General features: G+C 46.3%; 3 protein-coding genes across 3 annotated transcripts; 2 read left to right on the top strand and 1 right to left on the bottom strand.

Moving 5' to 3' along the window:
• The first annotated feature begins 8,729 nt into the window (after nt 1–8,729).
• Nucleotides 8,730–19,462, top strand: THOC7 (THO complex subunit 7). The gene is made up of 7 exons (XM_073642759.1): nt 8,730–8,847; nt 9,119–9,246; nt 16,067–16,153; nt 16,664–16,721; nt 17,147–17,213; nt 17,491–17,560; nt 19,269–19,462. Exons 2-7 carry the CDS (start codon nt 9,138–9,140, stop codon nt 19,325–19,327), a joined length of 450 nt encoding a protein of 149 aa, XP_073498860.1. The 5' UTR covers nt 8,730–8,847; nt 9,119–9,137; the 3' UTR covers nt 19,328–19,462.
• A 7,063-nt stretch (nt 19,463–26,525) lies between these two features.
• On the bottom strand, nt 26,526–43,147 carry CUNH3orf49 (chromosome unknown C3orf49 homolog). The gene is made up of 5 exons (XM_073644671.1): nt 43,035–43,147; nt 40,848–41,173; nt 35,884–36,014; nt 32,629–32,739; nt 26,526–26,723 (listed from the first exon to the last, which is right to left on the bottom strand). Exons 1-5 carry the CDS (start codon nt 43,145–43,147, stop codon nt 26,526–26,528), a joined length of 879 nt encoding a protein of 292 aa, XP_073500772.1.
• Nucleotides 43,148–54,639: 11,492 nt separating this feature from the next.
• Nucleotides 54,640–122,558, top strand: LOC141157421 (cadherin-related family member 3-like). The gene is made up of 19 exons (XM_073644669.1): nt 54,640–54,793; nt 55,764–55,960; nt 57,589–57,754; nt 60,101–60,189; nt 66,240–66,340; nt 69,599–69,703; nt 69,943–70,133; nt 72,147–72,324; nt 73,166–73,328; nt 74,145–74,235; nt 84,355–84,453; nt 87,235–87,464; nt 93,104–93,275; nt 95,781–96,025; nt 117,617–117,810; nt 117,888–117,907; nt 118,110–118,141; nt 119,358–119,406; nt 121,106–122,558. The coding sequence occupies exons 1-19, from the start codon at nt 54,751–54,753 to the stop codon at nt 121,252–121,254; spliced, it is 2,514 nt and encodes an 837-aa protein (XP_073500770.1). The 5' UTR covers nt 54,640–54,750; the 3' UTR covers nt 121,255–122,558.
• Nucleotides 122,559–127,435: the final 4,877 nt, after the last annotated feature.

The raw sequence follows: 127,435 nt of genomic DNA, 5'->3' as shown, positions 1-127,435 counted from the left end.
TACACCCCCCTCCCTCCCTATACACGTCGGGAGACCCCCCCCCCCTCCCTCCCTATATACGTCGGGAGACCCCCCCTCCCTCCCTATATACGTCGGGAGACCCCCCTCCCTCCCTCCCTATACACGTCGGGAGACCCCCCTCCCTCCCTCCCTATACACGTCGGGAGACCCCCCTCCCTCCCTCCCTATACACGTCGGGAGACCCCCCTCCCTCCCTCCCTATACACGTCGGGGAGACCCCCCTCCCTCCCTCCCTATACACGTCGGGAGACCCCCTCCCTCCCTCCCTATACACGTCGGGAGACCCCCCTCCCTCCCTCCCTATACACGTCGGGAGACCCCCCTCCCCTCCCTCCCTATACACGTCGGGAGACCCCCCCCCTCCCTCCCTATACACGTCGGGAGACCCCCCCCCCTCCCTCCCTATACACGTCGGGAGACCCCCCCCCTCCCTCCCTATACACGTCGGGAGACCCCCCTCCCTCCCTCCCTATACACGTCGGGAGACCCCCCTCCCTCCCTCCCTATACACGTCGGGAGACCCCCTCCCTCCCTCCCTATACACATCGGGAGACCCCCCTCCCTCCCTCCCTATACACGTCGGGAGACCCCCCCTCCCTCCCTATACACGTCGGGAGACCCCCCCCCCCCTCCCTATACACGTCGGGAGACCCCCCCCCTCCCTCCCTATACACGTCGGGAGACCCCCCCCCTCCCTCCCTATACACGTCGGGAGACCCCCCCTCCCTCCCTATACACGTCGGGAGACCCCCCCCCCCCTCCCTCCCTATACACGTCGGGAGACCCCCCCCCCTCCCTCCCTATACACGTCGGGAGACCCCCCCCTCCCTCCCTATACACGTCGGGAGACCCCCCCCCTCCCTCCCTATACACGTCGGGAGACCCCCCCCCCTCCCTCCCTATACACGTCGGGAGACCCCCCCTCCCTCCCCTCCCTCCCTCCCTATACACGTCGGGAGACCCCCCCCACCCCCTCCCTATACACCCCCCTCCCTCCCTATACACGTCGGGAGACCCCCCCCCCTCCCTCCCTATATACGTCGGGAGACCCCCCCTCCCTCCCTATACACGTCGGGAGACCCCCCTCCCTCCCTCCCTATACACGTCGGGAGACCCCCCCTCCCTCCCTCCCTATACACGTCGGGAGACCCCCCTCCCTCCCTCCCTATACACGTCGGGAGACCCCCCTCCCTCCCTCCCTATACACGTCGGGAGACCCCCCTCCCTCCCTCCCTATACACGTCGGGAGACCCCCCTCCCTCCCTCCCTATACACGTCGGGAGACCCCCTCCCTCCCTCCCTATACACGTCGGGAGACCTCCCTCCCTCCCTCCCTATACACGTCGGGAGACCCCCCCCCTCCCTCCCTATACACGTCGGGAGACCCCCCCCCTCCCTCCCTATACACGTCGGGAGACCCCCCCCCCTCCCTCCCTATACACGTCGGGAGACCCCCCCCCCTCCCTCCCTATACACGTCGGGAGACCCCCCCCCCTCCCTCCCTATACACGTCGGGAGACCCCCCTCCCTCCCTCCCTATACACGTCGGGAGACCCCCCTCCCTCCCTCCCTATACACGTCGGGAGACCCCCCTCCCTCCCTCCCTATACACGTCGGGAGACCCCCTCCCTCCCTCCCTATACACGTCGGGAGACCTCCCTCCCTCCCTATACACGTCGGGAGACCCCCCCCCTCCCTCCCTATACACGTCGGGAGACCCCTCCCTCCCTATACACGTCGGGAGACCCCCCTCCCTCGCTATACACGTCGGGAGACCCCCCCCCCTCCCTGTATACGTCAGGGCACCCCCCCCTCCCTCCCTATACACGTCGGGAGACCCCCACTCCCTCCCTATACACGTCGGGAGACCCCCCCTCCCTCCCTATACATGTCGGGAGACCCCCCCCTCCCTATACACGTCGGGAGACCCCCCCCCCCCCCCGGGAGACCCCTCCCCCCATATACACGTCGGGAGACCCCCCCCTCCCCCCCCCTATACACGTCGGGAGACCCCCCCCCCCCTCCCCCCCCCTATACACGTCGGGAGACCCCCCCTCCCCCCCCCTATACACGTCGGGAGACCCCCCCCCCCCCTGCCTCCCTCCCTATACACGTCGGGAGACCCCCCCCGCTCCCTCCCTCCCTATACACGTCGGGAGACCCCCCCTCCCTCCCTATACACGTCGGGAGACCCCCCTCCCTCCCTATACACGTCGGGAGACCCCCCCTCCCTCCCTATACACGTCGGGAGACCCCCCTCCCTCCCTATACACGTCGGGAGACCCCCCTCCCTCCCTATACACGTCGGGAGACCCCCCTCCCTCCCTATACACGTCGGGAGACCCCCCTTCCCTCCCTATACACGTCGGGAGACCCCCCTTCCCTCCCTATACACGTCGGGAGACCCCCCTCCCTCCCTATACACGTCGGGAGACCCCCCCTCCCTCCCTATACACGTCGGGAGACCCCCCCTCCCTCCCTATACACGTCGGGAGACCCCCCCCTCCCTCCCTATACACGTCGGGAGACCCCCCCCTCCCTCCCTATACACGTCGGGAGACCCCCCCCTCCCTCCCTATACACGTCGGGAGACCCCCCCCTCCCTCCCTATACACGTCGGGAGACCCCCCCCTCCCTCCCTATACACGTCGGGAGACCCCCCCCCTCCCTCCCTATACACGTCGGGAGACCCCCCCCTCCCTCCCTATACACGTCGGGAGACCCCCCCCTCCCTCCCTATACACGTCGGGAGACCCCCCCCTCCCTCCCTATACACGTCGGGAGACCCCCCCCTCCCTCCCTATACACGTCGGGAGACCCCCCCCTCCCTCCCTATACACGTCGGGAGACCCCCCCCCTCCCTCCCTATACACGTCGGGAGACCCCCCCCTCCCTCCCTATACACGTCGGGAGACCCCCCCCCTCCCTCCCTAGACCCCCCCTCCCTCCCTATACACGTCGGGAGACCCCCCCTCCCTCCCTATGCACGTCGGGAGACCCCCCTCCCTCCCTATGCACGTCGGGAGACCCCCCTCCCTCCCTATGCACGTCGGGAGACCCCCCCTCCCTCCCTATGCACGTCGGGAGACCCCCCTCCCTCCCTATGCACGTCGGGAGACCCCCCCTCCCTCCCTATGCACGTCGGGAGACCCCCCCTCCCTCCCTATGCACGTCGGGAGACCCCCCTCCCTCCCTATGCACGTCGGGAGACCCCCCCTCCCTCCCTATGCACGTCGGGAGACCCCCCCCTCCCTCCCTATGCACGTCGGGAGACCCCCCCCCTCCCTCCCTATGCACGTCGGGAGACCCCCCCCCTCCCTCCCTATGCACGTCGGGAGACCCCCCCCCCCCTCCCTCCCTATGCACGTCGGGAGACCCCCCCTCCCTCCCTATGCACGTCGGGAGACCCCCCTCCCTCCCTATGCACGTCGGGAGACCCCCCCCTCCCTCCCCATGCACGTCGGGAGACCCCCCCTCCCTCCCTATGCACGTCGGGAGACCCCCCCTCCCTCCCTATGCACGTCGGGAGACCCCCCCCTCCCTCCCTATGCACGTCGGGAGACCCCCCCCTCCCTCCCTATGCACGTCGGGAGACCCCCCCCTCCCTCCCTATGCACGTCGGGAGACCCCCCCCTCCCTCCCTATGCACGTCGGGAGACCCCCCCCTCCCTCCCTATGCACGTCGGGAGACCCCCCCCTCCCTCCCTATGCACGTCGGGAGACCCCCCCCTCCCTCCCTATGCACGTCGGGAGACCCCCCCCTCCCTCCCTATGCACGTCGGGAGACCCCCCCCCCTCCCTCCCTATGCACGTCGGGAGACCCCCCCCCCTCCCTCCCTATGCACGTCGGGAGACCCCCCCTCCCTCCCTATGCACGTCGGGAGACCCCCCCCTCCCTCCCTATGCACGTCGGGAGACCCCCCCCTCCCTCCCTATGCACGTCGGGAGACCCCCCCCTCCCTCCCTATGCACGTCGGGAGACCCCCCCCTCCCTCCCTATGCACGTCGGGAGACCCCCCCCTCCCTCCCTATGCACGTCGGGAGACCCCCCCCCCTCCCTCCCTATGCACGTCGGGAGACCCCCCCCCTCCCTCCCTATGCACGTCGGGAGACCCCCCCCCCCCCCTCCCTATGCACGTCGGGAGACCCCCCCTCCCTCCCTATGCACGTCGGGAGACCCCCCCCCCTCCCTCCCTATGCACGTCGGGAGACCCCCCCCCTCCCTCCCTATGCACGTCGGGAGACCCCCCCCCTCCCTCCCTATGCACGTCGGGAGACCCCCCCCTCCCTCCCTATGCACGTCGGGAGACCCCCCCCCTCCCTCCCTATGCACGTCGGGAGACCCCCCCCTCCCTCCCTATGCACGTCGGGAGACCCCCCCCCTCCCTCCCTATGCACGTCGGGAGACCCCCCCCCCCTCCCTCCCTATGCACGTCGGGAGACCCCCCTCCCTCCCTATGCACGTCGGGAGACCCCCCTCCCTCCCTATGCACGTCGGGAGACCCCCCTCCCTCCCTATGCACGTCGGGAGACCCCCCTCCCTCCCTATGCACGTCGGGAGACCCCCCTCCCTCCCTATGCACGTCGGGAGACCCCCCTCCCTCCCTATGCACGTCGGGAGACCCCCCTCCCTCCCTATGCACGTCGGGAGACCCCCCTCCCTCCCTATGCACGTCGGGAGACCCCCCTCCCTCCCTATGCACGTCGGGAGACCCCTCCCTCCCTCCCTATGCACGTCGGGAGACCCCGCCCCCCTCCCTCCCTCCCTCCCTATGCACGTCGGGAGACCCCGCCCCCCTCCCTCCCTCCCTATGCACGTCGGGAGACCCCCCCCCCTATACACGTCGGGACCCCTCCCTCCCTCCCTATACACGTCGGGACCCCTCCCTCCCTCCCTATACACGTCGGGAGACCCCCCCCTCCCTCCCTATACACGTCGGGAGACCCCCCCTCCCTCCCTATACACGTCGGGAGACCCCCCCTCCCTCCCTATACACGTCGGGAGACCCCCCCTCCCTCCCTATACACGTCGGGAGACCCCCCCTCCCTCCCTATACACGTCGGGAGACCCCCCCTCCCTCCCTATACACGTCGGGAGACCCCCCCTCCCTCCCTATACACGTCGGGAGACCCCCCCTCCCTATACACGTCGGGAGACCCCCCCTCCCTCCCTATACACGTCGGGAGACCCCCCCTCCCTCCCTATACACGTCGGGAGACCCCCCCTCCCTCCCTATACACGTCGGGAGACCCCCCCTCCCTCCCTATACACGTCGGGAGACCCCCCCTCCCTCCCTATACACGTCGGGAGACCCCCCCTCCCTCCCTATACACGTCGGGAGACCCCCCCTCCCTCCCTATACACGTCGGGAGACCCCCCCTCCCTCCCTATACACGTCGGGAGACCCCCCCTCCCTCCCTATACACGTCGGGAGACCCCCCCTCCCTCCCTATACACGTCGGGAGACCCCCCCTCCCTCCCTATACACGTCGGGAGACCCCCCCTCCCTCCCTATACACGTCGGGAGACCCCCCCTCCCTCCCTATACACGTCGGGAGACCCCCCCTCCCTCCCTATACACGTCGGGAGACCCCCCCTCCCTCCCTATACACGTCGGGAGACCCCCCCTCCCTCCCTATACACGTCGGGAGACCCCCCCTCCCTCCCTATACACGTCGGGAGACCCCCCCTCCCTCCCTATACACGTCGGGAGACCCCCCCTCCCTCCCTATACACGTCGGGAGACCCCCCCTCCCTCCCTATACACGTCGGGAGACCCCCCCTCCCTCCCTATACACGTCGGGAGACCCCCCCTCCCTCCCTATACACGTCGGGAGACCCCCCCTCCCTCCCTATACACGTCGGGAGACCCCCCCTCCCTCCCTATACACGTCGGGAGACCCCCCCTCCCTCCCTATACACGTCGGGAGACCCCCCCTCCCTCCCTATACACGTCGGGAGACCCCCCCTCCCTCCCTATACACGTCGGGAGACCCCCCCTCCCTCCCTATACACGTCGGGAGACCCCCCCTCCCTCCCTATACACGTCGGGAGACCCCCCCTCCCTCCCTATACACGTCGGGAGACCCCCCCTCCCTCCCTATACACGTCGGGAGACCCCCCCTCCCTCCCTATACACGTCGGGAGACCCCCCCTCCCTCCCTCCCTATACACGTCGGGAGACCCCCCCTCCCTCCCTATACACGTCGGGAGACCCCCCCTCCCTCCCTCCCTATACACGTCGGGAGACCCCCCCTCCCTCCCTATACACGTCGGGAGACCCCCCCTCCCTCCCTCCCTATACACGTCGGGAGACCCCCCCTCCCTCCCTCCCTATACACGTCGGGAAACCCCCCCTCCCTCCCTCCCTATACACGTCGGGAAACCCCCCCTCCCTATACACGTCGGGAGACCCCCCCTCCCTCCCTCCCTATACACGTCGGGAGACCCCCCCTCCCTCCCTCCCTATACACGTCGGGAGACCCCCCCTCCCTCCCTCCCTATACACGTCGGGAGACCCCCCCTCCCTCCCTCCCTATACACGTCGGGAAACCCCCCCTCCCTCCCTCCCTATACACGTCGGGAGACCCCCCCTCCCTCCCTCCCTATACACGTCGGGAGACCCCCCCTCCCTCCCTCCCTATACACGTCGGGAGACCCCCCCTCCCTCCCTCCCTATACACGTCGGGAGACCCCCCCTCCCTCCCTCCCTATACACGTCGGGAGACCCCCCCTCCCTTCCTCCCTATACACGTCGGGAGACCCCCCCTCCCTCCCTCCCTATACACGTCGGGAAACCCCCCCTCCCTATACACGTCGGGAGACCCCCCCTCCCTCCCTCCCTATACACGTCGGGAGACCCCCCCTCCCTCCCTCCCTATACACGTCGGGAGACCCCCCCTCCCTCCCTCCCTATACACGTCGGGAGACCCCCCCTCCCTCCCTCCCTATACACGTCGGGAAACCCCCCCTCCCTCCCTCCCTATACACGTCGGGAAACCCCCCCTCCCTATACACGTCGGGAGACCCCCCCTCCCTCCCTCCCTATACACGTCGGGAGACCCCCCCTCCCTCCCTCCCTATACACGTCGGGAGACCCCCCCTCCCTCCCTCCCTATACACGTCGGGAGACCCCCCCTCCCTCCCTCCCTATACACGTCGGGAGACCCCCCCTCCCTCCCTCCCTATACACGTCGGGAGACCCCCCCTCCCTCCCTCCCTATACACGTCGGGAGACCCCCCCTCCCTCCCTCCCTATACACGTCGGGAGACCCCCCCTCCCTCCCTCCCTATACACGTCGGGAGACCCCCCCTCCCTTCCTCCCTATACACGTCGGGAGACCCCCCCTCCCTTCCTCCCTATACACGTCGGGAGACCCCCCCTCCCTCCCTCCCTATACACGTCGGGAGACCCCCCCTCCCTCCCTATACACGTCGGGAGACCCCCCCTCCCTCCCTATACACGTCGGGAGACCCCCCCTCCCTCCCTATACACGTCGGGAGACCCCCCCTCCCTCCCTATACACGTCGGGAGACCCCCCCTCCCTCCCTATACACGTCGGGAGACCCCCCCTCCCTCCCTATACACGTCGGGAGACCCCCCCTCCCTCCCTATACACGTCGGGAGACCCCCCCTCCCTCCCTATACACGTCGGGAGACCCCCCCTCCCTCCCTATACACGTCGGGAGACCCCCCCTCCCTCCCTATACACGTCGGGAGACCCCCCCTCCCTCCCTATACACGTCGGGAGACCCCCCCTCCCTCCCTATACACGTCGGGAGACCCCCCCTCCCTCCCTATACACGTCGGGAGACCCCCCCTCCCTCCCTATACACGTCGGGAGACCCCCCCTCCCTCCCTATACACGTCGGGAGACCCCCCCCCTCCCTCCCTATACACGTCGGGAGACCCCCCCCCCCTCCCTATACACGTCGGGAGACCCCCCCCCCCCCCCTCCCTCCCTATACACGTCGGGAGACCCCCCCCCCCCCCCTCCCTCCCTATACACGTCGGGAGACCCCCCCCCCCCCCTCCCTCCCTATACACGTCGGGAGACCCCCCCCCCCCCCCCCTCCCTCCCTATACACGTCGGGAGACCCCCCCCCCCCTCCCTCCCTATACACGTCGGGAGACCCCCCCTCCCTCCCTATACACGTCGGGAGACCCCCCCTCCCTCCCTATACACGTCGGGAGACCCCCCCCTCCCTCCCTATACACGTCGGGAGACCCCCCCCTCCCTCCCTATACACGTCGGGAGACCCCCCCCCTCCCTCCCTATACACGTCGGGAGACCCCCCCTCCCCCCCTATACACGTCGGGAGACCCCCCTCCCCCCCCCCCTATACACGTCGGGAGACCCCCCTCCCCCCCCCCCTATACACGTCGGGAGACCCCCCTCCCTCCCTATACACGTCGGGAGACCCCCCTCCCTCCCTATAGCAGCCCCCGGGCGCTCGTACACAGGCGCAGCCCCCGGGCGCTCGTACACAGGCGCAGCCCCCGGGCGCTCGTACACAGGCGCAGCCCCCGGGCGCTCGTACACAGGCGCAGAGCACATGATGCCAGTTCTGGAGAAACCTGTATGTAAGGATGCGCTCATTTGTAGTCCCTGGCAGTCAGGACTGTGAGGCGGTGTCCATATACATCATGTACATAATGAGGGACTTGTAGGGATTTCTTTATTCATGATGTGATTGTCTTTGGCAGATGAAGTTATCCGCAAGCGGCTTTTGATCGATGGCGACGGTGCTGGGGACGACCGAAGAATCAACCTACTTGTGAAAAGTTTTATAAAGTGGTGTAACTCTGGATCGCAGGAAGATGGGTGAGAAGTTTAGGAAATACTTCATAAAGCGACATCTTCGTTATTTTTATGTTATCTCAGAAAATGAAAACATTTAGTATTTATCCATAATTTATTGGAGCCATCCGTACACAGGGGCTGATGGTTCCCCATAACGTGGCTGCACAGCACCATGATATGAGTGTGCGGCGCTCCAAGAGGTTGGGGTTCTGGAGTCCTATATGTGCGGCTCTAGATCGGAGGACATTACAGCGATGGGGTCACACTCCTGTTATTCCCTCTCATCCCTCAGATACTCGCAGTACCAGCGCATGCTCAGCAGCCTGTCCCAGTGCTCCTTCTCCATGGGGAAAACTCTCCTGGTGCACGACATGAACCTCCGAGAAATGGAGAACTACGAGAAGATATACAGCGATATAGGTAAGGGGTATGATGCCCCCACAGTGTCCCTCGTTCATTATGATGCCCCCACAGTGTCCCTCGTTCATTATGATGCCATACATTATATTATGATGCCCCATCATTGTCCCTAGTACATTATGATGCCATACATTACATGATGATGCCCCAACATTGTCCCTCGTACATTATGATGCCCCCTCAGTGTCCCTTGTTCATTATGATGCCATACATTACGATGCCCCCAGTGTCCCTTGTTCATTATGATGCCATACATTACATTATGATGCCCCCAGTGTCCCTTGTTCATTATGATGCCATACATTACATTATGATGCCCCCACAGTGTCCCTCGTTCATTATGATGCCCCCACAGTGTCCCTCGTTCATTATGATGCCCCCACAGTGTCCCTTGTTCATTATGATGCCTCCACAGTGTCCCTTGTTCATTATGATGCCATACATTACATTATGATGCCCCCTCAGTGTCCCTTGTTCATTATGAGCCCCCCTCAGTGTCCCTTGTTCATTATGATGCCCCCTCAGTGTCCCTTGTTCATTATGATGCCATACATTACATTATGATGCCCCCACAGTGTCCCTCGTACATTATGATGCCATACATTACATTATGATGCCCCAACATTGTCCCTCATACATTATGATGCCATACATTACGTTATGATGCCCCCACAGTGTCCCTCGTTCATTATGATGCCCCCACAGTGTCCCTCGTTCATTATGATGCCCCCACAGTGTCCCTTGTTCATTATGATGCCATACATTACATTATGATGCCCCCACAGTGTCCCTCGTTCATTATGATGCCCCCACAGTGTCCCTCGTTCATTATGATGCCATACATTACAATATGTTGCCCCCACAGTGTCCCTCGTTCATTATGATGCCCCCACAGTGTCCCTTGTTTATTATGATGCCATACATTACATTATGATGCCCCCACAGTGTCCCTCATGCATTATGATGCCATATATTACATTATGATGCCCCCACAGTGTCCCTCGATCATTATGATGCCTCCACGGTGTCCCTCGTACATTATGATGCCATACATTACATTATGATGCCCCATCATTGTCCCTCGTACATTATGATGCCATACATTACATTATGATGCCCCAACATTGTCCCTCATACATTATGATGCCATATATTACATTATGATGCCCCCACAGTGTCCCTCGATCATTATGATGCCTCCACGGTGTCCCTCGTACATTATGATGCCATACATTACATTATGATGCCCCATCATTGTCCCTCGTACATTATGATGCCATACATTACATTATGATGCCCCAACATTGTCCCTCATACATTATGATGCCATACATTACGTTATGATGCCCCCACAGTGTCCCTCGTTCATTACGATGCCTCCACAGTGTCCCTCGTTCATTATGATGCCTCCACAGTGTCCCTTGTTCATTATGATGCCATACATTACATTATGATGCCCCCACAGTGTCCCTTGTTCATTATGATTCCATGCATTACATTATGATGCCCCTACAGTGTCCCTTGTTCATTATGAGGCCCCCACAGTGTCCCTTGTTCATTATGATGCCATGCATTACATTATGATGCCCCCACAGTGTCCCTTGTTCATTATGATGCCCCCACAGTGTCCCTTGTTCATTATGATGCCATACATTATATTATGATGCCCCCACAGTGTCCCTCGTACATTATGATGCCATACATTACATTATGATGCCCCATCATTGTCCCTCGTACATTATGATGCCCCCACGGTGTCCCTTGTTAATTATGATGCCATACATTACATTATGATGCCCCATCATTGTCCCTCGTACATTATGATGCCATACATTACATTATGATGCCCCAACATTGTCCCTCATACATTATGATGCCATACATTACGTTATGTTGCCCCCACAGTGTCCCTCGTTCATTATGATGCCCCCACAGTGTCCCTCGTTCATTATGATGCCCCCACAGTGTCCCTTGTTCATTATGATGCCATACATTACATTATGATGCCCCCACAGTGTCCCTCATACATTATGATGCCATATATTACATTATGATGCCTCCACGGTGTCCCTCGTACATTATGATGCCATACATTACATTATGATGCCCCATCATTGTCCCTCGTACATTATGATGCCATACATTACATTATGATGCCCCAACATTGTCCCTCATACATTATGATGCCATATATTACATTATGATGCCCCCACAGTGTCCCTCGATCATTATGATGCCTCCACGGTGTCCCTTGTTCATTATGATGCCATACATTACATTATGATGCCCCAACATTGTCCCTCATACATTATGATGCCATACATTACGTTACGATGCCCCCACAGTGTCCCTCGTTCATTACGATGCCCCCACAGTGTCCCTCGTTCATTATGATGCCTCCACAGTGTCCCTTGTTCATTATGATGCCATACATTACATTATGATGCCCCCACAGTGTCCCTTGTTCATTATGATGCCCCCACAGTGTCCCTTGTTCATTATGATTCCATGCATTACATTATGATGCCCCTACAGTGTCCCTTGTTCATTATGAGGCCCCCACAGTGTCCCTTGTTCATTATGATGCCATGCATTACATTATGATGCTCCTACAGTGTCCCTTGTTCATTATGATGCCCCCACAGTGTCCCTTGTTCATTATGATGCCATACATTACATTATGATGCCCCCACAGTGTCCCTCGTACATTATGATGCCATACATTACATTATGATGCCCCATCATTGTCCCTCGTACATTATGATGCCCCCACGGTGTCCCTTGTTAATTATGATGCCATACATTACATTATGATGCCCCATCATTGTCCCTCGTACATTATGATGCCATACATTACAATTATGATGCCCCAACATTGTCCCTCATACATTATGATGCCATACATTACGTTATGTTGCCCCCACAGTGTCCCTCGTTCATTATGATGCCCCCACAGTGTCCCTCGTTCATTATGATGCCCCCACAGTGTCCCTTGTTCATTATGATGCCATACATTACATTATGATGCCCCCACAGTGTCCCTCGTTCATTATGATGCCTCCACAGTGTCCCTTGTTCATTATGATGCCATACATTACATTATGATGCCCCCACAGTGTCCCTTGTTCATTATGATGCCCCCACAGTGTCCCTTGTTCATTATGATGCCATACATTACAATATGTTGCCCCCACAGTGTCCCTCGTTCATTATGATGCCCCCACAGTGTCCCTTGTTCATTATGATGCCATACATTACATTATGATGCCCCCACAGTGTCCCTCGTACATTATGATGCCATACATTACATTATGATGCCCCATCATTGTCCCTCGTACATTATGATGCCATACATTACATTATGATGCCCCCACAGTGTCCCTCGTTCATTATGATGCCTCCACAGTGTCCCTTGTTCATTATAATGCCATACATTACATTATGATGCCCCCACAGTGTCCCTTGTTCATTATGATGCCATGCATTACATTATGATGCCCCTACAGTGTCCCTTGTTCATTATGATGCCCCCACAGTGTCCCTTGTTCATTATGATGCCATACATTACATTATGATGCCCCCACAGTGTCCCTCGTACATTTTGATGCCATACATTACATTATGATGCCCCATCATTGTCCCTCGTACATCATGATGCCATACATTACATTATGATGCCCCATCATTGTCCCTCGTACATCATGATGCCATACATTACATTATGATGCCCCAACATTGTCCCTCATACATTATGATGCCATATATTACATTATGATGCCCCCACAGTGTCCCTCGATCATTATGATGCCCCCACGGTGTCCCTTGTTCATTATGATGCCATACATTACGTTATGTTGCCCCCACAGTGTCCCTCGTTCATTATGATGCCCCCACAGTGTCCCTTGTTCATTATGATGCCATACATTACATTATGATGCCCCCACAGTGTCCCTCGTTCATTATGATGCCTCCACAGTGTCCCTTGTTCATTATGATGCCATACATTACATTATGATGCCCCTACAGTGTCCCTTGTTCATTATGAGGCCCCCTCAGTGTCCCTTGTTCATTATGATGCCCCCTCAGTGTCCCTTGTTCATTATGATGCCATGCATTACATTATGATGCTCCTACAGTGTCCCTTGTTCATTATGATGCCCCCACAGTGTCCCTTGTTCATTATGATGCCATACATTACATTATGATGCCCCCACAGTGTCCCTCGTACATTATGATGCCATACATTACATTATGATGCCCCATCATTGTCCCTCGTACATTATGATGCCATACATTACATTATGATGCCCCAACATTGTCCCTCATACATTATGATGCCATATATTACATTATGATGCCCCCACAGTGTCCCTCGATCATTATGATGCCTCCACGGTGTCCCTTGTTCATTATGATGCCATACATTACGTTATGTTGCCATCACAGTGTCCCTCGTTCATTATGATGCCCCACAGTGTCCCTTGTTCATTATGATGCCATATATTACATTATGATGCCCCCTCAGTGTCCCTTGTTCATTTTGATGCCCCCTCAGTGTCCCTTGTTCATTATGATGCCATGCATTACATTATGATGCCCCCACAGTGTTCCTTGTTCATTATGGTGCCATACATTACATTATGATGCCCCCACAGTGTCCCTCGTACATTATGATGCCATACATTACATTATGATGCCCCAACATTGTCCCTCATACATTATGATGCCATACATTACATTATGATGCCCCCACAGTGTCCCTCGATCATTATGATGCCTCCACGGTGTCCCTTGTTCATTATGATGCCATACATTACGTTATGTTGCCCCCACAGTGTCCCTCGTTGATTATGATGCCCCACAGTGTCCCTTGTTCATTATGATGCCATACATTACATTATGATGCCTCCACAGTGTCCCTTGTTCATTATGATGCCTCCACAGTGTCCCTCGTTCATTATGATGCCTCCACAGTGTCCCTTGTTCATTATGATGCCATACGTTACATTATGATGCCCCCACAGTGTCCCTTGTTCATTATGATGCCATACATTACATTGTTGCCCCCACAGTGTCCCTCGTTCATTATGATGCCTCCAGTGTCCCTTGTTCATTATGATGCCATACATTACATTATGATGCCCCCACAGTGTCCCTCGTACATTATGATGCCATACATTACATTATGATGCCCCCACAGTGTCCCTCGTACATTATGATGCCATACATTACATTATGATGCCCCCACAGTGTCCCTCGTACATTATGATGCCATACATTACATTATGATGCCCCCACAGTGTCCCTTGTTCATTATGAGGCCCCCACAGTGTCCCTCTTACATTACAATTCTTCCAGCAATAGGTCGCAATGGCTGACATTACAATATAAAGTACCGGAAATCAAATGATCGCATGTATTTTTGTTTGTTTTTTTATTTAACCCTTTTAGGAACTGTTGACTTTTTTATTTTTTTTTTTGCACTTTTGATTTTATTTTTTCTTCTTGTTCTTTCAAGAGACATAACTTTTTTTTTTTACATTTTTTTCGTCCGGTTAGCCATACGAGGGCTCGTTTATTGCGGGTCGAGTTGTAGTTTTGAGTAACGTCATTCATTTTACCTTACGATGTAGTGAAAAACTAGGAAAAAAATCCAAGTGAGGTGTAATGGTGAAGAAAAAAAAAAAAAAAAAAACACTGCAACTCCGCTTTTTTTTTTTTTAATGACAGTCATTGTGCTGTTAAAAAAAAAATGACCTGGCATCATGATTCTCCAGGTCAGTATGAGTCCGGCAATACCACGCGTATTTTTTAGTCTCTTTAGGGAACTTGAACCTGCAATTGTTTTATGGCTCATAGTATATTTCACAATATATATTGCAGACAACACTTCACAGGACTAAGATGGCACATATAGGGGCCTCCAGAATGACCCGGGCTTCCGTGGCATCCCATCGGATCATGGGATCAAAAAAAAAATAAAATGTTATGATGTTTGGAAAATTGGGAGGAAAAAAAACTAAAATGCACAAATGAAAAATGTAACTTTATTGTACTCAGCGGCCCATCCATATTGCGTCCCAGAGAGATAAATCACTTTTAGAAAGATTTGGTTTCATCCTCCGGCTGTAATGAAAGTGCCGGGTAGTTGTGAGGACTGAGGTCGTGTTTACCAGCGAGATCAATGGTCTCTATTGTCATACATGTGCTCACAGCCGCCACCTTGTGGTGAATGCTCTATTGTCATACATGTGCTCACAGCCGCCACCTTGTGGTGAATGCTCTATTGTCATACATGTGCTCACAGCCGCCACCTTGTGGTGAATTGCTCTCTATTGTCATACATGTGCTGACAGCTGCCACCTCGTGGTGAATGCTGCTAACTACATTATAGTTTGTATAATAGCCTTATAGCTCAGCCTGTTGTACTGTAGATATCGTGATTTGTGTGTAAATGATGTGACTGTATTGTTTCTCAAGGACAATGCCTTCTCCCTTCATCACTATTTTATCTAATTTATTTTCGCTTCTGAGAACTTCCATATGTTGAATGATATATATGTGTTTGTAAAATATATATATATATATATATATATATATATATATATATATATATATATATATATATATATATATATATATATATATATATATATATATATATATATATATATATATATATATATATCTATCTATCGTATGTACGTGCGTATGCGTATAATATATACCGGTAATTTTTTTTATTTGCTTTTTTTCTACACTTTTTTTTTTTTTATAGATGTAATCAGTTCTTAACATTTTGCTTCCCTTGCACCTGCAGAGAGCAGCATCGCAGCCGCACATGAAAAGATCGCAGAGTGTAAAAAACAGATATTACAAGCCAAACGTATCCGGAAAAATCGCCAAGGTAAGATAACGTGTGCAGAGTGTCCAGCGTGGCTGGACAATCAGATCCTTCTGACGCTGACACTCCTACAGGCAGGAGACAGGCACACTGTTTCTTTATGTCTACATATCTAGTCCATTTTTACTCAAAAGATAATCACAGTCAACATATTTGTATTTTTCTGTGTAAGGGAAGAGTCAGACGGCCGTATAACTAGGATGAGGATCGCAACGCTCGGACTGGCCGGCAGCTCTCCCGACCCGAGCATGACTACTGCATAGAAATACATGGTGCCCGGAGAGCCGCCGGCCAGTCAGAGCATTGTGTTGCGATCCTTGTCCGAGTTATATGGCTGTCTGACTCTCCCCTAAGGATGCATGCTCCTCTAACCCAAGAATGTGTGTTAATGGGTTTTTCTGGCCCGTAGATGTGTATATATACACCGCCATCTTTAGGTTTGTGTGTGCTGTAACGCTATGTGACCTTTATATATCGAAGTCCTAATGCTTTCTGACATGTGATTTATTTCAGAGTACGATGCGTTGGCCAAAGTCATCCAGCATCACCCAGATCGACACGAGACGTTAAAGTACGTATTCAGCATCCAGACACAACTTGCCTTTCCCGTCTAGGTAACTTAAAGGGCATGTCCACTTTTGCAATCTAATATCGCTCCATTTAATAAGTCCTACCCTTTTGTGCCTGCAGCTTTTATAGCCGTGTGTTAGTCCTCTGGCCTTTTCCCCCTTGCTTTCAGAAAGCAGAAAAGTGACAAGAGTAATACTTGTGTGCAGAAACGCTTTACACAAAGGGGTTGTAACCATGGAGACACATTGCTCTGCATTGGAGCTGTAAACACAAAACTGAAGATTTATTTATTGATTTTTTATTTTTTTAATTCTAGATGCATTGGAGCAATAACAAAATAGTTGCATCTGTGCACGTACCCTTGAATTATATTTCATAGGCATGTTATTGCTTCTAAAAAAAAAAGACTTGTGCGTTACACTTTAGGCAGCTGGAAGCGTTGGACAAGGAGCTGAAGCAACTGTCTCACACCAAGGAGAGCGTAGAAGATAAGGTGAGATGTTGGACATGGAGATTGTCTTGAAAGGATTGTTTGCCTTAAGGCTTGTTGACATGACCGTATAGCGGGCGTAGTTTACAGTCAGTGAGACAGACGCAATTCTCAGACCGGCTGCTTGTCTCCTGACTCGGGCTAACAGGGTAAATAAGCCATTGGGCAAATTTTAATGTGATCTATCTGTGCAATTCAAGCTACAGGCTTTGGGGTCCAACACTTGAGGTCTTTGCACCTATGTACAGGTGTACTAACATTTTTCCTTCTCTCTTTGTAGCTGGAGTTAAGGAGGAAACAGTTCCACGTTCTGCTCAGCACCATCCATGAGCTCCAACAGACGCTAGATAGTAAGTATCTGCAAAGGCAGCGATCTATCAGTCTCTTCCTGACATCCACGAGACATGGACAGCAGACAGCCTGCTGCAATGGTCTCTGCCGCCCCATCCATATGATTGCAGGATGCCGCTGGGTGGCTATGGCACCTGGGGATCTTAAAAGGACTGTTCAAACCCAGCACAGACACTGAGTGCAGGCCTGGCCTGGATAAACATTTCAGTGCACCTTCTCACCTACTTATATTACTTCTATCTCCGGCCCGCTGTGGCTCTATAAAACCAGAGCTGCCAATCAAGGAAAAAAGGGGTGGTGGACATAGAGGGAGAACAAGCAGGTAGGAAGGTGTATATAAATGGTTGGCCCCGCCATGATGCACCCGAGCGCCTGTGCTTGTTTTGAACAGTCATTCTATGCTGACAGTCCCTTTAACAGTAGAGCTGCCAGTTTTGCAGTCTTAACATACCTGTTAGGCCCTGCTAGGATTCATGGCAGCTGTATGCAGGCGGGCATATTACACTATGATACAGAATTCTGTGCTGTGTCTTACATCAGTGATCAAGTGTCCAGGTGGGGGTTTAAAAAAAAAAAATAAATTATTACATGGTGGGGGACAGTGCCAATATTGTCTGTCTGTGAAGCGCTGTGGAATTAATGGCGCCATATAAGTGAGTAAAATATATATTTATTTTATTTTCATTAAATATTGGAGAATAAATAATGAAAAAAAAATTCTGATTTATTTCAAAGTAAAGAAAAATAATAAGAGTAACTCCATACTTTGGTGTCTTGGTCAGCTTGTCTGTTTTCTAGGAAAAAAAAAAGTTGTTTGCATGTAGCTCATCCTGGAAAAAACAATAGCTTTGACAGCTATGTTGGCAGAAAAATAAAGTTATGGCTTTCAGAATTCACCGTCCCAAAGCAAATTGTTTACAAAGTTGTTTAAAACTTGGCGTGCTGGAAAGTTTTCCCTGTATAACCACGCTGCCCTCTAGTGGTGCGATACGTTTGACTATGTTCCTTGATGACCCCATGTACCTAAGTGGTGATAAATGACAGTCCCATATTTTACTTTAATCTCCGGCCGTTGGGGTCGATGTCGGCCATTTATCATTGTGAAAACGCACATAATGCAGGAAAACTGCTAAGATTATAAGTTGGATGTAATTTTTCACGTCCATCCGCCCACTCTGCAGCTTGACTTTCTATTTTTGGGCAGACGACGATCCAAAATCTTCCGTTTGAACAGAAGCTTTCCAAATTCTCTTGATTTAAAAATGTTTCTGTGTCCACAGCTCCTGTGCAGATCTATGCGTCTCCATACCGACTACAAAATATAGTCTGAATCCACAGCCGTTCTACCTTCTATATGTTCCCAACTCTTCTCCATCTAACATTCAGTAGGCGGAGTAGGGACAGATTAGAGGGGGGAGGTATGACTGCAGGATCAGACTACACAGAGCTTGTTTGTAGTCTGTAACCATGGAGATACAAAGATCCACATAGGAGCTGTGTTAATTAAGAGGTTTTTTTGGGGGGGGGGGGGGGTGGTAAATCAAAGTGTTGGCTTATTGCTATGATATGGTCAAAATCTGGGACCCCTGCTGTTTTTCCATGGTGAGTGGATAGGACCATACACAGTTTCCTGCACAGGGAGGTCACTTATTTAGTGTTTTTGCTAGAAATCTTCTTTATCCTACTTTCTGTTTTTTTTTCTCACAGATGATGAGAAATTGGCCGAAGAAGCTCAAGATTCTCAAATGGCGACGAGCTCTCAGTAGATACAGGCCTGAACGAAGAAGTAGAAAGAAGAGCACCTCACTCGTCTTGTAAAAACCTGAGTCCAGTGCCCCGACCCCTGTGGTCCCGCAAGGGGCATCGTGAAAAAACCCTCCACTAAAAACCGTAAAATACGATAACCAAGAGGTACAGACAGACACATTTCTGGGGCCCAAAGTGCCACTAGTCATAATCTAATCTAATCCCAGATTTGTGGGAAAAAAATGGACAATTAATGTTTTCTATGTCTAAAAAAGTTTGCAGATTATCAGTAATGCAGTTTTATGTGTTTCTAACAAATGTTTGGTTACTCCTGAGTGTGTAGACAGCAGGTACCGTACAATTGATCATTCAGGCTGTAGTTTGTTTTTTCAATGGAAATAAAAGTTGTTTTTTGAAGTTTTGAATATTTTACAAAGAAAGATTTTTCATTAATGTATTTTATATTTTTCTGACATTTATACTGATTACTGATGAATATTTTTCTCCTTTTTTTTTTTTTTTCTTCAATTGCCATATTATTTTGGACGTGCGTTGCTGTCAGACGCATGCTCAGTTTAGATATCAGAAAATAAGAATTCGGAGGAAGGCTGTTTTAAGACTTCCCTGGTGGTGTAAATAGGTGGATGAGTCAATATCAGTAATGTGAATGCTCTTGGGTATAATGGAGAGGTATTAGATGTGTTGTTAGTGTTTCTCTGCAGCATGTGTAATATATATATATAATTACTACCGTATTTTTCGGACTATAAGACGCACTTTTTTCCTCCAAAATTTTGGAGGAAAGTGGGGGGTGCGTCTTATTGTCCTATATACATAAATGCTGTGGGTAGTGGGGGATGTGGGGGAAGTGACAGTGGCGAAGTAGCGGGGCAAAGGAGGCAAAAGCCACCCGCTGCAGCCTACACTGTGCCCGCTACTAAAGAAAATGAATATTCACTGTGAGCAGTGAATATTAATTTTCCTTAATAACCGTCACACTGTGCCTGCAGCGCGGCTCCTGGTATATATGGCCCCCTTCATCCCTGTATGCATGGCCCCCCCTCATGCCACATCCTTGTATGTATGGCCCCCTTCATCCCGGTATGTATGGCTCCCTCATCTTGGTATGCTTCGCACCTCCTTATCCCCGTCACGCTGCACAGAAAAAAATTAGTGCGGCTTCTGCTGCGCTTGGGGGTCAGCGTGCCCGCTATTAAAGGCCATTAATATATTCACCACACCCATGGGGAGCAGTGACTATTCCGGCACAGAGCGAGACACAGCGCTGGAGGAAAGAGGAGGTTAGTATGATTGTTTATATTTTTTCTGTGCAGCGTGACGGGGATCAGGGGGTGTGAAGCATACCGGGCCATGCATACAGGGATGAAGGGGACCATGCATACAGGGATGAGGCATGAGGTGGGGGGGCATACATACAAGGATGAGGCATGAGGGGGGGGGGGACGATACATACAGGGATGAAGAGTGCCATACATACCAGGAATAGGAATGAAGGTACCATACATACGAAGAAGAGGGATGAAGGTGCCATACACACCAGGGTGGGTGTGAGGGGGGCCATACATACCAGGATGAAGGGTGCCGTACATACCAGGAAGAGGGATAAGGGGGCCATGCATACAGGGATGAGGCATGGGGGGCATGCATACAGGGATGAGGCATGAGGGGGGTATGCATACAGGGATGAGGCATGGGGGGCATACATACAGGGATGAGGCATGAGGGGGAGCCATACATACAGAGATGAAGAGTGCCATACATAGCAGGAATAGGAATGAAGGTACCATACATACGAAGAAGAGGGATGAAGGTGCCATACATACCAGGATGGGTGGGAGGGGGGCCATACATACTAGGATGAAGGGTGCCATACATACCAGGAAGAGGAATAGGGGGGCCATGCATACAGGATGAGGGGAGGGGCATGCATACAGGGATGAGGGGGGGCCATACATACAGGAATGAGGCATGAGGGGGGTCCATACATACAGGGATGAAGGGGGCCATACATACCAGGAATAGGAATGAAGGTACCATACATACGAAGAAGAGGGATGAAGGTGCCATACATACCAGGATGGGTCTGAGGGGGGGCCATACATACCAGGATGAAGGGTGCCATACATACCAGGAAGATGGATAAGGGGGGGCCATGCATACAGGGATGAGGCATGAGGGGGGGCCATACATAGAGGGATGAGGCATGAGGGGGGGGCCATACATAGAGGGATGAGGCATGAGGGGGGGCCATACATAGAGGGATGAGGCATGAGGGGGGGGCCATACATAGAGGGATGAGGCATGAGGGGGGGGGCCATACATGCAGGGATGAGGCATGAGGGGGGGGGCCATACATAGAGGGATGAGGCATGAGGGGGGGGGCCATACATGCAGGGATGAGGCATGAGGAGGGGGCCATACATGCAGGGATGAGGCATGAGGGGGCCACACATACAGGGATAAAGGGGGCCATACATGCCAGGATGAAGGGTGCCATACATACCAGGAAGAGGCATGAGGGGGGCCATGCATACAGGGATGAGGCATGAGGGGGGCCATGCATACAGGGATGAGGCATCAGGGAGGCCATACATACAGGGATGAGGCATGGGGGGCATACATACAGGGATGAGGCATGAGGGGGGCCATACATAAAGGGATGAAGGGGGCCATACATACAGGGATGAAGAGTGCCATACATACCAGGAATAGGAATGAAGGTACCATACATACGAAGAAGAGGGATGAAGGTGCCATACATACCAGGATGGGTGTTAGGGGGGCCATACATACCAGGAAGAGGGATAAGGGGGCCATGCATACAGGGATGAGGCATGAGGTGGGGAGGGGCATACATACAGGGATGAGGCATGAGGGGGGGGGGCATACATACAGGGATGAAGGGGACGATACATACAGGGATGAAGAGTGCCATACTTACCAGGAATAGGACTGAAGGTACCATACATACGAAGAAGAGGGATGAAGGTGCCATACACACCAGGGTGGGTGTGAGGGGGGCCATACATACCAGGATGAAGGGTGCCGTACATACCAGGAAGAGGGATAAGCGGGCCATGCATACAGGGATGAGGCATGAGGGGGGTATGCATACAGGGATGAGGCATGAGGGGGGTATGCATACAGGGATGAGGCATGGGGGGCATACATACAGGGATGAGGCATGAGGGGGAGCCATACATACAGGGATGAAGAGTGCCATACATAGCAGGAATAGGAATGAAGGTACCATACATACATACGAAGAAGAGGGATGAAGGTGCCATACATACCAGGATGGGTGTGAGGGGGGCCATACATACTAGGATGAAGGGTGCCATACATACCAGGAAGAGGGATAGGGGGGCCATGCATACAGGATGAGGGGAGGGGCATACATACAGGAATGAGGCATGAGTGGGGTCCATACATACAGGGATGAGGCATGAGGGGGGCCATACATACAGGGATGAAGGGGGCCATACATACCAGGAATAGGAATGAAGGTACCATACATACGAAGAAGAGGGATGAAGGTGCCATACATACCAGGATGGGTGTGAGGGGGGGCCATACATACCAGGATGAAGGGTGCCATACATACCAGGAAGATGGATAAGGGGGATGAGGGGGGGGCCATGCATACAGGGATGAGGCATGAGGGGGGGACCATGCATACAGGGATGAGGCATGAGGGGGGGCCATACATACAGGGATGAGGCATGAGGGGGGCCTTACATGCAGGGATGAGGCATGAGGAGGGGGCCATACATGCAGGGATGAGGCATGAGGGGGGCCATACATGCAGGGATGAGGCATGAGGGGGGCCATACATGCCAGGATGAAGGGGGCCATACATGCCAGGATGAAGGGTGCCATACATGCCAGGATGAAGGGTGCCATACATACCAGGAAGAGGGATGAAGGGGACCATGCATACAGGGATGAGGCATCAGGGAGGCCATACATACAGGGATGAGGCATGAGGGGGGACCATGCATACAGGGATGAGGCATGAGGGGGGGCCATACATACAGGGATGAGGCATGAGGGGGGCCTTACATGCAGGGATGAGGCATGAGGAGGGGGCCATACATGCAGGGATGAGGCATGAGGGGGGCCATACATACAGGGATGAAGGGGGCCATACATACCAGGAAGAGGGATGAAGGGGACCATGCATACAGGGATGAGGCATGAGGGGGGCCATGCATACAGGGATGAGGCATCAGGGAGGCCATACATACAGGGATGAGGCATGGGGGGCATACATGCAGGGATGAGGCATGAGGGGGGGCATACATACAGGGATGAGGCATGAGGGGGGGCATACATACAGGGATGAGGCATGAGGGGGCCATACATGCAGGGATGAGGCATGAGGGGGGGCATACATGCAGGGATGAGGCATGAGGAGGGGGCCATACATGCAGGGATGAGGCATGAGGAGGGGGCCATACATGCAGGGATGAGGCATGAGGGGGGCCATACATGCAGGGATGAGGCATGAGGGGGGCCATACATGCAGGGATGAGGCATGAGGGGGGCCATACATACAGGGATGAAGGGGGCCATACATGCCAGGATGAAGGGTGCCATACATACCAGGAAGAGGGATGAAGGGGACCATGCATACAGGGATGAGGCATGAGGGGGGCCATGCATACAGGGATGAGGCATCAGGGAGGCCATACATACAGGGATGAGGCATGGGGGGCATACATACAGGGATGAGGCATGAGGGGGGGCCATACATACAGGGATGAAGAGTGCCATACATACAGGGATGAAGAGTGCCATACATACCAGGAATAGGAATGAAGGTACCATACATACGAAGAAGAGGGATGAAAGTGCCATACATACCAGGATGGGTGTTAGGGGGGCCATACATACCAGGAAGAGGGATAAGGGGGCCATGCATATAGGGATGAGGCATGGGGGGGGCATGCATACAGGGATGAGGCATGAGAGGGGTCCATACATATAGGGATGAGGCATGGGGAGACATACATACAGGAATGAGGCATGAGGGGGGCATACATACAGGAATGAGGCCATTAGGGGGGGGGCATACATACAGGGATGAAGGGGGCCATACATACCAAGAATAGGAATGAAGGTACCATACATACGAAGAGGGCTGAAGGTGCCATACATACCAGGGTGGCTGTGAGGGGGGGCATACATACCAGGAAGAGGGATAAGGGGGCCATGCATACCAGGATAGGGGATTGGGGTGCCATGCATATCAGGATGTAGATGAGGGCCACATATAACAGGAAGGAGGAGGCCATATATACCAGGATGGGGGATATTAACAGTATTGGGGGACAATAACCCTATAACAGTGTCAGCAGCAGACCCCCTCCCCCTTAACAGGGCATCATAACCACATTTTTGGCTTAAATGTTTTTTTTCTATTTTCCTCCTCTAAAACCTAGGTGCGTCTTATGGTCCTGTGTGTCTTATAGTCCGAAAAATACGGTATATTGCACGCACATTATGTATACTCTGCAGCACACACAGCTCTGCCGCATGCGCACAGGCACTGCCCCGCCGCCTGCGCACAGGCCCTTCTCTGGCGCACAGACTCAGCTACATGCACACACTATTTCTTGCTAAAAAGTGTCTCTTATATTACAAACATTGTAGTAGTCATCCTCTCGTTTCAATGGTAATTTAACTTACCTTAGGCCTTATCACACTCCCTTTTAGTTCTGTATTCTGTCCATAAGGAGTAGTGCTGCTAGATTATGGAGGAGCTGGATGATCCAGCTGTAGTCTTTGAGAAATGTTGGATCCGAGTTGTGAGGAGAGACAGAGAGTGAGCACCAACCTGATGAAGGCCCTAATCTAGAGTGGAAACGTAACAATCAGTTACTACTATAAATGGATTTTGTATTGTGCTGTTCTTCAGATTTTCTTCTACTGGGGGATCAGGAGTTGTACCATTAGACCTGTTTTTTTTTTCATCCTACGTCTTTCATCTGCAATCTTTGGGATCATCCTAGAATCACTGTTTTAGTTTCAGCCATGGATTACATTATCTTTTTAAAGGGGAATTACGAGATAAAGAATAAGGAAAAAAATGTTTCCTTTTTTTTCACCAAAAAGAGCGCCACTCAAGCATGGGTATTTTCTGATATTGCAGTTTAGCTTTATGAAAGTGAATGAAGCTGAGATGTAACACCAGATGCAACCTATAGATGAGCATGGCTTCATTCCTAAAAATAAAAAAATCCTCTTCTCTAGTCATAACTTTCTATATAGATGGGACCTTAGAGGGGAGCTGTTGACACATATTTATATATGGGAAGTAACTGTATGACTAGAGAGTAGTGTTGCATGAGTGTGCTCATTTAATCCTTTCGCCGAGCACGTTCGGGTGCTTTCCGAGTATCTTCGGCGTGCTCGTATATTAAGTTTGAGTCCCTGCATCTGCATGAGTTATGGCTGTTAGTCAGCCTCAACACATGCCGAGATTGCCTGTTTGTTAGTCAGCCTTAAAACGTGAGGATTCCCTAACAGTCATAAATCGTGCAGACGCAGGGACTCTAATATACGAGCACGCAGAAGATACTCGGAGAGCACCCGAGCGTGCTCGGCGAAAGGGATAAACAAGCACGCTCGCTCATCACTGCTAGATAGGCTTTCATCTCCCGATAACAATGATACTTTTTTTGTAGAGATCCGATTTGCCAGTCATGAGAAATCTACAGTAGAAGTAATATGCAAATCAGGCTGAAAGTGCACAGGGGAGGGGGCGTGTCCGTGCAGATAGTGTGCACTGACACATCCCAGTGCACTTCCTGCCTGATTTGCATGTTGCTTCTACTGTAGATTTCTCATGACTGGCAAATTGGATCTCTACAAAAAAGGTGTTATTTTTAGCGGAAGACAAGCGCCTATACATGCTGATGATTTAGACAAAACTATAGCTGTTATTTCATACACTGGAGCCGTTTATTTGCCCTGGAATCACGTTCCCTTCCACTTATTGGTCGTAGTTCACTTGTAGAGGAGTGGAAATAGTGTAAATAATGAGCCGCAGCGGGAGATTATTAGTTTAGTTTTTCGCTCCACTTTATTTGATTCTGTAATTGAGCCAAAAGGATCGTGATCAAGAGCCACGTTATCACCACTGCCGGGAGAAGCGGATGAAACTTTCCATGTGACGTAGAAGATAATGAGCCTCTAGTAACAGCAGCAGATCCAAGGGAAACAAACGTTCTTGAATTTGTACTTTCTCGTGTTCTTCTTGGAGATTCTCTGAAACTGCTTAGAACATTGAAGTATTTCATCCCCCAGAGATTCGCACTCCCGCAGCTCCTCGTGTCTCTGCGCCAGCAGTTTGCTGGATTTGTCTGCAATTGTTTCGATCAGATCATCGACCTGGAATTGGAAATCAAGGGTCAGATGCTGCGATGGTCATGACAATTCAAAGGTTGCATCGATACAAACCATTTTATATAAACAGTGTGCATAAATAGTTGAACTTTATATATACATTGTATTTTCTTTTAGTGATCCACACTTAGAGGGTACCTCTTCTTTAACACAAAACCCATAGAAAAGCCTGTTCTTGGTGTCCTTATCCCTCACAACAAAATAAAACTGCATTTGTTGCAAAAAAAAAAAGACGTCTACTATATCCTGAGATTGTCCCCATTCTCATGCTCTGAGACTTGCCATTTATTTTTTCTTATTGGGTGGTTCCACTTCATCAGAATTCTGCCAGCACCATCAGTGCAGGGACTTCTTTATCTTAACTTGCCAGCAACTACTAAGCCTGCCATTGTTTAATACTTTGCCTAACCTGAACTGAAAGTCGGACTCTGTTATGGCTTTAAACAGATGCTAGAGCAGTGAGGCAAGGACCCGCCCCCACTTCCCTTAGAGAAACAAAGCACGCCTCCACTTCCCGTAGAGAAACAAAGCACGCCTCCACTTCCCATAGAGGAACAAAGCACGCCTCCACTTCCCATAGAGGAACAAAGCACGCCTCCACTTCCCATAGAGAAACAAAGCACGCCTCCACTTCCCATAGAGGAACAAAGCACGCCTCCACTTCCCATAGAGGAACAAAGCACGCCTCCACTTCCCGTAGAGAAACAAAGCACGCCTCCACTTCCCATAGAGGAACAAAGCACGCCTCCACTTCTCGTAGAGAAACAAAGCACGCCTCCAGTTCCCACAGAGAAACAAAGCACGCCTCCACTTCCCGTAGAGAAACAAAGCACGTCTCCACTTCCCGTAGAGAAACAAAGCACGCCTCTACTTCCCGTAGAGAAACAAAGCACGCCTCCACTTTCCATAGAGAAACAAAGCACGCCTCCACTTCATGTGGAGAGACAAAGCCCTGTCCCCACTTCCTGTAGCTAAACAAAGTCTTACTTCCTGTAGAGACAAAGGCCCGCCCCACTCCCAGAATAGAGACAAAGCCCTGCCTCCACTTCCTGTTTAGAGAAAATAAAAAAGCCTCCACTCCCTGTATAGAGACAAAGCCCTGCCCACTTCCTGTAGCTTAAAGCACCGCCTCCACTTCATGTAGATACAAAGGCCAGCCCCACTTACTTAGAGACAAAGCCCCACCCCTGCTTACTGTAGAGAGACAACCCCGCCCCCACTTACCATATAGAGAAAGCCCCACCCCCACTTACTGTAGAGAAACAAAGCCCCGTCCCCACTTACCACATAGAGACAAAGCACCACCCCTGCTTACTGTAGAGACAACCCCGTCCCTACTTACCGTATAGAGACAAAACCCCATCCCAACTTACTGTAGAGAAACAAAGTCCGCCCCTACTTACCATATATAGACAAAGCCCCACCCCCACTTCCTTTAGCCACAAAGCCCCGCCCCCACTTACTGTAGAGACAAAGCCCCGCCCCTACTTACTGTAGACACAAAGGCCCGCCCCCCACTTACTGTAGGGACAAAGATCCGCCCCCACTTACTGTAGACACAAAGGCCCGTCCCCACTTACTGTAGACACAAAGGCCCGTCCCCACTTACTGTAGAAACAAAGGCCCGCCCCCACTTACTGTAGAAACAAAGGCCCGCCCCCACTTACTGTAGAGACAAAGCCCTGCCCACACTTACTGTAGACACAAAAGCCCGTCCCCACTTACTGTAGAAACAAAGGCCCGTCCCCACTTACTGTAGACACAAAGGCCCGTCCCCACTTACTGTAGAAACAAAGGCCCGCCCCCACTTACTGTAGAGACAAAGCCCTGCCCACACTTACTGTAGACACAAAAGCCCGTCCCCACTTACTGTAGAAACAAAGGCCCGCCCCCACTTACTGTAGACACAAAGGCCCGCCCCCACTTACTGTAGAGACAAAGCCCTGCCCCCACTTACTGTAGAGACAAAGCCCTGCCCCCACTTACTGTAGACACAAAGGCCCGTCCCCACTTACTGTAGACACAAAGGCCCGTCCCCACTTACTGTAGAAACAAAGGCCCGCCCCCACTTACTGTAGAAACAAAGGCCCGCCCCCACTTACTGTAGAGACAAAGCCCTGCCCACACTTACTGTAGACACAAAAGCCCGTCCCCACTTACTGTAGAAACAAAGGCCCGTCCCCACTTACTGTAGACACAAAGGCCCGTCCCCACTTACTGTAGAAACAAAGGCCCGCCCCCACTTACTGTAGAGACAAAGCCCTGCCCACACTTACTGTAGACACAAAAGCCCGTCCCCACTTACTGTAGAAACAAAGGCCCGCCCCCACTTACTGTAGACACAAAGGCCCGCCCCCACTTACTGTAGAGACAAAGCCCTGCCCCCACTTACTGTAGAGACAAAGCCCTGCCCCCACTTACTGTAGACACAAAGGCCCGCCCCCCACTTACTGTAGACACAAAGGCCCGTCCCCACTTACTGTAGAGACAAAGCCCTGCCCCCACTTACTGTAGACACAAAGGCCCGCCCCCACTTACTGTAGACACAAAGGCCCGTCCCCACTTACTGTAGAAACAAAGGCCCGCCCCCACTTACTGTAGAAACAAAGCCCTGCCCACACTTACTGTAGACACAAAGGCCCGCCCCCACTTACTGTAGAGACAAAGCCCTGCCCCCACTTACTGTAGTCCATCTCGATGTCTCTGTTGCTAGATTACGCTGGATTACACATGACAACAGGCAGTGGACAGCAAGGTACAAAGAAGGGACACAGTTCAGTGCCAATTCATCAACTGCATTTTTATTACTTCCTTTTTCTGTCTCGTCTTTGTTTTGTTTTTCGCTGGTGGACTTTGTGCCAAATTCATCAGAAATAGCATGCAGTGTTTAATGAATTTGGACCAAATTTAGCGTTTCTTTTTGTTCCCCTCGTTTCCATTTTTGTGCCTTTTTAGACTAAAATGTCCAGTATTAGTCTGTAACTGCGCAAAGAAAGAATAAGCAAGCTTTGTTATCCACTAGTGTGACGATACAGCTTCTAATCTTACTCAGCCAGACATTTAGATGTGTTAATCCAAGAGAAATACACTAATATCTTTATATTGACTTGTAAATGTATATGTGTATTTCTATGGCTGGTCAAGAACAGACCAGTATTTGTATAACCCTGACTATTGTCTTCTCTTGGTTGTAAAACATATTGTATATTGTACTAAAAGTCAGTTTAGATGTGGATTTAAAGAGCCCCCTGTTATACCAACTATGTAAATTGATTAAATGCACAAACAATGAGATCTGAGCTCTGTGGAATAATATCATCCCTAACTATTGACCTATGGATGTGTACTTGAAAGGACATATGCTTCTGTAGAAGTCAGATTTGAAACCGAGAATTGAAAGAGAGACTTGACAAGGAGATTCAAAAAGATCAGACTCTCTCAGACCATCAGCCTGGAATCATGGCTTTAACCAAAGAGACACAGATTTGGATTCTACATGAGTCCAGCCTAAGGGTATACGGCCCTGGCTGGAAAGATACGCATCTGCTCTATTGACCATCAGAGAGCCCATGGATACATTTGGGGAGACCAGGTTGGGATGATGAAGTCACCTGGACCCATGAATATGTTGTTTTGGGAGACCAGGTTGGGACGATGAAGTCACCTGACCCCATGGATATGTTGTTTGGGGTTGCCAGGTGGGACCCTCCGGTCGCCTGGAACCCATGGAGACGTTGCAAAGAAGCCAGATTGGGACCAGCCTATCATCTGGCCCCATGGAAACTCTCGGAGAGGCCAGGGTGGGACCCTCGGGTCTTCTGGCCTTGTACCTCCATGGACTGCTAGCTTCCTAATCTTGCCACTACCTCTTCTCTGTGGGGGCCCGGCAGAAGTGGGGGACCACTGGTTGAGGTAGTTGGCCCTGGAAGTCCCAAAGTCGCAGCTGTTCTGTCCCAGGCGGCCAGCGAAGGGTGAGACTGTAATGTTGTACCATCTTGGGTATTTGCTGGGACTATTCTGTGTGTTTATTGTCTGTTTGGTGATTCAATAAAGTATTGCCACGCTGTTTTACCCTCACCCTATGTTGTCTGAGTAGCGTTACGCCCATGGAAGACCCCGGTTCTTCACAACTAGGTTACAGGAGTACCATTGCGCAAAAGTTTTATGACATTTCGAAAAATCGCAAATAATTAGCCGAAAACATCTGGATAATGAAAACTACATTCTCGCTAACCTAAAAAATTATGAGGATTGAAAAAAAAAACAGGCGTAAAACTTGTACAAAAGCTTTAAAAATGAATTTTGCGCAAAGAGAAAAATGCCTAAAATCCAAACTTTTCCTCCAAAAGAAAAGGGCTAAAAGAACGATGAATCGGGCCCTTAGTCGTCTGCACAATGAGTAATTTTCAGTTGTAAAGGTAACATAATTTATATATAAAGTGATTTGCAGATTTCTTGGTCTACAGTACATGGAAGGTAAATCACCAGCAGGGGGTGCTAGGATTTCATCTTTGCATCCTATAGAATTCTGTGAATGCATCTTTGCACTGTAATTGTCCTCTATTACAATTTAAAGGTTAATTCCATTTTTAGAGAGTATCGCCTATCTATAGAATAGGTGATAAGTTGCTGATCGGTGGGGGATCTGTACTGACCACAGAAGTTATGATTATATAGCAGTGTTACAAAAAGAATCAGGATAAATCATCCAATGAATTCAGTGGCTGCCGTCCCACCCAGCGTCACTCTTTTATATTGTCATTTTATGGGGTCTTAGTTGGAAATCATAGCCAAACATCATCAAAAACTCAGCTGACCTCCCAGACTATGATTACTTGTTCCATAATGCTGCCGTCCCACCCAGCGTCACTCTTTTATATTGTCATTTTATGGGGTCTTAGTTGGAAATCATAGCCAAACATCATCAAAAACTCAGCTGACCTCCCAGACTATGATTACTTGTTCCATAATTGTATATTTGGGATATACAGCATGTGCATCACTCTCTAAAGGAGGCGCCAGATTTCCAGGATAATTGTGCAGCTTGTTATATATTCTTCTGTCATTGAAGCGAAGCTCTGTTCATGGTCGGCAGGCGGATCTTAACCAGGACTCCACGGACAGACATTGCACAGGTCACTCTGTTTAGGAGGTCCCAAGGGAACCCTGGTCTTCACCATAAAACCCCCTATACAGGGATCTAGACTTACGCAGGGAACCCTGGGTTAGGTCCATGGAGTATTTGCTGGCCAGTGGAGCGAGCTGGCAAAGTGAATGGTTGTACAGCTCTGTTCACGGTCGGCAGGCGGCTCTTAACAAGGACTCCACGGACAGACATTGCGCAGGTCACTCTGTTTAGGAGGTCCCAAGACAACCCTGGTCTTCACCATTAAAACCCCTATACAGGGATCTGGGCTTACGCAGGGAACCCTGGGTTAGGTCCATGGAGTATTTGCTGGCCGGTGGAGCGAGCTGGCAAATTGAATGGTTGTACAGCCGGGTACGAGGAGGTAAAAGTCAAGGACAAAATTGAAAACCAGTCTGGTAGTCAATATACAAGTTGCGGCCAGGCACTAAAAACCAGAAAATTCAGGATATTAGGACTAAAAGAAACAGATATGGGTAATAAGAAACTATAACTGGCGGCAAGAAGTAGCTGTTGGGAGTTTAAATAGGGAGTGGTCCCACCTAAGTCTTACAAACAATAATCACCATCCTGTAGTAAAACTACAAGTCTCAGCCAGGTTAATATAAAACAGGTCCTCAACTCTATCCCCCAGCGCCATCGGCAGTCCAAGCTCGGTACTACCTGGTAGTAGAAGTCATAGTAGATGGTTCAGACACGGACGTAACAGTTATGCACTGCCATGTATTGCGCTTGGGTAAGTACCTGCGTCTGCAGACTGCCGACTGTGTGCTCGGACTGATACTTCACCTTGTCTAGTGTTTTCTTCTTCCTTTTAACCAGAGCAAATTGCCTTTTTTTGGGTTTATATGACCCCTAGAAAAAAAAGTAATAGATTTATATATCTAAAACATGTATGTGCACAATGCAATCAGGCAGGTAAAGTCCTCCTATGTACATGAATATGCCAAAAATGGTTGTGATGCCAAGCAGTACCATCTGCAGTCTACAGGCGGCGCTACATCCCCTTTACATGCTATTGCTCTCATTCTGGCTGGGTTTACATTTGGAGGGTTTTTTATACATTTTTTTCCCCCTTGTAACAGTTTGTTTATAGGGAGCTTTTTGCCATGGATTTTGGAACAGATTCTGCTCCAAAACACACATGAAAAAATACTTCCTATCTATATGCTTGCAGTGCACATGGTGCTGATTTTGTCCACATTTGTTTTAGTGTGGGGAAAAAAAGCAATCTGGGTATGTGCACATTTTTTTTGCAGAGAATTCGGTGCAGAAACTGAGCACAACCTCCCAAGTCTTTGAGGCGTTTTGAGTTTTTTGAGGAGGATTTGGAGAGATTCAGCCCAGTTTCTGCTACAAAAGCTACTAAAGAAAACCTCCATGTGCACAAAGCCTACATCAGACCTCGAGGTGCTTCTGCCTAAAAAAACTACAGATTTAAACCCTGAATAAAAAATGCAGAAAAAACAGCTAAAACTGCATAATAATTGTACACTCATAGTCTATGTGCACATGGACTTTTTCGAGAAGTTTTTGGAGCAGAAATTGGCTATGTGTACGCAATGTCTTTTAGACTCATAAAGCCAGCGGCTTTGTCCTGAAACGGCTCCGTCGGTGGTTTTGCCATCATTGTCCCATCGGACTGGTGGATTTTTACTATATTTTCTGCTAAGAGAGCCGACTTCTGCCCAGCAGAAGCCACCCGAAGAATGGACATGTTACTGCTTTTAACCTCTCCAGGGCTTCCAAATGCTTAAATGGTTACGAAGTGACAAAAACCTGAACATATGCTGACCAAGTCATTTTTTCATAGAAATGCATATATTGATTTTTTTTTTAAGTGTTTTCAGGAAACCCTGGAGACATAGCCACTGAGTGGAAACTGAGCGGAAACTCTTCAAAAACATTGAGTCTCTGCTCCAAAAACTTAGCGGAAAGACTCTGTGTGCACATAGCCATATGGAGGTTTTTCTTTTTGGAGATAGAAAATCTGGCGAGTATTTCAAGAGGAATGTGCTTCAATTAATACAGATTTTTTTCTTTTGTTTGCGTTTTATTGAAACCTTGTTGGAAAAAAACTCTCAAAATACTTGCTGTTCGAACAGCAAGGTGCATTTTCCATCGCACAGGAACAGAGTTCAAAGGGTATTTGAAGTGGTTGATGATGTGGATTTTTGAGCAGATCTGCCTCAAGATTCTCCTCAAACTTTATTTGGACATGTCCTAAGGGTATGTGAACACTGAGGGGCCGATTTATCAAAGTTTTTACTCCAGAAATGTGGCATAAAATTTTTGAAAAGTTGAAAAATTTTTGCGCAAAAAGTTTGCTACTTTTGGCGTTTTCATGTCACTTTAAATCGACTCTGTCCAATTCAAAGTAGAGATGAGCGAAGCCAAACTAAAAAGTTCAGGGTTCGTACCAGACATTCAGTGTCCAGTGCAAAACTCTGAACATGGACTTCTCCCGGAAATCCATGTTAATGTTCGGAGTTCCGGGGGAAGAGATAGAGAGAATTTTCCAGTTCCAAAGTTCGCGTCTCCATTGTTTTCCATGGGGTTCGGGTTCTGGTTTCAGTTCGGGTACAGTTCTGGTACCCGAACCAAACTTTGGACTAATGTTCGGATTGGGTACCAGAACCCGAACTTCCATGGGTCCGTTCACCCCTAAAAATGTTGGCATTTTATATGGGAGACATGCTACTACAGTCCGCACGGAGGGCACTCAGGAGATGCACCAAATTCATTAAGTGGCATGAGCCTTTTAATGAGTTTGGTGCCTTGATCTCCAGCAAGATTGGCGCTATGCCAGTCTTAATGAATCGACCCCTCAGTTATTTTTCATGAGTTTTTGAAAGTGGCAACTCTAAGTTTTTGAGGAAGATTTGGAGACTTTCCGCTCATTTTCTGCTCCAAAACTTGGTGAGAATATACTGCAAAAAAAAAAGCACTTAAAAACAATGTAGGTTTCATAGGCAGACTTTCCTGGGGAAAAAAATCCTCCTGAAAACAAAAACAAAAAAACTGATCTTACAATTGTACAATACTCAACATCATACTCATAAGGATTTCCAAAATGTCATGTTGAACTCCGACAGGAACTTGCACTGCCATCACATTCCTGAAGCTATCCCGCACACCGGGCCGGATATGAGACCGGATAACATTATTGGACAATGTGCCTGATATAAGGCAATGTCTACTCACCCTAAAACACGAGGGCGAAACGCGCGTAGGGGCGCGAGGACACGGGCATTACTCCTACACCCCTATATGTAAGTACGGACAATTACCTATTAGAAGGCTTTATATATATATATGGGTTGCATAGGGATAGGTACCCAGAGGGGACTCACCACTTTAGGGCCACTCTGTTTTCTAGTTAGGCTTATATCGGCCACATAAATATATAAATATTCCTTATGCGCTAATGTTGGACGGATATTTTATGGATCCAACAAGGAATTGACCAAAAATCCCTTTTTGCACTATGCACTTGTCACTTTAATCTAAATAGGATTGAGAAACAGTGGTCTGAGATAATTATTTCTAAAAAATGTATTTTACATGTACCCTAATTATGTACCCTCTACATTGTGTATGTACCATAATCATGTCCGACTGTGATTAAAAGAATATTGGAGTTAGCAGTGTCCTCCCTGTGTAGCACTATAATGTTTTAATTATGTAATAAATGTTCAAATAAAGTAATATTGTTTTGTAAAAAAAATCTGGTCATTTGGGCTCTCTTATTTTGGGGCTCTTTTTTTGATTTAATTGTACAATACTGCATTATTTTTTTTGTACATTTCCATAATGGGACTAGCTTTACAATCAATCTCAGTAGGAACACGGGGAAACGTTCACTGCAGGAAATGATTTCCACCATGAATTAGCCTTGTCTTTTCCTATCGTCAGCAGCTTGTGTAGGAGAACATGGATGACTTCTCCTGATTATATCCCGGGGATGGACAGCTGACAAGAATGAAATCAGAGTTGTACCTTCTGTAGACCTGCCGGCACCGAGGTGACAGACACTCGCCTGGTGGTTTTCTTGGAGCGCACTATGAGTTTGTCCGCGGTGATCCGCTCCGTCTCTGCCTCTACAACATGAATATCCAGTTGGAGAATTGCTTTCAAAGAAGAATAACAAGTAGATCTGGGTCTGTTAGATAATGTCTCCTCTCTGGATGAACTCTCAGCTCCATCATTAAAGAGAACACTATTATTGCATTAGAGCTTCTTATTTTTGTCTAATTTTGATGTTTTTCGCCTGTTTTTCATTTGCGCCTTAGACTACGTTCCCACGATGAGTTTTTGATGTTGCTGATTTTCTGCATCCATTAAGTAAAATAGATGACTTGCATTTTTTCTAAAATACGCAGCGTGAAAAACTCACCAAAATCTCATTGTGGGAGCTTAGACTTATTCTTTTTATTTGGGTCTTTTTTATGTGTTCCATATCCAAATAGAGAAAAGAGAAAAAAGCGGCACTCACCATCCCTTAGGGCAGACGGACGGCAGTAAAAATCGGATCAAGATCGGACTGCAATGCCCGGACTGGCCGGCGGCTCTCCTGACCTGAGTGTGACAGCATGTATTTCCATTCAGCTGTCATTCTCGGGTCAGGAGAGCCACCGACCAGTCTGTCTACTGCGATGCGATCGTCATCCATATTATACAGCCGTCTCACTGCGCTCTTTGTGTGCATTGCACAGTGGACTTTTATTCTGGAGCCTCACAATTAGGAGTGTTTATAGGTATAACTTCCCATGTCTAAATGCTCTATACAGTCATGGCCAAAAGTGTAGTCACCATTGAAATTGTTCCAGAAAATGAAGTATTTCTCCCAGAAAATTATTGCAATTACACATGTTTTGTTATACACATGTTTATTTCCTTTGTGTGTATTGGAACAACACAAAAAACCCCCAGAAAAACAGAGAAAAGAAGGCAAATTGGACATAATTTCATACAAAACCCCAAAAATTGGCCGGACAAAATTGTTGGCACCTTTCCAAAAATGTAAGTAAACAACTTTGTTTCAAGCATGTGATGCTCATTCAAACTCACCTGAGGCAAGTAACAGGTGTGGGCAATATGAACATTACACCTGAAACCAGATAAAAAGGGGAGAAGATGTCTCAGTCTTTGCATTGTGTGTCTGTGTGTGCCACATAGAGAACAGAAAAAGGAGAAGAGAACTGTCTGAGGTCTTGAGAATCAAAATTGTTGAAAAATATCAACAATGTCAAGGTTACAAGTCCATCTCCAGAGATCTTGATGTTCCTTTGTTCACGGTGCGCAACATAATTAAGAAATTTACAACCCATAGCACTGTAGCTAATCTCCCTGGACATGGACGGCAGAGAAAAATTGATGAAAGGTTGCAATGCAGGATAGTCTGGATAGTGGATAAGCAGACCCAATCAAGTTCAAAAGAAATTCAAGCTGTCCTGCAGGCTTGGGGTGCATCAGTGTCAGCGTGAACTGTCCACATTTTAATGAAATTAAACACTATGGCAGGAGACCCCGGAGGACCCCACTACTGACACAGAGACAAAATCCTTCTGAGAATGCGTCTTGTAAACAGATGAGATCAAGATAGAGCTTTTTGGTAAAGCACATCATTCTACTCTTTACCGAAAATGGAATGAGGCCTACAAAGAAAAGAACACAGTACCTACAGTCAAATATGGTGGAGGGTCACAGATGTTTTGGGGTTGTTTTGCTGCCTCTGGCACTGGGTGCTTTGACTGTGTGCAAGGCATCATGAAATTTGAAGATTACCTAAGGATTTTGGGTCACAATGTAGTGCCCAGTGTCAGAAAGCTGGGTTTGTTTCCTAGGTCCTGGGTCTTACAGCAGGATAATGACCCCAAACATACTTCAAGAAGCCCCCAGAAATAAATGGAAACAAAGCGCTGGGGAGTTCCGGAGTGGATGTCAATGAGATTGGATCTAAATCCCATTGAACTCCTGTGGAGAGATCTTAAAATTGCTGTTGGGAGAAGACGCCTTCAAATATGAGAGACCTGGAGCAGTTTACAAAAGAAGAGTGGTCCAAAAGTCCATCTGAGAGGTGTAAGAAGCTTGCTCTTGCTGATGGTTATAGGAAGCGATTGATTGCAGGTATTTATTCCAAAGTGTGTGCAAGCAAATATTAAGTTGAGGGTGCCAACAATTTTTTGTCTGACCAATTATTGGGATTTTGTGTGAAATTATGTCCAATTAGCCTTTCGGCCATGACTGTATGTTGCCCAATGTCTTTGCAAAATCCACAGTACCGTCATAGATTCTTGTTATTGGCTGGGCTTCATTGGAGAATGTAATTTTCATTATGCGCTGCAATACTGCAGTATTGCCATAAATAGCTAAAAAAATAAAGTTTAAAAATAAATAAAAAATAACTATACTTGGTATTTCGTCGTCCATAAAAGTTTGATCGATCAGTAATCGGAGAACAAAAATAGAAAAATCAAAATTATTATTTTTCGATCACCGCATCTCCATAAAAAATGCAATGAAAACATTGTACAACCCCTAACAAAAATTATGCAATCACTGGGCTCGGAGGATGTTCATTCAGTTGTTAATGTTGTTGAAAAAAAGCAGATCACATACATGGCACAAAACTAAAGTCATTTCAAATGGCAACTTTAGGGCTTTAAGAAACACTAAAAGAAATCACGAAAAAAAATGTGGTACTCGGTAAGGGTAATTTTTTTCAGACCAAGCAGAGGGAAAAAATTATGGAATCACTCAATTCTGAGGAAAAATTTATGGAATCACCCTGTAAATTTTCATTTCCAAAACTAACACCTGCATCAAATTAGATCTGCTCGTTAGTCTGCATCTAAAAAGGAGTGATCACACCTTGGAGAGCTGTTGCACCAAGTGGACTGACATGAATCATTGCTCCAACACGAGAGATGTCAATTGAAACAAAGGAAAGGATTATCAAACTCTTAAAAGAAGGTAAATCATCACGCAATGTTGCAAAAGATGTTGGTTGTTCACAGTCAGCTGTGTCTAAAATCTGGACCAAATACAAACAATATGGGAAGGTTGTTAAAGGCAAACATACTGGTAGACCAAGGAAGACATCTAAGCGTCAAGACCGGAAACTTAAAGCAAAATGTCTCCAAAACAGGAAATGCACAACAAAACAAATGAGGAACGAATGGAAGGAAACTGGAGTCAATGTCTGTGACCGAACTGTAAGAAACCGCCTAAAGGAAATGGGATTTACATGCAGAAAAGCTAAACATAAGCCATCATTAACACCTAAACAGAAAAAACAAGGTTACAATGGGCTAACGAAAAGCAATCGTGGACTGTGGATGACTGGATGAAAGTCATATTCAGTGATGAATCACGAATCTACATTGGGCAAGGTAATGATGCTGGAACTTTTGTTTGGTGCCGTTCCAATGAGATTTATAAAGAGGACTGCATGAAGAGAGCATGCAAATTTCCACAGTCATTGATGATATGGGGCTGCATGTCTGGTAAAGGCACTGGGGAGATGGCTGTCATTACATCTTCTATAAATGCCCAAGTTTACATTGATATTTTTGACAGTTTTCTTATCCAATCAATTGAAAGGATGTTTGGGGATGATGACATCATTTTTCAAGATGATAATGCATCCTGCCATAGATCAAAAACTGTGAAAACATTCCTTGAAAGAAGACACATAAGGTCAATGTCAAGGCCTGCAAATAGTCCGGATCTCAATCCAATTGAAAATCTTTGGTGGAAGTTGAAGAAAATGGTCCATGACAAGGCTCCAACCTGCAAAGCTGATCTGGCAACAGCAATCAGAGAAAGTTGGAGCCAGATTGATGAAGAGTACTGTTTGTTACTCATTAAGTCCATGCCTCAGAGACTGCAAGCTGTTATAAAAGCCAGAGGTGGTGCAACAAAATACTAGTGATGTATTGGTATGTTCTTTTGTGTGTTTGTTTTTCATGATTCCATCATATTTTCCTCAGAATTGAGTGATTCCATAATTTTTTCCCTCTGCTTGGTCTAAAAAAAATTACCCTTACTAAGTACCACATTTTTAATCTTGATTTCTTTTAGTGTTTCTTAAAGCCATAAAGTTGCCATTTGAAATTACTTTAGTTTTGTTCCATGTCTGTGATCTGCTTTTTTTCAACAACATTAAACAACTGAATGAACATTCTCTGAGCCCGGTGATTCCATAATTTTTGCCAGGGGTTGTATGTACCCCACAATATGAGTGAATATAAACGACAATTTAATGCCCAAAAAACAAGCCATGATATAGCTCCATCAATGAAAACAAAAATTACAGGTGTCAGTAAGATGACGAAACAAACCAATTTTTTCTTTTTCTGTTCTGATTTTTTTTACCTACTAAACTCTAAAAAAAAACCTTATGTTTGTTTGGTGTCGTCATAATCGTACTGACTTGGAGAATCATGTTTTCCAGGTCATGAACGTCATAAAAACAAATGGCAGAATTGCATTTTTTTTCCACCATTTACTAGTTTTTCAGTCATTCAAAGCTATATCTCGCCCTGGAAATTTTTTAGTTTTTTTTTTAAAAAACCTCCATACTGATATATTGACAGGAAAAAAAATAAAGTATCAGCTCTTGGAAAAAGGGAAGGAGAAATCTAAAACGTAAAAAAAAAAAATTGCTCCCTCATAACTGGGCCAAAGCTGGACCATACAAGGTGAAGATTTATCAAAGATGGTGCGAAGGAAAAATTAAGTTGGTTGCTGGTTTTAAGGGCACCTAAAAACAAGATCTGGAATCTGATTGGGTGTGAGATTCCATCGGCGTTTCCAGGATTCTATGAGTTTTCCTGGAAATGACCAGCAATGTGACGGACAACACGTTCTGGGCACATAGTTTACACGTATGTCCCTGCTAGACAGATGTATCCGACACAACCTAAATGAGATTTGTACAAAATGATTGACCTTCTTACCAGCTCGTGAGATCCTCCTTCCTGACCCCTTGACTCTTTCCCGTGGGAGTGCAAGGTGTTGAATCATTTTAGGAACGTGATGCTGTTTGTAGGACATCACCAGTGACTCATTCCTAGAAGATGCAGCAGGCAGAAAGCTCACAGGCTTGACTTCCTTTATTCTGGTGGTTAGAACTTTTCCCATAAAAGTCTTCATCTTTTGCCCCAGACTTCTTTTTTTGTAGTCACGGGTCATCGAGGATCCCGAATCGCTGTCACTGGATAGTTCTTCATTTGGGACAAGGACTTTTTGGTTGAGTAGGTTGGTTGAGACAGCTCCATGCCACCTGCGTGAAGAATATCATGAGTGATTGTTTCCAGCTATACTATTGCAATTAAGCAGGTATAAATGATAGTTTCGAAATTAATTTCAGGACGATTCACTCAGTTTGACTGGCTGATTAGATTTGGTCCAATTGAACATTTCGAAAAGACATTGATGCCAGAGATTGGCCACGTCACTGATGTCAATGACGTGCGTGACCCCTTCCCACTTGACCATGTGAGGCTTCAGTGTTGGAAGGAAACACTGGAAGTATCTGAGACCAGCATGGAGGACACAGGAATGGCAGAGGTGGTGTATGGACGGGTGATGTGTTTTATCTTCTTAACCCCTTTACAAACCATCAAATAAGACAGCAAATGGCTCGCCGACTGGTTGACATTTTGCTGGATATATGTGAATCAAATGTCCAAAATTTTAGATTTGCCAGGATCCAAAATCTGGGGAAAATTTGAAACAAATTTTATCTGTGGATTCACTCATCTCTAGGTAAGATCTTCACATAACGAAAGCAATATAAGAAAAATGTCTCAAATTGGGCCAGTAGTGCTAAGTATAACCAAACCCATCGGTGCTGATGGATTTCTATAAAGCCCAAGAGTACTTTTCTGACCAGGGTTACATTTTGGTCTTATGTAAAAACTGGCCATAATAATTAGGTAACCTGTTGCCCAAAAGTTAAGCAGCTGGCAGTTGTCACACCCAAAGCCTCCATTATTCTGCCCATTTGTCCAATTCAGTTCTTAATCCTTCAATATATATTCATTATAACATTGTAAAAAAATGTATGGGAGCCACAATGAGGGACATTATTAGCGTATGGGGCCACAATAGGGGACATTATTAGGATATGGAGCCACAATGAGGGACATTATTAGGACATGGGACCACAATACGGGACATTATTGGGGTATGGGGCCACAATAGGGGACATTATTAGGGTATGGGACCACAATTGTGGGCATCATTAGGCTAAGGAGCCACAGTGAGGTACATTATTAAGGAATGGGGCCACAATGGGGGACGTTAATCTATAGGGCTATAATGGAGAACATTAGGGTGGAGTGATACAGGTCATGGGTCCTAAATGGGGGACATTATTAGGATATCAGGACACCATTGGAGGCATTATTAAGCTATGGAGCCACAATTGGGGGCATTATTAAGGCAAGGGGGCCAAAATGCTGGACATTATTAGGGCATGGGGCCACAATGCAGGACATTATTAGGGTATTGGAAAACAATGGGGGACATTAAGGTATAGGGCTACAATGGAGGACAATATTAGGGTAGGTATAGGGCCACAATGAGGGTTATTATCAGCGTATAGGGTTGCAATAGGCGGCATTAGCAGGGTATGGGACCACAATGAGGAATATTATAAGGGTATGGGGCCACAAAAGAGGACATTATTATTGTACGAGGCTACAGTGGGAGACATTATTAGGGTTTGGAGTGACAATGTGGGACATTATATGTATGAGGACACAATGGAGGACATTATTAGGGTATGGAGCCACAATAGGGTTCATTATTAGGGTATGGAGCCACAATTGGGGGCATTATCAGGGTTTGAGGCCATGTTTTGCTATGTTTTCTGTCACATTTACATATTTTATCTGTATGACTAAAGACGTGTCTTTATAAATTCTAGCAACACTAACTGTTGCCTTGCATCTGATCAAACATGCTTGTGGTGGAAGGTAGATCTAAATTTCGTCATTGGTCCCATAAGACTCTAGTTGCACCACTTAAGATGGTCCGGCAGCTATCTAAGGTGTATGTCCAGCCTAACTGTTGTTGCAATGTATACAAAGTTGGACCTTTTTGGATCATCTTTGCCTGAGGTCAGCACTGACCATTACCTGATAATGCCTTTTTGTTTCGTCTGGGAAGAACCGCCCTTGTTTGTCTGGGATACTTTGCCGCCTTTCTTGATAAGGGCTTGAGACTCCGTTGCCTTTGGCTTTGGTTCCATGACTATTTTACCTTGAACTCTCGAGCCGGTGGTCTGGTCATGTTCTATAGACTTGAATTATATCCAAAGTCGAATGTTATTCCATTAATGTTCCCACTAATTACACCGAGATTTCCAGTAAGTCATATCGGCTTATAAACCAGACGTATCCTTCACGAAAAAGAGTTAGAAGGAGTCAGAACTTTTCCCAGACTTTCTGAAGCTTTATTAGAGCATGAAATATTCATCGGAGGCTTGTGAAATTCCTCTTCCATCGCTCCTCTGTCCTTGAGAGTTGAATGTTGAAGAACTTGAAGAAAATATTTTTAACGACTGGGAATACACAGGGATCTTCGATGAAGTGTAAAGTATGAGGCAGGAAAACAACAGCGGACCAAGTCTATTATTGATCAGAGCTCTGCACTGTATCAGAGGTAAAAAAGAAGCCAATTCTGAAGAAACTAGAGGGCAGTGGTGTCCAACTTGTGGATCTTCTGCTGCTGCGAAACTAGGACTTCCACCATGCTTGGACAGCCATGATTGTATGGGCATGCTGGTTCAGCTCACTTATGTTATATGTAATTGAAGCAATAACTGCAGAAAACCTCTTTGAGTTAATTTTTTTAGTGTAGAAAAGCATTTTCATATATTCAGCTGATTTAAAGGGAATTTGTCAGCAGGATTTCGCCCCTCAACTATATCCACATGTAGCTCTTTTAAAGACCATTCCAGCAATACCTTTACATTTCCAGTCTTTTCCTCCATTACTGAGAAATCTGCCTCTGAATTGATATGCAAATGAGGCTGAAAGACTATGGTAGATCTGAAACCTCTGGCACTCCAGCTCTATTCCTCGCCCAGCGCCGCCTCCACCTACATGACTGACGGCTCTTTTGCCAGAAGTCACCCAGCATAGGGGCTGTCATTCAAGGAGGATGAGGAGGTAGCACTGGGCAAGGAATAGAGCTGGAGTGACAGAGGCTTTGGAACAAGCATAGCTCTTCAACCTTATTTGCATATCAATTCAAACACTGATTTCTCAGTATTGGAGTAACGGACTGGACATGTAAAGGTATTGCTGGACTTAACTTTGAAAACTTTCATTTTTTTGGGTGGGGAATCCTACTGATAGAGTCCCTTTAAGGGGGTTTTACTATTATTTTTTACTGATTTGATATTGATGATCATTAATTGGAAAATGTGTAATGCTTGATGTCACCTCTGGGGGTGCTGCAGGGAAACTGAGCACTTGCTTTCAGGTTCCTCTTCGGATTACAGTTGATCGCCAGAAGTTGAATAATCTTCTTATTGTATATAAGCATTAGAGATCTGTATCATGAGCCATGCTTAAGTATATAATGATGTATGCAAACATATATACTGTATATAGTTCATGACTGCACAGCTTGGTAATAATTCTGCCATGATGGTGGCTCCTCTGTTATCAGATGCAGTGATAACAGCAGAGGGCAGCAGAATCTTCCAAGTGTTGTACATCTCTTATGTATTTCTAGATATACTGTGAAACATCCAGTGAGCAAGTTATACATACAGGAAAAGTATACAGGGATTAAGTCTTATAATGTTCACTTACAATTTACTTGCGGCTGGTACCCTGAGCACAACCAGCTCTGCTACCTATTGCATCAGTATCATTATTTATTATATTGAAAAATACATTTTTGCAAAACATCTTTAGAAAAAATAAAAATAAATACTCTTTAAAATTGAGGGAACCTGTCACCAGATTTCCCCCACATATAGTGAGAAGTGTGGCTGTGCAAGACTGCGATGGAGGACACTGTGTGGATGACGTAGGATGCATCATCCACCCGAAGCAAGAATGAGGATGGCGATTTTAAGAAGAGAGGAGGTGCTGGATCAAGACCAGAGACGCCCATTGGACTGGATCTCCCCATTTGTGAATATAATAAAATATATTTTTTGTGCCTTTCAGAGTGGATTTGGGACATACCATATATACAGCATTCTAGTGTGAGGGCTGTGTGGAGAATGTCTACTCCACTCCCCTATGGAACTGTACTCTTTTAGTAATTCTATGTATATTTTAGTCATCTGAAAATGTGTTATTTTCAGGTACGGCCATTAGATGGCAGCAGAGGTACTGTTTAATACTACATTACCCTTATGTCAGTGGGACACAGGGTTAACTAGTTTGGGGGCCTCCCTAAGTGACAAGCTAGAGACTCAGGGATCTCTGGGAGTTAGATTCGGCCATCTTAGTTAGTGAGTAGCATAGAGCAAGGACAGACGTGCTAAGAGTCTGAGGAGAAGAAGGACTGGGGTGTGTGGGGAAGATATGGAGGATTAACAGCAACGGGCACAATACAGTCCATACTCAGGTAGTAAATTTGCAGATTCTGGTCTCTTCCAGCCTATAGACATTATTGGACATGTCAGGACTAGGGAGCCTCAGAAGCGAGGTAGTCCCTGTTAAAGTCAGACAGTGGGAGCCGTGGGGTAAAGCAGGAGCATCCCTACAAGAAAGTCCAGAGGCAGCTTTCCCCTAGGTCTGCTGCACAGTGAGAAGCACTGTGTGGGGACCGTGACTGTATTTTAACATCTTTGAATGCCGTTATATGCAACTTGCATTGTACCTGTAATCCTACCTGTCTTCAAGGCCGTGCTGGCAAAGTAAACTGGTTCGTGTTGTTTTTTTAAAAGACCTGTGTCGTCTCTTATTCAAGGCTCAGAAGAACTGCACCTAAGAAGGACTGAGCATGACAGTGAGTAAAGGCCACCACCAAACCCAGCACACCACACACACCCAGGGACACACGTGTCCCCATTTCCCCAGAAACCATAGCATCCCTCGCCACTGACTACCACCCTGCCCCCATTACACTAGAATGCTTTAACAGAGGGCTTATAAGTGCTGGCCGTACTATATATGGGGAAAACCTGGTGACAGGTTCCCTTTAAAGATGAAGTTCTTGCTGTTTGTATCTACCACTACTGGGAGCTAAGGAGCTTACTGTACACTGTTTATTTCCAGTAGTCCAGATCTGTAGGGTCTGAGGAAGCATACGGGGGGCTGTCAGCATAGGAGGAGCTAAAATTGGAGCTGGAGTTATTAATGAAGGGGTAATGATCCAGTTTGTGTATGGCCTGCATAGAAACTAAAAGGAAGGAGAATCTGTGTAATCAAGCAAAATGTCACCTGGGATTTAAATGGTCACAGTAGTTTAAGAAAATTGTCTCTATCTGATAGCCTATGTGCTAAAAAGCAATTTTGTATATTATTTGATTTACAGAAAATGTCGTCTTACCCCTGTAAAAATCCTCCTCTGTAACTTGCTGTTCCGCTGCTGATTGTCAGGTGACATCTGTCCTTATTAACAGAGAAGCAGAGATGGATCACAGGAAGTGGGGTTTCGGCTTAGCGCCTACTAGCTGTGATCTGCTCTACACAGAGGCAACAGAGCTGGGGATGATTTTTTTTTTATATTATGGAAAAAAACACAATTGCCAAATATTTTAAAAAAATACTGTATATATATTTCACATAAAAGCTTGATTTAAACTGTAAAATATTTTCTGATGATAGCTTCCCATCCAAAACCAGAGTAAGAGCATGGACGTACTCCCCTTATCCCCCACAAGTCTAACATGTCCAGGACCTGTCCCAATGATCAGACTCTGGAACCTGCCATCTACTTTTGAGTGGGAATTCTGCCAGCAATATAGCAGCTCATACTTTCTTTTTACTACTTTCCAGCATGTATTGCTTTTGCCAGTGGCTTTCCTGTCCCAAATTGAAAGCCCACCTCTCTGTTAAGCCCCCATGCAGTTTAAAGATAGGAGAGTAGTATCAGAGACTAAGACCACCCACTCAGTGTAGACAGACATAGACCCACCCCTTATTGCTGTAGAAAGACAAAAACCTGCTCCACTTACTCTAAAGACACAAACAGCCACCCCACTTACTGTGGAGACAAAGAACCGCATCCATTTAGTGAAGAGCTACAAAGACCCACCAGAACTTACTAGAGAGACAGAGATCTGCCCCCACTTACTGTACAGAGACAAAGACCCACCCTTTACTTATTGTAGCGAGATAAAGACCCTTCCCCTCTTACTATAGACAGACCTGCGCCCAATTACTGTAGAGAGACAAATACTAGCCCCCAATTACTGTAGAGAGACAAATATTCCCCCTCAGTGTCACCGGTGTGTCAGAAGTGACAGGCAGTAACCCTGCAGTTGGTTGCAGGATATCTCTTCGTATGGCGTTACAGACAACTTCTTAAAAGCTGTCTCTGTAGGTCCCAGCAGCTACCTTCCTCCGGCTAATTAACACCCTGGTCTGGGTGTATAAATACCTGCTATGTGTCAGAGGGAGGTGCCGGCGATATTCATTACTCCTTGTGAAGGCTTGAGCAGGAACAGTACTTCTTCCTCTCTTGTGCTAGAGGACATGTGCGCATGGGTCTGGAGTCGACTAAAGCTAAGTGATTTTCCCTTGTTTGTCCCCCCTTGTTGTCTTTAGTGTTCAGTGGGGATTGACTAGCACTCATCCCCTCCCTACCCTAGCCAGGGCAAACAACAGGGAAAGACAGGGTGAGGTTCGCGTGCGGCGATTGGTGAAGAATCAATATAGGGACGTTAGTGGAGACAGGATGATATTAAATCAGCCTAGGAGGTCTCCACTCCCTCCCTTTCCCTAGTGTCTGGCCTCCCTTTCCCTCTTCCCTTTGTGTTGTACTAAGTCTTTCCCACAACTTGCATGACACTCAGTTACCATAGAGAGACAAACTGTAAATATCTGTTTCAACTGTAAATAAATATAACCGCCAGATTCATCTGTACATTTTCATAGCCAAGAATCTAACAGTTGTGTGTAATATATCCATGGAATGAGCGCTGAGCTATCGCTTGTAAATCAGTCAATGAATAATATCCATGTGAAAAGACTCCCCCACAGCAAACGTGAAACTCTCATCTAAAGGTAAAAGGTGCTATCAAAACTATATTAGGCACAACACTACTGCCTAAATCCTACAGATGACGGATGATCCAATAGTCTAGATTATTAGATTGCAGAAGGACACATCGGCTTCCAATGCTGCCAAATATAAATATGGCTCATTACTTATACTTGTTAACTGTCCCTGGATGTTTTTTATGTAAACCCCACCCAAAAGTGAGCATTCTAGGGTGGGCCAGGGGTTCTCCGAAGTGGTGGTGGAGCTGGGGTTAGGACTTAAACCTTCTCAGAAATGTTGGCAACAGTCTTTAAAGTGAACCTGTCATCAAGTTTCCTCCTTCTAAAGAGCTGACATCATGTTTTGTGCCATCAAATCAATATCTTAACAATCTGTCCTGTCATATCTCCAAAAATTATTGTTTGAATATTGTTTTCCCTACTTGCTAGTGAGCAATACGTGGCCCAATGGGTGTGTAAAGACCTTGACACCTGTTAACCCAGTCCTTCTGATGACAGGAACACCTTGACACCTGCTAACCCAGTCGTTCTGATGACAGGAACACCTTGACACCTGCTAACCCAGTCCTTCTGATGACAGGTCCTCTTTATTTGCAGCACAGTATGTTCAATAACAGAGCTTTTTAGAAATCCATCATCTATCATGAATAGTCTTCTGAAACAAGCCCATTTTCACCATCTGTCCTATTAGGGTATTTGGACTTTAAAGAGGAGGATTTTTCTCTTGGGGCCGTCCTCTATGAAACATCATAGAGATCCGCCCGCTAGGGTACAGTCCGCTGATACATTACTTGGACAAGCACTTATTTGATTGCCACCAATTAATGCTACAAGCAGGGGAAAGTGAATCCAGACTGCTGGGAGGTAAAGAAGATGGGCCTGCATGGCGTATTATTTATTGCTTTTTGGGGGGAATAAAGGTCCTCATGTAGGCATCATGGACAGTCCAACATTGCCTAGAGACCTACAGATGTCTTCATTTAGTGTCCCGTCTGTCTTTGTGTAGAGCCGGTGGCACATAGGTATTGTGCTGTTGGGGGAGGCTTGAGGGACCTTAACAGTAGGAATTGGTTGAACATATGCCTAGAGTTGTTTACAACCTCCGAGACATGTGTGGCGCCCCTGAGGGTTCAGTCGCCACAGGGGTACTGAACCTCAGATGAGGTGTGGTATCTCCTCTCCGAGGTAAGGATGGAGCACCTGTCAGGACCCCACCACATCACTCAACACTACACCACTCCAGTCCTGTATGGGGCCTAAATGCACCAGGGTGCTGCCCCGGTCTGGGATAGAGGAGATGGGGGGAACCAAAGATAGGGGGAACCATGTAGTGGGTGAGGGTGGAGGATGCACTTTTAGGTTACACTTATTCATTTCATATTTAATCAACGGCCATCTTAGGTTCAAGGTCTTTGATTGTGGTCTTCTTCACTGAATGTGGCTTTCCGGTGGAACCTGCAGCTGATTGAAGATACACAGTCCTCGTGTAGAGTTAACGGTTGTCTCTACCCGGTCAAGGTCCCTACCTAAGACGGCCTGGAGGGGAGCAGAGGAGACAAGCTCCACAGGCAAAAGGATCCCAGGGGGATACAGACGGAGCGGCATACGCCACCTGTCCTCTTTATTCTGGCCAAGCCAGAGGGACTCCTGCTGCAAGAGGGGACCGGCCCCCGATATCTGACTCTGCTACTTCACGTCTTAGTCAGAGAAGCTCCGGAGGCTTAGGGGATCCCACCAGGTAACGGACGGAGTGGCATACGCCACCCGTACCCTTGTTCTGTGTATAGCCAGAGGGAGACCCAGCCTTACAAAACGCACTACATACGGACAGGAGAGGACCTAGTGCGAAAGTCTAGGAACACTCTGGTGCGGGGGGTCCTCATTCTTGCACCCGAACTACCCGGAGTGTGTTGAACCCCCTTTCCTGGTGGCCGCAGCGCGCCGTGAGGAGCGAGGAGAAGCCTTGCAGCTGACGCCTAACTTCGTGAGTAAAGCTTGGAAGACTTCATCCGTGCCTCTGGTCCCTTATTTCAGCGCGGCACCACACCACACCACCCACTATGACTCCCCTGATCTGCCTTCTGTGCCCTGAGGACCTGCTCCGCCTGTGGGGAGTAGTACCATCTGCTGCTGCCACGACATCCCGCCTCAGAGGACTGCCGCTGCGCTGGTGGCAAATCACCAGGCACCACAGGTGGCGCAGTCATTGAATCCTCTCGATTACCACCGTCCCTCCTAGCCCGTTAGTTTTGATGTGACGACCCTGGGCACGGGCCGGGCCTAGGCCACGACTGCAACCCCCAACATCTGACCCGGTTCCGAGTACCCCCCATCTCTCAGGGTAGGGCTAGCGAGCAAGGAGGCGTCACATTTACTGGCGTAGTCGGCAGGATTGCGTGCCCGCAGCAATGGAAGAAGTTATCCCCATTGCTACCGGGTACTGCGCGCCTTTACAACAGACTGTCGTTTCACATTCCATGTGGCGCCCGCCCAAGAAGAATGGACGCCATTATGTGCAGAAAGGACAGCAACCCAGCACCTCCCATCGTGGGCCTGGGTCCCCATGGCGCCAAAAGTGCAGACCGCCCCTTCCAGCAGAGACTGTCCGCACAGTGATGTCCGTCAAAACGGATGGGATGTCCCTGGGAGTGCCCGTCAGCCAGCCGCCCTGGAGCCGCCTCGAAAAGAGGAGGAGATGAGAGCAACAAGGAGGTGTGGCCGCAACCATCCCAGACTCACCTCACCCTGCAGCAGTGATGGACGCCACCGAGGAGAGTCGTTCCAAGCCCTCCAATGCTGGCCCACGAGCTGCTACCTTCCAAGGCTTGGGAGGAATATACCTAACCCCGGAGGAGGCAGAGTTCCTCCGTGGAGAGACACAGGACCTGACCTGGAGGGATGAACAGGCACAGCGATCGGTGTCCGCAGCATGGCGAGAGGAGCTGTTGCAAAAGATCCGGTCCTGCCGCCAAGGTTCTGCAAGCCTAAATATTGGAGCAGCAGCCCAGGAGGAGGAAACCCCGGAGGCCTCGTGCAGCTCAGGAGCGGGTAAGCTAGAAATCCCCGTCCCAGGCGCCAGACGCACAGAGGCCCTACTGGATCTGATGCCGGCACCCCTGTCCCGGGCGCCGTTGTCTGGCAGCAGCTCTCAGTTCCGGAGCTAGAGGCCCAAGTGACCGTCACTGCCGGAGGCCTGCTATGCCTCCCGACTGCCGGTCAGCAGGATCCTGCCCTTACTGGGGATACCACCAGCCCCAACCCGGACTGGTCCGTACTGGTCGAGGACCAGCAGCAACCCCTGCTGACGCCGCTACCCGCGCCCCCGGTCGCCTGCCCGGCGGCTGAAGAGATGGCCTGGGACAACCAGGGGGGGACCTGATGGGCTTCCCCCTGGAGACCAAGGCTGAAGCGCGGAGGAGGGAAGATACGTGCCGTGAGCAGCTCCTCCAATTCGATAGGGAGCGACACCAGAAGGAGGTCCGCTGCGAGCGCCTGGAGGTGTGAACCAAGGCCGCAAAGTCGCAGGCCCGCCAGGTAGAGGCCGCCTGTCCAAGCCCCCGGGAGGAGGGCCTAATAGTCCGATTCCACCAGGAGGCCGGATGGGGCTTCATTCGCAGCCCCCAGTTCCACCGAGACGTTTTGTGAATTGGCGGGACGTTGAGCCGCAACTGGAGCAAGGCCACCCTGACCGGAACCTCTACCCGTGCGACTTGGTGTCCTACACCCGCCACCACGGGGAGCGTGGGTGGTACGCCCTGGACGTCCACAGGGTGTTCAAAGGGGATGCCCCCACTCACCTGCCCACGGGGGACCGGTCAGGCTCAGTTGGCAAGAATGAGCCTTTTCCCAAGTGGGGATACCGCTTCTGAACAGCCCCGGAGGTTGTACCTCCCTGTTGACTAAGTTACTGTTTTAAGTTATTATGTTGTTTTTCCTCCCGGTTTAAAGAGACATTTGTCCCTGCGGACTTTAGCAGTAGACAGACTCTTTACTGTAAAATAGTTTTGCATCTATTTAGGTGCTCCCTATTGGTTTTATGCAAAACCGCTTCTACTTCTACCTCAGACCTCAGAAGCAAAACCTGTCTGGAGTGGCTCTAATGGAGGTTCAACTCAGGATCTCCATGCCCTGCAGCCACACCAGGGCCCACGTTGAGTGTTTGGGACAGGTCCCTCATGCTGCTGAACTGACTCTCTTTCTACTGTATTTTCTACTGATCTGTCTACTTGCATAATGTCTCTTTGATGTTTTATACTTTTGTACTATTTAATATGCAACGTTCAAGAATTGAACCTCCCATAAAGGGAAGATAGTTTTACTGTTATGCAAAAATTTAAAAAGTCTGTACCAATGCTTTGCTCTCTTTGCAGCCCGCGGATGTGCTGTGTTTCACCAGGGGGGAATGTGGTGCCCCTGAGGGTTCAGTCGCCACAGGGGTACTGCACCTCAGATGAGGTGTGGTATCTCCTCGCCGAGGTAAGGATGGAGCACCTGTCAGGACCCCACCACATCACTCAACACTACACCACTCCAGTCCTGTAGGGGGCCTAAATGCACCAGGGTGCTGCGCCGGTCCGGGATAGAGGAGATGGGGGGAACCAAAGATAGGGGGAACCATGTAGTGGGTGAGGGTGGAGGACGCACTTTTAGGTTACACTTATTCATTTCATATTTAATCAACGGCCATCTTAGGTTCAAGGTCTTTGATTGTGGTCTTCTTCACTGAACGTGGCTTTCCGGTGGAACCTGCAGCTGATTGAAGATACATGGTCCTTGTGCTCTGGCCTTGAGGCGAGGAGCGGGCTAGAGTTAACGGTTGTCTCTACCCGGTCAAGGTCCCTACCTAAGAAGGCCTGGAGGGGAGCAGAGGAGACAAGCACCACAGGCAAAAGGATCCCTGGGGGATACAGACGGAGCGGCATACGCCACCTGTCCTCTTTATTCTGGCCAAGCCAGAGGGACTCCTGCTGCAAGAGGGGACCGGCCCCCGATATCTGACTCTGCTACTTCACTTCTTAGTCGGAGAAGCTCCGGAGGCTTAGGGGATCCCACCGGGTAATGGACGGAGCGGCATACGCCACCCGTATCCTTGTTCTGTGTATAGCCAGAGGCAGACCCAGCCTTACAATACGCACTACATACGGACAGGATAGGACCTAGTGGGAAAGTCTAGGAACACCCTGGTGCGGGGGGGTCCTGATTCTTGCACCCGAACTACCCGGAGTGTGTTGAACCCCCTTTCCTGGTGGCCGCAGCGCGCCGTGAGGAGCGAGGAGAAGCCTTGCAGCTGACGCCTAACTTCGTGAGTAAAGCTTGGAAGACTTCATCCGTGCCTCCGGTCCTTTATTTCAGCGCGGCACCACATCACACCACCCACTACGACTCCCCTGATCTGCCTTCTCTGCCCTGAGGCCCTGCTCCGCCTGTGGGGAGTAGTACCATCTGCTGCTGCCACGACATCCCGCCTCAGAGGACTGCCGCAGCGCTGGTGGCGAATCACCAGGCACCACAGGTGGCGTAGTCATTGAATCCACTCGATTACCACCGTCCCTCCTAGCCCCTTATTTTTGATGTGACGACCCTGGGCACGTGCCGGGCCTAGGCCGCGACTGCAACCCCCAACATCTGACCCGGTTCCGAGTACCCCCCATCTCTCAGGGTAGGGCTATCGAGCGAGGAGGCGTCACACATGGTTGGGTTCCCCAGTGTAACATAGGTTCAACAGTGTCCTCTTGATCCAGCATTGGTGGAAATTGCAAAACTGGTGATAAGTTGCCGATCCCTGGAGCTCCGACTGCTGGAACCTCCACTAATCCAGTGTTTGAACTGAGCAATCGAGTGTTTATACCACTGCTCCTTTCATTGTTTATGGGATGGAGATGACAGCCGAGTACAGCGCTTGGCTATCTACATGAGTCCCTTAAAATTTGAATGTAACGTCATTGTGCAAGTGCAACAACTTCTCCATTCATATGGGGGACTCCAGAGCTCTGTTCTTCAATGGTCAGAACATCAGTGATCGGCAACTTATGACCTAACTGGTGGATAGATAATACATTGTTACAACCAACCCCCTTTTGAGTTGTAACCACCAACTTCAGGGTTAATAAATCAGCTTGTTGTGTTGGACCTTCAACCCTGTTTTCAGGCTCTAAATCCACATCTTCATCGCATCACCCTGTGGCAGAGGACACTACCACGTGCATGAACCGACGAGTGGAAAATCCTTTGGAATTCATTGTCTTGATAAAGCGTGTTTAGGATCCGAGTAAGGTCTTCACAAGAGTAGAACATTGTCATCTTGGCCAGTTCCTCCTTATTCCATCTGTACGTAGTAGGTGCTATTCTAGCATGCATAGACTAGCCTGGTAATAATGTGGTTTTATGTTTTGCAACAATCTCTTTGTATCACGGATGGCAATGTTTGTAGCGTTCGGCTTGACCTCCCCTGAATTCTCCCATCGTACAAGTAATGTTGTATCTAGATTAACACTTTTGGTAATACTAAGTGCTCCACTGGTCATTGCTTGTGTCTGCTCCCAAAACACACCTTGGTGAGGTATAATGTTTCTCTGGAAGGAGTGTCCTGCTCGGTATAAGAAATCATCAAGTAGCAGAATTGTAAGGTCACACAGGTCTGCTCAGCAACATCAGCAGGATGAGCATGCGACTGCTGCCGTTATTGTTCAGCATTTTTCAAGGTTAGTTTATATGACTTTGATTTTTTTTTTTTTTGCAGGGGCGTTGGCGTAGCTGTGCTGAAGTTATAGGGGGTACAAATATAGTCACATCTATGCTCTGCAACCTGGTGGGGGGATCCTAAGGCCCTTCAGATGCATTAGAAGACGTTGGTTTTGGAACATGTTGGAGTAAGTTTTCTCCATGGAAAAAGTCAATGGTGGACCCCTGGATTTCTTCTACAGATTTGCCATTTCAAGAGAAACGTTCAACAGGTTTTTGCTATGTAATATGAGAGAAGCATAATGTAGGGGCAGAGACCCTGATTCCAGCGATGTGTCACTTGCTGGTCTGCCTGGTGTAGTTTTGATAAAATCACTATTTTATCTACTGCAGATCTAGCGGTGCTTTGAATGCTAAGCTTTGTATAACTCCGCCCACACCACTGATTGGGCACCTTCTGTGTTCACTGTGCATAGGCAGAAAGCTGCCAATCAGTGGTGGAGACGGGGTTACACAGAGCAGGAGGACTAGAAGTCACGAGACACCTAGTCCTGTAATGATAATCTCCAGCTGATAAAACACTGATTTTATTGAAAAAAATAATACACAGTCCCATAAGTGACACATCACTGGAGAAAGGGACTCATTGCCTACAACAGATTAAATAGCAAAAGCCTGCTGATGGATTCCATTTAAAGTAGGATGGATCTGCACAAAGCTTAACCCCCATTCTCTTTTTATGGGGATAATGCTCAGCATTTCCAAGCGGCATGTGCTGAAATACGAAGCAACGGGCCGCAAATCTATAGTGAAACCCCATGGGCTGCATTATATTAACATAATGTTGCAGTTATCACTGTGGCTGCTACATCTGTCAGATATGTATGTATATATATATATATATATATATATATATATATATATATATATATATATATTTTGTTATATTATTACATACTCTCTTCTGTCATTTGCTCTCCTCTTCACCAGTGATTTCTTCTGCTCCAACATTAAATTTGCCAAACAACGTGACCATTCCGGAAAATGCCCCTCCGAGCACTCTGGTGGCCAAGATCACGGCAACTGCTCTACAATATGATTCGATAGTCGGAGCCCCTTTTATAGTGAACTCAAATCCAGTCATACACCCGTTCACCATTATTCGAAAAGCTGTGAATTACTGGGAGGTAAGAAAAGCTGTTGACTCCGATCAGCGGTCTTACTATAGTTTTATCACCTTTTTAAAGTTTTCATTTTTTTTTTCATCTCCGCGGTTTATTTAGTCTCATCAGATCATTTTTCTATGTAGATTCAGATTAACTGGAATTTATTTCCCATGTCGATGTCGCTGTGCTAACTATTGACATAATTCAGGGAAGATGATGAACAGGTTGCAGATCTAAGGGATTTGGGGGCAAGCTGTTCCCTTGTAAATGACACATCACATTACTTAGCCTTTGTGAAAACCATATATTTACTGTATATACTGTATAAGAAACCGAAAAAAAAGAAAACCTACAAAACAAGGCCAATAATACTGGTGAAAATGAAAAATACATTAAGCTTTATGAGAACAAGAATTTGGTGCACATGGGAAGGGAAAACAACCAGAAGAAAAGTAGGCGCTAATCCAAATGTAAAGCATAAATTATATAAAATCAAAATACGTAGATAATAAATATATGAATAAAGAGAGAGTAAGAAATCACTCCTAGTTATCAGGATGCACGATTATGGTTTATACAGCATTATCATATATAAATAGTCAAATAGTCATGTGATATATATCAACAGTGCAATAGCATAATAGACAATATGGTGTTAGCCCATAGAGCAATGTATAAGCATGCAGTTGTGTCTGCAAGAGACAAGTAAAATGCTATAGTGTATAGATACCCAGGAAAGGCAGCTCCCAGCATATATAATCGTGGTAATGTAATAAAAATTGTATGCATGATGATAAGGATGCGCCCACCCCAACGCGCGTTTCGGCGTCTGCAAATTGATTGTGTGTATGTATGTATATTTCTGACAGAGGCACACGGCACTTGTAAGATTCCTAATTATTAAGTGGTGTGCGCCTTTTAATGAATTCGGTGCATTTAACTCCAGCGGCCCCGTTCATTAAGACTGGCCTGCACAATGCCAGTCTTAATGAATCAGGGTCATTGTTCTCGTTAGCACATCGCCCAGTTTAAACAGGAGATATGCTGCCGATAGCATGAAATTTATGGGGGCAGAATGATCTAACAGTGATCGTTCTAACCCCATCATTCTTCGTCAGCCTGTGTAAAGAGTAGATTGTTGTATATGGAAAAAGGAAATAGAATCTCAAGAAATTAATGATGGAATTCAGGGTTTGGAGAGTGATGCTGATGTTCTAGAATGTGATGACATGATTATATTTGAATAAAATGTTGATTTTTTTGTTTAAGAATAAATGTGGATTGTTGTTCATGGGGAAAAAAATAAGACATCCCCTGAAAATAAGCCCTAACCCATCTTTCAGCGCAAAAAAACAATATAGGACCCTGTCTTATTACCAAACACTTCTGAAAACAAAAGAATCGGCTGATAAAATTCCAATTGTTCAATCCCTCTCTCCGACATTATCTGTTGGAGGAGAGTCGGAGCCCCCCATACACACCAGATAGTTGGACGGTCCCCCAACATTGGCAGGTTTGGCTGACTTGGGAAAACAACCTCCGTCTCCTGTTATCTCTACTGGCAAATCCCACAAAGATTTGGATTGGCGCGTGACATACTGTATTGTGGATTATTATTTCTGCTTTTCTTCGTCCATCCTTCTAACCAGCTAATAACAACCAGTACACCCAAGCTGGACTTTGAAGCCGTCCCTCGATACTCCCTTCAAATCCTTGTTGAAGACAGTAAGGGCACCACAGCCACTCAGTCCATTGTCATTGAGATATCCAAAGTCAACAAACCCCCGGTGTTCACCGGAACTTTGGCCGAAAAAGGTAAATTTGTACCTAATATATGGGATGTGATTTATTACTCTGCCGATAGAAATCCTGACTCCAATGTATGATAAAAAAAAGTATCGAGGATGGTAAGTGACAACCAGATAGGGTTGAAGTCAATGACCATCTTTTATCATCAGGGTTATCTGCTCTGTTTATTAGATTCATGTTTATAGTGTTCAGAAATGTATTTTTCTTGATGGAGAGCTCCAAATCTATGGCATAAGCAAAGGGTGACATGATAATATGCTGTCTACATGCAGCCACCACCAGGGGGCGCTTACTGTATACTGTTTTATTACCAACTCTATGAACTGTATGCAGTGAGCTCGTAGTCTCCCTCTTGTGGTGGCTTCAGATAGAAATAATCCTATCACTTATGTCTGTCTGTACTTGGTACTTAGAGCTCTGGATCATGTAGCAGAATAGTAAATACATCTGTGGTGGATGATGTTTTACTATACAGGAAATCATTTAAGATTTTTGCATAATAAGTTGTGTGTGAAATACATTTATATAAAAAGTCAAATAAAATATGAATCTATCCTTTAAAGTGACACTCAGCAAAACTTTTTTTGAGTAAGGCCAGTTTCTGGAGTTCGTAAAACACAGACGAAGACTTAGCCAAATCACTGGGTTAGCTGACCTAGGCTAAATGCCCCATTTATTCTCATGGCGCAGTTCTCTTAGGTCAAGAGACTGGGTGTTTGGGCTGGGTCTCCTCATCTAAGCATGGAGCTGGCCTGAGAGCTATAGCTAGGCAGTCCTGGGGAAAATGGTTTATTATGATGCGCTCTCTTTTTACCCAAATATCTCAGCCCAAGGGCGCCGTCAGGACGGCAGTATAAATCAGACTGAGATCATACAGGTGCTGTCCCAACCCAAGCTTGATAGCTTTTATGCAGCTGTAACGCTCGGGTTGGGACAGCACTGGCCAGTCCATTTACTGCAATCCGATCTCGGTCCGTTTTATACGGCCGTTGACTGCACCCCCAGGCAGGTGGTTTGTTGACACCCCTATTCTGTCATGCAAGGTGTGGAAAAGACTAAGTGCAACACGATGGGAAGAGGGGAAGGGAGCCCAGACACTAGGGAAAGGGGGAGTGGAGACCTCCTAGGCTGATCTGATATCACCTTGTCTCCCCTATTGTCCCTATATTGATTCCTCACCAATCGCCGTACAGTAACCTAAACCCTGTATTTCCCTAGCGCTTGGCCCTGGATTGGGAATGGGGGATGAGCACTAGTCAGTCCCCACTAACAGCTAAAGACAACAAAGGAGACATACACGGGGAAAAGTTACTTAGCTTAAGCCGACTTCAGAGAGATTACTCCTAAAGTCCTCAAAGCACTAAAGAGGAAGTAAGCAGACTGCAACAGCTCCAAGAGAACAAGTGAATATAACCGGCACCTCCCTATAGCAGGCAGCAAGTATTTAAACACCCAGGCCTGGGTGTCAATTAGCAAGAGGGAGGTAGCCGCTGGGTCCTAGAGTGAGAAAGCTAAGAAGGTGTTTGTAATGCCAAACGAAGAGATCTGCAACCAACTGCAGGGCGACTGTCTGACACTTCTGACACACCCGTGACATCTTCTCTCGACACCAAGCACCTGGGTCAAAATGTCCCAGTTGCCCCCTTTTAGCTCTACCGCTCTGGAGAAAATCACTGCTCACTACAGGTTCCATAGTGGGTGATATCAACTGTCGAACAGGGATTGTAGCGGCATGCAAGAGAAACCTCATGAATCTTCATATTGGCAGGTAATAGGGGATCAAAATGAAAGGGTTCAGAGTCACCACTCCAGGTCAAAGTTGGACTTTCAGGATCATGTCAATATTTGCATTCATAAAAATCAGCTTTGTGCTGTTCCTCTATTATTCCTCCTGGAAATTTCAGTAGTCAAAAGGTTGCGTCTTGACTCCCTACACAGTCTATCACCTTCAGCATGAATCACAGTGTACAGTGATCTAAGAGGTAATGTTTCTCCTTGTGGAGAGTGACAAGCCAAGCCTGGCATGTCAGAGTGAGGAGACTTAAATGCCATCCGTGCACAGTGTGCAGGGAAACGCCTCAATGACAATGGGAATAGTGACACATTGTTATCAATTTATTCTTACATTTCCAGGAAGAACAGCAGAGTTATGATAAAAAAAATGACCTAGTATTGTTATTTCTTGTGAAATGCAAGCATTTTTTAAAACAGACATGTCAGTAGAGGTGATGGGATTGCTTAGGTTTCTTTGTGGATCCTTTCTGCACAAATCATTGGATGTTTTGTGTTATTGATTAGAAACAATGAAGATAACTTCCCAAATTATAAGCCTGTCACTTCTCTCTCTTACAGATGCCGAGCTTTATATTCCTGAAAATACTCCTGTTTCCACTGTCATTTACAAAGTGGCGGCCAAGGACCCGGATAAAGATGTTCTGCAGGTGATAATCACGCAGCTTACAGTATATTGATATTAATTACATTTTGTTTTCCTCTGTTATTCCTCTTGGATATGTATGAATAAAATGACAACTGGTTGTCACTATGCACCTGGAAAAATATAGTGTTTCATCATACAGTCTAATGTTATCAACACTAGTTGGACAATAGTCCAAATAATAGCCGGTACTCACATCTTCTTATAAGAATGGCTTTATTAGTTCAGTAAAATAAAAGGCAAAAATTTGGTTGAACACAACAGCACAAACATTAAAAAGGCAGAAAAGAAATATCCGCTGCGCTCCCAGGCAACATGTGTCAGACCTGCATGGTAGATCCCAGCTTGTCAATGTTTTTTTCACCTTTTTATCCTATTTAATTTTTTTTCCCCTCTTTTCTCGATACATTACATGTTAAAATGAACAGTTTAATTCAAAACTACAACTTGTCCCAAAAGCTGTTATATGGTTAAGTCGATGAAAAAATAAAATAAAAAGAAAGGTAAGAAGGGGAGGAAAAGAAGAGAGCGCAGAAATGAAAATTGGACATGGCAGAAAGGGGTTAATGCTATGGCTGTTCAGTATCTATCTATTTATTATCTATCTCATATCTATCTATCTATCCATTATCTATCCGTCTATCTATCTATCTATTATCTATCCGTCTATCTATCTATCTATCTATTAACTATTTATTATCTATCATCTATTTATTATCTATTATCTATCTATCATCTATCTATCTATCTATCATCTATCTATCCCTCTATCTATCTATCTATCTATGTATCTATCTATCTATCTATCTATCTATCTATCAATCATCTATCTATCTATCTATCTATCTATCATCTATCTATCTATCTATCTATCTATCTATCATCTATCCCTCTATCTATCTTTCTATCTTTCTATCTATCTATCTATCTATCAATCATCTATCTATCAATCATCTATCTCTATCTATCTATCTATCTATCTATCTATCATCTATCTATCCCTCTATCTATCTATCTATCTATCTATCCCTCTATCTATTATCTATCTATCTATCTATCTATTATCTATCTATCATCTATCTATCTATCTATCTATCTATCATCTATCTATCAATCATCTATCTCTATCTATCTATCTATCTATCTATCATCTATCTATCTATCTATCCATCTATCTATCCCTCTATCTATTATCTATCTATCTATCTATCTATCTATCTATCATCTATCTATCATTCCTTTACAGGGATCTTTCCTATTTTGGGAAACTCCTGAACAATTACACAAAGATCCAAAGTGACTGAGAGCCATCCTCACGCGGTTTGGCCCGGATTCTGTACAATGTGGCATTCGGGCAGGATTTGGCAGCGTGCGCATTCCTTTCATCGCCCTTTGTTTTGCCTCCTGGTTCAGCACTTGTAGTATGTGTCGGTGTGTTACCAGGAGACCCGCAGCGACGTCGCTCCTCCGCAGGAACGCGGTGACTTAATTGCCGATTATTGCAAATCCATTAGGTAAATATAATATCTCATTGTGAGCGATTCATGGGGAAATCTCATAAGTAATTATTTATGACAACCAACGTAACCCTATATCATACCAGGCATCTAGAGAAGGGATTATGTGGAGTTGGTCCTTCTTAACCCTTTAAGGACCCAGACAATTTTTGCTTTTTAAATTTTTTTTTTTTTTATTTTATTTTTCCTTTGACATAACCTAATGGGGGCTTGAATATTGCAACATGAGTTGTGGGTTTGAATGACTCCATTCCCAAAAATGAGAAAAAAAATTCCAACTAGGGTGAAATGGTGAAAAAAGCAGATGTATATGTACTATGTAACACAATGGCCTCAGCTCCTGAACCCGCTCCATAGACCCCGGAGAGACCTGAGACGCACCTGAAATCACCTGTGACGAAAATGTATACCACAGGTCTTAAGGGGTTAAAAGAAACTAGACGGAAGACCTGCAATTTAAAGGAATTGTTCCCTTTCGGTAAATTTTCTTATAGGTGCGGTAGTTATTACTGACCCTCTCCGCGTCCTGCCAGCTCTCAGCTTCTGCTCTGGTCTCTGTTATTCGTTTGCAAGGCTGACATCACACAAACAGCACTGCAGCCAATCGCTGTGCTCATCGGCTCTTACTGTGCAGATGGTACGAGCCAATGAGCTCACTGATTTAATTGGTGGTGCATATGTCTAGGAACTGTCCCAATTCCCATTTTCTGTAACTTACCATCCTCTCTTTCTGGCTTCTCTTTATCAGCATTCTGACAGCACTGTAGGAGCTGGAACTTCCTTTCCCTAATTTCTCAATTTGAGCCTGCTGTTGTCTAATAGGTTACCTGCCTTGAAATAAAAAGCCTGCCTCTCTGTTATGTTTGCATGCAGTTTGAAACAGGAAAACAAAAGCACAGAGACAATGACTGTCCCCCCCCCCCCTAGTGTCAGGTACTTTGGACTGATTTTTCGGGGATAAGACCATATGATTTATAAATAAAGTGATTTGCAGATTGTCTATTTATTACATTATCTATCAAATAAGATCAAGTTGTACGAAGGTCCAATGATCACTTAAAGGGATTTTCCACTTCATCGATATTAACACCTTGTCATCAGTATCAGATTGGTGTGGGTCTGACACTTAGCTTTTACCAGCAGGATTTTGGATTGTTCTGGTCCCGTACACTACTTATATCCGACTGCCGTTGGCGCTAATAACAGTTGATCAGGTTGGGTGTCGTATTCTCGCCAATCTGACACGATCCAAAATCCAGCAGGTTAAAAAAAGATTTCACAGTTTCCTAAACATTTTTCGTTCAGATAACAGCATCACGCTTTTGCATGGACTGTGTCTGGAATTGCAGTCAATCTGTCTGTAAAGCGCTGTGGAATTAATGGCGCTATAAAAGTGAGTAAAATAAATAAATAAGGATATCAATCAATCATCAATATAGTGGACAAATCCTTTAAGGAAATTTTCTTTCAAAAGATTGAAAAATCTCTTCTATTTCTGCAGGCTGATACTATGAGTTATAGTCATCACTATTCTATTTAGTATCAGATAGATTTATGGAATCTGTCACCAGGTTTCTGATAACCCATCTGACAGCAGCATGATGTAGAAGCACAGACCCTGATTCCAGCAATGTGTCACTTACTGGGCTGCTTGCTGCAGTATTGATAAAATCCCTGTTTTCTCTGCTGCAGATGTTGCAGTTCTTTGAAGGCTGAGCTCTGTATAACTCCGCCCACAGCACTGATTGGCAGCTTTTTGTGGAAAACTACCAATCAGTGGTGTGGGTGGAGTTATACAGAGCTCATCAATATAGAGGACTATATGGCAGCAGGTTTACTAGTCCTCTAGTAATAATCTCCTGATGATAAAACTGTGATTTTATCAAAACTGTATCAGGCAGCCAAATAGGTGACACATTCCTGAAATCAGGGTCTCTGTCTCTACATTATGCTGCTCTCAGATTAGGTGGCAAAAACCGGATGACAGATTCCCTTTAAGCCATCCAAATATTGGTCGGGATATTAGCTTTGATCTATATGTGTTAAAATCTCATTTAAGGGGTAAGCTTTCTTCTTGTGGAGAGTGACAAGCCTGGCCTTTGATGTCAGAGTAAGGAGACTTGTATGTCATACATGCTCTTCTGGGAAATTAAATATGCAAATTGCCTCTTCAGAGAGGATGAGGACTTGAACTCTAGCGCCACCTATTGGAAGTAGCAATCCTAAAAGTCAATATCAACCCTTTAATGAGCCGTGCAATATGACTTAGGATAAAAGCCAAACCAGAATTTCTATTTGCAGACACGTGTTTCGGGCTGTTGCCTCTCATCAGTGCAAAGCATGAGATCTGATTTGGCTGGGTGCGAGGCTCTTTAATATACAGTTTAGTGTATTTCATATACAGTTTGTACGGGGAAGCTCCTGGCTTCAGAAGCAAGGTGTGACTGCTACCTCTTAACCCTATACTCCAGTGGATACTCCCATCATATGATACTATGACATACAGTTATATGAAAAAGTTTGGGCACCCCTATTAATCTTAAGCTTAATGTTTTATAAAAATTGGTGTTTTCGCAACAGCTATTTCAGTTTGATATATGTAATAACTGTTGGACACAGTAATGTTTCTGCCTTGAAATGAGGTTTATTGTACTAACAGAAAATGTGCAATCTGCATTCAAACAAAATTTGACAGGTGCATAAGTATGGGCACCCTTATCATGTTCTTGTTTTAAATACTCCTACCTACGTTTTACTGACTTACTAAAGCACTTTGTTTGGTTTTGTAACCTCATTGAGCTTTGAACTTCATAGCCAGGTGTATGCAATCATGAGAAAAGCTACTTAAAGTGGCCACTTGCAAGTTGTTCTCCTGTTTGAATCTCCTCTGAAGAGTGGCATCATGGGCTCCTCAAAACAACTGCCAAATGATCTGAAAACAAAGATTATTCAACATAGTTGTTCAGGGGAAGGATACAAAAAGCTGTCTCCGAGATTTAACCTGTCAGTTTCCACTGTGAGGAACATAGTAAGGAAATGGAAGAACACAGGGACAGTTCTTGTTAAGGCCAGAAGTGGCAGGCCAAGAAAAACATCAGAAAGGCAGAGAAGAAGAATGGTGAGATCAGTCAAGGACAATCCTCAGACCACCTCCAGAGAGCTGCAGCATCAACTTGCTGCAGATGGTGTCACTGTGCATCGGTCAACTATACAACGCACTTTGCACAAGGAGAAGCTGTGTGGGAGAGTGATGCGAAAGAAGCCGTTTCTGCAAGCACGCCACAAACAGAGTCGGCTGAGGTATGCAAAAGCACATTTGGAGAAGCCAATTTCTTTTTGGAAGAAGGTCCTGTGGACTGATGAAACCAAGATTGAGTTGTTTGGTCATACAAAAAGGCGTTATGCATGGCGGCAAAAAAACACAGCATTCCAAAAAAACACTTGCTACCCACAGTAAAATTTGGTGGAGGTTCCATCATGCTTTGGGGCTGTGTGGCCAATGCCGGCACCGGGAATCTTGTTAAAGTTGAGGGACGCATGGATTCCACTCAGTATCAGCAGATTCTTGACAATAATGTTCAAGAATCAGTGATAAAGTTGAAGTTACGCAGGGGATGGATCTTTCAGCAAGACAATGATCCAAAACACCGCTCCAAATCTACTCAGGAATTCATGCAGAGGAACAATTACAATGTTCTGGAATGGCCATACCAGTCCCCAGACCTGAATATCATTGAACATCTGTGGGATCATTTGAAGAGGGCTGTCCATGCTCGGCGACCATCAAGCTTAACTGAACTGGAATTGTTTTGTAAAGAGGAATGGTCAAAAATACCTTCATCCAGGATCCAGGAAATCATTAAAAGCTACAGGAAGCGACTAGAGGCTGTTATTTTTGCAAAAGGAGGATCTACTAAATATTAATGTCACTTTTCTGGTGAGGTGCCCATACTTATGCACCTGTCAAATTTTGTTTGAATGCAGATTGCACATTTTCTGTTAGTACAATAAACCTCATTTCAAGGCAGAAACATTACTGTGTCCAACAGTTATTACATATATCAAACTGAAATAGCTGTTGCAAAAACACCAATTTTTATAAATCAATAAGCTTAAGATTAATAGGGGTGCCCAAACTTTTTCATATAACTGTAGTACTAAAATATGCTGCTAAACCATTATGATTGGAGGGGATCTGACTCCGAGGGATTTTTCCCTGCTCAGTGACACTTGTCTTAAACCATAGTGCTGGGAACTTCAACACTTTCCCCTACTAGTGAAGGTGGTTGTCTCACAATTCCTTGCACAGCAGGTGGACGGGAGCTTTGCAACGCCAGGAAAAACTGCGCAGGAGCCGCAGAACTTTACTAGCGCTGCAGAAAGTTCATTCTCAGGATCATGGAAGTCATCAAAGTTTTTCCCAAAGACTATTATAACATGGATTCTAGGTTATAAAATGTCTTACTTCCATGTTCTATATAAATCATTATACACATTGTATATGATGCTTTAATGTCAGTTATTGCTCTGTCACCAGTACTCTCTCACAGTATCTACCGGAAATACAGAATTTCAGATTGACAACACGGGAACCATCATCACCACTGAGCTGTTTGATTATGAAAGTAATATAAAAAGGTAAATATTGTGGGATGTTTCCCCCCCAATCTCTCACAAAGAACACTCAGACCATTACACTAACCTGCCGAGATCAATGATATCAACAGGCTTGACTGACAGTCTAATGTGTGTGGGGGTCTCCCGACTCTCCCCCAACAGATTATGTCGACACCTTGGATTTCCAACAGCCGATCCTTTTGTTCACATTTTTGCTCATATATTGCTTGGTTGAGCCAATCATTCCTGTGAATGGGGGAGTTGGGGGAGATACTTGTCGGCTGAACAATCTTTCATCAGTCAGCTACATGATGAGTATGGGGAGGCATTAGAGATATTTTTAACATTATTGTGTTTATACCAAGCTGTAGGAGAACATCAGCAAGCGTTTAAAGGAATTGTCGAGGATTTATTATTTTTTTTTACTTTGGTCCTAAAAACTGTTGCTAACAGAGACAACCTGGCGATGGCTCTGATCGGTCATGAACTGCGCCTGCCGGTGATTCAGCTGCTCCATGTCAACAGAGCAGCTCTTCTTCTTCCGAGCTGCTCTGTTGATGGGCAGTTAGGCAGCACGGAGCTGGCTGTCAATCTACATGACGTTGGCATTCACACCCTGTCGACAGAGCAGCTCTTCTTCTTAGCTGCTCTGTCGATGGGCAGTTAGGCAACAGGGACATGGCTGTCAATCAGCATGATGTTGGCATTCACATTCTGTTGACAGAGCAGCTCTTCTCCTTCCAAGCTGCTCTGTCGATGGGCAGTTAGGCAACAGGGACCTGGCTGTCAATCTACATGATGCTGGCATTCACATTCTGTCGACAGAGCAGCTCTTCTTCTTCCAAGCTGCTCTGTCGATGGGCAGTTAGGCAACAGGGACCTAGCTGTCAATCTACATGATGTTGGCATTCATGCCCTGTCGACAGAGCAGCTCTTCTTCTTCCAAGCTGCTCTGTCAAAGGGCAGTTAGGTAGCAGGGAGCTGGCTGTCAATCTACATGATGTTGGCATTCATGCCCTGTCGACAGAGCAGCTCTTCTTCTTCCAAGTTGCTCTGTCGAAGGGCAGTTAGGCAGCAGGGAACCAGCTGTCAATCTACATGACGTTGGCATTCACACCCTGTAGATTGAGCAGCTCTTCTTCTTCCAAGCTGCTGTGTCGAAGGGCAGTTAGGCAGCAGGGAGCTGGCTGTCAATCAGCATGACGTTGGCATTCACACCCTGTCGACAAAGCAGCTCTTGCTCTTCCAAGCTGCTCTGTCGATGGGCAGTTAGGCAACAGGGACCTGGCTGTCAATCTACATGATGTTGGCATTCACACCCTATCGACGGAGCAGCTCTTCTTCTTCCAAGCTGCTCTGTCGATGGGGCGTGACTGCTGATTGACAGTCGGGTCTTCGCAGGTTGGTAGAGGTGAGCTGGCAGTCAATCAGCGTGTCGTTGGGAGTCATGCCCTGTCAACAGAGCAGAGCAGAAGAGAAGTCACTGCTCTGTTAATGTGACGTAAGCAGAAGCCGCTGAATCGCTGGCAGGAATGATCTGTGAACGCTCTGTGCAAGCAGAGATCAGTGCCGGGCACGAAAAAAAAAATTAAATAGTCCTGGACAACCCCTTTAAAGGGAACCTCTCACATTCTAAATGCAGTCTGATCTGTGGAGAGCACAGTATAGAGAAGGAAAAAATTATATATAGGTTTCTTGTAAAAGATTCTGTATAACTTATGTTTTTTTTTCTTTTTTGAAACTCCTGGTGTCTGTATGTATATGAGTCCAGTGGGCGGTCCTGATCAGTGATTGACAGCTCTCTCTGCATGCACAGTCACACAGGGCAGACTGTCAATCGCTAATAGGACCGCCCACTGGACTCATATGTTATTCATTAAAATCCAAGGTGTTTGAATACGTCAGTGTCCAGTCCTACTCAGTGATTAACAGCTATCTCTACGTGTACAGTCATATAGAGAACACCAGGGATTTCTACAAATAAAATACAAGTTATACAGAAAATATTCCCACAAACATGTATATCATTCTGCTCAGCTCCCCCTGCTCTATAATGTTCTGCCTACAAATCAGACACCATTTTCAACATGGCAGGTTCCCTTTAATACTTTTGTGGTGTGATTACAGGGAAGATGAAGGATCACATTGCGCCTATTGAAATCAATATACTGTCAATATAGGAGTCTAATGTGCTGGGTCCTCCAAAGCCAGAGGGATGCTGTTTATAGTCACTACCTTACAGCTAATTGACAGAGTTTATAAATGAGCTCCTTCTATCTACTGCCCTATAATGCCCTAATAGAGTATTATATAGTATTATATCAAAGTATTTAGAGAAATGCAGAATTGACCCCTATTATAGAGCGTATGCCCATCTTTAAGGAAAAGACTGTCATCTTACTTGGAACCGCTCTACCCTCTATATTGCTAGCAGTAGCAGCATCTCTTGCACTGGTAGTCAGGTCTTTCAAAGCTACTTATTTGAATGACCAGCATGTAATGCAGCTTTTTGCCTGTAGTGGCCGCTGCTGAGAAAATGTATGGCCAATCACAGCTTAGTCAGGCGATCAGCTGTTTCAGATACTGAACTTTACACCAATCAACTGATTGCTGAGCTGACTGATCAACTTTAGGTTTGGACAACACTATAAATTATGGGATTGCTGTATGAGTAATACTTCTAATATGCTTTTTATCAGAAAGCAGATAATACATGGAACATACACAGAGGCTGCACTAGAGTACGGCACATGGTATTGTATTCTGTCAGATAAAGAAGACCTGCCACTTCCCATAAATATAATTTTTTTTTACCTTGTGTAAATGCCGCTGTTCTCCTGAATCCGGCAATGTTTTTCTTTTGTTCCTGCGCCTCTCCATTGCTGAGATACAGCCCCCTCTTATATAATCTAGTTTTTTTAGCCAACTGGGTGGCCCTCTAGAAGACAGAGGAGTTGAAGACCACGCCCACTTTGCTTAAGAGTCTCGATTTATATACAGGGAAGAGTGGGCCATATCTTGGGAATGGAGAGGTGCAGGAACAAAAGAAAAACATTGCCGGATTCATGAGAACGGCGGCATTTACAACGGGTTAAAAAAAAAACATATTCATGACAAGTGACAGGTCCCCTTTAAGGCCAGAACTATACAGTGACTTTGGCTGCTACTCACGGTCAATGATTGGACTATAATGTTGCCGACATCAAAAAGCTTGAGGCATTTTAGCACAATAATGATCTTTATCTTCATAAATATAATGTATTATTTTTTTCCGTGCAGCTATACCATCACAGTTACCATAAGTGACGGTTCTCTTTCCAACTCTGCAAAAATAATGGTTCATATCACAAATGTGAATGACAACGACCCAGCTCTTACTTGTGTGTAAGTATTCATTGTATCGTTCATTAAATTGGCCTATAGTAGAGGCTCACAGCAATGCAAAATCTGTCACCAGACACCCATCTGCCATGAGCCATTTATATTACCACTGTCTCCCTATGTAGCAGAGACGTCTATGACCTTCTTTTGCACCCTGGTCCAGGAGTGACTGCTTCCTCTGCACTCCCTATAGCTACACCACTGAGATGAAGAAATAACTTTTTAATATTGTCTTTTATTAGCCTTTACAGTATTACAACCGCTGGCACTACCACCCAGACCAAAACCTCCGGCAACACGGTGACCATACAGCTAAATGAGGAGCTTCCAACTGGAACGACTGTGAGCACCTGCACGGGCTCTGACGCCGACCAGATGAATGACCTCGTTTTTCTCCTGGACCCTGGAAATCCTTATTTTTCTATTAGCAAAGGTGAATTCTGTTATTAAAAGACAAAAAATAAATCATTAATGTGTTACTTTCCTAAACATACAGTGGGTACGGAAAGTATTCAGACCCCTTTAAAGTTTTCACTCTTTGTTTCATTGCAGCCATTTGGTAAATTCTAAAAAGTTCATTTTTTTTTCTCATTAAAGTACACCCTGCACCCCATCTTGACTGAAAAAAACAGAAATGTAGAAATTTTTGCAAATTTATTAAAAAAGAAAAACCGAACTCTCACATGGTCATAAGTATTCAGACCCTTTGCTCAGTATTGAGTAGAATCACCCTTTTGAGCTAGTACAGCCATGAGTTTTCTTGGGAATTATGCAACAAGTTTTTCACACCTGGATTTGGGGACCCTCTGCCATTCTTCCTTGCAGATCCTCTCCAGTTCCGTCAGGTTGGATAGTGAACATTGGTGGACAGCCATTTTCAGGTCTCTCCAGAGATGCTATATTGGGTTTAGGGCTCTGGCTGGGCCAGTGAAGAATGGTCACAGAGTTGTTCTGAAGCCACTCCTTTGTTATTTTAGCTGTGTGCTTAGGGTCATTGTCTTGTTGGAAGGTGAACCTTCGGCCAAGTCTGAGGTCCAGAGCACTCTGGAAGAGGTTTTCATCCAAGATATCTCTGTACTTGGCTGCATTCATGTTTCCTTCAATTGCAACCAGTCGTCCTGTCCCTGCAGCTGAAAAACACCCCCATAGCATGATGCTGCCACCACCATGTTTCACTGTTGGGATTGTATTGGGCAGGCGATGAGCAGTGCCTGATTTTCTCCACACATACTGCTTAGAATTATCACCAAAAAGTTCTATCTTCATCTCATCAGACGAGAGAATCTTATTTCTCATAGTCTGGGAGTCATGTGTTTTTGAGCAAACTCTATGTGGGCTTTCATATGTCTTTCACTGAGAAGAGGCTTCTGTCGGGCCACTCTGCCATAAAGGCCAAACTGGTGGAGGGCTGCAGTGATAGTTGACTTGGTGGAACTTTCTCCCATTTCCCTACTGCATCTCTGGAGCTCAGCCACAGTGATCTTGGGATTATTCTTTACCTCTCTCACCAAGGCTCTTCTCCCTAGATTGCTCAGTTTGGCTGGACGGCCAGGTCTAGGAAGACTTCTGGTGGTCCTAAACTTCTTCCATTTAAGGATTATGGAGGCCACTGTGCTCTTAGGAACCTTGAGTAATACAGAAATTCTTTTGTAACCTTGGTCAGATCTGTGCCCTGCCACAATTCTGTCTCTGAGCTCCTTGGGCAGTTCCTTTGAGCTCATGATACTCAATTGGTCTGACATACACTGTGAGCTGTGAGGTCTTATATAGACAGGTGTGTGCCTTTCCAAATCAAGTCCTTTCAGTTTAATTAAACACAGCTGGACTCCAATAAAGGAGTAGAACCATCTCAAGGAGGATCACAAGGAAATGGACAGCATGTGACTTAAATATGCATGTCTGAGCAAAGGGTCTGAATACTTATAACCATGTGATATTTCAGTTTTTCTTTTTTAATAAATTTGCAAAAATTTCTACATTTCTGTTTTTTTCAGTCAAGATGGGGTGCAGAGTGTACTTTAATGAAAAAAAATTGAACTTTTTAGAATTTACCAAATGGCTGTAATGAAACGAAGAGTGAAACATTTAAAGGGGTCTGAATACTTTCCGTACCCACTGTATGTAAAGTTTAGAAAATGACATCCACTTTTTAATTCTAGAAACACCCCCACTCTTTTGCTTTTGTGGTATCTGAAATTGCAGCCTACCCCCTTTAAAGTGAATGAGATTGATCTACAATATCGGGCAGACCCCATTAACAAGAATGGCATTGCAGTTTCTAAATCACTGCTAGCCCCTTTTTAATTTAGAATTTCCTGTTATTTGCAAATTGATCTAGTATTACATGACCATGTATTCATTTGAATGTAGAGTTACTGTGGGGTGCACGTAATATCTCCAAAATAATTGGTAATATGTGATGTTTAGAAATATTTCTATTTAACAGAGACGGGAACGGTGGTGATCATGTCCAGGATGGACAGCGAGGCCTCCGGGTTTGTTAGCGTGCAGTCCTACACCGTGAAAGTGTGTGACCGAGACAATAAGTGTGCAGCAATCCTAGCGACTGCAAATATTCTTCCGATTAATGACAACCCCCCATTCTGCGATTCTTATATGTACAGGTATCATCTTTCCATCTATCTATCTATCTATCTATCTATCTATCTATCTATCAATCATCTATCTATCTATCTATCTATTATCTATCTATCTATTTATCTATCTATCTATTATCTATCTATCATCTATCTATCATCTATCTATCTATCATCTATCTCCCTATCTATTATCTATCTATCTATCATCTATCTATTATCTATCTATCTATCATCTATCTATCATCTATCTCCCTATCTATTATCTATCTATCTATTATCTATCTATCATCTATCTATCTGTCTATCTATCTATCATCTATCTATTATCTATCTATCTATTATCTATCTATCTATCCCTTTATCTATCTATCTATTATCTATCTATCCCTCTATCCCTCTATCTATCTATCCCTTTATCTATCTATCTATTATCTACCTATCCCTCTATCCATCTATCTATCTATCTATCTATCTATCATCTATCTATCTATCCCTCTATCTGTCTATCTATCTATCTATCTATCTATCCTTCTATCTATCTATCTATCTATCTATCTATCTATCTATCTATCTATTATCTATCTATCTGTCTATCTATCTATCTATCCCTTTATCTATCTATCTATCTATCTATCTATCCCTTTATCTATCTATTATCTATCTATCTATCTATCTATTCTGGGTTCAAATCCCACTGAGGACAACATCTGCAAGCAGTTTGAATGTTCTCCCCGTGTTTGTGTGGGTTTCCTCCGGGTTCTCCGGTTTCCTCCCACACTCCAAACACGTACTGATAGGGAATGTAGATTGTGAGCCCCAATGGGGACAGCGATTTATTCCACTACTTATATCTTTTTCCATTTAGTTTTGTAGAAGCGGAGCCCATTACTAAAGACACCACAGTGGCAACTCTCAATTGTCATGATCCGGATGTCCCTCCAAATCTCCTGGTATATAGACCCCATTCTGGTCCACTGGGTGTGGATAAATTATTCCAGCAGGCAGCAAATAATTCTCCAGTTATACAAGTAGGTGCATTTTATAACCACTTTGTATTTAATCTCGTTTTTATGACGCATTACTATAGACATCTTTATGTGAACAGAGAAGGATTCCCTCAAATCTTCACAAATGTGGAGAGCGTTTCCAAAAAGTGTCTCTTGGGAAGACAGAAAAAAACATTGATATCAATTAGCACTGTGTAATACTTAATTTTCCTCTATGGTTGTGCTTAATGACCAATATTGTTTAAACAAAATTTGCATTTATCAATAGTACCAGCAAATATAAGAATCGTTGTGCTTCTTTTTTCTCTTATGAGCCACCTCTCTCGCCACCATCTGCCTCCTGAACTCATTAATCACTCTGAAATCCTGCTAAAATCTGTCTTGCCCAAGACTAGACAGGCAACTAGATCACTGAGTGATCAAATTACAGTGGCTTATTGAAGTCTACGGAGAGGGAAATAACAAAGTGAGAGAGACACACACAGATGCCGCTGCTGTTTTTTGTGTTTTATCTCACCCCAGAGGCTGGACTCACAGCTACATTGCTCAATACTGCTGTATAATGTCTTCAATATGCCGCTGCTGCTTTTGAACATGTCTTACATAGAGACAGGAAAGCAGAAATCCCTAATATCTGTGTGTGCAGTGTAATGGAAACATCATGGCAGCTCGTCTCTACCCACTAGCTCAGAGACAACTGAAAATCATAGTTATATAACTGATGAAAATGCAGGATAGAAGTCATATACTGGCCAGAAATCGCCAGAATCGGAGTATTTTGTATATAATTTTTTCATTTACTTTTTTTCCTTCTTTGTTTCCCCATTATATTACTAGATAAGCCGTAATCTTGTGTATGACACAGATCCAGTCACCACCTATGAGATGATGTTATCAGTATCAGACTCACCAGACGCTGCACACACTGGTAAATAATATATACATACATATATGTTTGTGGTCCTTAAATAGGAACCTTCTTTACTCCAGACGTATTGGAAGCAGGAAAATTCCCTTTGCATGAAATCTGCAGCAAATGTGCAGCAAAGTCTGCATGTATTTGCTGTGGATCCATCATTCACTTTCACCATCTCATTGAAAAGTGTGAAATCTATTGTGAAAATCTACTGCAGATTTAATATGTTTGGATGTGATTTGCTGCAATTAGAGATCTAGAAATGGAATAATTCATGTAGAAAGTATATTAGAAAACTTTCCATCCTGCCTATGCATCAGCCTTTATTTGCTGAAACTTGACTAATCCTGTGAAAGTAGCATGGACCATGACTGCATACAGATCCGTGCACAGAAATCTAGATCCAGGTACCAGTGTGATAAACTCAGCTTCACTATAGCATGAAGAGCAGTGATGATACCCACTATGCCAGTCATGGTCCATGGACCCCATAATGGTATTTACAAGGCTCCATCTGAAAGCCCAAGTGCCTCCATACCTACGAGGGTAAAGCTGCTTCTCGTTACTGAGTATGTAACGCACATACGTGGTGTATACCGGAGAATTCTTGCTGTTTGATCAATGTTGGTTGCTCTGTAGAGAATAACATGTGTTGCAGATATTTTCTACGTTCATGTTTTCTGTGATACCGGATAGCTTCAAGGAAAAATCAATATCTGCAAGTTCTGTCTGATGCTCTGCTAAGGGATAATCCACATTGCTCTGATGGATACCTTTGATTCTGTCAAAGGTTGCTATGGAACAGAAGTATCTATCTATTATCTATCTATCTATCTATCTATCTATCTATCTATCTATCTATCTATCTATCTATCTATTATCTATCAATCTATTAACTATCTATTATCTATCTATCTATCTATCTATCTATTATCTATCAATCTATTAACTATCTATTATCTATCTATCCCTCTATCTATCTATCTATCTATCTATTATCTATCAATCTATTAACTATCTATTATCTATCTATCTATCTATCTATTATCTATCTATCTAACTATCTATTATCTATCTATCTATTATCTATCTATCTATCTCATTTCTATCTATTATCTATCTATCTATCTATCTATCTAATGTTATCTATCTATCTATTATCTATCTATTATCTATCTATTTCATTTCTATCTATCTATCTATCTATCTATCTATCTATGTATCTCTCTATCTATCTATCTATCTATCTATCTATCTATCTATCTATCTATCTATGATCTATCTATCCAGGGTCGGACTGGGATGTCCGGGGCCCACAGGGGAAATTGACTCTAGGGGCCCACCCTACAGCCATATGCACATACCCGTTAGCCGTTACCCCTGTTATAGCGGAGCGTCGCCTGTAACACACAGGCGGCTCCTGCACATCTACTGTGCACCACTATAACTGGGATGTACAATTATGGTATGTTACATTACAGGGGTTCTTTAATGAAAACAATTTATCACTGATCCACAGGTTAGGTAAGAGATATCTTATTGATCGGTGGAATCCGACCATTGGAAACCACACCGATCAGAAGAATGGGGAACCTTTATCACTTACTAGATGGTGGCCCGATTCTAACGCATCGGGTATTCTAGCATATGTCTCCCGACCCTCCTTTATAATGCCCCATGCAGGAAGTCACATCCCCCGCATATAATACCCAATGCAAGATGTCACATCCCCCGCATATAATGCCCCATGCAGGAAGTCACATCCCCCATATATAATGCCCCATGCAGGATGTCACCTCTCCCCCATATAATGCCCCATGTAGGATGTGACCTCTCCCCCCATATAATGCCCCATGCAGGATGTGACCTCTCCCCCCATATAATGTCCCATGCAGGATGTCACCTCTCCCCCATATAATGCCCCATGCAGGATGTGACCTCTCCCCCCATATAATGCCCCATACAGGATGTCACCTCTCCCCCATATAATGCCCTATGTAGGATGTCACCTCTCCCCCATATAATGCTCCATGCAGGATGTGACCTCTCCCCCCATATAATGCCCCATGCAGGAAGTCACCTCTCCCCTTCATATAATGCCCCATGCAGGAAGTCACCTCTCCCAACCATATAATGCCCCATGTAGGATGTCACCTCTCCCCCTATATAATGCCACATGCAGGAAGTCACCTCTCCCCCCCATATAATGCCCCATGTAGGATGTCACCTCTCCCCCCATATAATGCCCCATGCAGGATGTCACCTCCCCCCCCATATAATGCCCCATGCAGGATGTCATATCCCCTGTATATCCATCCCCCCATAGTGCCCCATGCAGGTCCCCTATGGCCCCATACAAAAAAAAAAAATCCAATACTCACCTCTCTTCTCAGCTGCTTCTCTGGACTCCAGCGTAGCCCGCATGTTGACGCTGTGCGCTGTGACCGGTCAGGAGAGAGCGCGGTGTAAAGACGTCACCACGCCCTCTGACCTGAGACGTCACAAAGCATCAGTGGAAGACACTGGAGCTGCTGCGGAGGCACGGGGAGGGGTAAGTATGACGCCAGGGTCCTGATCGACCGGGGGGAGGGACGGGAGGAGAGGGGAGGGACGGGAGGAGAAGGGAGGGGAGAGGGGAGGGGAGAGGAGGGGAGGGGAGGGGTAAGTATGACGCCGGGTGCCGGGGTCCTGATCGAGCGGGGAGAGGGACGGGAGGAGAGGGGAGGGGAGAGGAGGGGAGGGGAGGGGCGTCACACTTGTCCTCGGGAGATAAGCGGCCGTAGCCGCTGATCTCCCGACGATAGCCGCATGTAGGTCAGCGGCGCCTGCGGTCGGGGGACTTATGCTGCAAGTAGCCAGCTGCATCTCCCGGCTGCATCGCCGCTGACCTCCGTGCCGCACATGAGCCGCTAACGGCCGCCATGTTTTTCAGAAATGCCGCATCGCTGATTGGCCGCGGCCGGACCAATCAGCGACCCGGGATTTCCAGGACAGACAGACAGACAGACAGACAGAAAGACAGACAGACAGATAGACAGACAGACAGACAGACAGACGGGATAAGACAATTATATGGTAGACAAGTAATTTATCCTATTATCTTGACACTATTCTCCAAACTCATGTTAAAAGCCTATCCAGTCATTTGGATGACTCTGGTCATCTGATTAGGATTTTACAGGGCATAACTTGGGAAGATTCATATTTATTTATTACACTTGATGTCGCCTCATTATACACTAATGTCAAACACAACATTGGTTTACATTGCATTAATCTATTTTTGTTGAAAGATGCAAGGTTAAGTAAACCACACAAAGCTTTTATTCTGGAAGGTTTGAATTTTATTTTGCAAAATAATTTTTTTAAGTTCCAAAATAATGTTTATCATCAAAAATGTGGCACAGCTATGGGGACAAGGGTAGCCCCAAGCTATGCAAACTTATTTATGGGCGTTTTTGAAGAAAAATGTATATATAATTCCAGATACAATGCCAACATTATTCTGTACGAGAGGTTTATAGATGATCTTTTTATTATTTGGAAAGGGGATCCACAAACAGTTTCATGCTTTTTATCTTATCTTAATTCTAATGATTGGGGGATTACTTTTACTCCTACAATAGGGAAAGATTTTATTAACTTTTTAGGTATCACCATCTCTCATCAGGGACAACATGTAATTACTAAAACTTTTTTTTAAGATGTGGATGCTAATAGTTATATCCATTTTTCCAGCGGCACTATAAAAAGTGGCTTAAAAATGTCCCTTTTAACCAGTTTCAACTGATAAAACGTAACTGCAGTAATGAGGTTGATTTTGAATCACAAGCCAATATCTTGCATGAGCATTTTCATAGGCAAAGTTACTCCAAAGGGCTTATCAAGCGCGCTTATCAGAAAACTAGGAACTTATCACAAAAACAGTGCATTCAGCCCAAAACTGCCCCACAGGCTCGTTAAGGTGATGATTTTAATTGTAATTTTATCACAACTTTTAATTCAGCACATGAGTCCATTCGAAACTCACTGCACAAACATTGGTACATTCTTCTAAAAGATCCGATTCTGTATTTTCTCATTCCTAAACAGCTCAAGGTTACCTTCAGGCGAGCCCCTACACTGAGAAACATCCTAGCCCCCAGCCGCCTGAAACACACGACCCCCAGTGGTACACGCACCAATAAACGTTCACAAAAAATGGGAGCTTTAAATGCTTTTCAAGAAAATGCCTTTGTTGCAACAGCTTTAAACATAATACCCAAACTTTTAAATCTAACCATACAGGTGAAGTTTTTACTATCAAGTCAATTATGAGCTGTCAGTCTCGCTTCATTATATACCTCATGTGGCCTGCAGTACGTGGGCAGGACCACCCAGACACTACACCGAAGGCTTAACTCTCATCGGTCCAATATTGTAAAAGGTTTCATGAAGCATGGTTTATCCCGGCATTGCTCATTGGTACACGGTAAGAATGCCACAGGCATCTCTATCATACCAATTGAATCCATTTGCCTTGATCTCCCAAACCCTCTCGAAGAGAAAAGAAATATATTGGAAATACAGGATCAGCACCTTTAAACCCTATGGACGCAATGAAATTACTGAGATTTTTATTTAATTATTTATTTTATTCTATTTTATCTCTGCACAGTCGTTGCATAGGGTCGCAGATCCTTTTTCTTATGTATTTTTTTAGGTACTTTTTCTTATGTATTTTCATACCCTTCTGATTGTTATTTTAATATTACTTTCTATTAATATTCCCATTTTTAATTCTATATCACAATGTTTGTTATCCTAAATAATCAACATACACATGATATTGGATCCAATTTATCCATTTTTTGAAAATTATTTTTTTAATTTTTTTGATTTTAAATTATTCCGTGCTTATTGTTTTATTATTCTTGTCCATGATTTTATATTTATGAAAATTATTATCCCCATTTCATTTTTCGTCCCCCTTTTTAACTCTTTTTTTTTGGTTAGTTTCCACCCATTAGTCTCACTACTCCTTCCGCGGCACTTTCTGGCCCCTATTCAATGGCTCATATTGAGTTCAAATCCGATTTCTCCTGCACTCCAAACTGCAGTCTTTACAACACTTTTTGTCCTTTTTATTCATTTATAAGTATAGTTTCCTTTTCTGTATCACCTTTCCCTCATCCATCTCGAAGGCTCCTTTTGTTAAATGTTGCCCTTCTGATGTCCGTACACGGCCCCGTCCCAGGTTCTAATCACATTTCTCCTACACTCCAATCACTTCTCCCCATCAATTTGTCTTTTATTTATGTGGTACCATTTATATGTGCATTTCCCCTCTTTCCTTTGTCCCCTTTCCCACATTTGCCTGGGTGGCTCCCCTGTTAAATATTCACTCACTGGCTTCTATTCACCACCCCATCCTGGGGTCTTATCCCACTTCTCCCACATTGCAATCATTCAACTGTTCTCATTTTATCAGTACTAAGGATGGTCCCCCCCCCCCCCAACTTTAATCTATTTGAAATTGCCAGTTGAACGTCCCTCCCCTTCCTAATTTCCCCATTGTTTTAAGTGTTCCTGTGGGTGTTCTCTATGTAACTGGCATCCATTTTGGGCCTTTAAAAACTCATCCATTCTCATGCTGTACACATTTGTTTTTTTAACTTGAAAAATATGCCGGTTGAAACGCGTTGTTAATAAAAAGCCTTTTCATCATCATCATCATCATCTCTGAAGAATTGATTTACTTCAGCAGCGCAGCCCACTTACGTGTTTATCCAACTGGATCCTTTATCCCTGACAGGACACTTTTATCCCCATTTTAAAATAGAGCTGCAGGTGGGATGACTGACCGCAGATCCATTCATTCTCTTTGGGGGCTTCCAGAAAAAAAACAAGAGCAGAGCTTGCAGCCACTGAGGGAATGAATGGATCGGTGGTCGAGTTGCCCATGAGCTCCAGACTAATGGGGAGAAAAGCTCCACATTCGGCAGATAGGTGCAGGTCCCAGCAGTCAGACCCCCACTAATCAATAATTTATCCTTAGGTCACGTTCACACATTCGGTATTTGGTCAGAATTTTACATCACTTATTTGTAAGCCAAAACCAGGACAGGAACAATCAGAGGAAAAGTATAATAGAAACACGTCACCACTTCTGGATTTATCACCCACTCCTGGTTTTGGTTTACAAATAATGATGTAAAATCCTGACCAAATAATGAACGTGTGAATGTGGCCTTAGGATAAGAGATTACTTGTTTTCACCGGAGAACCTTTCTAAGTGCATATTTGCTATTGTGTAATAGACACAGGACAGGGAGGGGTTAAATGTCAAAGCAATTAATCTCTATTGGAAATAAAGAATCTTCTACTTATTGATATCAGCGAGAACAAGTGAATCCTCCATACACAACGTAATCTCCTATACCAAGACCAATAATACCACATAGAAGGGGACAAATATTGTCACACTATGACCAGACCACATATTACCACCACATAGTGACCGAATAATACCACATACAAGGGAAAAATACCAACACACCAGTGCCCGACCGCATATTACCACGATATAGTGACCATCACTTCTTCCATCCAGGACTCGTCGCTGAGGAAAATAACACACAGTTATCAATAGCTGATCACTTCTACAGCACATTCCCACTTATTCCCTGATTTCTACACTACAGCAGATGAAGAAAAAAAGCGACATAGTGCCGCCCTGCACAGTAACAGGACCTTCCTTTTGTTACTCCCCCATGGAGAACAGTATCCTCAAACGTAAATTATAAACAGCAGTAATGTTCCCTACAGTAATTATGTCCCCACTTGTCACCATAAACTAATAATACCTCATTCTGGCCCCCATACTGTAATTGTCACCCATCCTGGCCCCCTTTATTTAATAATATCCCCCATCCTAGGCTCTCATGCATCTCCTCACCCATCCTGGGCCTGTATGTATCCCCCCCACCCATCCAGGGCCTGTATGTATCCTCCTCACCCATCATTGGCCTGTATGTATCACCCCCCATCATGGGCCCCTATGTATCATCCTCTCCCCTCCCCCATCATGGGTTCCTATGTATCATCCCTCCCCCCATCATGGGTCCCTATGTATCATCCTCTCCCTCTCCATCATGGGCCCCTATATAGCATCATCTCCCTCATGTGCCCCTATATAGCATCCTCTCCCTCATGTGCCCCTATATAGCATCATCTCCCTCATGTGCCCCTATATAGTATCATCTCCCTCATGTGCCCCTATATAGCATCATCTCCCTCATGTGCCCCTATATAGCATCATCTCCCTCATGTGCCCCTATATAGCATCTCCCTCCCCATCATGTGCCCCTATATAGCATCTCCCTCCCCATCATGTGTCCCTATATAACATCTCCCTCCCAGTCATGTGCCCCTATATAGCATCTCCCTCCCCATCATGTGCCCCTATATAGCATCTCCCTCCCCATCATGTGCCCCTATATAGCATCTCCCTCCCCATCATGTGCCCCTATATAGCATCTCCCTCCCCATCATGTGCCCCTATATAGCATCTCCCTCCCCATCATGTGCCCCTATATAGTATCTTCCTCCCCATCATGCGCCCCTATATATTATAATCTCCCTCCCCATCATGTGCCCCTATATAGTATCATCTCCCCCTCCCCATTCACTCACTACCCTTCCCATTCATAAAAGAAAAAAAAATCTTCTTACCTTCCTGCGCTCCTCCGGCGGCGTCCTTGGCAGCTTCAAGTCGGTGTGGTCTTCTACAGGGCCGCCGACCGATCAGAGGCTGCGCGCTGACAGCAACCCGCCGGCCAGAGGCCTCTTCAGATCACTGCTATACGCTGCACACATCATCAAGAGGAGGTTAAGCGGCGCGCCGAGCGCCCGGCGGCCTCTAGTCAGAAAGACCACAGTTACTGGTGGGGGCCCACCGAGGACCCGGGGCCCGCTGGGGTATCTCCCGGTGTCCCGGTGGGCCAGTCCAACGCTGTATCTATCTATCTATTATCTATCTATTTATTATCTATCTATCTATTATCTATCTATTTATCTATCTATCAATTTAATCTATCGATCTATGTATCTAATATCTATCGCTTGATTTATCCATCTTTGCAGCTCATGTGTTTTTAATCTTACTTTCTATCTGCCTGTCTGTCTATCTATGTATGTATCTAATATGTATTCATCTATCCGGCTAGCTATTTATCTAATATATATCGATCTATCTATGCAATTAATATTTACTCATCTACAGTGGGTACGGAAAGTATTTAGACCCCTTTAATTTTTTCTCTCTCTGTTTCATTGCAGACATTTGGTAAATTCTAAAAAGTTCATTTTTTTCTCATTAAAGTACACTCTGCACCCCATCTTGACTGAAAAAAACAGAAATGTAGAAATTTTTGCAAACTGATAGGACTTGATTTGAAAAGGCACACACCTGTCAATATAAGACCTCGCAGCTCACAGTGCATGTCAGACCAAATGAGAACCATGAGCTCAAAGGAACTGCCCAAGGAGCTCAGAGACAGAATTGTGGCAAGGCACAGATCTGGCCAAGGTTATAAAAGAATTTCTGTATTACTCAAGGTTCCTAAGAGAACAGTGGCCTCCACAATCCTAGACCTGGCAGTTCAGCCAAACCGAGCAATCATGGGAGAAGAGCCTTGGTGAGAGAGGTAAAGAAGAACCCCAAGATGACTGTGGCTGAGCTCCAGAGATGCAGTAGGGAGATGGGAGAAAGTTCCACAAAGTCAACTATCACTGCAGCCCTCCACCATTTGGGCCTTTATGACAGAGTGGCCCGATGGAAGCCTCTCCTCAGTGCAAGAGATATGAAAGCCCGCATAGAGTTTGCTCAAAAACACATGAAGGACTCCCAGACTATGAGAAATAAGATTCTCTGGTCTGATGAGACGAAGATAGAACTTTTTGGTGATAATTCTAAGCAGTATGTGTGGAGAAAACAAGGCACTGCTCATCACCTGCCCAATACAATCCCAACAGTGAAACATGGTGGTGGCAGCATCATGCTATGGGAGGTATTTCAGCTGCAGGGACAGGACGACTGGTTGCAATTGAAGGAAATATGAGTGCGGCCAAGTACAGAGATATCCTGGATGAAAACCTCTTCCAGAGTGCTCTGGACCTCAGACTTGGCTGAGGGTTCACCTTCCAACAAAACAATGACCCTAAGCACACAGCTAAAATAACAAAGGAGTGGCTTCCGAACAACTCTGTGACCATTCAGAGCCCTGACCTAAACCCAATTGAGCATCTCTGGAGACACCTGAAAATGGCTGTCCACTAACGTTCACCATCCAACATGACGGAACTGGAGAGGATCTGCAAGGAAGAATGGCAGAGGATCCCCAAATTCAGGTGTGAAAAACTTGTTGCATTATTCCCAAGAAGACTCATAGCTGTACTAGCTCAAAAGGGTGCTTCTACTCAATACTGAGCAAAGGGTCTGAATACTTATGACCATGTGATATTTCAGTTTTTCTTTTTTAATAAATTTGCAAAAATTTCTACATTTCTGGGTTTTTTTCAGTCGAGATGGGGTGCAGAGTGTACTTTAATAAGAAAAAAAATGAACTTTTTAGAATTTACCAAATGGCTGCAATGAAACAAAGAGTGAAAAATTTAAAGGGGTCTGAATACTTTCCGTACCCTCTGTATCTATCTATCTATCTATCTATCTATCTATCTATCTATCTATCTATCTATCTATCTATCTATCTATCTACAGTATCTATCTTTCCTATATGTCACTGCCTGCCATGGCACACCTGGCTCGTTCATTCTTTACAGTAATATAAGAAATACATGGCAGCCATCCTGCATTTCCCCCCACACCAGCCATTGTCTGCATTGTAGCGCCCCCCAGTGGTAACATCTGATTATTGGGGCGCAAGCAGCTGAACGTTGTCTTTGTAACTTTGTAACCCTCTCTTTAAAAAGAACTTTCTCCTCGAAAATGAGTCCTGAGAAAAACATTTAAAATCCTTCCTAGCCTTCATACAGGCAATGTGGTGCCCATAATGTCTATATATTGTCTACACTCAGAATACGTTTTTGTGTGTCCTCCTCAATATATTAAATAATTCTCATTTATTTCAGTGACGGCCACAATAATCGTGTCTGTGACTCCCGTCAACAATTTTGATCCAGTATTTGATTCGGCAGCGTACACCTTCACTGTGCGGGAAACATCTGAAGGTAGGAAATCCGTCCAGGAAGAAAAAAATGTCTTTATTCTCCATGGCAACCAATCACAGCACAGGTTTCATTTTATCATAGCTGTTTTAAAAATGAAAGCTGAGCTCTGATTGGTTGGATTGGTTGCTAAGGGCAGTTTGAGGCCTGTGAATGTGATTTCTTCCCCCACTTTCTCTAACTTTTTACAAATTTCTTTTTGTATAATTTGTGACTTTGTTATTCTCGCTTTGTGCCCAAAAATCTGTAGTAAATTGGTTAATAAATGTGGGCTGTTGTTTCTAAAAATCAAGTGAAGTCATCATCAAAGTAACACATTGGTTGAGAGTCGACCCAATTTATGAGCAGATAACTCCACTAGAAATCAAAATCCTGCTCCACTTCTATAGTCTCAAAACATTCACACTGATTATTGTTAGCACGACTTAAAAAACCTGAGTAAAAGGCATAATTGCTAACAGGATCAATTTTCTTCGGACAGCCCTGAAAAATGACAAAAAGGTGGGGCTTTGTCAAAACGCTACCCAAAAATAGGATTTTTTTTCCATTTAAAGGTGCAACTGGGTAGTCCAAAGGGTGGGCCTTAAATGCCCCGATTTTTTCCTTGGGGGTATTCCCATCTCCAAGATCCTATCCCAATATGTATTAGGTGTAGGTGTAATAATAATAATAATTATAATAATATTTGCAAATATCTCCACATAGAAATGTAGTATAGTTCTTCTGTTTCGCTATGTTGCTTACCTGATGTGCAGGGAATTGCAGTAGCTTAGATTTCCATGGAAGCGACCACTAACAGCTAACTAACTGTGACTATATGAGTGGTCGTAACCATGGATACTTAAGCTACTGCAATGCCCTGCACATGGGGTAAGCGACATAGTGAAACAGAAGAACTATACTACATTTCTAATTGGAGGGACTTGCTAATATTATTATGATTATCACCTAGTACATATTAAGATGGGAATACCCCTTACAGTGGGGAAAAAAAGTATTTAGTCAGCCACCAATTGTGCAAGTTCTCCCACTTAAAAAGATGAGAGAGGCCTGTAATTGACATCATAGGTCGACCTCAACTATGAGAGACAAAATGAGAAAACAAATCCTGAAAATCACAATGTCTGATTTGGACAGATTTTTTTTTCAAATTTTGGTGGAAAATAAGTATTTGGTCAATTACAAACAAGCAAGATTTCTGGCTCTCACAGACCTGTAACTTCTTCTTTAAGAGGCTCCTCTGTCTTCCACTCATTACCTGTAGTACTGGCTCCTCTGTCCTCCACTCATTACCTGTAGTGCTGGCACCTGTTTGAACTTGTTATCAGTATAAAAGACACCTGTCTGCAACCTCAAACAGTGACACTCCAAACTCAACTATGGTGAAGACCAAAGAGCTGTCGAAGGACACCAGAAACAAAATTGTAGCCCTGCACCAGGCTGGGAAGACTGAATCTGCAATAGGCAAGCAGCTTGAAGTGAAAAAATCAACTGTGGGAGCAATAATTAGAAAATGGAAGACATACTAGACCACTGATAATCTCCCTCGAGCTGGGGCTCCACACAAGATCTCACCCCGTGGGGTCAAAATGATCTCAAGAACGGTGAGCAAAAATCCCAGAACCACACGGGGGGGACCTAGTAAATGACCTACAGAGAGCTGGGACCAACGTTACACAGGCTACCATCAGTAACACACTACGCGGCCAGGGACTCAGATCCTGCAATGCCAGACGTGTCCCCCTGCTTAAGCCATTAGATGTCCGGGCCCGTCTGAAGTTTGGTAGAGAGCATTTGGATGATTCAGAAGAGTATTGGGAGAATGTCATATGGTCAGATGAAACCAAAGTAGAACTGTTTGGTAGAAACACAACTCGGCGTGTTTGGAGGGGAAAGAATGCTGAGTTGCATCCAAAGAACAGCATACCTACTGTGAAGCATGGGGGTGGCAACATAATGCTTTGGGGCTGGTTGTCTGCCAAGGGACCAGGATGACTGATCCATGTACATGAAGAATGAATGGGGCCATGTTTCGTGAGATTTTGAGTGCAAACCTCCTTCCATGAGCAAGAACATTGAAGATGAAACGTGGCTGGGTCTTTCAGCATGACAATGATCCCAAGCACACCGCCAGGGCAACAAAGGAGTGGCTTCGTAAGAATCATTTCAAGGTCCTGGAGTGGCCTAGCTAGTCTCCAGATCTAAACCCTATAGAAAACCTTTGGAGGGAGTTGAAAGTCTGTGGTGTCCAGCGACAGCCTCAAAACATCACTGCTCTAGAGGAGATCTGCATGGAGGAATGGGCCAACATACCAGCAACAGTGTGTGCTAACCTTTTGAAGACTTAAAGAAAACATTTGACCGCTGTCATTGCCAACAAAGGATATATAACAAAGTATTGAGATCAACTTTTGTAATTGACCAAATACTTATTTTCCACCAAAATTTAAAAAAAAATTCTTTCGAAAATCAGACAATGTGATTTTCAGGATTTTTTTTCTCATTTTGTCTCTCATAGTTGAGGTCTACCTATGATGACAATTACAGGCCTCTCTCACCTTTTTAAGTGGGAGAACTTGCACAATTGGTGGCTGACTAAATACTTTTTTTCCCCACTGTAAGTGCCCCGATTTGTTCCCTTTAATAAGTACGCCAAAATGAACGAACCCATAACTCTTCCATTGGCGTTGCAAAATTGTAGCTCATGGCACGGAAATGTTCTTTATATTTGCAAGTGAAGTGAAAACTTACTGAACTAAGCTCATGGTGTTTTGCTATTTAAAGCTGGGACCACCGTGGGTCAAGTGATGGCTACAGACAAGGATCTCCCGAGCTGCATAACATATAAAATAAGAGAAGGCAACAATGACGTTGTCAATAGATTCTGGATTAACCCGACATCGGGAATCATAGAACTTGTAACTCAACTGGATTTTGAAGTAAAAAATAAGCACACGTTGGTTATTGAGGCCACGGACTGTGACGCTGACAAGCCTCGGACTGCTCTTACAACAGTAAGTAAAGCGATATTGTATTACTATGTGACTTGTATAATACATTTATGATCATATATGCACATTCATTCCCAAACTGTTCTATACCGGGCCTCACATTGAATTCAGCAACATAGGATACAGCTCACCATACCTGTATGGATATGATCCCTATGATCCCGGGTGCTCCACAGCCTGAGCAACCATAAACGTAAAAGATTGAATTTCATGTGAAATCCAACCTGAAGAAAAGTCGGCACTCCATTCTGAATTGAATGCTCACCAGTGTGCAGTTTGATAAAAGCGAAGCAGGAACAGAGAAAAAAAGCTCTAACCCCAATTCTTGTAACCTGTCTTGAAAGGAGAAACCTAATGGCACCTATCCTTTAACCAGAAACTAGAGTACAAATATAGTTTTGCTGTCCTTATCCTCCACAACTGCTTTTAGTGCATATACCACTCTAATATATCCAGGAACTGTCCCAATGCTCATGCTCTGTAATTTGACATACAATTTTTTTAAATTGGCATTCTGCATCCATCAGTGTTCTACCAGAACTATAGGAACACTTACTGTTTGTTCCCCACTTCCTAGTATGCGTTGCTTATGCCAAAGGCTTGAGTGCCTTGTAATGAAAGAATGCCGTTGTTACACATCTTTAGACCTGCCCGAAAAGATACAAAGACCCATCCCTTCTTTTTATAATTCGTCTTTATGTCTCTGCTGCTAGAGATGGATTACACTTGACAACAGGCAGTGGACCGTGAATTAGACAGAAGTTATACATCTAGTGGTTGGACTGATTTATCGAGGACAGTCCAACCACTAGATGATATTTAAAACATACAATGTATTGTATGTTTTAAATAAAGTCGTTCTATTTATCCCATTATCTATCAAATAAGATCAAGTTGTCTGAAAGTTCCGTGAATCTAAGTTCTCCTTCAATGGGAGGTTGTAACATCCATGTCGGTACCTGCATTCTCTCTTTACACCTTCGTTGCAGTAGACATAAAACAACAATGCGACAGTTCTGTTTAATTCTCTGTGACTTGTGGTGCCATCCAGACAGGGAGTTTGGGTGTTAATACCTGTCCTAATACCTGGTTTATTATTAACTCTTATTATTAACTCCCTGGGCAGGGCTGCTTACCATAAAAACTACTGAATACCTGTCTCTCACTGTCAGTTATAAGTTCTGCTTTATCTGGTTCACAACCTTGTTCTCTGCTGCTCTTGTGCTAGTGCTCTTCCTGTTTCAGATCATGGCTCGATTTTTGATTATTTTTCTGCCTGATGTTTTTGCCTCTTATCAGAATCTATTGGTTCTGACTCTATCTGACCATTCCTTGCCAGCCTGCTCCGCCAGCCAGCAACTACTCCATTGACTCAACCTAGGGCCCCTATGTTATGCTAAATCCCTACACTGAAGGTTAGGTTCACCCTCTGACCTGATAGATGGAGTAGCTAGCGCAAAGCCTATTCCTGGAATCCTTATTTAGAGCTGCCAGGCTACTACGTACAGAGCTACTTTACAGATGACTGGTTTAAAGAACCAATTTTCAAAATATTTAATTAGGGAAGTCTTGAGTTAAAAGAGGGGTCTCCCAATCAGACCCCGATATGTTATCCAGGAGAGACAGCCAAAGAGCAATAGATAGCCTGACACATCCGTGCATTGCACAGACAATAATTGATTTAAAAATGCAATTCCCAATTTCCCCTGTGGGAGTGCTGCAGGAAAATCTAACACCTGCCAGTTTTCGCAGATCACATATGATTTTTGGGGGGTCCCAGAATTATCTTACCTTTTTAGATGACTCTTTTCACACAAAAAAATCCAGATAGTGAGCCATCCCCTTTAATTTTTAATACTTTTAAAAGAAAATAAACAATTTTTGGCACAAGATCAATATTTGGAGACCATCGTTATACGTGTCCTACAAATTAAGTCAGAACAGGTACAAGGTGAAACCTTTCATAATACAGAGGTTTGGAGTTTCTCAGTATTCCCTTGTTACCTGACACATCGCTACTGCCAGCATTTGTTATTACACATTCTTCTCGCCGCTAATATGGCATTTTCTTGCGGTTGCTATGACGATGACTTCAGGGTAGTAATTGCAGTTTGAATTTCAATTTATAGATCTCCCATGTTGGCAGTAAGTTATTTTTCAGTTTTTACTTCAGTGCTGAGCGCTGCCTCGTGAATCAATAAGCTGAATCATTCTGCAGGCCAGGAGGATGTTGCACGGCCATGTGTAGGAGCCATATTTAATGTTGTTGAGCTGTGAAAATGATTACTTGTCAGTCAGTAAGGATATGCACTAGAAGAAAAGAGCACATTGTAATCGAGTCCAACACTTTTTTGCTGATAAAGTTCTCGATATACCTTCATAGCTGTCAAAGCACCGTTTTTCTAATATTGGAAATAAATTCATCGTTTCTGTCTTCATGTATCTACCACTAGAGGGAGCTTAGGAAGTTCTTGCATACTGAATTGCCTATATGAAATGTACGCAGTAAGCTCTTAAGCTCCCTCTAGTGGCAGTTGCAGCCAGTTCAAATTTATCATTTTTATCTATGTTTATGCAAGGAATTTTTGAATTCTATATCAGAAAATTAATGCTTTGACAGCTATAAAGGTATTTAAAGAGGTTTTATAGAAAAAAAATATATATTTAAGGCTTTAAACAGTGAGCGTTACAATTTATTAATATACAGTTAGGTCCATATATATTTGGACAGAGACAACATTTTTCTAATTTTGGTTCTAGACATTACCACAATGAATTTTAAACAAAACAATTCAGATGCAATTGAAGTTCAGACTTTCAGCTTTCATTTGAGGGTATCCACATTAAAATTGGATGAAGAGTTTAGGAGTTTCAGCTCCTTAACCCTAGAACGCATACCTGGGGCCTCGCAGGCCCGCCCTGTTAATTGTTTTCTATTTTCTGCAAGATTACTTTAGTTAGAATTTTGAAACTCTAGTTATTCCTCAGGTATATAGTTGTTTGTCATTTTTGTTTGAGTTATTCCATGTTATTTGCACACGGGCCTAAAAGGCCCCAGGTATGTGAAAAAGTAGATTTTTATGGTCATGCGTTCTAGGGTTAACATGTGCCACCCTGTTTTTAAAGGGACCAAATGTAATTGGACAGATTAAATAATTGTAAATAAAATGTTCATTTCTAGTACTTGGTTGAAAACCCTTTGTTGGCAATGACTGCCTGAAGTCTTGAACTCATGGACATCACCAGACGCTGTGTTTCCTCCTTTTTGATGCTCTGCCAGGCCTTCACTGCGGTGGTTTTCAGTTGCTGTTTGTTTGTGGGCCTTTCTGTCTGAAGTTTAGTCTTTAACAAGTGAAATGCATGCTCAATTGGGTTGAGATCAGGTGACTGACTTGGCCATTCAAGAATATTCCACTTCTTTGCTTTAATAAACTCCTCGGTTGCTTTGACTTTATGTTTTGGTTCATTGTCCATCTGTAGTATGAAATGACGACCAATCAGTTTGGCTGCATTTGGCTGGATCTGAGCACACAGTATGGCTCTGAATACATCAGAATTAATTTGGCTGCTTCTGTCCTGTGTCACATCATCAATAAACACTAGTGACCCAGTGCCACTGGCAGCCATGAATGCCCAAGCCATCACACTGCCTCCGCCGTGTTTTACAGATGATGTGGTATGCTTTGGATCATGAGCTGTATCACGCCTTCACCACACTTTTCTCTTTCCATCATTTTGGTAGAGGTTGATCTTGGTTTCATCTGTCCAAAGAATGTTCTTCCAGAACTGTGCTGGCTTTTTTAGATGTTTTATAGCAAAGTCCAGTCTAGCCTTTTTATTCTTGATGCTTATGAGTGGCTTGCACCGTGCAGTGAACCCTCTGTATTTACTGTCATGCAGTCTTCTCTTTATGGTAGATTTGGATATTGATACGCCTACCTCCTGGAGAGTGTTGTTCACTTGGTTGGCTGTTGTGAAGGGGTTTCTCTTCACCATGGAGATTATTCTGCGATCATCCACCACTGTTGTCTTCCGTGGGCGCCCAGGTCTTTTTGCATTGATGAGTTCACCAGTGCTTTCTTTCTTTCTCAGGATGTACCAAACTGTAGATTTTGCCACTCCTAATATTGTAGCCATTTCTCGGATGGGTTTTTTCTGTTTTTGCAGCTTAAGGATGGCTTGTTTCACTGGCATGGAGAGCTCCTTTGACCGCATGTTTACTTCACAGCAAAACCTTCCAAATGCAAGCACCACACCTCAAATCAACTCCAGGCCTTTTATCTGCTTAATTGAGAATGACATAACGAAGGTATTGCCCACACCTGTTCATGAAATAGCCTTGGAGTCAATTGTCCAATTACTTTTGGTCCCTTTAAAAACAGGGTGGCACATGTTAAGGAGCTGAAACTCCTAAACCCTTCATCCAATTTTAATGTGGATACCCTCAAATGAAAGCTGAAAGTCTGAACTTCAACTGCATCTGAATTGTTTTGTTTAAAATTCATTATGGTAATGCTAGAACCAAAATTAGAAAAATGTTGTCTCTGTCCAAATATATATGGACCTAACTGTAGTTGTGGTAAGCAGTGGCAGTGCCACGGGTGTGTCAGAAGTGACAGACAGTCGCCCTGCAGTTGGTTGCAGAAGATCTCTTCATTTGGCATCACAGACACCTTCGTAGCTGTCTCACTCTAGGACCCAGTGGCTATCTCCCCCCGGCTAATTGACATCCAGGCTGGTTGTTTAAATACTGGCTGTTGCTAGAGGAAGGTGCCGGTGATGCTCACATGTTTCTTGGTGATTGCTTGGAGCTCTCAGACTTCTACTTCCTCTGTGGTGCTAGGAGGACGTTGGAGTTATTTTTCTGAAGTCGGCTAAAGCTAAGCTACTTTCCCTTGTTTGTCCCCCCTTGTTGTCTTTAGTGGTCAGTGGGGATCAACTAGTGCTCATATCCCCCGTCCCTATCAAGGGCTTAGTGCTAGGGTAAAACAGAGTTTAGGTTCCTGTGCGTGATTGGTGAGGAACCAATATAGGGACGTTTAGGGGAGACAGGGTGATATCTGCTCAGCTTAGGAGGTCTCCACTTCCCCTGTTACCTAGAGTCTGGGCCCCATTTTCCCCTTCTTTTTGTGTTGCACTGAGTCTTTCCCCCACCTGGCGTGATAGGTGGAACTTGAAACTCATGGGCCCCAATGAAAAAGCTCCAACGTGGCCCTGATTCATGTAAATATTTAATACTATTGGTCTTTTCTAGTAAGCCAAAGGGACTTTTTGGGCCTTTTAGGCTACAGGGTCTGTGTGCGATTGCAACCCTTGCACCTATTGTAGTTACGCTCCTAGTGGTAGGCTAGATGCCTTGATCCTCCAGTAGCTACTCCACTTTACCTCTGGTCCTGTGTCTAACATATGAAACAGTGTGAGAAGCCAGACTACCTATTCCAATTTCTAAGCCAGCCCCTACTCTGTCTCTGCATATGCTTTGACAAAATCTATTGAAATAAGGAGTTAGACAGCCCCCTTCATACACGGATCTGGTAATCTGCAGGAAGCATTTGTGACCCAGGATGGAGTGGCTACCAGAAATGACTCCGAGCACCTGCTCCTTCCAAATGTATTGACACTTTATTTATTGCTTCTGCAAGGTCACCGTTGATGTAATAGAAGAGAATGATGAGGCTCCGGTGTGTAGACCATCTAGGTATACCGCCACCATCTATGACAACATCACTGCAGGGATAAACATCAACAATTTCCGCCTCAGCTGCAATGATCGAGACTCGGAAAATACGGACATGCGATTTGAAATTGCTTCAGGTGGAAAATGTTTTCCTTATGCATGCCTTTAATTTATGGTTTCCAAAATTTGCTTGGGAAGGAGGTGGGAAGAGAAACTTTCTAACTGAGTATGGGATCCTATCGGCACTGCTCCATGGGAAAAAACATCCAAGTTATCTCTATGGATAAAAGAGAAAACTATAATGCTACTGTCAACTATTGAAAGTAGTTGCCGTGTAAATCAATGTCCAACCCTTTAAGGATCCTTGCAAAATGACCAAGGGTTACTAACCAATTCAGATACCCATCTGCAGACAGCTGTTTTGGCGAACTTGTCCTCCATTGTTGTAGATCAGAACTTCACTGGATGAACGGAATCCCCATTACAAGACCAGCTGAATTGCTTCCACCCAAAGATGAGTCAAAGGCTGCTAATTTATCCGTCAAACCGTGTTCTGCACTGATGAGGGGCAAGAACCCTGAAACAGCTGACTACAAATGGATCTCTGACTTGGCTAATATCCCTAGTCATGTTGCATGGCTCTTTAAAGTGGCAGTATGATCTTTTCACGTGTACCTAGGTCATATAAAGATAACCAATATTCCCTTTATCTTCTACTTTTTTCTTCTTTTAACATGTCATAACTGCTGGAGTAGCAGAGATTGTAGCAGCTATATGGCCCCATTAGCAGACAGTCTACTGATCATAGGGGCTTATAGGCGAAGAACATCAGTGGTCACAACAAAGTAAACTTAAAGAGGTTGTCCACTACTTTTACATTGATGGCTTATCCTTAGGATAGGTCATCAATGTCTGACTGGCCGGGGTCCGACACCCGGCACCCCCGCCGATCAGCTCTTATCGGTGTGGGTGGCTGCCAGCCAGAAATACTCATTTGCTGAGCTGCTCCGTCTACTTGTAGTGGCCGCCGCAGGATACTACACATCCACCTCCTATTGATTTGAATAGGAGGAGGATGTTCAGTACCAAGCCCCGGCCACTACAAGTAGACGGAGCAGCTCAGCAAGTGAGTACTTCCGGCCGCTGATAACAGGTTATTGGCGGGGGGTGTCGGACTTTGACCGATCAGACATTGATGACCTATCCTAAGGATAGGCCATCAATGTAAAAGTAGTGGACAACTTCTTTAAAGTTAGAGGTGTTACTTGGAATTGTAACTATGGTTCTGACTTCAAGTCTCAAAGTCAGAAGAGCAGCTCTGAAGCACAAAATTCTGCTCTTCAAAGAGAAATACTGAGTAGACCAAAAATAAAGGAACACCATTTATTAAGCATGTGCACATTTCATTACATGGTGCATTGCAAAATCTGTAACAGGACCCCTCACCTACTATGTGAGACTCATAATTATACCTACCAACTTTTTTGTTACGTCTGGGAGGCTTCAAGAAAAAAAGTGAGTTGGAAAATCTCACAGGGTTCGTAATAGCCTCCCGAATCCTCCTAGAAAAAAGTGTATCCAGAAGGTTTCATTTGTGTGACACCATTAGAAATAGCCCCTGGGATCGAAATGGACATTCAGGGTGTGCAACAGGTCTGCAACGGAAAATGTTTTAGGTAGCGTGCATGGCGTACCACATTGTGCCATTGTGTTACAATACTGGTGTAGTACTGCTTGAAACCAGTGGCTGAAGGAGCACGAGCAGGAACAGCAAGCGGTAGTAGAAGTTCTTGGAGTTTAGCAAAGGAAGGAAAGGTAGGAAACAATTCACAGATAGGTGAGAACAGTCTGGGTAAGAATGTTAAGGAGTTGGATACTGAAACTAGGCTAACAGCTAGACACAATACTCAAGCAATGAGTGAGAGATCCATTCAGCTTTAAGTAGGCCCAAACAGGAAACAAGATGAATCCCACAGGTTCAGAATCTGCCATCTTGGTAAAGGGCAATTGTAGAACACAACAGCAGCCTCCAGTGGTAAGGAGTCGGATTGCAGCACAATTATTAAGGTGAACAATAGCAGCCACTAGTGGTCAAACTATAGAAGGACGCCAGTAATTCTGAGAAATCGCTCGTGGGTGGCAAGTTTTGTAATGATACTGGTACTTCTGCTGTTTGGCCACCTTCAGTGCAAATCCTACTTCTGCTCCAGCATAACTATGCCCCTGGTGTCACTATAAAGTTCTAGTAGAGCCCAGTATTTTGGGACATCCAGGTGTGTAGCTGAGGGTAGGATATGATCGTACATGTGGCTTGCGGCACGGTGCCAATTTAAGGGGATGCCAATAAGCCACTGTTGCCTGTCCGGTGTTTTTAGTTAACAGGACTACCAAAACTTGGCTTCGGATTAAAAACTTCCTTTACTTGGCACAAACAGATTTTTAGAACAAATGAAGTTTACGACTTACACCACCTTTTGATTTTTGTAAAAAATCTATGACATTTTCTCTAAATGGACTTAATAACCGTGCATCATTTATTACCGAGAAGCTCGGATGGATCTGTTATTCTGCAAAATGTCGCTAATTACAGGAAGAACGGACATTGTCTTAACACAAATTACTCTGCTTTTTTTTTTCCCCAGGAAACATTAATAATCACTTTGCTTTCGATCCCACTCGCGGCTCTCATAATCCGAAACTGATTGTGAAAACCCCTTTTGATTTTGACCATGGCGCTGACAGACAGCAGAGTTACAACCTAGTAGTCCACATCATTGATGACAATGTTAAGAACGGCCGCGTTCAACAGCCAAGGACGGGGACAACCGTGATAATGGTAAATGTGGTCCGGACAAATACGCCACCTCCACCTACGACTGACTTCTATGTAAGTGTTAGAGGAGACCCCTTATTACTTACTTATTGACCATATACAATGGGTGTAAGACCATCTAATGTGTATTGGAGGAACCGCGCTGTGCCGCAATCACGTGTGACATCTGGGTACAGGTAGAGTCAGACAGCCATATAAAACAGGCGAGGATCGCAACGCAATGCTCGGACTGGCTGTCAGCTCTTCCCACCCGAGCATGACGTCATGTATTTCTATGAAGATGTCATGCTCGAGTAGGGAGAGCCGACGGCCAGTCCAAGCATTGCGTTGCGATCCTTGTCCGAGTTATACAGCTGCCTGACTCTTCCCTAAGATCGATATTCATGCTGGGTTTTACCCAGGAGATAAATGATCTCAAGTTCGATCGGCAGCTGCTCATTCCTTTTTCCCTATTAGCAGACCCAAGCTTACATGTCGAATTTGGTGTTGTCTACTTCAGAAGACATTATTAATTTTTACTTAACTGCGTGTATTTTGGGATAAAAATAATTTTTGCAATTGAGTTTCATTACAAATTTTGCACAGTTTGGCTTTTACAGGTTCTTTGTTTCCTGCACATTCAACTTTGATGTGGTCTGTGGTCGTAAATCAACTGAGCGGAGCTCAGAAAAAAGATGGATAAATGAGTTAAAGGGAACCTGTCACCAGAAAACAATGCTATTAACCTGCAGATATGAGGTTAATCTGCAGGTTAATAGTGTTATTAACTAGACCAGTGCCCGCACTTGGCTGTGGGGAGAAAATTAACTTCATTCCTCCCCCAGTAGAGGTCCAGTTTCAGCCATGGGGCGGCACCAGCACTGGTCCGGATTCTCAGTTAACTCATTCCGTAGCCAGTACCACACAGAGGCTATAGGAGTCAAATAGTGAAATTTTTAAAATTAAATTCAATTGCAAAAATTACTTTTAGCCCCAATTACAGAGAGATAATTAAAAAATTGTCCCCGAAAGTGGGCAACCCAGAGGCGGACAGACCATTGGGGCAACGTGTGCAGCTGCACGCCAAAGAGGTAATGGGGCTCATTTCCTCCTCCAAAGCAGGTGGAATTGTGCATTACGATGAGATATTGGACTGCAAAGGGCCTATATATTATTGTTGCACAGGGGCCCTCTTCTGTCTGTCGGCCAGTGGAGTAACCCCTACGTATATGGCTTGTATTAGTGTTGTGACAAAGTCACTGACAAAGTACTGGAGTGGAGATATGTAGCACTGAGGTTGTTAGCTCCAGTAATTAAAAATAGGAAAAAGGTTCCAGCACACGAGTGGGTTAAACAGCCATCTTAGTGCTAGGGTGATTAAACACCTGTAGAGAGGGAGGAGGTCAGAGGATAAAATCCCAGCCTGGAGAGCATTTTGTGTCCAGGTGGGCTGGAGGTGAAAGCTCTGAGCTGTTTGTTTCACACATGCTGGATGTATGGAGATGACGCGCCCCCTGGGCCTGTGCTGTGCAGGGGGATACCCGGAGCCGGATCGCTGGGAGTTGTAGTCCTCCGTGGCGGTGACCCGGTCCGTGCCCAGGGCGGTCAAACCAGTGGCAGTCTTAAGTAATAACAATGTCCGACTACGCCACCCGTGGATTGCGGTCAGTGGGGACCGCCGCTGCGCTGCAGACCGCTGAGGATGATGTTGTTTGCGCAGCCGAGTATGGGATAACTCCCCACGGGAGAAGTATTGCCTCAGGGCAGCTTGTGTGGATGATGGGAGTGATGGTGTGAGCGTCCCAATGGTAATGGTGCTGGTGCGGCGATGAAACACAGAGACGTGTGGTGCAGTTCAGGGTCTTTACTGATGGTATAAAGCAGACCCTCCCGGGAGTACTGGTTAGCAGTAGGGGCCTTGTCAGTCTGTGAGCAAGCAGGATCTCCCCTGGCCAGGTGGAGTTGTAGGCCTCCCCGACTATCTGCACTCTTTCCTGGCTACCTTGCTCTATGCGGGTAGAAGTAGCCCACGTCCCTGAGTATACCGTGTGGTGCTCACCCGTATGGCCGGTGACTTGGGGCCTTCCGTTAGCCTCCGCTTCACGATGGCGGCGCTGGTCCCTTGCTTGTGACCGTGCCTTCGGGTTTCTAAGGCCAGAGGACATGGAATCCCCTGCCGGTTGGATTCTGCTGCTGGACCTGGATGTCCCCACAGCCTCGGACTCCGTGTCCGGGTTAGTGTCTTCAGCCAAGGCGAGCTATCTAGCTTCCAGCCTCTGGCACTCACTCCTGCTCCTACAGAGCTCCTGTTGTCACTTTCCCTGTGTCTGCTGTCCTCCAGACCTGACTGCGTCTCTGTCTGGGACTTCACTCTCTAATCCCGCCCCAGACCCAGTTTATAAGGGCAGATTCCTCCCCTCCCAGGTCTGGGTGGGCCGTGTTGCATGCTTAGGGCTCCTGACCAGAGAAACCTCCCACTTGCTCTCAGACATAATATTTCTATTACTGTGGCAACCAGACCCCTGGGGTGCCACATTCCCCCCTAGTAAATTTTAGTACTCCGGGACTAAACACATTTTTTTTTTAAAGAAACATAAATGCAGGGTATAAACGATAACACAATAACATATTTACAAGAAGCTTTAGCTCTTTAAAGGTCACGGCGTGTCCGCAACCGGGTGTCCATATCACCCAAGGTGAAGTTTTAAGCGAAGTAGGGGACCTGTCCAAAGCAAACCCCTTGCGTTGGCCTTGGGCGTGGCTGCAAGGCTGGAGCTAGCTACTTTGGGCCGCAAGGAGGCCACGCCAGACAGGTTTTCTCTTCCGCGGCCGTCTTCACAAGAGGCACCAAGGTGCAACTATCTATAAAATTGTTCCGGTTATCCAGTGTCCATAACCTGTTAGTCCAAAGAAATCTGCAGGGTAACTGAGAAACATAATTAATAACAGGCAACAAACATAAACCATAAACATTTTCAAGAAACAGGTAAATTTACAGTGCATTAGTTTAGAGTTTCCAGCGAGCGGGCATCTGACCTCTAGTGACTCTAGTGGACCTACGGAGCTCACTAACTGGTCCTGCACTACAGGGTGTAGGAGGTGTTATGGGTAAGCTGGGCAGCTGTCTGCGTACTCTTTGGCTCACTAGGGGCACGGCAGGCTCACTACTAGCAGAGGGTTGATTCTCCTGGGCTGCTGGTGTGGACTCTTCTGCCTCCTGGACTGGCTGCTCTTCCAGCTCTACCTGGTCTTCTGTAGGCACTTGAGGGGCTGGCTGGAGAAAGGTGAGGACGGGCACCACGATAGCGTTGTTTACTTGTGTCCAGGACCGGGGAAAGTCTCCGAGTACGGTGGTGATCATTTCCTCCTTTTCCTCTACGGGTTGAGGGTCTTCCTGATCTTCATCCGTGCTTTGCAACTTCTCGGGGCACTTTTTCAGGTGGTCTCTGGAGACAGTGGCTGTGGTCTCTCCTCCATCCTTGCTGATGACGTACACCTTTGGATTATTGTGGCTTGAGGGCAGTACGGTGTACGGGTCCTTTTCCCACTGGTCGTCCAACTTATGGAGCCGCCTTTTTCTTTTCAAGACCTGCTCTCCAGGTACCAGGGGAACAGCGGGAGCATGTTGGTTATAAGTCCTCTCCTGCCTTTCTCTTGATTGACAGAGACTTCGCTCGACGCTCTCCTGTACCTTCCGGTACTGCTGCTGCCGTTCTGTATCCCAGTCTGTCTCTGGCGAGGTGTCCTCGGGTATCAAGACTAGAGATGAGCGTTGTTCTACTCGAACTGCTCGCCAATCTCAAATTCGAGCTGTTTTGGGCGGTGTTCGAGCCGTTCGGCGAACACGAACAATTTGAGAAAAATTCGGCTGTTCGAGGTTATGTTCGATAACTGTTCGTGCACCAAAATCATAACTGGATTTTTTCTCAGTAATGATGAAAATTAATGTTAATACGCAGTTTGAGTGTACAGCGGGGTGGGGGGAGGGGCAGGGGATGGATCTCTGCAGGAACAATGAAGATCTCCATTTTTTTTTCTCTTTCCCGCATTTACAGTGGGGAGGTGCAATCTGTCAGCCTATCAGCAGCGCACACACGGAGCGAAGTGCTTTTTTTCACACAAGCAAGGGCATGTGTCATTGGCAGTGTATGTCACATGTCCTTGCCCTATAAGACCAAGCCATTTTCCCCGTCGCCACCATTTTCTCACTGCTGCAGCTGCGTGTTAGACGGCACCGCTGTTGCTGTGTGTGCTATACCTTGTTAATTTCAAGCCAATTTTCGCACAAATATACAGATAGCTTGGGAGTAGGGAATAGTTGTGATTGCAGTCCTTTTAAGGACTAGGTTACAGCATTTCCTACGACTTTTATCAGGCAGGTCTGTGCTCTTAAATAGATAGGTTGTGGGAGTAAAGACTAATTGTAATTGGAGTCCTTTTCAGGACTAGGTTACATCAGTTCCTATCAGTTTTTGCCAGGCAGGTCTGTGCCAGTGCTGTGCAAGTTTTATTCACAGCATTTGGCTGAATCTAGCAAAGCTAATCCTTTTTGGCCTATTGCAGAGTGTGTTAGTCAGTGGAGTAGCCTATCTGTGTTGCAAGATATACCACCTGTGTATAGAATACCAATTTTTTTACTGCACCTAGTGAAGTAAAATCTTTTGGGCATAGCATCATTCTATTAGTCCATCTATACTGACCTCCATCAGGTTGCAAACTGAATCTAATTTTTTTCTGCATCTAGCTCTGAAAAAATATTGGGCTTCTAGCTGTGTGTGGGTCTTGTTCTATTAATCCATCTATACTGACCTCCATCAGGTTGCAAACTGAATATAATTTTTTTCTGCATCTAGCTCTGAAAAAATATTGGGCTTCTAGCTGTGTGTGGGTCTTGTTCTATTAATCCATCTATACTGACCTCCATCAGGTTGCAAACTGAAAATAATTTTTTTCTGCATCTAGCTCTGAAAAAATATTGGGCTTCTAGCTGTGTGTGGGTCTTGTTCTATTAATCCATCTATACTGACCTCCATCAGGTTGCAAACTGAATATAATTTTTTTCTGCATCTAGCTCTGAAAAAATATTGGGCTTCTAGCTGTGTGTGGGTCTTGTTCTATTAATCCATCTATACTGACCTCCATCAGGTTGCAAACTGAATATAATTTTTTTCTGCATCTAGCTCTGAAAAAATATTTGGCCTTCTAGCAGTGTGTGGGACTTGTTCTATTAGTCCACCTATACTGACCTCCATCAGGTTGAAAACTGAATATATTTTTTTCTGCATCTACCTCTGAAAAAATATTGGGCTTCTAGCTGTGTGTGGGACTTGTTGTATTAGTCCATCTATACTGACCTCCATCAGGTTGCAAACTGAATATATTTTTTTCTGCATCTACCTCTGAAAAAATATTGGGCTTCTAGCTGTGTGTGGGTCTTGTTCTATTAATCCATCTATACTGACCTCCATCAGGTTGCAAACTGAATCTAATTTTTTTCTGCATCTAGCTCTGAAAAAATATTGGGCTTCTAGCTGTGTGTGGGTCTTGTTCTATTAATCCATCTATACTGACCTCCATCAGGTTGCAAACTGAATATAATTTTTTTCTGCATCTAGCTCTGAAAAAATATTGGGCTTCTAGCTGTGTGTGGGTCTTGTTCTATTAATCCATCTATACTGACCTCCATCAGGTTGCAAACTGAATATAATTTTTTTCTGCATCTAGCTCTGAAAAAATATTTGGCCTTCTAGCAGTGTGTGGGACTTGTTCTATTAGTCCACCTATACTGACCTCCATCAGGTTGCAAACTGAATATATTTTTTTCTGCATCTACCTCTGAAAAAATATTGGGCTTCTAGCTGTGTGTGGGACTTGTTGTATTAGTCCATCTATACTGACCTCCATCAGGTTGCAAACTGAATATATTTTTTTCTGCATCTACCTCTGAAAAAATATTGGGCTTCTAGCTGTGTGTGGGTCTTGTTCTATTAATCCATCTATACAGACCTCCATCAGGTTGCAAACTGAATATAATTTTTTTCTGCATCTAGCTCTGAAAAAATATTTGGGCTTCTAGCAGTGTGTGGGACTTGTTCTATTAATCCATCTATACTGACCTCCATCAGGTTGCAAACTGAATCTAATTTTTTTCTGCATCTAGCTCTGAAAAAATATTGGGCTTCTAGCTGTGTGTGGGTCTTGTTCTATTAATCCATCTATACTGACCTCCATCAGGTTGCAAACTGAATATAATTTTTTTCTGCATCTAGCTCTGAAAAAATATTGTGCTTCTAGCTGTGTGTGGGTCTTGTTCTATTAATCCATCTATACTGACCTCCATCAGGTTGCAAACTGAATATAATTTTTTTCTGCATCTAGCTCTGAAAAAATATTGGGCTTCTAGCTGTGTGTGGGTCTTGTTCTATTAATCCATCTATACTGACCTCCATCAGGTTGCAAACTGAATATAATTTTTTTCTGCATCTAGCTCTGAAAAAATATTGGGCTTCTAGCTGTGTGTGGGTCTTGTTCTATTAATCCATCTATACTGACCTCCATCAGGTTGCAAACTGAATATAATTTTTTTCTGCATCTAGCTCTGAAAAAATATTTGGCCTTCTAGCAGTGTGTGGGACTTGGTCTATTAGTCCACCTATACTGACCTCCATCAGGTTGCAAACTGAATATATTTTTTTCTGCATCTACCTCTGAAAAAATATTTGGCTTCTAGCTGTGTGTGGGACTTGTTGTATTAGTCCATCTATACTGACCTCCATCAGGTTGCAAATTGAATATAATTTTTTTCTGCATCTAACCCAGCCAATAGTTTTGGCCTAATACCACAGTTTGGCCACTCAGCTCTGCTCGGTTACCATCCATTGTTTTTTTGTGCAAACAACTCCAGAGTTGTGAATTAGTTAACCACCAAAATGAGTGGAAAATGTCTACTTCTTTTAGCGGACAATGTGATAAGATCCCTTTCTTACGGCCACGCCAATCGCTACAAATTCCAGATGAGGCACAAAAACAGCAGGTGCTTCAATGGATATCAAGTGCTCCTTTAAGTGGGCTCTCCTCCACATCAACTTCAACATCACAAATACTCCAGTCCTCAAAGGTGTCACCCAAATCGCACTTGCTTCCTCACAGCTCCCAAATCTCCAGCTGCCCGTCTGAGTATGAGGTAGAACAGATGGTTGAGTCTGCAGAGCTGTTTACTCATACTATAGCCTGGGAATCAGAGGTCGACTCCAGCGCTTCTGTGAATCCAGACGAGGAAATGATCTGCACTGATGCCCAGAATCTTTATGAGTCGGATCCAGGACCAGACGCAGAAGGTTCTGACCATAATGTAGACCCTCATTCCCAAACTGTAACTCCTGTTGGTGGAGACAATGAGGAAGACGATGATAAGACTCAAATACCTGATTGGAGCGACAACTTTAGTTTTTTGTCAGGGCAGGAACAGGTTGGCTCTGAGGACGACGGGTGTGATAACACACAGGGTGATGATGATGAGGTTGGAGATCCCACTTACTGTCAACCCACAGTCAGCCAAGAGATGAGGTCAGCAGAGGAGGTGGAGGAAGATGCTAGTGACGACGAGGTCAGGTTGCGCCTTCCTGGACAGAGACGTAGTACTGGAAGCACGTCAACAACTGCATCCTCAAACACAACTCTGCCTCTCACCACAAGTCGTGGTGGCTCTTCAGGTCGCATGGGTGCTAAGCCTTGCATAGCCTGGGCATTTTTTCAGATCGATAAAGATGACCCAACTCGTGTTATCTGTAACATTTGTCAGCAAAAGCTAAGTAGAGGCCAAAAAATACATAGTTTGAGTACTTCATGCATGAACCGGCACATGGACATGAAGCATAAGTTGCAGTGGGAAGCTCAGTGTGCTACAATGCGGCCTAGCCGGCAGGGCCAACCACCGTCTGCCATATCTTGTGCATCCGCGGCCTCTTCATCCACTGTGACTAGGGGGGACAGCAGTCACACCTGTTTTGGGGCGCAGACCTGCCACCTCTTTACCCGCAACAGCCAGCGTGATTGGCAGGTCATCATTTTCTTTGGAGGTGGGAACACCAGCTGGTGTTGAGCGCTGTCCGACATCGATAGCACCACCTTTGGATCAAGGCAACCTAACATGTCCGCCTGCATCTTCCTCACAGACCGGCAGTTTGCCGGGGACACCCTTATCAACCCCGTCTAAGCACAATAGCCAGCCCTCGGTCCCTCAGATGTGGACAAGTAAAAGACCATTTCCTCCTAGCCATGAGAAAGCTAAGAGGTTGAATTTCACCATCTGCAAGCTCTTGGCTACAGAAATGCTGCCTTTCCGCCATGGTGGACACAGAGGATTTTCGAGACCTTATGTCCGTCGCAGTGCCCCAGTACCAGATGCACAGTCGGCACTACTTCTCAAAGAAAGGTGTGCCTGCGCTCCACCAGCATGTCGCACACAACATCACCGCTTCTTTGAGAAACTCTGTGTCTGACAGGGTGCATTTCACCACAGACACTTGGACGAGTAGGCATGGACAGGGGCGTTACATGTCGCTGACTGGGCACTGGGTAACTATGGTGACAGCAGGACAAGGGGCTGCTGTCCAAGTCTTGCCGTCCCCACGAGTTGTGCGTCAATCCTCTTTATGTCAAAGTTCCTCCACTGCTTCTGCCTCCTCAACCTCCTCTCGGTCTTCCACCTGCACCCAAAGCCTGTCTGGTCATGCCACAAGCTTTCTAACTGCGCAGAAGGGATCCTGCACACCTCCTTACTATGCTGGCAGTAGGGCTCAACGTCATCAGGCGGTTTTTACATTGAAATGTCTGGGAAATGTGAGTCACACAGCTGAGGAGTTGTGGTCAGCTCTGGAGAACCAATTTCATGAATGGTTGTCTCCACTGGACCTGAAACCAGGGAAGGCCGTGTGCGACAATGCTGCAAACCTGGGTGCGGCCCTTCGCCAGGGCAATGTCACACACGTGCCTTGTATGGCTCACGTGTTGAACCTGGTTGTCCAGCAATTTTTAGCCCACTATCCCAGACTAGATGGCCTTCTGCAGAGGGCACGGTCGCTGTGTGCTCACTTCCGCTGTTCGCATCCCGCAGCTCAGCGACTTACATCTCTACAGAAGTCGTTGGGCCTGCCACTTCACCGGCTAAAATGCGATGTGCCTACCCGGTGGAATTCAACTCTGCACATGTTGCAGCGACTGTGGCAGCACCGACAAGCCCTGGTGCAATACGTTCTGACGTATAGCCTGGGCCAACGAGATTCAGAGGTGGGGCAAATCACGCTGGAGGAGTGGTCTCAGATCAGGGACCTATGCACCCTTCTGCACAGTTTTGAAATGGCGACGAAGATGTTTAGTGCTGACGATGCCATTATCAGCATGACTATTCCGGTGATTTACATGCTGGAGCACATGTTAAACAGAATTCGGAGTCAGGTGGTGGCACAAGAGGAGGTGGAGGAAGTAGAGGAGGAGGAGTTGTATGCGGAAGGGCTAACATCTGCAAGGTCCAGACGGTCGGCAGCACCAAGGCGGCAGGCATGTGAGGGTGGGGGAGATGGTTTTACCAGGGCGCATGGTAGCAGCCAAACTAGTGAGGAAGGTGCAGGAGCCCAGGAAGAAGTGGAGGACGAACTGATGGAAGACTCATCAGATGAGGGAGACCTTGATCACATTTCTGTTGTGCGAGGTTGGGGGGAGAGGACAGAGGAAGGAAGCATGATTGTTACCTCGCCACCAACACAACAGGGACTTGGTGCTCCTGGATGCGCAACACACATGAGTGCCTTCTTGCTGCACTACCTGCAACATGACCCTCGAATTGTGAGAATTAGAAACAATCCTGACTACTGGGTTGCCACACTGTTAGATCCCCGGTACAAAAGTAAATTTGCAGAAATTATTCCTGCCATAGAAAGGGATGCACGCATGCAGGAGTATCAGCAGAGACTGTTGCAGAATCTTACATGTGCTTTTCCACAAAATACCAGTGGTGCACGTAGTGAATCTCACAGTTCCAACTTGCCAACCGTGGGACCGTCAAGTGTTCAGCACTCAAACCGTAACAGAACCACAGTATCTGCTGGTAACATCAATTTTGCGGAATCATTTCACCACTTTTTTAGCCCATCCTTTGCAAGGCCACAGGAGACAAGAAGTCTGACACATAGTCAACGCCTAGAGACGATGGTACAGGAGTATCTCCAAGTAAACATTGAAGCCACGACTGTGTCACTGGACCCTTGCTCTTTTTGGGCTTCCAGTCTGGATAAATGGCCGGAGCTAGCCACTTACGCCTTGGAGATCTTGTCATGCCCCGCAGCCAGCGTTCTGTCTGAACGTGTGTTCAGCGCTGCTGGTGGTGTGCTGACAGATAAGCGCAAGCGGCTCTCCACTGATAATGTAGACAGACTCACGTTCATAAAGATGAACAAATCATGGATCCGAAACGACTTTTCTACCCCTGTGTCATCCTGGGGAGAGTAAAAGCTTGATGATTGGTTAAAATCACCCTACCAACCGTTTTAAGCTTTCAAATTACTAATCATGTTTATCTGTATCTTGACTGGAAAATAATTTGGGCTTTGTAGCAGTGTGCAGCACTGATCCTATTAGGCCATCTATACTAAAGCTTCACCAGATTTAAAATTTAAAATAATTTTTAGCTGCAAATAATTTTGGGGCTCCGAGATGCGCAAGACACATAAGTGCCTTCTTGCTGCACTACCTGCAGCATGACCCTCATATTGTCAGAATTCGAAGTAATCATGACTACTGGGTTGCCACACTCTTAGATCCCCCAAACTTTTCGATCAACCTTTTCATTTTAATAAAGACCAAAAAAATGGTCATTTTTGAAATTATAAGCATTAGCAGGTTGTTAGAAACTGAAATCAAACAGTTTTCAACTCAAAACTTTATTCTAGGTGATGTTACATTTTCACATAGGACCCCTTGTTCGAAAGGAGCTTCTGAACTCTCTCGTCCATTGAATTTGTCAGGTTTTGGATGGTTTCTGCTTCAATTGTTTTGCATGAGGACAGAATACCCTCCCAGAGCTGTTGCTTAGATGTGAACTGCCTCCCGCCATCATAGACACTCCTTTTAATGATGCTCCAAAGGTTCTGAATGGGGTAGAGGTCAGGGGAGCATGGGGGTCACACCATAAGTTTGTCCCCTTTTATGCCCATATCAGCCAGAGATGCAGATGTTTTATGTGCAGCATGAGATGGTGCATTATCATGCAGAAAAATGATCTTGCTGTGAAATACACGGTTCTTCTTCTTGAACCATGGCAGGAAGTGCTGTTTGAGAAAATCCACATACATTATGGAGTTCATCTTTAGCGCCTTCAGGGATCCTAAAGGGGCCGACAATCTCTCTCCCCATGATTCCAGCCCAAAACATTACTCCACCTCCTCCTTGTTGGCGCTGTAGCCGTGTTTGCGTGGGGTGTCCATCAACCAGCCATCCTCCACTCCATCCATCTGGACCATCGAGCGCTGCACGGCACTCATCCGTGAACAAAACTGTTTTGAAATCAGTCTTCATGTAATGTTTGGCCCACTGGAGCCGTTTCTGCTTGTGTGAAGTGGATAGAGGAGGTCGACAGGATGGCGTATGCACAGCTGCAAACCTCTGAAGGACCCTGCATCTTGTTGTTCGGGGGACGTTGGAGGCACAAGCAGCTTCAAAAACTTGTCTGCTGCTATGACAAGGCTTTTTGGCCGCTGCTCTTTCAACCTGACGTAATTGCCTGTAGGAAAGAGTCCTCAATTTGCCCTTATCAGCACGCACACGTGTGTACTGTGAATCAGCTACATACTTCTTGATTGCCAAGACACTTCATCCTGATCATCGCACAATGTTGATTGTAGTCATGCCTTGACCTAAACACTCCACAATTTGTTGCTTCTCAGCAGCCGACACATCCTTTTTCTTTCCCATTTTGGCAGAAAATGTAGGCTGCTTAATAATGTGAGACAGCCTTCTTAAATAGTCTTGCCTTTCATTTGACACACCTGCCAAACTAATTAGCACAGGTGTCTGCAATTGCTTACAGTGATATAAAGAGCCCTGACACACATCACCATCAATGAGTTTAACTGACAAACAAACAAATTCTTCCCTTATCACTCCTAAACACTTTTTGCATAATAATTTGGAACGCAGTGTACATGTGCTTTTCCACAAAACACCAGCGGTTCACGTAGTGGATCTTACAGTTCTAACTTGCCAACCGTGGTCTGTATGGAGTTGTTCAATAAAGGGCCCAAAATTAAGATAACATAGATGGGAGAGGTCTCTATGAATAGGAATTCCTAAGTATTTGATACCCTGTGAGGGACAGGCAAAGGGAAAGTTGGACTGGATGGAATCCTATATGGATTTGGGGAGGGAGACATCGAGGGCCTCAGACTTCGCTGCATTGATTTTAAAATTTGACCATGTAACAAAGTGATCTATTTCAGCCATAACAGCATGGATGGATATATGTGATTGAGTGATATATACTAGGACATCATCAGCAAATAGAGAGCACTTGTACTCGGTGCCTCCCACCTCAATCCACCTAATATTGGGGTTATGGCGAATTGATGAGAGCAGGTGCTCCGTCACTAGGATGTATAAGAGAGGGGACAGAGAACATCCCTGCTTTGTCCCATTGGTGATTGTGAAAGGTGATGAAAATGTTCTGACGCGCCCCCTGGGACTTGGGACACCCGGAGCCGGACCCTTTTTGGTGGATGCTGGTGGTTGTAGTCTCCGTGGCGGCAACCCGGTTCAGTGGCTCAGGGCGGTCAAACCAGTGGCGGAACTATTTATGTGGTTTTGATGTTTAAATGTCCGACTACGCCACCCGTGGATTGCGGTCAGAGTGAACCGCCGCTCCAGGGCAGACCGCTGAGGCTGGTGTTGTGGGTGCAGCAGAGCGTAGCATAACTCCCCACGGGAGGAGTATAGCCTCAGGGCAGTGTATGCGGAGGATGGGGGTGATGGTGCAGGGCAGCAGCAGTAACGACACGGAGTCAGTGATGCAGTCCAGGGCCTTTACTCACAGTTCTTATTATCCAGACCACGTCTGCAGGTAACGGCTGCCCACGTCGTACTGTGCTCACCAGGTGAGGGGCTCAGACAACTCCCAGATAACTTTGGAGCACTTCACAGGACCCCCTTTGTGTGTCCTTTGTCTGGCCTTTCTTACCAACACTTCTGTCCGGCTGCCTCGGGCCTCCTCTTGGTAAACTTGGCGCCAGTTTCCCTGACCCTATGTGGTGCCTTCCTAGCGGGTGTAGCGAGGGGCTGCACCACATAAAATGTCAGAGCCTCCGGTTTCTAGCTGAGGGTCGTTTCCTGCCTCCACTAGTTCGGGGAACGGTCTCCCCCTTTGGCCTGACCCCTCCACGCAGGTGGATTCGGGCGTGCGGTGGCGACTCGCCCGTCCGCACCCCTGGGATCCCTTCATTCCTCGTTCCTGGAGCCTTCTCCGCTCCTCTTCCTTCCTTCTCCCTCTTCCAGGCCTGGGCCTCTGTTACTAGGCCCGCCTCCGGAGCAGAGCTCATGCAGAGCCCCTGCTCCCTGCCACTTCTGCTCAGACTTCTCTGCACTGAACTAAGATGGTGCCCACCTTTTATACTCCCTTCTCAATGCACCCAGGAACTGCTTCCTCCCTGCTCCTGCACTACAGGGTTCCCCTTCCTCAGTGTTCCCTCCCCCCACTCCAGCCAGGGACAGGGACTGTCGTGCCCATCTCAGGGGCATATTGGTCGCCCTGCCCCACGGCAATGTGGTGTAATGCATGCAGGTGTCGGGTCCTGATCCACACTCCATCCTTACCTGAGAGTGAGATATCACACCTCTGGGTGAGGTGCAATACGTCTGTAGCAACCGAGCCCTCAGGGTGCTACAGTTCCATTTATCTTCAGCCTAGGTGACGTATTGCGATACAGGGCCGTGATTTTGGCTATAAAAGGGTCCCCTAGACCCCTACCCCAAGCTTTTTAAGAGAATCATATATGGCGTGCCAGGAGACTCTATGGAATGCTTTCTCAGCATCCAACGAGAGTATCTAATTACAAATTTTTAACTGCATCTAGCCCAGGAAATACTTTGTGCCTAGTAGCAGTGTCTGCTAGTCAGCGGATTATCCCGGCTGTTAAGCAAGCTACACCACCTGTAGTTTAGACACTTAATTTTTTCAAAGGAAATGATTCGGGACCATGGGATACTTAGTGAAGAGCATCAGGAGGCACCCCAAGGCATAGGGGCTGGGACTGGCAGTAGGATGCCTTGCGGTGGACAGCCGAGCTCGATCCTTATAAAAGCTTTTTAACTGCAGCAGCTTTAGTGGACGCTACTGGAGCTGGAATTACGCGGCTGCTGGCATGAGACTTGCCCTCCAATAGATCCTTGTAAATGGATTTAAAGTGTATTCATTCAAATTAGAGAGACAATTTAAATTAAAAAGCTTAGAGCTGCCTCCACCACAGGGGGGCTCGCTCGACCCACCAGCGGACAGGCACCAGTATTGGGAGAAGGGGGCTGGGCGTCAGGGTTCACCGCGGCTCTGGCACAAACCCGGCGACACGGAGGTGGCACGGGCAGGAGCGGACTGGCCGTGTCGGCTTCTCACTTTTTGGATTTTAGAAGGGCATGACATGCCTATATCTGTGTCTCCCCCTCCTTTTACTCCTCCACCTCTTTTATTTTCGCATGACTATATGTACTTGTCACTTTTCCATGTGTTAGTTATGTCTTCTGAGCAGTTTGTCAGCTTTTGGACACCTTTGAAGGTGTTTTCTATGTGTTTCTATGTGTTTTTGTTTGCCTGCCATTGTTTTTAACGGTGTTCGAAGGTGTTCGACGAACAGTTCGACGAACAGTTCGGCGAACACACGGGTGTTCGACGAACCGAACCGAACTCGAACACTACGGGGGTGGCTCAACACTAATCAAGACTCCCATATCCAGGTCAACAGGCAGCTTACCAGATCTTGCTCGCATTAGGTAAGCCGGGGTACAGTTGGTGGAACCTACCGGAATGTGGTTATACAGGTCCACCAGATCGGGCAGTTTCTCAGGCCACAGACTGCGTTCTTCCAGGGGCAATGTTTTTAGCAGATCTATCACCACCTGGTTCATCTTCTCGCAGAGTCCATTAGTTTGGGGGTGATAGGGCGTTGTTCTTATCTTCTTGCAGCCATACAGGTTGCAGAACTCCTGGAAGACCTCCGCTTTGAAGGCTGGTCCTTGGTCCGTCAGCACTTGGTCCGGGTACCCATGTGGGCGGCAGAAGTGCAGCTGGAAGGCTCTAGCTGCTGTTTGTGCTGTTAAGTCTTTGACGGGGACCACCACTAGGAATCGGGAGTAGTGATCCACGATGGTTAGGGCGTAGACATACCCGCTTCTGCTTGGAGCCAGTTTAACATGGTCCAGAGCGACCAGTTCCAGGGGCTGCCTGGTGATGATGGGCTGCAGGGGAGTTCTCTGGCTGGCACGGTCCCTTCTTCTTAGATTGCATGGGCCACAGTCTCTACACCACCTCTCAATGGCTCCTCTCATGCCTATCCAGTAGAACCGTTCACGCAGCAGGAACTCCAGCTTCTTCCATCCGAAGTGCCCTGCCCCATTGTGGTAGGCCTCCAGCACCATAGCTGCGTCCCGTCTCGGTACCACAACCTGCCAGATCAGCTCATGTGTCCGGGAATTGACCATTCTGCGGCACAACTTCTCCTTTTAGAGAAACAGTCTGCTCTTCTCCGTCCACAGTTGCTTAGTCTCTTCCGGAGCGTCTGGGTCCAGGCGGGCATCAGCCTGGGTCAGCATCTCCTTCACCAGACGGACTGTGGGGTCACTGTCTTGCGTCTCCGCCCAGTTGTAGTGGGGTAAGGGGTTGAACGTAGCGGATCGCTGGCCCCTCACACGGTGGGAATACTGGGTAATCCCATGACGGTGAAATGCTGGGAGTTCGATCTCTTCCAATTCTTCTGGATCCTCCCCTTCGTCCGGTAGGTTTGGCATCCTGGACAGGGCGTCTGCGTTGGTATTGGAGCGTCCTGCCCGGTATTTGATCGTGAACTCAAAATTGGACAGGCGGGCCATCCATCCCTGCTCCAGGGCACCCAGTCTTGCAATGTCCAGGTGTGTCAACGGGTTGTTGTCCGTGTACACGGTGAACCTGGAAGAGGCAAGGTAATGCTTGAAACGTTCGGTTACTGCCCACACCACTGCCAGGAACTCTAGCTTGAATGAGCTGTAATTCTCAGGGTTTCTTTCCGTGGGTCGCAGTTTTCGGCTGGCGTAAGCAATTACACGTTCTCTCCCCTGCTGGATCTGGGACAGTACGGCTCCTAGCCCGATGTTGCTTGCGTCCGTGTGGAGGATAAAGGGCTGGCTGTAATCAGGGTACGCCAGGATTTCATCCTCCGTGAGGGCCATCTTCAGCTGGCGGAAGGACTCCTCTTCCAGCTTTTCCCATTTGAAGGGTGGCTTCTGGTTTTTGGCCTTCCTGGACTGGCCTATCAGGAGATCCTGCATAGGAGCTGCCTTCTTGGTAAAACCGGGAATGAATCTTCGGTAGTAGCCTACCAACCCGAGGAACTGCCGCACTTCCTTTATGCTGGATGGTCTTGGCCAGTCCTTGATCGCGGTGATCTTGTCAGGGTCGGGAGCCACTCCGTCAGCACTCACCACGTGTCCCAGGTATTGTACCTTTGGCTTCAGTAGATGACACTTTGAGGGTTTTACCTTTAGGCCATAGTTTGTCAGGGCTTCAAACACTTCTGCCAGGTGTTCCAGATGGTCCTCATAGGTCTTGGAATAGACGATGACGTCGTCCAGGTATAGTAGGACCGTCTCGAAGTTCCGGTGTCCCAGACAGCATTCCATCAACCGTTGGAAGGTTCCTGGTGCGTTGCAGAGCCCGAACGGCATACAGTTAAATTCGCTGAGTCCCATCGGGGTGGTGAATGCTGTCTTCTCCCGGTCCACCTCTGCTACAGGAACCTGCCAGTACCCGCTAGTGAGATCCAAAGTAGAGAAGAAGTTAGCAGATTTTAATGCAGCTAAGGACTCTTCTATCCTTGGTAACTGGTACGCATCTTTGTGTGTGATACGGTTGACCTTCCTGTAGTCTACACACATTCTCATGGTGTTGTCTTTCTTTTTCACTAAGACTAGTGGAGCTGCCCAGGGGCTACAGCTGTCCCTAATTACCCCAGCCTCCTTCATGTCTTTTAGCATCCCCTTGGCGTGTTGATAGTGTGCAGGGGGTACGGGTCGGTATCTCTCCTTTATGGGAGGATGGTCTCCCGTGGGGATGTGATGTTCTACCCCCTTTACTCGCCCGAAGTCCAGCGGGTGTTTACTAAACACTCTCTCATACTCTTGAACCACCCGATAGACTCCCTGTTTTTGGTGTGAGGGAGTGGAGTCAGTACCCAAATGCAGTTGCTGACACCAGTCCTCCATTGGTTTCTTAGAGCCGTTACCTTCCTCTGGTTGAGATGGAGGCAAGGGTTCCACGGCCTGTACAGAGTTCTGGTTGATGGTGAACAATTTGGCTAGCGTGGCATACCGGGGCAGGTATACTTCTCTCTCCCCGATATTGATGATGCGGATGGGCACCCTCCCATGGCGTACATCGACCACCCCCCCGTGCTGTCAAAATGGTGGGCCTACTGTCTGAGTAGACGGGTTCTACCATTGCTTGGTAGTCTCTACCTCTTAGACCAATAGCTGCCCGGCACCAAATCATCATCTCACTTTTTGGGGGCATGGCAATAGGGAACGGGTCACACATTCTCACGCTACCTATCTCACCACCAGATAGTTCCACCTGTTGCCGTTTCCTCAGTGCCCGGATCTCTTTTTGGAGCACACGCTGCTGGCTGGAACTGGCGTTCTTGGCAACCTGCTGCAAAATAAGAATCACCTCTGCAAGACAGTTTTCGATTACGTTAGTACCTAGGGTTATCTTTGGGTGACTCTCGCGACGGTCAATGTCCACAATGATCAGTCCTTGTGCCGGCAGTTCAACTTTACCGACCTTGATGGTCACTTCTTTAAATCCTATCTGAGGCACGGGCTGACCATTGCTGGCTATAATGCTCAGGTCGTCATCTGGGTAGCGGGTTATGTCCGAGTCATTCCAGTACCGCTTGAAGAGCACGTACGGGATGGTGGTAACCTGTGACCCGGTGTCTAGTAGGGCACTCATAGGAATGCCATCCAGTACCACAGGCAAGACCGGAAGTCCCCCTACTTATTTGTCACGCCAGTTTGATGGGCCTGATGATCTTAAGCCTGGGGGTTGGCCCTCTACCCCAGGTTGTGCCCGTTTAAATGACAGTACCTTGCCATATGTCCGGGTTGATTGCAGCGGCGGCAGATGGGTCGTCCGTCCTCGTTGTATCTGTCGCTGGGTCTTCCTCTGGCCGGTGGGGTCCTCCTCAGTCAGCGCCACGGGACGTCCTCCGGTCCGGATGCCAGCTGGATCTTTCCTCGAGAAGAGACCTGTAAAGACTGCACAGTTCTGGTTAGCGCGGCAACGCTCTTATTCAGCTCTTGGACCTGATGGTGCAGGTCTGTAGCCGGGTCATTGTTCAAAGCCTGCGCATCAGCTCCCACAGGCCCTGCAGACAAGGGCGCCGCGTCCTGGTGATAAGTGATAGCAGGGCGCCTGTGGGTCACAGCGCCACCTGGTGCCGGTTCTCGGAGCACCCGGATGGCTCTGTCCTTGAACTGTGCAAAGTCCAGGTCAGGGTCCTGTAAGGCCATTGCTCGCAACTGGATTCGGTGGGCATTGCACAGTAGACCCTCAATAAATTGTTCGGTCAACAGCTTGTCTTCATTTCCCACGCTGTCAGGGTCTGCCTGCTTAATGGCTCTCAGGGCCTCTTGTAGGTTTAGGGCATAGTCTCTTATACTTTCATGTGCCCGTTGTTTGCACCCATAAAATCTGAGCTTTATTTCGGCTGAGGTGCGGGTATCAAATGTGTCTTTCAGCCGGGCTAGTATCTCTCTGACAGTCCTCTTCTTCCCAGGTGACCAGGACTTTACCTCCCTTTGGGCTGCCCCGATTAACTGGGCCACCAGAATGCTCACTTTTTGCTCTTCTGTGAGGGGGTATACCTGGAAGAGGCTATCAAGTCTTTCCCTAAAGTCACTCAGGGTATGTGACTCCCCTGAGTACTGGGGTAGCCAGGTTGCCCCCGGGATATAGGGCATGGTGAATGGCATGACCGCTGCAGCGGTTGCGCTGGCGGCCGGTGTGGCGGTGGAGCTCCCCTCGGTGTCCGACATCCTCCTTCCCCCCTAGTGGACCGTGGCCTACCTTGCGATGCTATTCTTCCGTAGGCCGCGTCTCCGCAGTCGATCGTCGGGGTTGAGGACCTGGCGTCGCGCTCCGATGACGTCAGCGTCGTTCTTCCTCCCTTCCAGGACCTTGCGCAGCGTCAGTGCGTGGGGCGGAGCTTCGGATCTCGCGCGCTTTCGGCGTCCACGCCCCTCTTCTTCCCGCGCGGCGTCCTGAAGATGGCGTCCGATGGCGGGAAGCAGCTGCGGATGGCGGGAAGACGGCAGAAGACGGCGGGAAATGGTTCAAGATGGCGTCCGATGGCGGGAAACGACTCCGGACGGCGGGAAACTTCACCACAGGTAAGTATAAAAGTCTTTTTCAGGCATGCAGTACCCGGTGGTTGCGAGCACGAAATCCTGCCGACTACGCCAAAGTTGACGCGCCCCCTGGGCCTGTGCTGTGCAAGGGGATACCCGGAGCCGGATCGCTGGGGGTTGTAGTCCTCCGTGGCGGTGACCCGGTCCGTGCCCAGGGCGGTCCAGCCAGTTGCAGTCTTAAGTAATAACAATGTCCGACTACGCCACCCGTGGATTGCGGTCAGTGGGGACCGCCGCTGCGCTGCAGACCGCTGAGGCTGATGTTGTTTGCGCAGCCGAGTATGGGATAACTCCCCACGGGAGAAGTATTGCCTCAGGGCAGCTTGTGTGGATGATGGGAGTGATGGTGTGAGCGTCCCAATGGTAATGGTGCTGGTGCGGCGATGAAACACAGAGACGTGTGGTGCAGTTCAGGGTCTTTACTGATGGTATAAAGCAGACCCTCCCGGGAGTACTGGTTAGCAGTAGTGGCCTGGTCAGTCTGTGAGCAAGCAGGATCTCCCCTGGCCAGGTGGAGTTGTAGGCCTCCCCGACTATCTGCACTCTTTCCTGGCTACCTTGCTCTATGCGGGTAGAAGTAGCCCACGTCCCTGAGTATACCGTGTGGTGCTCACCCGTATGGCCGGTGACTTGGGGCCTTCCGTTAGCCTCCGCTTCACGATGGCGGCGCTGGTCCCTTGCTTGTGACCGTGCCTTCGGGTTTCTAAGGCCAGAGGACATGGAATCCCCTGCCGGTTGGATTCTGCTGCTGGACCTGGATGTCCCCACAGCCTCGGACTCCGTGTCCGGGTTAGTGTCTTCAGCCAAGGCGAGCTATCTAGCTTCCAGCCTCTGGCACTCACTCCTGCTCCTACAGAGCTCCTGTTGTCACTTTCCCTGTGTCTGCTGTCCTCCAGACCTGACTGCGTCTCTGTCTGGGACTTCACTCTCTAATCCCGCCCCAGACCCAGTTTATAAGAGCAGATTCCTCCCCTCCCAGGTCTGGGTGGGCCGTGTTGCATGCTTAGGGCTTCTGACCAGAGAAACCTCCCACTTGCTCTCAGACATAATATTTCTATTACTGTGGCAACCAGACCCCTGGGGTGCCACAGAGATTGCAGGTCTCCTGGTGGAAATCCTTTTGTTAAAGTACACGGAAGCTGGACTCTAAGCCAGGTGGGCTAACCTAACCAGCACTATTGTATGGACTTGTTATTTTATGTTTTACCTTCTACCGGACAAAGGCTGCATTTACGTTTTCTGCTGATGTGATTTATGAGGACTGCAATAAATCAGCCGCAATTTAAATAGAAACGGTTCCTGTGTCAGCCTCTTAAAAAGCCGAGTGAGTCGATCTACCACAGTGTATATTGATAGTCCTAATGTAACACTGACCAATAATGGTCTGATGGGTACATTTCATACTGGCTTTGTTCTGGGCTGTGATTGGTCCGATTGTCATATGTGGAAATTTTTTTCCCACCTTCCCCTATTTAAAAGTCTGTGAAAATGGACAGCACATTGATGACATCCACGTTCTATCCGATTTTTTTCATGGACCCATAGACTTGCATTGCCGAATTAAATCCGACACCCAGATCAATGTTTGACAAGTTTCCACGATTTTGCATGAGGCACTCAGTCTACAAAAAATCACAGACATGTGCACAGCCCCATAGACTATCATGATACGAGTGATATCCGTGAAAACACGAATTAGCCCTGTTCATAAAAAACTGCTGTCTGAATGAGCCATTCATATAATTATAATTTTGTGAGTCTCAACTCTTTAATTGTTGACAATGAATGTACCGTCTTATCTCCCCCACCGTAGGAAGAGCAGCTCTAAAGCACAAACTGCTGCTCTACAAAGTGAACTGCAATATAGACCTAAAAAAAGGAACATTTATGAATATGCGCAACTTTTACTATATGGGAAGTTATTGCTCATTACTTATATTTGTTTTACTTTTTCAATTTTTTTTTGTACAGAAAAGAAAAGGACTAACAATAGTAGACAAGGATGTTAACACTTATAACCCCTCCGCCTGGTATGTGCCCTTTCTCCTTACCCTCATGGCTCTGTTCCTTACTGCTCTTCTGGCTTGGGCATGTCATCTGCTATGGAAATACGGCAAAATAAAGGCGTTGTGCCAAAAGGCAAGAAACAAGGTTTCCAAAAAGAGGTGAGAACGTCCATGTGCGTCCTGTGCGTCCCCGTAACTAGACCGACTACTAACTTCTCCGTGTTTATCCCCGACAGGGTCAAGACTTACAAAGCAGGTAAGTGTCTCTCAAGATACATTTAAGAGCCAAAAATCTCGAATTTGAAGGACAATCCTGAAAAACCCAAAAATGGGTGGTCTCGGATACTTTGGAGGTGTTTTGGGCCGCCCTAGGCAGGGCTTCAATGTTGCGATTTTTGTCTTTACTATTATATATAAACTGTTTTTATACTTTTTTTCTTTTGTCTTACAATAATTAGGAACAAAAAAAGAGAAGGTGGAAATTATAACGGTGAGTGGTATTTTATATCCTTGTGGATTTTATTTTGATAATATTGTATTGTCAATCTCTATGTTAAAACTTTACCTCTTATATATATTTGCTTACAGGGCTGTTAAAAGGTATTTTAATGCCCTAAGATGATTAAAAGCGAACTTGCTAATAGCGAAACTTAAATACATCGTAAAAGGCGCAAACACAGGCAAAATAAATAACTTTTACATTAAAATAGATACACAGGTAAAAAAAAATTAGACGCAAGACTAGGCCATAAGAATAAAACAAACCGTAGTAGGTATGACCATAAAGTTTATGCAGACCGCGCACAACGTGCCAAAACTAATAAAGACCCTAAAATTAACATAGAGCCCCAAATAAAATTAGACCCCAAATTAATAGAGACCCCCCTCAAAATGAATGCAGACCCTAGGTAAGACCCTAAAATGGATACAGACTCCAGAACAGACCCCAAATGAATATAGACCCCCAAAATTAAATCAGACCCCAAAACAGGCGGTACAATTAATAAAGACCCCAGGTAGGACGACTCAATAGTTCATTCAGATCTCAGACTATATCCCAAGCTTAAAATTGATAAAGAAAGAAAAATTTAGACATACTCCTGACCAGACTAGAAATTAAGGTCCCCAAATCAAATCAGATCCTAGATAAGACCCTACAATTAATATAGACCCTAGACCACATCCTGAATTGATGTAGCTCCAAAAAAGGAAATCAGAACTTAAAGGTGTTGTCTAAGTTTGGTATAAAAGTCTGTAGTTGCTTTACATGACTGCAGACTTTTGAATCCTCGCATTGTGCACAGTGCGCTCTGTCAGGATTCTCTGGGACCGGCAGCGAAACCAGTCAGTCACGTGACTGAAGTATGCAATATATATACTTGTGGCCACATTCCAACTAGACGTGCGTCTAGTCGGAATGTGACGGAGTATGCATATTCCAACGTGATGTGAGGATTCACAAGTCTGCGCTCACATAAAGTGCCAAACCTGGACGACTCCTTTAAACCAGACACCAAATAAGACCCTAAAATTAATACAAAGCACAAGAACTCAAGAAAAAAACTAAAGTGTTTGTGATGTGCAACACCCTTATAGGGAGCTGTTGATGTCGTCCATTAGATACACACCATTTATAGCACAACCACTGAATACTATATTCTATTAGTTTGCTTGAGAAATCTTTTTTTTTCTCTCGTTACTTTTAGGAAACAACCACCTTAGAAGCCATCTTTGATGGGGAGGCCGTGGATCCAGGTGAATTGAATTTTTAAGTAGACATAAGCGACTCGATCCGCAGCAACCTAGTCCAATGGCCATGTCAGTAGTCCATGGATGCCACGTGGGAGCCCTGCAACCCTCCCTCTACCTGCACCTTTTTTGATTAGTAGGCTTGGTGTTATGATCTGCAACAAGTACTAAGGAAAGATAGGGGAAAGCTGTCCCTACAGTAAGACTGAGCTGAATCCCTATGATGTAGCGGGCTGCCTGTTCCTAGCGAACAGACGCGCCTTAGTCCTCGGCTAGTCTGAACGAAGACCTATAGCATAAGGGGAGGGATCCCTAAAAGAACTAAGGACTGGGACAAAAATGGGACACCTTCAAAACAGAGAAGTTGTTGCAGAACATAAAAAGACAAACTGACAAAAAGGTACTAGAGGTCCCAGAAGGACCAAGCGAGCTGACAGAGAAAGGCACCGAAGCACCTGGCTAGAGAAACAGTCAAACGCTGAAGTCCAGCAGAGTCAAAAGGGCGGAGCTGGAATATAAAAGCAGATGGTCACGTGACCGCAAAACACAAGATGAAAAAACAAACAGGAGGGTTCTACACTTGGTGCAACATCATGTCTACATCATGCCTCAACGATTGCCAGGCCTACAAACCAGAAGAGGCACAAACATGACTTATTTATTTTATAAACAGCTCCATTTCTCTATGGAGGTTGTATGTGGTATTACAGTCCAGTTCAATTCACTACAATAGAGCTGACCTGCAACAATAGATACAACCCATGTGGCGCAGGATGAAACTGACCATGTTTTTCATTTAAAGGAACACTAAACTTACAAAATTAACCGATATTCCAGCAATTCCTTCCCTAATCTTTTAAAATTCTTTGGTCTTATTTTGTCTCATATTACAATTAAAATATAGAAATTTATTAAGACATCTTCTCTGTATGACTCAGGAGCTTAGCCTTGTCCCTCCTCCTTTTCCTTACTGTTCTCTGTGTGGTTGTAAAAAGGAAAAACTGGCGGCAGCAGGAGCCTCCCCCCACTGCTCTGACTGCAGTAAGAAAATGGATTTTTAAGCTACGTTTCTTGGCTTGTTTTAAAGGTAGGTTTTCTGAGAGCGGCATGATGTAGGGGCTGAGACCCTGATTCTGATTATGTGTCATTTGCTGGACTGCCTGCTGTCATTTTAATGCAAGCACAATTTTCTCTGCTGCAGATCCATCAGATCTCTGAATGCTGAGCCCTGTATAACCCCACCCACACCACTGATTGGCTGCTTTCTGTGTACACTGTACAATGTCAACAGGCTGCCAATCAGTGCTGGGGGTGTGGTGGGACTAGCTGGCACGAGGCACCTAGTCCTGTAGTGATAATCTCCTGCTGATAAAACCCTGACTTTATTGAAACTTCAACACACTGCCTACCTTCCTACACATCCCTGGAATCAGGGTCTCTGCCCCTAAATCATGTTGCTCTCAGATTCGATATCAAAAGCCTGCATATAGATTTCCTTTAACTTTCCTTTAAAAGATAGGTTTTTAATATTGTAAATTATTTTTTTGCTCATTAATTGAATGGAGAGGCTTAATGCAACAAAGTCTAGATTAATCATAAGTTTCTAAAAGTGTCCCAGAAAACCTGAAAAGTAAAAAAAATAATTCACAGGTAAATTTATGTTCCGATATAAGTAAAGTCTATTAAATCTCTTCTGTTGTATCAGTCACAGGGAACACGTATGAATATAATACCAAGTCAGGAGCAAGAAGATGGAAGCCCACATCCGCCAATGAAGAGAAGATAAAACTTTCTGATATTTCCACTGTCTCTGAATCCCTTCTTCCGCTTGTGCCTGCTATTAAGAATACATAAGGAAAAACATTCACTTTAAAGATCAGTCCTATGTAATCATTATTGAACCTGGATTCTACTTTGTTAAGTTTTGAGATTTTTGCATTATACTTCCTCTAAATCGATAAAATAACCTTAAAAAATGTAAAAATGTATAAAATGGGATCTAATTTGTTGCTGTTATGTTCTTAGAATATATTCAACGTCTTCACTATTAGAGTAGGTAATAATGCAGACAACCCTAAATACACACCCCAGAGGATCCTGTGAGCTTTGCCCCATTGGTAAAGACTAGAGCGTAAAATTAGTATCAAATAAAAAGGCCCATATCTTCTAAACCGTATGGCCGATTCACAAGAATTCTCAGAGGGAATAAAATAAGAGCAAAAACTGAACACTTTTAATCTGTTGACAGGTCCTCTTCATAGATGAAGAGCTACAACTTGAACCAGAGGAGTTTCATAGGTGGCTAGAGGAGAAGGCTAATGATGGGCTACTGAGATGCAATCTATGTATTCTTGGGATTCACGCTGTTAGGTAGGCATTAGGTAGCGTTCACACAGGCAATACAGTTAGGTCCAAACAGGTACAGTTTTATTGCTTTCATAAAACTTTAAGGGATTCAAAACCAAGGGATCACAGAAAATGAACAGTTCATTTAGCAGGGCACATAGGTTAGTGTGGGCTCACCCTAAGAGATTACAGTCCATTCTCCCCGAGCAAACTTCATACACCAAAAAGGCATGATCCCACCAGTATCCCCTTTAGATCAAGCTCCAGCAGCTTCCAGCACCAAACAGGAGTGTTCAACCCAAGGCACTCACACTGAACTGGCTGCACCTTCCACACGGTTCTGTGCAGCTCCAACATACAGACTGATCAGCTTTCCTAGCTGACCCATGCAGTCTCCATTCAGGGAGAGATTGTGACTGGTCTCTCTCACAGCTACTGCTCACATTTTAGCTGGTCACAAACCAGCAGCACACTCAGTTTTGCTCAATATTAAGCAGACTGACCCACCAAGGTGAACACATGCCCTGGTTCATAGTTAAAGCAAGCAAGGTGCATCTAATTAAGACCTGCAGTGCTAGGATTAACACAGTTTTACCTGATTTTGCTACAGTATTACACATTGGCATGTGATGCGGCACCAATAGCAGTCTTTCACCCGGATGACAGATAGCCAGGCGTTATTGCGGATCTCAACAGACAGATAATCCCAGTAAACATATCATAGATATATCTTAACAACAGATTAACAACGGTTATTTTGATTTTAATCACATTATTTTAATATTTACCAATAAAGGTTATATTTTATTCCACATTCTAGTCCTCTCTTCTCCCTTCCCTATGGTAACTATCTTAAAAGGGAACACGGGTCTGTGTGGTGTGAGGATTAGTGTTGAGCCACCCCCGTAGTGTTCGAGTTCGGTTCGTCGAACACCCGTGTGTTCGCCGAACTGTTCGTCGAACTGTTCGTCGAACACCTTCGAACACCGTTAAAACCAATGGCAGGCAAACAAAAACACATAGAAACACATAGAAAACACCTTCAAAGGTGTCCAAAAGCTGACAAACTGCTCAGAAGACATAACTAACACATGGAAAAGCGACAAGTACACATAGTCATGCGAAAATAAAAGAGGTGGAGGAGTAAAAGGAGGGGGAGACACAGATATAGGCATGTCATGCCCTTCTAAAATCCAAAAAGTGAGAAGCCGACACGGCCAGTCCGCTCCTGCCCGTGCCACCTCCGTGTCGCCGGGTTTGTGCCAGAGCCGCGGTGAACCCTGATGGCCAGCCCCCCTCTCCCAATACTGGTGCCTGTCCGCTGGTGGGTCGAGCGAGCCCCCCTGTGGTGGAGGCAGCTCTAAGCTTTTTAATTTAAATTGTCTCTCTAATTTGAATGAATACACTTTAAATCCATTTACAAGGATCTATTGGAGGGCAAGTCTCATGCCAGCAGCCGCGTAATTCCAGCTCCAGTAGCGTCCACTAAAGCTGCTGCAGTTAAAAAGCTTTTATAAGGATCAAGCTCGGCTGTCCACCGCAAGGCATCCTACTGCCAGTCCCAGCCCCTATGCCTTGGGGTGCCTCCTGATGCTCTTCACTGAGTATCCCGTGGTCCCGAAGCATTTCCTTTGAAAAAATGAAGTGTCCAAACTACAGGTGGTGTAGCTTGCTTAACAGCCGGGATAATCCACTGACTAGCAGACCCTGCTACTAGGCACAAAGTATTTCCTGGGCTAGATGCAGTTAAAAATTTGTAATTAGATACTCTCGTTGGATGCTGAGAAAGCATTCCATAGAGTCTCCTGGCACGCCATATATGATTCTCTTAAAAAGCTTGGGGTAGGGGTCTAGGGGACCCTTTTATAGCCAAAATCACGGCCCTGTATCGCAATACGTCACCTAGGCTGAAGATAAATGGAACTGTAGCACCCTGAGGGCTCGGTTGCTACAGAGGTATTGCACCTCACCCAGAGGTGTGATATCTCACTCTCAGGTAAGGATGTAGTGTGGATCAGGACCCGACACCTGCATGCATTACACCACATTGCCGTGGGGCAGGGCGACCAATATGCCCCTGAGATGGGCACGACAGTCCCTGTCCCTGGCTGGAGTGGGGGGAGGGAACACTGAGGAAGGGGAACCCTGTAGTGCAGGAGCAGGGAGGAAGCAGTTCCTGGGTGCATTGAGAAGGGAGTATAAAAGGTGGGCACCATCTTAGTTCAGTGCAGAGAAGTCTGAGCAGAAGTGGCAGGGAGCAGGGGCTCTGCATGAGCTCTGCTCCGGAGGCGGGCCTAGTAACAGAGGCCCAGGCCTGGAAGAGGGAGAAGGAAGGAAGAGGAGCGGAGAAGGCTCCAGGAACGAGGAACGAAGGGATCTCAGGGGTGCGGACGGGCGAGTCGCCACCGCACGCCAGAATCCACCTGCGTGGAGGGGTCAGGCCAAAGGGGGAGACCGGTCCCCAAAACTAGTGGAGGCAGGAAACGACCCTCAGCTAGAAACAGGAGGCTGTGACATTTTATGTGGCGCAGCCCCTCGCTACACCCGCTAGGAAGGCACCACATAGGGTCAGGGAAACTGGCGCCAAGTTTACCAAGAGGAGGCCCGAGGCAGCCGGACAGAAGGGGTGGTAAGAAAGGCCAGACAAAGGACACACAAAGGGGGTCCTGTGAAGCGCTCCAAAGTTATCTGGGAGTTGTCTGAGCCCCTCACCTGGTGAGCACAGTACGACGTGGGCAGCCGTTACCTGCAGACGTGGTCTGGATAATAAGAACTGTGAGTAAAGGCCCTGGACTGCATCACTGACTCCGTGTCGTTACTGCTGCTGCCCTGCACCATCACCTCCATCCTACGCATACACTGCCCTGAGGCTATACTCCTCCCGTGGGGAGTTATGCTACGCTCTGCTGCACCCACAACACCAGCCTCAGCGGTCTGCCCTGTAGCGGCGGTTCACTCTGACCGCAATCCACGGGTGGCGTAGTCGGACATTTAAACATCAAAACCACATAAATAGTTCCGCCACTGGTTTGACCGCCCTGAGCCATGGAACCGGGTTGCCGCCACGGAGACTACAACCACCAGCATCCACCAAAAAGGGTCCGGCTCCAGGTGTCCCAAGGCCCAGGGGGCGCGTCAGAACATTTTCATCACCTTTCACAATCACCAATGGGACAAGGCAGGGATGTTCTCTGTCCCCTCTCTTATACATCCTAGTGACGGAGCACCTGCTCTCATCAATTCGCCATAACCCCAATATTAGGTGGATTGAGGTGGGAGGCACCGAGTACAAGTGCTCTCTATTTGCTGATGATGTCCTAGTATATATCACTCAATCACATATATCCATCCATGCTGTTATGGCTGAAATAGATCACTTTGTTACATGGTCAAATTTTAAAATCAATGCAGCGAAGTCTGAGGCCCTCGATGTCTCCCTCCCCAAATCCATATAGGATTCCATCCAGTCCAACTTTCCCTTTGCCTGGCCCTCACAGGGTATCAAATACTTAGGAATTCCTATTCATAGAGACCTCTCCCATCTATGTTATCTTAATTTTGGGCCCTTTATTGAACAACTCCATACAGACCACGGTTGGCAAGTTAGAACTGTAAGATTCACTACGTGAACCACTGGTGTTTTGTGGAAAAGCACATGTACACTGTGTTCCAAATTATTATGCAAAAAGTGTTTAGGAGTGATAAGGGAAGAATTTGTTTGTTTGTCAGTTAAACTCATTGATGGTGATGTGTGTCAGGGCTCTTTATATCACTGTAAGCAATTGCAGACACCTGTGCTAATTAGTTTGTCAGGTGTGTCCAATGAAAGGCAAGACTACTTAAGAAGGCTCTCTCACATTATTCAGCAGCCTACATTTTCTGCCAAAATGGGAAAGAAAAAGGATGTGTCGGCTGCTGAGAAGCAACAAATTGTGGAGTGTTTAGGTCAAGGCATGACTACAATCAACATTGTGCGATGATCAGGATGAAGTGTCTTGGCAATCAAGAAGTATGTAGCTGATTCACAGTACACACGTGTGCGTGCTGATAAGGGCAAATTGAGGACTCTTTCCTACAGGCAATTACGTCAGGTTGAAAGAGCAGCGGCAAAAAAGCCTTGTCATAGCAGCAGACAAATTTTTGAAGCTGCTTGTGCCTCCAACGTCCCCCGAACAACAAGATGCAGGGTCCTTCAGAGGTTTGCAGCTGTGCATACGCCATCCTGTCGACCTCCTCTATCCACTTCACACAAGCAGAAACGGCTCCAGTGGGCCAAACATTACATGAAGACTGATTTCAAAACTGTTTTGTTCACGGATGAGTGCCGTGCAGCGCTCGATGGTCCAGATGGATGGAGTGGAGGATGGCTGGTTGATGGACACCCCACGCAAACACGGCTACAGCGCCAACAAGGAGGAGGTGGAGTAATGTTTTGGGCTGGAATCATGGGGAGAGAGATTGTCGGCCCCTTTAGGATCCCTGAAGGCGCTAAAGATGAACTCCATAATGTATGTGGATTTTCTCAAACAGCACTTCCTGCCATGGTTCAAGAAGAAGAACCGTGTATTTCACAGCAAGATCATTTTTCTGCATGATAATGCACCATCTCATGCTGCACATAAAACATCTGCATCTCTGGCTGATATGGGCATAAAAGGGGACAAACTTATGGTGTGACCCCCATGCTCCCCTGACCTCTACCCCATTCAGAACCTTTGGAGCATCATTAAAAGGAGTGTCTATGATGGCGGGAGGCAGTTCACATCTAAGCAACAGCTCTGGGAGGGTATTCTGTCCTCATGCAAAACAATTGAAGCAGAAACCATCCAAAACCTGACAAATTCAATGGACGAGAGAGTTCAGAAGCTCCTTTCGAACAAGGGGTCCTATGTGAAAATGTAACATCACCTAGAATAAAGTTTTGAGTTGAAAACTGTTTGATTTCAGTTTCTAACAACCTGCTAATGCTTATAATTTCAAAAATGACCATTTTTTTGGTCTTTATTAAAATGAAAAGGTTGATCGAAAAGTTTGGGGGATCTAAGAGTGTGGCAACCCAGTAGTCATGATTACTTCGAATTCTGACAATATGAGGGTCATGCTGCAGGTAGTGCAGCAAGAAGGCACTTATGTGTCTTGCGCATCTCGGAGCCCCAAAATTATTTTCCGGGCTAGATGCAGCTAAAAATTATTTTTTCTGGTGGAGCTTATTATAGATGGCCTAATAGGATCAGTGCTGCACACTGCTACAAAGCCCAAATTATTTTCCAGTCAAGATACAGATAAACATGATTAGTAATTTGAAAGCTTAAAACGGTTGGTAGGGTGATTTTAAACAATCATCAAGCTTTTACTCTCCCCAGGATGACACAGGGGTAGAAAAGTCGTTTCGGATCCATGATTTGTTCATCTTTATGAACGTGAGTCTGTCTACATTATCAGTGGAGAGCCGCGTGCGCTTATCTGTCAGCACACCACCAGCAGCGCTGAACACACGTTCAGACAGAACGCTGGCTGCGGGGCATGACAAGATCTCCAAGGCGTAAGTGGCTAGCTCCGGCCATTTATCCAGATTGGAAGCCCAAAAAGAGCAAGGGTCCAGTGACACAGTCGTGGCTTCAATGTTTACTTGGAGATACTCCTGTACCATCGTCTCTAGGCGTTGACTATGTGTCAGACTTCTTGTCTC

The sequence above is a fragment of the Phyllobates terribilis genome, unplaced genomic scaffold (genome assembly GCF_046119375.1).
Source record: "Phyllobates terribilis strain yellow unplaced genomic scaffold, ASM4611937v1 Scaffold_8__6_contigs__length_399053987, whole genome shotgun sequence".
In the NCBI taxonomy this organism is placed as follows: Eukaryota; Metazoa; Chordata; class Amphibia; order Anura; family Dendrobatidae; genus Phyllobates; species Phyllobates terribilis.
The sequence above is the reverse complement of the archived record's forward strand: the minus strand, read 5'-3'. Positions and strand labels throughout refer to the sequence as shown.

Excerpts from the sequence above, each read along its gene's own strand:
- THOC7 (XM_073642759.1), top strand. The coding sequence starts at position 9,138 with ATGCTCAGCAGCCTGTCCCAGTGCTCCTTCTCCATGGGGAAAACTCTC. Across the intron at positions 17,214-17,490 it reads AGGAGAGCGTAGAAGATAAG|CTGGAGTTAAGGAGGAAACA; the intron begins GTGAGATGTTGG and ends CTCTCTTTGTAG. Across the intron at positions 17,561-19,268 it reads GCTCCAACAGACGCTAGATA|ATGATGAGAAATTGGCCGAA; the intron begins GTAAGTATCTGC and ends TTTTTCTCACAG.
- CUNH3orf49 (XM_073644671.1), bottom strand. The coding sequence starts at position 43,147 with ATGGAACCAAAGCCAAAGGCAACGGAGTCTCAAGCCCTTATCAAGAAA. Across the intron at positions 41,174-43,034 it reads AAACAAAAAGGCATTATCAG|GTGGCATGGAGCTGTCTCAA; the intron begins GTAATGGTCAGT and ends TTCTTCACGCAG. Across the intron at positions 36,015-40,847 it reads AAGGAGGATCTCACGAGCTG|CAATTCTCCAACTGGATATT; the intron begins GTAAGAAGGTCA and ends CTTCTTTGAAAG.
- LOC141157421 (XM_073644669.1), top strand. The coding sequence starts at position 54,751 with ATGAGCATGCGACTGCTGCCGTTATTGTTCAGCATTTTTCAAG. Across the intron at positions 60,190-66,239 it reads CGGATAAAGATGTTCTGCAG|TACTCTCTCACAGTATCTAC; the intron begins GTGATAATCACG and ends CTCTGTCACCAG. Across the intron at positions 73,329-74,144 it reads ATAATTCTCCAGTTATACAA|ATAAGCCGTAATCTTGTGTA; the intron begins GTAGGTGCATTT and ends TTATATTACTAG.